This window comes from Zootoca vivipara, chromosome 4, assembly GCF_965207765.1.
Source record: "Zootoca vivipara chromosome 4, rZooViv2.hap1.1, whole genome shotgun sequence".
Classification (NCBI taxonomy): domain Eukaryota; kingdom Metazoa; phylum Chordata; class Lepidosauria; order Squamata; family Lacertidae; genus Zootoca; species Zootoca vivipara.
In genome coordinates, this window is record NC_142587.1 from 43,362,699 (window position 1) to 43,487,457 (window position 124,759).

The 124,759-nt window shown below is 40.6% G+C and overlaps 3 protein-coding genes and 1 long non-coding RNA gene across 22 annotated transcripts; 2 read left to right on the top strand and 2 right to left on the bottom strand.

The window, feature by feature from the left end:
• Positions 1-315: 315 nt before the first annotated feature.
• On the top strand, positions 316-42,925 carry GK (glycerol kinase). 15 transcript variants are annotated; one of them, XM_088668726.1, is made up of 22 exons: positions 592-1,071; positions 8,854-8,927; positions 10,067-10,173; positions 10,796-10,873; positions 12,527-12,606; positions 14,275-14,412; positions 16,047-16,156; positions 17,480-17,546; positions 19,791-19,808; positions 22,117-22,152; positions 23,999-24,066; positions 25,156-25,198; positions 25,538-25,618; positions 26,959-27,037; positions 28,193-28,289; positions 28,540-28,624; positions 29,913-30,033; positions 32,037-32,180; positions 32,792-32,872; positions 38,214-38,300; positions 39,227-39,243; positions 40,212-42,925. In XM_088668726.1, the coding sequence occupies exons 1-22, from the start codon at positions 994-996 to the stop codon at positions 40,233-40,235; spliced, it is 1,713 nt and encodes a 570-aa protein (XP_088524852.1). In that variant the 5' UTR covers positions 592-993; the 3' UTR covers positions 40,236-42,925. The 15 variants fall into 15 exon arrangements, 14 of the variants coding, with proteins under 14 accessions (XP_088524857.1, XP_088524855.1, XP_088524858.1 ...); XM_088668729.1 differs by lacking the exon at positions 19,791-19,808 and having other exon boundaries at positions 571-1,071; XR_015949778.1 differs by lacking the exon at positions 39,227-39,243 and having other exon boundaries at positions 32,814-32,872.
• A 5,098-nt stretch (positions 42,926-48,023) lies between these two features.
• LOC118084806 (uncharacterized) lies at positions 48,024-80,046 on the top strand. 4 transcript variants are annotated; one of them, XM_035114794.3, is made up of 11 exons: positions 48,024-48,325; positions 61,897-62,616; positions 62,922-63,040; positions 66,015-66,179; positions 69,121-69,208; positions 69,988-70,163; positions 70,840-71,047; positions 72,790-72,915; positions 74,508-74,670; positions 77,368-77,604; positions 79,773-80,046. In XM_035114794.3, exons 2-11 carry the CDS (start codon positions 61,941-61,943, stop codon positions 79,828-79,830), a joined length of 2,016 nt encoding a protein of 671 aa, XP_034970685.3. In that variant the 5' UTR covers positions 48,024-48,325; positions 61,897-61,940; the 3' UTR covers positions 79,831-80,046. The 4 variants fall into 4 exon arrangements, with proteins under 4 accessions (XP_034970685.3, XP_034970689.3, XP_034970687.3 ...); XM_035114798.3 differs by having other exon boundaries at positions 62,925-63,040; XM_035114796.3 differs by having other exon boundaries at positions 48,024-48,080.
• On the bottom strand, positions 79,772-81,021 carry LOC148685920 (uncharacterized). The gene is made up of 2 exons (XR_015949779.1): positions 80,832-81,021; positions 79,772-79,896 (listed from the first exon to the last, which is right to left on the bottom strand). It is a non-coding gene; the product is annotated as an uncharacterized LOC148685920 (long non-coding RNA).
• A 5,137-nt stretch (positions 81,022-86,158) lies between these two features.
• On the bottom strand, positions 86,159-110,256 carry TAB3 (TGF-beta activated kinase 1 (MAP3K7) binding protein 3). 2 transcript variants are annotated; one of them, XM_035114793.3, is made up of 7 exons: positions 109,922-110,256; positions 102,518-102,708; positions 98,543-98,777; positions 92,890-93,050; positions 91,340-91,433; positions 89,493-89,576; positions 86,159-87,588 (listed from the first exon to the last, which is right to left on the bottom strand). In XM_035114793.3, exons 2-7 carry the CDS (start codon positions 102,617-102,619, stop codon positions 87,440-87,442), a joined length of 825 nt encoding a protein of 274 aa, XP_034970684.1. In that variant the 5' UTR covers positions 102,620-102,708; positions 109,922-110,256; the 3' UTR covers positions 86,159-87,439. The 2 variants fall into 2 exon arrangements, with proteins under 2 accessions (XP_034970684.1, XP_034970683.1); XM_035114792.3 differs by having other exon boundaries at positions 97,325-98,777.
• Positions 110,257-124,759: the final 14,503 nt, after the last annotated feature.

Consider the following 124,759-nt stretch of genomic DNA (forward strand, 5'->3'; position numbering starts at 1 on the left):
GTCAACAACAAATTGCCACTGTTTTTTGTGTTGAATATATGCTATATGGTGATTTATGGACCTAACAGGTATCTAAAGCCATTTGCACATAACAAATAGGAGCCTACACAACACAAAACACTGTTGCTGTATGTAGGCTTTATTTTATTTTGTTTTTTATCTTATATTTTGGAAATGTACATCCAGTGGTTGTTTTCCTTTAAAAATTTTTGGGGCCCCCAAGAGAGTGGGGCCCTAAGCTATAGCTTGTTTAGCTTATACGTAAATCCGGCACTGAAATGAAGTGCCAGGTCGATGGTGCCTACTTCCCAGGCCAGTTCGTGCGAGGGATTGCGCATGTGAGCACTGACTCAGCGCACCTCTGATGAAACCTAGCGCGCAGGGGAGGGGGGTTCCTCTTTCCCGGGCGGGACTCCGGTTCCGTCAGCCAGCTCGCACTTCAGAGGCAGGCTACTACCATAGCGGGGAGGAGAGCGCCGGGAGGAGGCCGCTCACGGCGTTCTAAGCGCTTTCCCCGCTTACGCAATACAAGAGACTCTTGCACCACCGACGCCGTCACAATCCACCGCCGCCTCTGCCCGGTGAGGAGGAGGGGGCGGCGGCGGCGGCAACAACAGCAAGCAGCAGGCGGCGAGCCAGTGCAGCCCGAGGCCGAAGAGCCTCCGGTTCTCGTCAGAGGCCTGGTGCACGTGACCTGCTAGCTCAGCGGCCCCCATTCCCCATGTATTAGGCCGCTTCCTGTGGGGGAAAAGCCCGCCCTGCCCTTCTCCTCCTCCCGGCACGCTGATTGGCGGCAGAGCGGCAGCGCGTCGGGCCAGCGCCCCCTTCCCCGCCTCCAACCTGTGATCCGGGAAGCCACGCGCCGCTCTCAAGAGCGGAGGGCGCCGGCTCGGGAGTGTCAGTCTTCTGTCACTCTCGCTCCCGCCCGCCCTGGCGGGTGACAGGGTCGCCTAGGAGACGGGCCGGGGTCGCGCGTGCGGACGGAGCCTGCCCATGGCACAGGCCGGGGGTGGGGCGATGGGCCCGCTGGTTGGGGCCATCGATCAAGGGACCAGCTCCACGCGCTTCCTGGTAAGCGCAAGCCGGCGAGCGGCTGCCTCCGGGGACAGAGGGGGATGATGGAGTGACCGGGGGAGGCGGCGGCGTGGTTGCCCTTGGTGGGAGCGTGGAGGACGGAGGCTGCTGAGAGGGGCTGGGCAGGTGCCAAGCGAGGTCTCCCCTTGCCCAGGCTCGCGGAGGGAGAATAGGGGAAAGTGCCCTTGACCAGCTAAGAGCGCTTTAAAAGAGGATGCCCCCCACACTGGGGAAGCTTCAGGGTCAAAGGGTTGCGTTTCTAGACCGGTACAAGCCCCATGGCTTAAAAAGCAAACAAACCCATTATTTTGTTAAATGAAACACATCTAAGAGCAAGTGGTTAATGCCTCTTCTACCTCTCTGTCTTTACATATAGGGCTGATGGTGTTGGCTTTGGTTTTTGTTTTTGTGTGTGCCCAGGGGTAATTGGAGAAGGGAATACGTATTGGCTTCTCCTGGAATAGAGAGCAGTCTGAAATAGAGCCCTTTTCTCACTTTATTCCCTTAACTGTTCTGCCTTTTTTTCTTGTCATGCTGGGCAGTATGAGAGACAGGGAGTTTCCACTCAGTCCTCTGATCTAGGGTGTGATGGATGGAAGCAGGCGTGAGAGCTTTCATTTACGCTGCTGGCATTTCTTATCCTACAAGCCATTGTGCATCATCCATTTGCCGTCTATGCTAGATCACCTGTAGCATGTAAACTCATAGGCTGATGGATGGAAAAGTTTATATAGGGAAGAAAAAAGATGAGTAGAATCTGGTAACAACTTATAACATTGTTATTCCCGTTTCTTGCATTGTTGTTGTTGTTGTTGTTTAGTCATTTAGTCGTGTCCGACTTCGTGACCCCATGGAACAGAGCATTATTAGTGTTGTATTAAAAAGTTTAGCTTGGATTCTGGGCAATTCCAGTGTGAATGAAGCCTCGGAAAACAGGTGCCACTGCTTCATCCTGAGATCAATATGCACTACAGGTAGTTGCATTTGTCAGAACTATGTTACCCTACCGTGAACCTCAAAGCTGAGGACAGTGAAATAAAAAATGGCTGACAGGCCAGAAATGTCATCTTATACTTCACTCATGCACAGTTTGTATCCTGCTTAATCCAGTTTTGCAACTGTTGTTGTTGTTTAGTCGTTTAGTCGTGTCCGACTCTTCGTGACCCCACGGACCATAGCACGCCAGGCACTCCTGTCTTGCACTGCCTCCCGCAGTTTGGTCAAACTCATGTTCGTAGCTTCGAGAACACTGTCCAACCATCTTGTCCTCTGTCGTCCCCTTCTCCTAGTGCCCTCAATCTTTCCCAACATCAGGGTCTTTTCCAAGGATTCTTCTCTTCTCATGAGGTGGCCAAAGTATTGGAGCCTCAGCTTCACGATCTGTCCTTCCAGGGAGCACTCAGGGCTGATTTCCTTAAGAATGGATAGGTTTGATCTTCTAGCAGTCCATGGGACTCTCAAGAGTCTCCTCCAGCACCATAATTCAAAAGCATCAATTCTTCGGCGATCAGCCTTCTTTATGGTCCAGCTCTCACTTCCATACATCACTACTGGGAAAACCATAGCTTTAACTATACGAACCTTTGTCGGCAAGGTGATGTCTCTGCTTTTTAAGATGCTGTTTAGGTTTGTCATTGCTTTTCTCCCAAGAAGCAGGCGTCTTTTAATTTCGTGACTGCTGTCACCATCTGCAGTGATCAAGGAGCCCAAGAAAGTAAAATCTCTCACTGCCTCCATTTCTTCCCCTTCTATTTGCCAGGAGGTGATGGGACCAGTGGCCATGATCTTGGTTTTTTTGATGTTGAGCTTCAGACCATATTTTGCGCTCTCCTCTTTCACCCTCATTAAAAGGTTCTTTAATTCCTCTTCGCTTTCTGCCATCAAGGTTGTGTCATCTGCATATCTGAGGTTGTTGATATTTCTTCCGGCAATCTTAATTCCGGCTTGGGATTCATCTAGTCCAGCCTTTCGCATGATGAATTCTGCATATAAGTTAAATAAGCAGGGAGACAATATACAACCTTGTCGTACTCCTTTCCCAATTTTGAACCAATCAGTTGTTCCATATCCAGTTCTAACTGTAGCTTCTTGTCCCACATAGAGATTTCTCAGGAGACAGATGAGGTGATCAGGCACTCCCATTTCTTTAAGAACTTGCCATAGTTTGCTGTGGTCGACACAGTCAAAGGCTTTTGCATAGTCAATGAAGCAGAAGCAGACGTTTTTCTGGAACTCTCTAGCTTTCTCCATAATCCAGCGCATGTTTGCTATTTGGTCTCTGGTTCCTCTGCACTTCTGGGAGTTCTCGGTCCACATACTGCCTAAGCCTGCCTTGTAGAATTTTAAGCATAACCTTGCTAGCGTGTGAAATGAGCGCAATTGTGCGGTAGTTGGAGCATTCTTTGGCACTGCCCTTCTTTGGAATTGGGATGTAGACTGATCTTCTCCAATCCTCTGGCCATTGCTGAGTTTTCCAAATTTGCTGGCATATTGGGTGTAGCACCTTAACACCTTCCCAAGTTTGTAACTGTAGTGCTGTGCAAACTTGGGAATGTCCCTCTGAATTTGGAAACACAAGCATTTCTAAATATTGTTTTATATATAAGGTAAATCTACATAAGGTATATAAGGTAAGTCTGTTTTTCACTCAGACTGTACTTGTATAGAGCAGGTGATTTTGTATAATAATATTTTCACCAGATTTAAGCATTAAATCATTGTTTTTAGTAATAATAATCTTGGTCTGAGCATCCTCTCTTGTTCTTTAAGCATTCTCTTCACCCAACTTTCTCCTTTTCTTTTCTTTTCTTTTTAAACTGGGCAAACATTCATAGAGGATCTGGCTGAAGTCCAGGAATCTGTTTTAACAAAGATTATGAAAACATACAAAGTTAAAATAGTTTTCAGGGACAGTTGAAGTCAAGAGTTTATTGCTGAAGTAGAATCACATCATAGATAAGGGGAATGTGTATCATACCATTAAAACAATTGCAGTGCATAAATGTACCCCAAAAAAGTACTAATTCTGCACCAGAGTTTTAAATTGCTTTGGTAGGATTTTCACGCATTCTGCTTACAATTCGGCATGAAGTACAATAATGCATTTGTCATTGTTTTATGTTCTTATGAACATCATTTTTGCTTGCCTGTATCAGAGTAACAGGCTGCCAGATTTGGTACTAACTTTGTGTGCGTATACAGCACATGTTAAAAGCCCATTCTGGGACACCATTGAACCTGCAAGTTTTTATGAATTGCATATAAAATTCAATGAATGTGTTTCCATAGACACTACGAAAACATACTGTATGCTGTATTCTGAGGAGTAAATGCAACTCTGCAATATCATATCAGGATTATACAAGTATGTGTTTGTCCTGAAACATTGAGCCAGCCATGGATTTGATACTTGTTTTATGTTTTGTTTGTTTATTAATAAATTTACAACCTGCCTTTCAGGATTTATTGTCCTTCTAAGGCAGTGTATAGAATACCACAGCACTTTCAAATTAAAATCCATATTATACCCCATTTACAGTGAGCAGTGATACTTCATCAGAAAACAGCTACTAATAGAACACAGACTGAAATTAAATGACTTTAAGAATTCTATTGAAAATAAACAATGATAGGGCTATAGTTATTTCCACAAGTGCGGAAAGAAAAATGCTTAATACCCAATCTGACATCTCTTATTGATGGACCAGAGAGCAGTACCTCAGAAGCTTGAGCAAGCTCATACAGCTGCAGGTGGTCCTCCAGATAACCTAGTCCCAACCCATTTTGGGTTTTAAGGCCAAAACCAGTAGTTTAAATAGGGCTCAGAAGGTGATAGGCAGCTGAATGTTTGTCGCCTTCTTGGCCATTAGATCCACTATTGATCTTGTCTGCTCAATCTGCCGAAGTCTATATTTGCATGCAGGAAAAGTCCCTAACTCACCAAGGGTTTGAGACCCATTGCCTACCATCGCCTGGTTTAGCCGGCCAGTCGAAGTCATTCCCGGGGTGTGACTGCTGTCACATGCTGACAGTTTTTAGCAGCTACAGGTGAGAGCTGAGTGCAGGAGGGGGACAGAAGGTGGACAAATTACCCCAGAAGGTGCATGGCTAAATCTATCCAGGCCCGGCTCTAGGTGCAGTCCCGGTGGCGCGGGGCCGGCAGGGGGAGCGCTGCGCGGCAAAGCTGTGTGGAAGCCGTGCTGCGCGCTGCGAGGGCGGGGGCGCCGGAGCAATCGCCGCGCCTCAGCGCCAGGGCGCCTGACCTGCTCGAGACTGCCCTGAATCTATTTATCCTTCTTCTGAACAAAATTAAGTATAGAAAAATATGTTTTAAAACTTCATCCATTGGTTTTATATTGGAATTGAGTCTTTATGTTTTTTATGCATACAACTCCTGTGTAGATATTGTTATAAAACATCTTCCTGAAAAAGAAGTAGTGGTCTGGGTACAGTAACAGGTGCAGCACACGCTTCTCTTATATCAGGCATGTCCAACAGGTAGATCGTGATTATATCGGGCATGTCCAACAGGTAGATCGGGTTAGATCACTGCCAGTTTTTAACTCTGAGTAGATCGCAGTCTCTTCGGAGTTGGCCACCCCTGTCTTATATGAATACTCTAGAATGAGAGTAAAATAAGTTCAGTGAACCCCAAGGCAATGATTAACAACTGTTTGAGTACTTTGGAAGCATCTCCCTCTTAGAAGCATTCCTAAACATGCCTCTGTTGATCCTCACCTTTGAACTACATAGTTACATTAACTGAAAAGCAAATCAAAATTTAGAATAAAAGATTTGGTAGAGACTATGTAAATGAAACAGAAAATCTTTTGCAAATAGTTCATAAATATTAATTATCCACACTTCTTTGAGACTATTTGCTAGATGAGACAAAAGTACAGGATGTTGCTTTTAATGGGCCAACATGAGTTGAATTTCAGGAAGAACTCCTTTAGTCTTTTGATAGCAGGAGCTGCCTGAGGCCCTCCTGTGCTATTCTCTGCATTTCAGAAGGAAGCATCATTGAGGTCCGTCCACTGAGTAGAAAAGGTGGCTAACCTGTGACTCTTCAGATGTTCTTGGTCCAGCCAATGGCCATGGATATTTGGGGCTGGAATCCAGCAACACATAGAGGATTATAGATTAGCCACCATTGCTGTATAGCAGAAGTTTTCAAGCTTTTTGAGTCCACGACTCCCTTAACCAACAACATTCTTTCTGTGGTACCCCTGTGGGGCTCAGGAGCCCAGTTATGTCCCCCCTTTTTCAAACACCCTCCCTTCTGGAGGCCTTGTCTCCTCTCCCCTCTCCTTGGGAGTCCTCCAGGCAGCAGTTGCTACCATCCCTGGTCTCTGTAAAGGTAAAGGGACCCCTGACCGTTGGGTCCAGTCGCGGACGACTCTGGGGTGCGGCGCCCCCAAAAAGAGAGGTGCCTCCCAGAGGCAGCATTCACCTGCGGAGATTATAGCCAGGGTTGCTGCAATAAACAGTTGTGAAAGGCTTCTGGAGGCAGAGATGCAAGAGGGCATCAGAGGAAGGAGGGAAGGAAGAGTGACAGTGTTGTCCATGGCACCCCTGACCATCATTCAAGGCACACCAGAGTGCCATGGCACATTGGTTGAAAACCACTGGTGTATAGAATAGCTGCCCTAGCCCTGCAGTGATTCAGAGTTCACCAAAGATAATGGCCTGTTTTAAATGATCCACTTCCAGCACCATTCTTGTTAAACTATTCAGAAGCTATATGTGTTTCACAAGCCATGGTGTCCCAATTTGATATGTAACAACCAAACCAGCAATGGTTCACCAATTTCATTTATGAAAGGAGGACTGGTGTTGATCAGATGAATTAAGCATAGTTTCTAGCTGCAAATGTTTCCGATTGTGTTCTTTTTCCTTTAGGTGTCTCACCCTCCTCAATAAAGTTTAGAGGATTCTAAGTAGCTGCAGGAGTACAGTGGTACTTCGGGTTACAAACACCTTGTGTTACAAACACTTAGGGTTACAGCCTCCGCTAACCCCTGAAATAGTACCTTCGGTTAAGACTTTGTCCCAGGATGAGAACAGAAATCGTGCAGTGGTGGCGCAGCGGCAGCGGGAGGTCCTATTAGCTAAAGTGGTGTTTCAGGTTCAGAACGGTTTCAGATTAAGAACGGACCTCTGGAACGAATTAAGTTCGTAACCAGAGGTACCACTGTATGTTTATCACAGAGAGCAATAGAAGTATTGGTGAACAATATTCCATGCTGTACTGTTTTCATCAGCAAACAAATTTTGTCATACTGCTTGTAAATATGTGGGGGAAACAGTGTTATTTTCACTTGAAATTATTCAGTAGTTTCTGAGACAATAAACAAACATTTTAAGTGGCAGCATTACATTTCTACTGTACCTCTACTCTTACTATAATGGCCAGTGCTTTTTATATAGCTCTCATCACTTTTCTCTAATTATGTGTAATCAAATTATGATTACCATTTAATTTGTATTGAAAAAATTCTTATTTTTTCAAATACCTGTAATTAGAATCAAAGATATGTATGCGCTCACAGATGTATGTGCATGTCCTAGATACCTCTATTAGATTGGGATTTTTATTGTGATTGATGTTACTCTTTATCAACTTCTTTGCTCAACTATCTGGGGTGGTATCTGGAGTGAGTTGAAAAGGATTACCGGTAAGCACTTTTACCTTCTTACCGTAAAGCAAGTAAGGTTAGCCTGAATGGTTAGGGCTACAGTAAACTGGGTTTCAGTTAACAATTCAGCAAAGGTTGCTGTTGGAGGCATAGATCTCAAAGAGAAGCTGTTTTCAGGATAAAATTAACATCACAGATGTTTATGTAAAAGCAGAAGATAAGGAACATAATTTCAAAATTGGCATGAGCATGCAAACTTCTTGATGTTTTGAAGTGATTTGATATCTTTTGGATTTTCATAAAAGGTAAACTGCATAGAAAGGAGAATTATTTGGACACGAGAGAGTTTGTGATTTATTTAGGTAGCAGTTTATTTAGATGAATAAATATACTTTGGGAAAGAATAATCAATTATGTCTAACAGTTGATTTCAATATTTTTACCTTCAATGTCACTTAACAGTATAAATACAGTATAGACATTATTTGGACTGATCTCTAAAATCTTAAAACAAATGGAAATTATTATATTGTGATAAAGTTCAGCACCACTATACAGTAGTCAATAGCTAATTAGATTATATTCCTGTATATGTATTAGTTAGTGTTTTGGTTTTTTTTAAAAAAATCAATTTGACTCTTCACCCTGCTTTTTAAAGGTGACTCAGACTTTTAGGGCAGTATCCTTAATCTACCTATCTTTTTGTCAGTAATCCTTTCAAAGGGAGGCTCCAGAAACTGCTGCTCCCTTTGTCTCCATGGATGATTAACCTTTCCTATCATTGCGAAATTGAGCCATATGGTTGCAAAAGCCATAATATACTCATGGTCCAGAAGTCTCTGCTTCCAACTGATATTTTTTTAAAATAATAATAAAACCTTCAGGTTCCTGTAACATGTGGTTTAGTGGCCTCTTCTAGAGTTAAGCAAGTATTTCTTGCATCATTTTGCTCTTTGACAATTTTCTGTTATGTATAATACAGTATAGTCTTTGTTAGGGGAGTTAACTTCTGAATGTTACCGTCATCCCTGAATCATGTTTCCAAGTAACTGTTCAAGAGGCAGGTGCCAAGCTTCTTTGTGTGCCTCGCCCTCTAATTATGTTTTTACAAACTGGTTTGGTGTTCTTTTATGCATTACAGGTCTTTAATGCAAAAACAGCTGAGCTGTTGAGTTACCACCAAGTAGAAATCCAACAGAAATTCCCCAAAGAAGGGTAGAGTATTTTTTTTTCTTTGCATACTTGACTGCTTGTCATTCAGGCTGCAATCCTAACCATATCTACTTGGAAGTAGGTCCCATTGAATTCAATAGAGCTTATTCCCAGGTAATTGGGGTTAAGACAGCAGCCAAAGTGTGATATTGCTGAACTTTAAACTCTACATGAGCAGAAAGTCCCTTCCACTCTTCGCTTTGCTTTGCCCCTGTGAATTTATGCCCGTTGCTCCCTCTGACTGCAGCCATCCACTCCATGCCTTTCAGAACACACTGGAGACCACAGAGGGCTACAGTGAGGAGTAGGGGGATGGGAAAGACCTGTTTCTTGGGTGGTGTTTCATTCACATGTCTATGGATCCGAGCCTACATGTTCCTACTTAAGCCAGTGAAATGGTTTGTAGGCATATGAGGCAAAGTTTGGAAGACTGAAGTCATTGCAATAATCTAGTATACTTTTCTGTTTGTCTTTGTTACTGTATTTGGGTTTTTTAATCAATAGTTAGCCTCAGTAGTGGATGTTGGGCTGGGGTTGTGTTGCTGCAGAAGAGGATGGGGTAGGTGGCACTGGCTCATTTGTACCACACTACCGTCTCACTCCCCCCTCCCAACACCTCCCAGTAGGTAGCAGCACCATGACCAACCAGAGGCCAGGTGAACAGAAGTGGCACTGGGTTAGCCTTGCACAACATTTTTTTGAGTTGGAAAAGTAGCAGCCAATATCGCTTGCCTTTGGGCTCTTCAGCTCTCTCTTCTTTTCTGCTTCTTAACAATTTTATGGTAAGAGGAGTTAATGTTAAAAATCCACTAGATCCTGTTTCATGACAAACTGGTTGATACTAATTGAAAATGATGTCAGTAAATTGTCATTCATTTCTAATGCTTTGGTAGCAGAGTTTCCCAAGCTTGGGTCTCTAGCTTCTTTTGGACTACAGTTCCCATAATCTCTGACCACTGGTCCTGCTAGCTACAGATGGTGGGAGTTGTAGTCCAACAACAGCTGGAGACTCAAGTTTGGGAAACCCTGCATTGGAGGAAACAGGTGAGATTTCATGATATTTGTGTACATAATGCCAGATGCAAAATACAGATTTCTGATACTAAACTCGGTTTTCTCTATGCTTATCCTATCTGTTCAAGGTGGGTAGAACAAGATCCAAAGGAAATACTACGCTCTGTCTATGAATGTGTTGAAAAAACATGTGAGAAACTGAAACAACTGAATGTGGACATTGCCAGTATAAAAGGTATTAACCGCATTTTCATAAAAAATAATCATTTTTTGAAGCAGTGGTCAGGAAGGGCACATTTCTGAACTTTTCTTTAGGAGTAAAACTGATATGTTAAACTATTAAAGCCAATGCAAGTGTAGCTTATTGGTGTGTTGCTATTTTGTCAGAGTTTCCTTTCATAAGATGGGATAAGCTGGAAATGAGGCAATAAATAGGTTGTGGTTTGTGCAATGCTGTTCTGGAAACCCAAGGGAAGTGTGTGGTCTCTTGCACAGGGATTTCAGCCATCGTTTCCAAAAGGCAGCCTGCCCTCTTTATTTCTCCCACACCCCAGATTAAGAGATTGCCCAGTGTAGCATTTTATTTAGTGCAAAGGGCTGCTGCTGAAAGCAAGTTCTGGTAAATTCTCTTGCCCCTCTGCCAAATGTGTGCACAGGAGCACTTTGTGAATACATAGGTTTCTTTAATCCTACCCAGTATCTTTATTCTGTGAGTAAATTGTATTAAGAATGGGGGGGCGGGGGGGGGAAATTAACAGGGAAAGTGTTTAAACAATAGAAATTATTGAAATATTTCTAAAAGATGAAGTATGCCATGTCAAATCCAGCAAATGTTAAAATTTTGTTCTGTTTTTAAGCTATTGGGGTTTGCAATCAGAGAGAGACAACTGTGGTTTGGGACAAACGAACTGGAGAGCCTCTCTATGATGCTCTAGGTAAGTATTTTTTTTTAATAGGGATGTAGTTTTCCACTCGACTATGTGTTAATCATTTTATTTATTTATAATGGAGTATAGTGACCTTCCTGAAGCTAATTTATCTTGGAATCCAAGCCCTAAGAGTGAGTTGTATCCAACACGGCGCAAGCAGTAATTTACCTACACAACAGGACTTCCCCTTCCTCTTCTCTCTCTGTACACCTGTAAAATTTGCTCCAGAGGGTTCCCAAATCCTCTGTAGCAGGTTTTTAGAGTCCACAGTGGGGCTTCAGGGGAGAGGTTGGAGGTTCTGTTGTGCAACTGGAAGTATGTTGTTCTAGCAGAACAACAGCATTGAACGCGACTGTAAGGGGGAAGGCTTACAGAGAACAGCCTCCCCTCATCAGGAGCAGCTCGTCTCCGAGCAGCCACGAGAGCGAAGGGTCTGATGGGCAGAGCCAGGAGACGGAAAGGGAGTGCTAGCCCTCGAGCAACATCCAAGAGCCCTTGCTCCATAGGTAGGAAGAGAGGGAGGGAGAAAGAGGGGACAGGAGTTAGTCAGTCCGCAGACCATTCCCCCCGACACCGGAATTGAGGAGGCGGAGAAAAGGGAAACGCTTCACAGTTCCGAGGCTTTTATGTTGGTCTAGAACCCGGCGATCGCCAGTGCAGGAATCTGATTCGGAGTGAGCGTTACACTGTAAATAATGTGCACTAATAAAACCATCTTAAAGACAAGCATGTGGAGGGTCGTTACTCAAGAGTAGCCACATCAACCCTGACAGCGACCCTATGTCATTTTCACACACACAGGTTGTGTGTGTGTGTGTGGCATGTATTAAGGTGAGTTTGTACAGTGGCAATTTAAGCTTGCTGCTGTAGTTTAGAGTTTCTTTTTTTAAAAAAATGACAACTGGCCTGCTATTTGCTTTCAGCTTTGGGTCTGAATGGCATTAGCCTTTTGCTAACTGTTATTATTTATTCATCTGGTTGATCTAAATATTTCTAACAAATAGCCTGTTAAACTGTATTTGGTTCTTGTAGAATGTTGTAGTGCATATCACATTAATTTTGTTGTATTAGCTCTATAATAAGAGGAAAACATGTTTTTAATATCTTACTCGGTTTAAGCTGATGCCGGCTTGTTAATAGCCCCTTCACAGTACCATGTTGCCTGCAACAAGCAAGAATTATTCCCAGGAAGGGATGCTTTTATTATTTATTGTTCACGTGGTCTGTGTGTGCCAGAACATTGAACACATTGAATTTTGCTCACGTATTTGCAAGCCTGGGTTAATTCTATTTATATTATAATTGCACTTTCATGAATCCTTTCACGAAAGGCAGATTTTTAAAAACTCTAAAAGCTATGACAAGGGGGTCAAAACTCTGTTTATGTAGCAGTACTCACTCATCCACACTACTTGATGAAATGGAGAGGATAACACAGTCCATAATGAAGCAAAAAACAAGAACAACAACAACAACAGCCCCAAAAATCAATTTAAAAACATATTTCTGCTTCCATGGGAGAAATGCCAGAACACACAAGCGCTGCTCGGTGTGTAGAAGTTATTTGGAGAATAACTTCTCCGTGATGGAAGCCTGAATTACTGAAATTTTCAGTAACACAACCCTAATCAATCACTTATGTTTGTCTTTGTGTTATAGTGTGGCTTGACCTAAGAACCCAGAGTACTGTTGAGCGACTGCTTCAAAAAATTCCAGGGCATAATAAATCCTTTTTTAAGGTAAAATCTCTTGTTTTAACAATATAGGGAAGTGAGGTGCTGATGTGAGATTTTAACACATTGTACTTGTTTTGTAGTGAATACAGTTTAGGTTATCATAGCACAGGGATAGCCTAACTACTGTTGAAATTGCTCCGGTAACCTCTTGGTTAGATTACTGCAATGAGTTATATCTGGCTCTGAAGATGGTTCAGAAACTTCAGCAGGTGCAGAATTCGGCAGCCGGGTTGCTCACCTGGGCAAGATACTGTGAGCATATTACACCAATCCTGGCCTGACTGTACTGGCTGCCAATTAGTTTCTCGGCCCCATTCAAATTGCTGGTTTTGACCTACAAAGCCTTAAACAGCTCAGGACCACAATACCCCCAGGACTGTCTCTCTCCATATGAACCTACTCCAACCCTGCGATCATCATCTGAGGCCCTTCTTCATATACCTCTGCAATAGGTCCAGAAGGTGGTAACACAAGAATGGGCCTTTTCTGCAGTGGCTCCCTGTTTGTGGAATGCTCTTCCCAAGGAGGTTCGGCTGACACCTTCATTACACACCTTTAGTTGCCAGATGAAAACATTCTTCTTCAACCAGGAATTTGACTGATTAACATCCTATACTCTTTTAAATGTGTTTGTGCAAGGCAGGTTTATTGGCTTGCACATGGTGCAGGGGTGGGTATGTCTTGTTTTTTATGTTGTGAACTGCCCTGAGACTTACAGATGAAGGGCAGTATACAAATTTAATATAGTAAATAAGAGTGAGAATAATTTTCCTTGAGAATACTGAGAAAGGAGAGCAGAAAGCATGTTTTTAAAAACTGAAGGAAGTACCCTGTTTCTCATATTTTAAGACATACCCATAAAATAAGCCATAGCAGGATTTTTAAGCATTCAAGGAATATAAGCCATACCCCGAAAATAAGACATAGTGATAGGCGTAGCAGCAATGCCGGCCACGGCAGGAGGAGGAGGAAAAAAATAAGACATCCCTTGAAAATAAGCCATAGTGTGTTTTTTTGAGGAAAAAATAAATATAAGACATGTCTTATAATATGAGAAACACGGTATATGTGTTATCACTTGTAAGAAGGGTTAAATTATTCCTCCGAAGTGTGAAGGTAGGAACAAGTAGGATAGCAAGCATTCTTTATTTACTAAGAATATGAAACTACGGTACCTAAATTTTCATAGAAATAGATTATGATGCAAGAGGTTATTTAACGACTTCACTGTCAATTCATCTATTCCAAGCTACACAGAAATTGCCCCTCAATGTTAGCATATTTCCTAGACATTGCCAAAATAAAATTATTTAGGAACATATGAATAAACCAGTCTCTTAACCTATTTGCTTTGAAAGCTTCCACTGTATAATGCAGTAGTACTTTCTTTATGATTGCCTCCATCATTATTTGCTTTCCAAGCACAGACAGATAACTTGTATAAAACATGACCTTTAGAATATGTTTCTGTCTTGTTTTGCTACGTGGCAGGTCTTCAAACTACCTGTTCTCTTGATCTTTGACCATGTTGGATTTTGGTACACGTAGGCTTTACAATACTAGAGAGTGACTGATGACCCTTTTTATTGTGCTTGTGCTACAGATGAACCTTTTGTCATTTTTATTGCTGGTGTTTCTCCTTTATGTTCTGAAAATCTTTCATTTTTGCAGAATAAGACAGGCCTCCCACTTAGCACATATTTCAGTGCTGTGAAACTTTGCTGGCTTTTGGACAATGTGAAGGAGGTGAGGCAAGCAGTTCAGGAGAGGCGAGCACTGTTTGGTACCATTGACACATGGCTAATATGGGTATGTCTCAATAGGCTATATAGAAATCAACTTCTTTTGCTTTATACTTTCTCAATTTTAATAAAACAACATTCAGCATTTTCTAAACAGGAAATCAGTTTTTACTGCCACCTCATCAGAATCATACATGTGCCTATATAATCTGCCTCCAACATTATTTGCAGCAGAACGTAATACACCTGAATAAAATGGGCACACATCAGTTATGGTCAGCAGGTTTTAAGTACTCACCTTCCCCAAGCTTGTCTCATAAAGTATTATGGTGCTAATGTTTTATTTTGTGAACTGCCCTGAGATCTTTTGGTGAAGGGTGGTATATAAATGTAATAAATATAAATAGTGTATAAATTTAGTGTAAAAATATAAATATAATTACTATAATCCAAGGGATCGTGGTTGCTACCCTTCCATGCATTCAGTGAATACAGTGGGATTGTGCACGCCTAGCAGATGCTTGTCTGACATAAGGATGAAAGGATACTAAAGTATTTACAGCAGGCATCCCCAAACTGCGGCCTTCCAGATGTTTTGGCCTACAACTCTCATGATCCCTAGCTAACAGGACCAGTGGTTGGGGAAGATGGGAATTGTAGTTCAAAACATCTGGAGGGCCGAAGTTTGGGGGTGCCTGATTTACAGTTCCTGCGCTTAAAAGGGAACTTTGGCCAATTAGGCTTCTTGATCATGTGAATCATACTCTTTTACATTAATGCTGAATTTGTAGCCATGCCAGGGAATGAGGGAGGAATGGACAGTGGGTGTGATCTTGTTTCTCTCTCATGCATCCATTGAACACGTGGAGAGTGAACATGTGCATAAACCTCTAAGACCTTGCATAAGAGTAAAACTCTAATAAGAGTTTTCCTTAAAATAATATTAAAGGGCTTTCAAAACATTTTCTCTGGCTAGAGTGTTTGTAAGTAAAGTTGGGTGGAAAGCCTAAGTTGGCGAACTATGCCCCCCCCCCCAAGATGGAGAGTAGCTTTAACCAGGGTATAGTCAGTGATTTTTATATTTCCAATATTAGTAGATGTAACTGGTGGGATCAATCATTGTGTAATAAAATGAAATTTAGCCTGGACTGTGATGTATAGCAGTTAGAATTAAATGCAAAACTGAAATCGCTGGGGTTTTGTTCACTCCAAATGTCATATAGGCCCTCTTTCTGTGATGTTCTCAGTAAAGTGTATGAGTCCTTGATCTTGCCTTTGCAGAAAGATTTCCCTTTGAGGAAAGGCTTGCTGTATTATTCTTGCATATGTATACTACATTAAGATAACTCTTCCTATTAATGCCAAATACTGGGGTCCCCAAACAATCATGACATCCTCAGAAGCAGCCTTGGTGCCCACCAGTACTCCCTGCCACTCCCTATTTTATTTTAATTTAATGAGGGGGTTTTGTGGGGAGGGTAAGCATCACCAGTTTTTCTTCTATAGTGACTATAACTGTTTCTTATATTTCTGAATGTGCCTTGTGAGCAGGAAAAGATTGGGGATCCTTGACCAATCTTTAAATATAGTAAGAGTGAACAGTGGATCTGCCAGATTTCCAACTTCCATTTCTAGGGAAGCAGTGATGAGCTTCTAGTTTTACTGATCTGTCTTTGCTTATTATTATTTTTTTATTTTAAGAGTTTGACAGGTGGAAAAAATGGAGGTGTTCATTGCACTGATGTAACCAATGCCAGTAGAACAATGCTGTTCAACATTCATTCGTTAGAATGGGATACTGAACTCTGCAAGTAAGTAACTTGTTTGTCCGTCTGCTTCAGTGCCTTGATTTGCTTTGGCCATACTGACGTACAGGTTTCTAAGCAGGTTTACTTGGAAATAAATTCTATTAACTGAGTGGCACTTGGTCCTAGGTCACATGTTTTTCCAGGGTCACATGTGAAAAACTTCTAAATGGTCTGTGTTCTGAAACTAAAGAACAAATTCTTGCTTAATAGCAACGAGTTTATCTGATTCCGGCTTTGTAATGGGTATCCACATGGAGCTGTATCTGTTTGAAAGATTAGTACACAATAGATTCTGCAGCCATTATTGCTTATGGTAAAGGTTCAAATCCAGCTTGTCAAATGGTGGGTGGTCACAAGATGCACCACAATTCTGTGCAGAAATCATGCTATAGCTGTAAAATAATGGGCATGAAATCTTGTCTGAATTAACCATTAGACTCTAAACTGGTAGGCTTCAAAATGTTATTGGATTACATCGACCATCATCCCTGGCCATTGACCATGCTGGTTGGAGCTGGTGGAAGTTGGAGTCTAACAACATTTTCAGGGCCACAGGTTGCTCTCCAATGAGTAAAATTCATGTTCACTTCTTCCTTAAATTATACAAGACTCACTTTTAAAAATTAATCTTGCACTGTGTTTAACACACTATAAATTTAATTTGAGAGTGTGGAATTTCAATTGGTTAGGTACAACCAAACATGCATTCATGGATTTTCTGTGATAACCTGATTGGAGCAGTTCATTCCATAACTGAGAGAACATTTGGATTTAATTGTGAAATATTTGATGGCATTTTTCTACATCACAGCTAGCAAATAATTCTGTTTTAACCTTTGAGAAGCGAAAGTAGTATTGTTGTTTATTAGCAGGATACATAAGATTGTCACTGCTGCCTGCTTGTAAACTCTTCTTGAGGCACCTGTAGTGATGGGGAAGCTGATCATTGGAACTGGGAGAGATGCACACATAAGCTCAGGTCAAATCAAGCTCTAGAATAAGTAAAAAAGAGAAATATGCACGAAGTATTTATATCTACACATCATGAGGGCTTGCAAATCTTTGCAACAATTTTTAAACAAATGATAGCTTTATTAGCTTAAGCGGGACCTCTGTTGGCCACACAAAGTTTTAGTTTGGGAATACAGTAGTGGTAAACCAGATTCCAGTTTTAACCAATCAGAAGAAGCATTTAAGTGGACATTTCTTGTTTTGAGGCAAAAATGGGCCCCATATATTCTCCATCAACCCCCAGTTCAACTTTTTAATTAACAAGCATGAATAATTTTGTATTAACTTTTGGAAAATGTTGGGTTTCCTCCCCAGATTTTTTGGAATTCCTATGGAAATACTTCCCAAAGTGCGGAGTTCCTCAGAGATCTATGGATTGATGGTATATATACAACTTTTCCTTAAATTCTTTTAGTTAAAAAATGTGTGAATTGTGCCTGCTTAATCTTTATCGAATAAGCTGGATAACTCAGTTCTGTGAAAAAGTTATTTTTGTAAAACAGGAGAAGGAATAGCTTTTAAATTGGACTGTTAACTACCCTTCTTGAGAAAAGTTACACTTAGAAGATATAAATGAAGTTGCAGTACAATTTTGTTTATATCTCCCAATATTGCATATCTTATGAAATTACTGTTTTTTACGGAAAACTATATATAGAATTTTTGAACTGGCATAGAAATATGTATCAGTGCTCTTCCTTAACTAAGGCTGCAATCCTAACCTACGTTAACTAGAAGTAAGCCCCATTGAATTCAGTAGGACTTCTGAAAATACATGGTTAGGGTTGGGCTGTAAGTTGGGGCAGAGTCCTGCAGAATTTGTGCACGTGGGCGGCTATTTTGAAAGTTATGAATGATGTGTGTCTCAGATTTTTGAGGGCTGAATGTACATTTAAATCAGCTGAAGGACAGCAGGTTGTAGAAGGCTGTTGTATACACTTCCCTTAGGATCTAAGGTCAACTTCTCTAATGTTACAGTTGCACCGAAGGAGTTGATATTCTACAAATTTAAATATTAGTGTAGAAAGCTGCTGTCTGAAATATCTTTACTATGTTCCTGGTTAGTGACCCATTGTGAGCATTGGAAAAGTCTTGGGGAGATGCAAGAACCTTTTCCCTGCAAAGACACACCCCTTCTCACTCTAGGAAGCCACTGGCAATCAGTGCACAGGCTGAACTCCTGCTATGTATGCTGATGCTGGGCCTTGCAGAGGGTGGGATGGAGACTGATGGGGCTGTGGGAAATAGCTCGGTTGGCGATTCAGCATGTCTGGTCCACTATAGAACAGTCTGGATATGTTTTCCATCTGAAGATCAGCTACCATAATGCTGGTTTGAAAGTTCTGTACAATTATGAACTGGAAATGGTCTAAACTTTATTAAGAAGTGATTGTTAAAATGGGTATAAAATGGGAAGACACAATATTCTGTATTCCCAGACTTGGCTTGTAGAACAGTTTGGCAGGAGCCCTCTTTTTAAACAAGTACTGCAGCTCGATTGAGTCACTAGCTAGAAGAAACTTTGACCCTCTTCTTAGTTCCCAGATTAGATAAAATCTTATCAGCGAATACTATATGATAATATGCAATTATACAATTTAAATTAATTCATGAATGCTCTTCACAAGAAAAGTACTGTATTCCAGCTTCGTGGACTGGGTGTTTTTCAATAGTGTGGCCCAAATCTCCTTTTGTGACCTCTGCAGCTCTTTAAAAAAAAGCCATTTGCTTTAGACTCCAGTTTCTGAACTACCTTTAAATGGAAAGTGTTTGTGAAAGCAATAGAAATACTCACAAAAATTACTTGATACAGCTGATCTATTGCTTAAAATGAAACAAAATGTACTTCCATTTCCCTCAAGTAATAGCCTCTCTGCTCTGTATGAGAAAGAACGTTACTGGTAAATACAGTACTGGTATCGGTAGCGGCCTTTTAAAGTTAATTTAAAGCATTTGGATTGTTTACAATAATAAAAAAAATTGAGCTATAATGTTACCGTCTTGAATACAACATAAGCCATTGTGAATTCCTGTACAGTAGTTCATTGTGGGATGTTTAGGGGAAGGTTGCAGACTTTTAAAAACAAAGGGCTTGACAAATAGTGCTCCCCACCCCCCAATAGTCTCCAACTGAGCTGAAAGTGTTTCTGTACAAAAATACTTTAACCCAAATTAGGGTGGCTAAACTTTCAATATTATGAGTCTCATACCTTTTTAATAATTGAAGAAGAGAAGAAATTGTTGCCGGTACAGCTTATCACAGTGCTACAAGAACAGGAAAATCTGCCTGCTCCCTTCACTTACTTGTCAACTATTAACAATGCAGGATCTCAAATTTTGAAAGGTTTGGCCTCTGATATCAGTAATCTGATATTACTGTTAAGTAAGTACAGTAACTAATGCTATATACTTTGAGTCATTTGAGAATAGAAGAGTGAAGTCCGTTACTTTGAGTTATAAACCTTTTGAGTGTTTGCTTCAAAGTGTGTAGGTCTGATATTCATTTTACCCCAAACAGCAATTTATAGGAGGAGAATTGACTACTAGACTACCAAGCTTTGAAATTGTGAACTTGTTTGTCTCTCTTCCCCTCCTTCCTTCCCACTACTTTTCTCGCTGACTATAGAAAATCTCCCTTACCTTGGTGAGTAGGATTTGTTAGGATGTCCCCTGCTCACATCTCCATCCATTCTGCTTAGATGCAGTGCATTTCTTTAGGGGGAATCCTGTAGCTTTTTGAAAGTGATTGTGTTAGGTGGCATCCTCAAATCAGACCGACTGAATTTGAAGCTTTTATTTATGGTTCTGTTGAGGTGTTTCCACTCCCCCACCTGCTAAAAAAAAGTTAAAATGGGAAACTACTATTTCTCACTCCTAACTTTCCTTGTGAGAGATTAGATAAATTGAGGGCAAAAACACTGAAGAGGAGGAATACTAGTTTATGGTATATATCTCATCTCACCTTCAAAATGCTATTTAGTAAGGTATCCTCAAATGGAAATGCACTGACTGTACTCTCTGCATGGCTTCACTGAAGTGCTACTGCTCAGTGTACGTACTACGCACACACACACACACACAAAAATACATGCACCCTTCAAAGAAAAGCTGTTTTTGACGTGGGTGGCTTGTAGGGTACTACGTAGGTGTTGGCATGCCTGGCTGTTTGCAAGTACACAAATATATATTTCTTCTTTCCTTTTCAAGAAAACATCACAAACTGTTTGATGGTATCTTACAAAATGAGATCTCCTGTGTGTTCTTCCGCTAATACTCTGCCACAGTCACACCTGTATGTTAAGCACTGAGCTCCCATTTTGAAGCATGTTGTTTACCATCCTATTGTAGCCCCACGTGTTATCAAAAATCAAGTTGTACTGTGCGCTGTGCTTTAATATGTGTGTAAATGGTAGAGCAAACATTAGCTCTTAAATGAACTGAGGTATAGAAAAGAGACTGCCACACTTGCATTCCTTGACTGAGCAGAAAATGGAGGGCTGGGCAGGGATGTGGGAATCAAGAACAGGCCTCCCATTCAACCTCCTCTCTCTCTTGTATTTGCCCAGCTACATGTACCTTGCAGTCCTGATAAGTTGGTTGTTACTGAATTAAGTTACACTGTATTGGGGCGGCCCATCCCATTTCGCCACCTGAGGCGAAAAGAGGAGTTGCCTCTTCCCCTCCCTGGCTAAGCTGGCCACCTCTCCTCACTTCTCTGGTGGCAGGAGGGTCAGGAGGCACCTGTGGAACACCAGCACCACCATAGGTGCCTCCCACCCCACCCCATCGCCAGAGAAATGAGGAGAGGCAGTAGCAAGACCTCACCGGAACTGTTGCCACAGCTTCTCCTTGCTTCTTTGGCAGTGGCAGCAGTGGGTGGAGTACTGGTAACTAGTAGGGAGGCACTAAAGTGGGATTTGCCACCTCTGGATCTGAGGCATTCACCTCAGTGTGCCTAATGGTAACACTATGGCTGTGCACTATATGCCCCTTAGATTATTTCTTCTCTCCCCCTCTCCCCAAGTCAGTTCCAGTTTAGATGTGCTCGCTATGTATGTGGCCTGTTTCACAGTGATATCAGTGGGCGTATAGAAGTAAAGTCGTGTTGTGGCTGTCATATAACGCATTTTCCTGCTAAAGCATGAACTGGTTATCGCATCCTGGTTTCAGCCAAAGTTCAATAATATAATGAACAATGTTAGAATTTTTGTGCTTTTAAATCTAAATATGCATATAGATGGGCTGATATTCCATTTGTAATAAAAGCCACAATTCTGCCATTAATTGTAGTTTTCTGTCATCTGGAAACATTGTACCGTTTGCATAAAGCTGTAAGATACCCAGTGGATCCGTTGCTAACTTGTACCCTGTTATACTTTTTTCTGTTCCTGTTATGGAAGGCCAATATCTTGTAATTCTTATAACATTTGTAGCTTTTAAAGACCTTTATCTTTGGTACCTGTTGTTTCCCCCCTCTCAGAACCTATGGAGTTTGAAGAAACTGAATGCAAATTAAAATTGTCCTTTTGCCTTGTGTGGGAAATTATATATAATTGAGTAGTAAATTATTATTCCAGCTATATAATAAAGGCGGGTTTCTGTGGCGCTCTAGTACAAGAGGGACTTTGCTGGACAGATTAAACAGCAAAGGATGTTCTTTTTCTATTCCCCCCCCCCATTAATTGACAGAGAAGTTATGTGGCCTTTCTGTTTTTCATGGCATGTAGGTGATTAATTTTACTTTTGAAAGACTGTGTGTGAGAATATATGCATATAGCTCAACAGTATACTTCCAGATCTTAATTTTTAACAGCATTGATAGACTTGCTTGACTACGGCTTGGATGTTTTCTAGCTGTACATTGCTTCAATTCTTTAAATAATGGAAAATCTACTAGATAAAAACTAGTGATGTTGAATAACCTTTTAAAAAATGTATTTGTTTTGCTATAGAGTTCTGGAGCTTTGACCGGCGTACCAATTTCTGGGGTGAGTTCCCTAATCATGTTGTAATTTATTGGTACAATTTCTGAATACAGTGGAATGTTTGTTTTATTTTATTTTTTAAATGGAGGGGTGCAGTCAGTAGAAACTACATGTCTAATGTATCAGTCGTATATGCTAGTAAAAATAAGTTTAAGCTGCAATCCTAATAACACTTACCTTGGAGCCCATTGAGCTCAGTGGGACTTGTTTCTCAGTAGACTCATATAGGATTATGCAGTAAGCAGACTTAATTGAAAACATAACTAGCATCTAATGTGCCCAGCCTCAAGCCTGGAGCAGCTGTTGTGCTAGAGGACTACTGAGTAACTACAACCAGTTACTGTGAAATTAAATAGATGCTTCCAGCCAGACCTACGGTAAGTGCCAATAGCTTTCATTTGGGGCGTTTTAAATGGTATTCCAATATCATGGGACACAAAGGGTAGCAGAATGCAATGTAGAAACTGAACCTTTCGCCTCTCTCCAGCCTCTGTGAGGAAGGAAGGAAGGAAGGAAGGAAGGAAGGAAGGAAGGGGAGCAAGTACTTGCCTCACATCCTGCCTGAAATCTGCATAGGAGCTATGTTGCCCGGTGTAGATTGCCCAACGTGATTTAAATTACCAAGAAGAAAGACTGATTTAAGTTTCCTATACTATAATTCACGAGTTTCCAGAGCAACAAATTTTAATTGGTTGCAACAACAGTTAAAACAAGCAAAAACAAGCCTTTAGACTACCTAAGAGCTCATAGAGGTCTGGTCATAAAGTCCACGTATTTCTTGCACTACACAGTTATGTCTGCTAAGACACAAGGGATACAATTGTGAAATAAATGGATTTCCTTGGCCCTCTACTAATTCAAAGGCATCTGACAAAATCACAGATGGAATTGTAGCTTTTAGCTTTTATGTAAAAGGCCAATTGCCCAGAATTTTCCACAAGTAAGTGTAGTGATTACTTGGCAAAACAGTATTTTTCCATGACAACAAAGTTAACTACCTTTGAGGATCATAAATATTTATTATTTACACAATAAATGTATTGTATCAAATGCTTGTCCTCAAGTCTTTTTTTTTCCTTTTAGGAGAGAGGCAGGATTTTTATAGTGATGGATATAGTTAAAAAATAAGTGCAGAATATTTTTGAATAACATTCAAGTTTCATTTTTAAACTATGTTGCTGTTGAAAGCAGCATTTACAGCACACTCCTATACATGTTAACTTAGAAGTAAGCCACACTGAGTTTGATAGGACTTGCTCCCAGGTAAGCGTGTGTAGCATTGCGGCCTTAATGTAAACAGAATTTTAAAGGCAAACATCTGATTTCATTCTTTTGGAAATGGGCATTCTGTCTATTTCCTCCACTGCAATTTTGTTTGTTTGTATCGGTGCTTCCAAACTATTCTAGATGTGCAGAAAAACTAGGGTTATCCACCATTCTGGATCTGCAAGAGGCCAATATTTTTTTTTTCCACTTGAGAGAAAGCTAGTTTCCCCTAAGGTTTATTGAAACTGGTTATGTGAGCTTTGAGCATGCTCATTTGAAAATGAAGGAGGTCCTGTGGTAAGATAACCTTCAGGAAAATAATATCCAACTATCCAGAACAAAACTTTGTCATTTATTTATTTATTAAATTCATATATGGCTCGTCATCCAAGGATTACCATATAGGGTGGTTTACAGTATAAAAGTTCTCCAATCTGTAGTGCCATTGGTGTGTTTCTGTAAAAAGTAATAGCGAGACAACTGGTCTTGAGCTGAGCCAAATTGTAAACAAAATAGATGTGCTTTAAAAATTAAATATGCAGGTATACTTTGACTGAACTTTATGAATTATATGTACTTCCAGTGCTTAGGTGACCAGTCTGCTGCTTTAGTGGGACAAATGTGCTTCAAGGATGGTCAAGCAAAAAATACGTAAGTTTAACCTGAGATCTGATGCCTACATCATTGCACCCATAGATCTGATACAAAGTGGGGGATGTTAGAGGATCAGCCATCTTTAAGAATGCACACAATGGGTATGTGATGAAACTGTGAGTCAGGAAGATCCTGCTTTGAATCTCACATCTTGCAAGAACTCCTCCATTGTGGCTTTCCAAATGTTGGACCCCAGCTCCCTTCAGCCCACAGACAATGGTCAGGATTGATGGGAGTTATAGTCTAACAACATCTGGAGTGCTGCATGTTCCCAAATCGTGATAATAATGAATCAGCTTGATCGGTTTTTTATTAACTTGCTACATAATTTAGATGCATTTGAAATACCTTGCACACTTGTGTAGGAGTACATGGCCTGTTCTCCTTCCCCTTCAGTCTATTTCTGTCAGCAGTACTTGAGATCATGCCAGGCCCAGCAGATGAAGAAGAACTGGGTTTCTAATAAAATAAGTGTCCTGGGCTAAACATAGTCAGGAACAGGAGGTTCTGCAGTGCCTTGGTTGGAAAAGCACTCCATATCCCCACCCATCCCCAAACCCCTACCTTATTTCCTGTAGCTTTTTGAATGGACTTTAAAATTGGAAGCACACATGAGTCAGTCTACCCAACAGGCTGGCCACATTTCTCCCTGGCTAGTCACACACAGCAAACTAAATATGCAGACTAAAGCTTGCCCCATAATGTCCATACAGAGGATTATGGAGTATGTTCCAGTGTGAAATTAGGGAAGCTTCGCCTCCCAATTTGACATATTACATAGGTACACCACATACACCAATCCTTAATGAAGTAAGGACAGTGGTAGTGGCTGGAAGTGGAGACAGAAGGAAGACTCCGTTGCTTCCCCAATCCAGTGTCAGCTGGTTTGCAATAATTCAGCCAGTCTTTGCTAGACTAGTTACCTGATTATAGCCATTTCTATGCAGAGGAGTTGTCCTACTATACCAACATTCCAGATATGTTACTACTGTTTTGATATTCCTAGTCATTTTATGGCATGGCATACGTCTGATTTCTTATGCTTCATTTTGTAGCAAATAATAACTTTTGGTGTCTGCACTTCAGGTATGGAACAGGCTGCTTCTTACTCTGCAATACAGGTCAAAAGGTTAGTGCTGGGAATTAAACAACTTAAAACCCTGGCAAATGGCTACTTTCCCCAAATAAATAGCTCTTGTTGTGTAAAACTCCCTTTAAAAAATCTTTTTGTTGTGTCTTACAAATAAAATAAAGGGTTTTTTCTGTGCCTATGTTCTGTATAATTTACATTATCACTTGAGCTTAAAATATTCACAAGCGTACCTTGTTTAACATGAAGGTCCCAAAGAGGAAATGTCTTGTGCTAGACTGCTATGGGCAGTTGGGCAGTGTTCAAGATAACAGCCAAGGGTAAACTAACATGATAGAAATAATATAGTAATTACATATTTTTTATTTTTGTTTCCAGCCTGCAATTTCTGAACATGGCCTTCTGACTACAGTGGCGTACAAAATGGGCAGAGACAAACCTGTGTATTATGCATTAGAAGTAAGTATAATTATTTTTCATATACTATGGGCTTTTGAAGGTGCCAAGTTGTTTCTTTGGTTTGTAATACCAAGAGGTGACTACCATATATGTACTATGGATGATTGCAAACCTACTACAAAGTGCTTGGATAATTAATGCAAGTTAGGTGTTTGTTTGTTTTGTTTTTGGCAATATTATAATAATTATTATTATTATTCTGAAAAAGTGTGCATGCACAGGAAAGCTCATACCAATGACAAACTTAGTTGGTCTCTAAGGTGCTATTGGTAGGTATTATTATTATTATTATTATTATTATTATTATTATTATTATTATTATTATTTGTACCCTGCCCATCTGACTGGATTGTCCCAGCTACACTAGGCAGCTTCTAACATATATAAAGATATAATAAAACATTACACATTAAGTGAGAGCTGGACCATAAAGAAGGCTGATCGCCGAAGAATTGATGCTTTTGAATTATGGTGCTGGAGGAGACTCTTGAGAGTCCCATGGACTGCAAGAAGATCAAACCTATCCATTCTGAAGGAAATCAACCCTGAGTGCTCACTGGAAGGACAGATTGTGAAGCTGAGACTCCAATACTTTGGCCACCTCATGAGAAGAGAAGAATCCTTGGAAAAGACCCTGGTGTTGGGAAAGATTGAGGGCACTAGGAGAAGGGGACGACAGAGGACGAGATGGTTGGACAGTGTTCTCGAAGCTACGAACATGAGTTTGACCAAACTGCGGGAGGCAGTGCAAGACAGGAGTGCCTGGCATGCTCTGGTCCATGGGGTCACGAAGAGTCTGACACGACTAAACGACTAAACAACAACAACACACATTAAAAAGCTTCACTATATGGGGCTGCCTTCAGATGTCTTCTAAAGGTTATATAGCTACTCATAGGGGTAGGGGGTGTGTCTCTGATGTCACAGGGCAATGTTCTGTAACTCCACAAAAAGTTCACTTGGTAGAGGCTGGTTCATACATGCATATCTGTTATTTTATTTAAATTGAGTTGCTTTGTGCTTGATGACTGGTAGCTGACTATGTGAATTAACTGCACTGAAAAGTTTTGTGCTAAAGGTGAGGTGATACTAAATCATTACAGGCTATGAAGCAGATCTGTGACTACTCTTGTCGCCTGTCCTAATAATGTATGTTTCTGGGACTACATCCTCGGTATCTTATTTTAAGTCTGGGACTCCCCTTAATTATGAGCCCAGCACCTTTAAGAATTCCAAAACTGTGAAAAAGGCATGCCATGGTTTTGTGTGTTGCCTTTCATGATTTGCTCTAAGAGTGAGAGTGAAATAACAAAACACATTAACTTGCCCTTTTCATTTAGGGCTCTGTTGCCATAGCTGGTGCGGTTGTACGTTGGCTGAGAGACAACCTTGGCATTGCAAAGTCTTCAAATGAAGTTGGTGAGTATCAATAACTTGGAGTAGCTTAATTTGTTGAAGAGTTGCTTGATCTTCCCCTTGCCTAGGATATATCAGTTTTAAGGACACTAACTGTGGCATGCACTTGGTTTTAGAAAACTGGTAATATTCTGTGACATTTATAAAACCAAATGTCTGGAAGAGATGTATGAGTTTAAATGGATATATGTAGATTTCTAGTCTTGCATCCTTTTATTGCTTTTGGAAATAGAAATCACTACGTTAGAATATCTTACTTGGATACTGCTAGTAGGAACAGGTTTTTTTATTAAAAAAAAATAGCAAGAGTTTTCAGTGCTATCATTCACTAAGGCTGTTATCCTGGGAGTATGTCCCATTGAACTCAGTGGGACTTGCCTTTGAGTAGACATATATAGGATTGTTGTGCAAGACTTCTCTTTTATTTGAAGACAAGGGTTTTACTTTTGGGCATGCTGCTAGATGCCCAGGAATGCTCTTGTTCTTTGATAAAGGTAAAGGTAAAGGTAAAGGCACCCCTGACCATCAGGTCCAGTCGTGTCCGACTCTGGGGTTGCGGCGCTCATCTTGCTTTATAGGCCGACAGAGCCAGCGTTTGTCCGCAGACAGCTTCCGGGTCATGTGGCCAGTATGACTAAGCCGCTTCTGGCGAACCAGAGCAGCGCACGGAAACGGTGTTTACCTTCCCGCCGGAGCGGTCCCTATTTATCTACTTGCACTTTGATGTGCTTTCGAAGTGCTAGGTGGGCAGGAGCTGGGACCGAGCAACAGGAGCTCACCCCGTTGCAGGAATTCAAACCGCCGACCTTCTGATCAGCAAGCCCTAGACTCTGTGGTTTAACCCACAGCGCCACCTGGGTCCCTTCTTGTTGATACACAATTGTAAATAATTAAATAATTGTAAATAATTAAAACTGGGACTCCTATTTTCCTTAGTCCAATATTTATTTACTGGAGTAATCTGGGTGACAACGTTTCATAAATTTGGGATTTATTTTTTATTTTACTTGTTTTTTTTAAAAAAAATTCTAGACAATCTGACCTTTAATTGTAACTTTTGAGTAATAAGCAACTGACAAGTGTAATAAATAGCAATAAATGTTATTTGCTCCTGCTGCTGAAACAAACAAACAAACTCTATTTTGGCATTGGTTTTAGAGAAGCTTGCTGCTGAAGTGGGCACTTCTTATGGCTGCTACTTTGTTCCAGCATTCTCAGGATTATATGCACCATACTGGGAACCCAGTGCAAGAGGGTAGGTATATCAGACCAAATGTTTTAACTTAAAGAATTTCAGGAACTGCCAATATTTAATTTTATTCATTATTAAGTAATTAGGCCAGATACACAGTGGGATGTTGTGCATCTTGCCAATATACACTTTCTGCCAGCTGAGAGGGCAATGTGCACACGTTATAAGGGGTACTGTGGCAGCCACTTGAGACTTTAAAAGAAGGTTTGTTTAATCTTGATGGTATATTTTGCTTTCCTTTTTCCTTCTACAGAATCATCTGTGGCCTTACTCAGTTTACAAATAAAAACCACATTGCCTTTGCTGCACTAGAGGCTGTCTGCTTCCAAACACGAGAGGTATGGATGAAGGGTGCAATTAATGCTGCTTTGATGGTAGTGGCAAACTTCTTTTAAAATAATAATAATAATAATAATAATAATAATAATAAGTTGTGGTTTGTATGATTCAGATGATTAAGTGTGAGGCAGTTGATTTTGGGTGCCATGAAAGAGCAGTGGAAGTTTAATTATTAATTTATTGCTGTGTTTTTAATTCCAGGGAGAGGCAGTTATAGAATTGTCTGCCTCGAGTACCAAAATAACTTGGCTAACCTTGGACACTATGCACCTTGACTGTGGGCAGGGCATAGTATTTGCTGTTCTGCCTCAGGCAGCATAATGTCTTAAGCAGGAGATTCTAGTATCATGAGACTAATTTTTATACCTTGAGAAGAATTATTGTCACAGACTGGAGCATGGATTTAAAATCTTTGTTTTTCAACTCTAAAACATGTGGAACATCTTTCTCTTCCCTAAAACTACACACACACAAACAAACACACAAACATGGGTGTCTCTGACTTCAAGATATATTTCCATGGGCCACCATATCTGAATGCCTTTGAGTTGTAGGACATTTCATCTTCTGGGATTTTTGCTCAAAATGTTTTTCCCACTTTCAATTCTCTCTCCCCACCCCCAGCATATGCCTCAGGGCATGGTTTTTCTACAAAATAAATTATAATGTCTAGTTTGGCCTTGTAACTTTTATTTCTTTAAACAGCTATGTTCAAATAGGGCAATAGGGCATCCTTGTGTATACTTCTTAAATTTAAAAGGAACTTCAGTCAGATTCCTGCTATGGTACTAGCAGGTTCATAATGATAACAGAGTTGTATCCCACTATTGCCCAAGCAGAAAGAAGCTTGTGCAGCCAGGCTGTTTCCTATATTTATTCTGCCTGCAATACCCCCCCCCAAAAAAAACAACCCTTCTGCAGATAGTCACATAAATCCTTTGAATAGTGGGGGCTGTGTGGTACCAGGGCTGGGGGGCTGTGTGGTACCAGGTTGCAGCTGGAGGGAGAGTTACTTTACCTGAAGGGATCTGGGACAATCCCTTCACCTGATTTCAAGCAATTCCTTCAACCCACTGCAGGCTTCTGTGATACAGCCCCCGCTATTGGGTGGCCCTGACCCTCTGGAGAAGGTTTTTAGGATACAGGGTGCAGGGGCAGGTAGAGTAAAAGAGAGAGATTCATTGCACAAGCTGCCTTCTGCTTGCACAGCCGTTAGATACAATCCAAAGAGTTTTTCTTCCTGTTGAAGAGATTTGTGTGAAATGTGTGACATGGTTCTGTTTTAAGATATTGGATGCAATGAATAAGGATTCTGGGATACCGTTGAAACAGTTACAAGTCGATGGAGGAATGACCAACAATAAGATCCTTATGCAGCTTCAAGCTGATATTCTCTGTATTCCAGTAGGTAAGCAATAATTCTCCTGGTGCTTTTAGTATTATTACTTACAAGGCCAAATAAGTATGACGGTTTGAATAGACAAGATAACTTGCCTTCCTCTCCCTTGAAAAGGTTTCAATTAAAGATTTATATTGGAAGTATTTCTTGGAGCAGCTGATACAGCAGGATGCTCAGAACTACTTGTGTCATAAAAAAGTCATAAAAAGTTTGGCGTCCTGAATACAAAACTGAAGCCTACATCTGCATACGTGTTTCTGCCAGTTAATTTTATCTTCCTGTGTTATTCTGGATCTGTGGAGAATGACTACTTTCATCTCCTCTCCGTGCGGTTAGAACGAGCCTTTCACATATGTGTCCTTCAACCATGACTGAACAATGTTCTTTCTCAGAAAGAATGTTCTTTAAAATATGTGTCCCATCATCCTGTCAAATTTCCTTCGGGAGAAGGAGGCAGGTTGCTCTCCCTGTTTTTCATGGTAGCAGCATGGCCTCCTGCTATAGAGGTTGCTATGGAAGGCAATTTCCTCTCCTCGCCCACTTCCCCCCCCCACACACACACACAGAATTGTGATAAAGGAAGCAAGTTCTCTGTTAAATGAATTGTGCAAAGGGGCTTTTTAATGGAATGCCCCCCCCCCCAGCCCGGCAAACAATAGATGTACAGAGATTCACAATAGTGTGCTGGCTTATGTGGGTTCTATTTTATGTATGTCTTCCAAGTCCTCTTTTTATCATGACAGTTTCAGTAAATATCGCTGTGCAACTCTGGTTTTGATGTCATCTGTAAAAGTTCAAAATTCAGCAGCATATGAACTACCTTTATATACTGGTACCTGTAGTTCTAATGAGTTGGGTGTAAACATTAAATTGGATGAGTGTAATACAAGGCAACAGACACTAGGGAGCATTCAACTAAGGGCTTGTCCACACTTTTCTGCTCGTCCTTTGCCTAGAAAGCACTGGTCCAAGAGGTTTCTCGCTTGTCCCATCCTATAGGCATGGGTCTGAATAGTTTTGTGTTTGCCCTACAGCTTTCCCTGGGGAAACATGGTGTTTACCACTGAATCAGAACAAAAGGCAATCCACAGAAAACCCAATTGCCATTTGGTGCGATTCAGCTGTAAACCATGCATTTTCCATGGGGGAAGCAGCAGGGCAAAAGGAAGTGTGGGTGAGGTTTAGTTTTACTCAGAGAAAATCCCATTAAAATTTATGAACAGTTCTAAGAGAGGTCAGTTACTTTCAACAAGTATACTCATGAGTAAAACTTGGTTGAATACTACTCTAAATTTGGGCATGTGTTGTGGGGGGAGGAATTCTTTGACCCGTGCACTATTTCAAACTTAAGATATTATTTAAACGACAAAAGCTTGCCCTTTCTCCTTACTCATCTTTTATTAAAATCTCTGGAAGCAAAATAACCCTGGGGTTAATTAATTGCAATAATATCCAGGATATTAAGATCTTTACAGCTGTTACCAATTTCCTCTACTTTGTTTCTTAAGAACCAGTGCTGCTCTCTCTTTTTTTAATTATATATATATATATATATATATATATATATATATATATATATCAGATTCTCATTTATTCTTCTGCATTAGGCCAGTTAGAAGAACTAGAAATAAGGAGGGGCATTTGTAGATCTAAAGATGAAAATTGAGAAAACAAAATAAGCATGCGGCTTGGTGATCTAAATTCACTTAAAAAGTGATTACAGTGGTGCCTCGCTAGATGAATTCGTTTTGTGAAAAATTCGTCTAGCGAATCACAGTTTCCCATAGGAATGCATTGAAATTCAATTAATGTGTTCCTATGGGCAAAAAAAAAGTAAAAAAAAATTCAATGCGTTCCTATGGGATTCGCTAGACGAATTTTTCGCAAAACGAATTGACTCACAGAACGAATTAAATTCGTCTTGCGAGGCACCACTGTACTTCATTATCCTATAAATACCTTGCTATGTAAAGCAGTCCATAAACACTCTACCTTCATTTTTGGCTTATTAGTAAAACCATCCATGCCTGAAACCACTGCACTGGGAGCAGCCATGGCAGCAGGAGCTGCAGAAGGAGTGGGAGTCTGGAGTCTGAATCCTGCTGACTTTACGGCAGTGACCAGTGAACGTTTTGAGCCACAGATCAATCCTGAGGGTAAGGAAGAAACTAATATATGTTATCCATTATCGGGCATTCATAAGCCCATGCTGGGCCTGGGCCAATTCACATTACTTAGAGGAACTAGTGCAGTTTGTTCCATTGGTATAATTAGACTAGAGTGAGTGCAGATGTGTTCTGGGCTAAAAGTACTTGCCTCTAGTTGATGCTTTTCACACTTTTGTTTGACTGTTGTTGTCACTTGATAAAGAGTTCAGGAGACTCTTATTTAGATGTGACTAACAAGACCAGTCCAGATCTCATATGACAAGGATTGGCAAGGTTTACCTCGCCTGGGCCAGTTTACTGCAGCGGAGATCCCTTTGTGGGCCAGATCGCGCGCGCGCCCGTGATTTCTGGCGTCTGCGCATGCGCAGATGCAATTTCTAGCGCTGCAGAAGCTAATCCCCAAGCCGCACCAGTTTAGCACAGTGTGCAGGGAATCACCGAGCGGGTGGCTTGGTTCAGGGGTGGCTCGTGGGCCGGTTAAATGACCCCCGTGGGCCTTAGGTTGCCAGCCCCTGTCATATGACTAGATAACATTGCATCAGGACATATGTGAAAAGAGAGGTTATAAATTGGGATGAAAAATTTCCTTGCGGTTTCAGAAAGCGAGTCTCGCTATTCCAGGTGGAAGAAAGCTGTTCAGAAGTCAATGGGCTGGGAAACAACAGAACCACAAGTAGACAGTAAGCCATTACAATTATTCCTGCTTGTGAAAGTTATGCTGAGTTTTTGTTAGAAGAATGTCGCTCACCTTTTGTGATTAATGCTTTTGTAAACAGAGGCTCCTCTTACCTATGTTTTTTGAAGATAAAGTTTTAAACTGGCTGCAGCAAAGAACATACACAGCTTTTTAAACAGTTCTAACTTCCATAACAGGTGGTTATGGAACAACTCGATTATAAATGCTTTTAGGCAAGTATATAGAGACTAGAGAAAACTGTATGGCACCTGGCAACATCTAAATAATAGCTATCTGCTTCCTCTTGCCTGAGTTAACATTTTTTTGATAATTTTATATGGCATCAGGAACTCAGTCTAAAGCAGACTTACATATACATTTTGCAAATAGGAAATATGTTTATATATGAACAAATGCTAAAAAGAGAGAGTGGTATTAATCCTTTTTTAAAAACTTTTTAAAAAAAGTTATTTGAAACCAGTGAAATAGAGGTTCTGTGGGACATTATTCTCACATGTAGAGAATAGTAAATAAATTGTGTAGGACCAATCTATGGATACTATGCTATCAAGTAGGATTAATTTTAAATAAGAGAAGCTGTCCTATCTACTGTGTCAGCAAAAGGCAGAAAGGGGCTTGCAATCCCACATTGACTGAAATAATTTGGCTTATTACAACCAGAATAGAAAAGTGTATGTTGAACAAAATTTACTGATTCTGAGACCTATAGATTGCTATTGAAGTCTCATGAATAATATATCCCAACTCTCATGTTGAACATATTAAACGTTGGCTGCATTTCATTGACCCAATTCACACATTACATTAAACCATAGTACAAGGTGAATGGGCAGTGGTAAGTCAAGAACAATCCTTGAAGAGAAACTAACAATGAGTCTAGATTCTGACAATATAACAAGCCAGACTCTGGAGTCCAGATTCAGTTGGAGGGGTAGGCAGAGGGAGGGAGTGCTACAGGAAATTTTGAGCAGCATGTGTTGGTTTACATTAAACCAAAGCTTTGTATCCAATTAAGTTCAACTCAAGAGTAGACCTAGCAAAATTATTGAGCCTAAATTAGCCATGCCTATTAACTTCAATGGGTCTTCTCTGAATAGGACTAGTATTGGGTACAACCAATTGTTTTAAACTATGGTTTGAAGTGATGTGATAATCAGGTCATTATATACAAAATAGCACTAAAGAGCTGGCCTGTAATGAGATCCAAAGTATGCAAATTTGAGATGCAAGTCCTATTTCTATCAGTTAGATCCTCCCCTTGTAGGTATGCTTAGAATTATAGCCTTAAACTGTAATGATTTGATTTGAGCTTTTTTTCTCCAAAATACAATGAACAAAATACAATGATGAAGCACAGACTTCTGTGCTTTATCATTAGATTGTTATAGATGCATTATAATAAGAAATCTGAAGAAAATAATAAACTATTGGCTCCTTCAGCCAACGGGAAGAAGTTGCATAAACTAGATCAAAGGTTCTCAAACTTCACGATTTCTGGGTGGAAGGAGTCCTTGGACTTACTGAAAACCTATGGCTTTTTATTTCTTTAAAGCCTTAACAGCTGGAGAGGGGAGTTTTAGTTAAGTAAATAAAGTTTCTAGTGGTTGTTTCTTCATTAGAATGGGCATGTAAAGAAGAAACTCAAATTTAAAGGTCCATGTTCTTACTAAACAGTAAAAGTTGAGGGCAACACAGTAATAGGAGAGAGGGTATAGTATTCCCATGAATAGAGAAAAGATTTGAGAAATACTGGACAATGTTCACTCAGATGTGTCCTGTACATCCAGCCTGTGGCTCCATCTTGCAACAGAAACAGCTGCTGCATTCAAGTGTACTCTACTGAACGTGGTGGCATTCGAGATAATATGGGGGGCAGTAGCTCTGTGAGCATGACCTTTTCCCACACACCCTTTCCTCCAATGTTGGAAATAATCACTTGGTGCTATTCTAACTGGGCAGGAGCCTAAATTTATTCCTTCACTGTGCACACAGGTGAGGTCTCTATTCTAGTAGTCCCCTCCCCGAAGCAATGGAACAAGAAATGGTACCTATCACCAGTGATGGTTAGATCTGCAGCAGAGGCCCTGTTCTGGCAAGGGTGTTCTCTGTGATTGCACTCATCTGTATACAGGGAGCAAATTCCATGGTGCTAAAAGCTACCGTTTTGTTTCTACCCCCACTCCTGGCTGTTCTACATCAAGCACAACAAACCATAACCCTTGGCTTTTCATTACAAAGGAACACAATCTCATGGTCTGTTTCACTCCAAAGAGTGGTAGCCCAGTTTGTTTCTTGACTCCCCAGTACAAAGCAGGGACTTTGGTGTTTTTACTGTATTTGAACATTAACTATGGTGTTTATGTGTGAACCAAGCCAATGGTATCCAATGCTAATGACACTTACACTGTTCTTAAGTTTCAGTCTTCACTGGCTCTTTCTGTGTTCTGATTTCATATGTGTATATATTAATTCTCTTAAGTTATCTTGCATAGATATTGCATTTATAGCCCACCTTAGTGACAGTGCACTTTAAAGGCAGTTTAGCAATGGCTAGCAGACATGGCAACCTCTGTGCTTATTTAGAGATTAGAAAAATGACTCTGTCTTATGTTTTCATCCCATCAATATAGCAGCACACACTGAACGTAGACCCAGACCAATAGAACAAGAATTTGAGGCAGAGGAAGATTTTGAGGCAGAGGAAGAACAAAGTCTGTGTTTCCTGTTTTGGGCATCAGGGTTCTCCTCATGAATGTGCGCAATAAAACAAGGAAGAAGCCAGCTTTATAGGGTGTTGTGTTTTATTCACAATTAAATCAAATGAAATGCCCAGAAGCAAAGCATGAAACTATTTCTAAAGTTAGTATCTCAGTGAAATCATAGTTAATTAGTATAGTTTGCACATGTGTACTCAGAAGTAATATCACCTTTAAAGATCTAGATAGAAATCTAAAAATTAATCTGTTTTAATAGCTTAAGTTTAGGGGGGGTGCTATCTAATTATATATATTTTTCCTCGTCAAAATGAATTATGAAGCCTTGATTTTTTATCAAAGAACATATTTACTTTTCTCTTTTTGTCCTTCATGGAGCTTTTGTTCAGGTTCTAGCAAGCGACTCAAGTCTTCTCTAAGGCTGCCATTTTATGAGATCCCATTTTTTTTCCAAACTCATGCTATCTTATTTTGCAAAGTAATTCTAAAGGCATCATCATTGCAGTGTTTGATTGGGAAGGTCTGGTTTCAAATCCCTGCTCAGCCATAAAGCTCACTTGGTGACCTTGGGCCCAGTCACTGTATCCCAGCCCAGCAGTCCAGCCCACCTCATAAGGTTGTCGTGAGGGGGTAGGGAGACTTGCCACTGTTTTGGTAGATCATAGGAAACATAAACCTTTCCTAGATAAAAATCAAAGCAAAGGCCACCTAGTTTCTCTTGTTGTCTGTGTCCCAAGCAGACTAAAACTTTTAAGTAATATGATGTGGCAAGGTGGTGAAGGCTGCACTATGAAGTTCAATAAAGGCACCCCCCAATACATACATATGTGTGTGTGTGTGTGTGTGTGTGTGTCCCTCTCTTTAGATACTGTGTCTCACACACACCTCATCTCAGATGCAAGTTAGAGAAGTCTTTTATACAACTCTCCCTGCAGTCATCATATTAGGTGAGTCCTCACAACAACAACAAACCAGTCTCTCCCTCGTCTTGTGGTGTGCCCCACCTCAAGATACTAATTTCCTTGTCCCATAGCTCCAGGAGGAATCCTCCCCATAACTACCGGGTATCTGTTGCCATATCCTCTCTTTTTCCTGTGAGAGCTGAAGTTTGTGAGAGTCAAGAAACAATGCCTTGTTGGTTACTACTATTTTGTTTATACTGTAGTCTCATTAACTCTCACATGTGGCATTCCTAAGCATTCACTGTGGTTGCAGTGGAGCTGCTATGGCCTAGCATGCAACCACAAAGGTTACAGTGAAGTAAGAGGTAGAGTGGGTAGCAAGGTGGATAGAGGATAGAGTGGGTAAAAGAGGTACCAGGCTCTGGGTGTTGTGGGGCCTGGAGCAACTGCATCAAATGCACCATGGATCAACTAAACCTTAGGTGCTTTCTTTGTGTACCAAAGAAAGAGGTTGCAGAGCACTTTGGGCGAGCTCTTCATTGTTTTGAAGGCTATTACTTGAGTCTTCTGGTAACATACCAAGAAGACTATAATGGAATACATGCTGGGTATTCCATGCTATGTACAAGAATGTTTGAATGGGTCAGGGATGCCATTTTGAGTGCGTTGTGACACATTACTAAGTAGGGTATCTTTTATATAGAGAGGAAAAGCTTGTTGCCTAATCAGCAAAATTGGTGTGAGGTGGGTTAGAATGTAAATGCTTGAGAACCATTGAACTAGATGCAAGTTTTTGTTCCTGAAGGCAGCTTTCATCATAGAAACAAAGAACTGTAGCATTAGAATGGGCCATGAGTGTCATCTAGTCCAGTCCCCTGCCATGCAGAAATTTTTTGCCCAACATGGGGCTCGAACCCACGACCCTGAGATTAAGAGTCTCATGCTCTACTGACTGAACTATCCCAGAATGTATGTTGCTCAACTAGTCAAGTTGCTACTTGACCTTACTGTTGCCTAGTATCCATGTATAAAACATTCTAGATTAGATAACACTATATTGTCAGCCAGTGGTTTTAGCACATCTGTAAGGGATCATTGGGTGAAATACCGGTAAATACTGCTATTTTGTGCTTTTGATTGCAGTCTGGGTAGTGGTAGATACATATTCCGCTTACTGAGGTTGTAATATGCATGATGATGGAGCAAGCAGATTCTTTGAAGGAGGTACCCCAAGGGACACTGCACATTCATTAGGCTTTGTTCATGCAATCTTACTCTTTTGAAGAGAGACTTGCATGTGCAGGCCTGTGCCTGTAGTTCTTAAATTGCACATTAGCATGTGTGTTTTTGAATATATATGTGGGTGGAGACACACATGCTCCTCCATCACCCATGCATTCTCTCTAGAAGAATCTTTTAAATACTTAACATCAGCTTTGTTTTGGAGTTCTGTATTGTCTGCTTTATTAATATTTGATTGGCTTTGCCTAAATCACATTGAATATTGACATTGGATGCAAAGTTGGAATATAAGCAGAAAGGCTTGGCTCAGCTCTAATTATTACTGTGTAATAAAACTATCTGTAGCATGCAAATGTCGCTGCTTTCTTCTAATTTTATTTATTTATGTGATTCCTAAATCTTGCAATTTACATGTATCTCTCTTTTGATTTGCTTGACTGGAACCTCTCCTACTGGATGACATCAGGTGAAACTAGTATCTTCTGTAGTCTGCCTTTGGGCTTTTTTATAATGAATAGCCTGTTAATGTTAATCGGAGCAAAGTACATCTCAGGTTAGTTTATTATTATTTGAACTAGCTTATTTTTACAAGGTTATCACTGCTAGTTTGTTTTCCTTTTGTTTTCAGTATTCTTGTTCTATGTTGAATAAACAGTGGCACAAATAGCTACAGCTTCCCAAGACATTGATTTAAGATTCTCTGGAACCAACATTTTCTGTAGGACTTCTGCTGTCAGCCACACTGCCATGATTATTTCTTTAGCATGATTATAGGTTCTGATTTTCTACTTATTACAACAAAATTATGCATTCCAGTTATCCTTTGAAAGCTCAAAAGCTACATAATTTATTTTAAGAAATCAGCGTTTTCAGACATTATGAGCAAATCTTTAGAACTTTCCGGACCAGCAAATAAATGCTTAGGGTGAGCCAAACAGGCTATTGTTCCCATGCAACTCTACAAAGCTGACCTGCTGATATTTCAAGCACACTGTTAAGGTCAAACCATCATTAACATCAAAAAGATTTTGTCTCCTAAAAGAGTGTGCATTTTTGTTTGTTGGTTGGTTTTTAAATTTCCCTCAAACAAATTATATTGATGATCTCATATATAAATATATATATATATATATATATATATATATATATTCTTTAAAATATAACAAATACAAATAAGATAACGGGGGGGAAAGAGGAAAGAAGAAAGAAAAAAAATTCAATCATTAAATCTCCAAACAAAAGATAATTATATAATTCTCCAAAATTATATTCAAAATAATACATAACATATAAAAAGCATAAATCATAAAAAAGAAAAAGAAAGGAAAAACTTTACATGTTTTAAAAAAGAAGTTTAAAAAATGCTTCCGATTGTTTATATATATAACTTAGTGATAAGATTCGGGTCTCACATTTGAGAAGATTTGAAAAGATCATGGTGGTTCAATATTTTGATATAAACTTTCATTTCATTTGCAGCTTGTGGAGAATATTTGGTGAGCTAATTAGTCTGGATCACTACTGAAAAAGTGTACATATGCAGCAAAAACACCCCAAGTACTACTCCTTTTTGGAGTGATGTAGCATGCAGGAATAGCCTTCCAGATGTTGATGGATTACAATTCACATAATTCCTGATGCCTGACCTTTATGGCTGGGGCTGATGGAAGTTAAAGTTCAACAAAATCTGGAGGACACTACAGTGGCTGTACCATGCTGTAGAGAATAAGTTAAGTTAATTGTGCTTGTTTACATGACTTAGTATGTTACAAATAGCAGAGGGAATTTCATGTATTGTGTACTTGCAGCAGATCTGACAGATGAGCGTCATCTGCATGGGACTAGTACAGTATGTTTCAGTGCACAATCTAAATTCTATGGGTGGTGTTTTATTTTTTCAAGGCAGTGAGCCCATTGCAATTTATATTATGAAGCCGTAATTCACTTTAGAGTAGACCAGTGGTTTGTAGGTTTGTAGTAGATATGTGCAGTGTTCTTCCCATGATATAGAGAAAATCATTTGCAGAATATTAATACCTTTATCAGTTCACCTTTAGCTGACTTGTGGGGCATGAATGGGCTTCCTGTCCAGAATTTACCTACTACTGTATAGCTTAATTCAATCATTTCAATGAGACTTGTGCAGGAGAAGTTGCCACTGGAATTTGCCTCTGAATATCAGACCCATCTTTTGTATTCTTTACTACAATCAAATCTTGAGGCTATGTTCCAAAAGATTTGACAGAGACTGGACTAAGCCCTAATTGTTCTCCATACTGTGATTGCCTCTCTCTTCAGAGGTAATACCCATATGAAGACTTTCCTTTTCTTTCTCCACATACACCCCGAAAAAGAGAAAGAAAGAACTGCCTTTAGCTAAACCTCTCCTCAAAAAGTAATCATAAACATTGCATTTTTTTCAACAAGAAGTATTCAACACCTGACAATATGTTTTCTATTTAAGGTAATTGCAAATGAGGCTCCTTAATGGATTTCCAGGAGATTGCAGCATACGAAGAGAATCTGGTGCTCTCTTCCAATGTCATGGGATTGTTCTGACTTGGTTAATTGTCAAAATAACATGGATTTATAGGAGAGGACTTGAACGTGGAATGAGGAACACACACAACATTGCTGCCACATGTTCCCTACTTAAATGTACACTTGGATGCAAACCTTTCGTTAACTTCCTCAACCATCATCACCTGTTTTATACATTTCGGCATGGGAAATTGCCACAAAGAAAAGGGTGATATTATTGTCAACTGTATGGTTTAAAAACTTGGTACAGTATGCACATCTGTAAAGTCACGATGGCTTTTTTCATTTCCTAGAAAATTACCCATAATGGTGTCTGCCAGTGCTATCTCTCTAGTGACCAATGGAGCAACGCCTGTCTGTATCGTCATCAGTCAATATTGAAGCAGTTAATGGTGCTTTTTCCTTATACTAAAACCTGAATAACTGATTTATTCTCTTCTGCTCATGTGCATTGTCCATCAGTAATGAGGACCCTAAATCCTGAAAGTGCCACAAGTTAATTAACAAGATTATTTTTCCAAACGTGTATTTAAGATTTAAATATATGTGCTTTCACCTCTACATTAGCAAGCCAGAGACCTAAGCAGCAAAGAAGCTCCACATGCGAAGTACTACGCTAAGGTGTAAAGATACAGATTAAATAGTCTTGGAAGGACTTGTCATGTTTTCTTTGGGCAGCAGGTGCAGTCCAAACGAACCTTTCCATTGTCTGGATGTGTTGGAGCTGGTGGTGTAGGGATGGGAAAGTTCAGGACCAAAAGTTGCCTCTTAGCATATCCACATTCTGGACAGTGGCAATTTTGCGTCTTGGGTGCAAGTGTAAGTTTTTAGGCATCAAAGCAAAAGCACTACTTGCTAGCCAAAAACGTCAAAGCTAAGCTGACACATTTTCAAGTGATCCATTCTACAATCTTTGGAGGGAATTGTTGCTTTTCTTAATAAAATATATCAGTAAAAACACCTGTCAGCTCACAGCCTGGTTCCCTTTTCTGCCTTTACCATCATTACCACCACCATCCTATTTTTCTCTGTATCCCATTTGCTGAAATTGGAATGCTGTAAAGGAACAGAATAATGGAGTGGGAACTATATTAGAAAAGGCAAGCAAGGAGAAAAACCCTCTTCAAATCTTGAATGTAACAGGGTTTCATCAAAGGCCACTCTGGTCCTCCCAGATATGTCCCCCACATTATCTTTTTCTTCTGCTGCCAATGCTGCCTGTAGCTGGAAGGAGTTTTGATTTCCACATCTCTGAAATGAATTGGACATAAGAACGTGTTGGATCCAGTCTGCCTTGTCCTTTGAGATGCCTCAGATTGCTGGAATGTACCCAAAAATGGCTGCAAAAAGTAGCTCCTATGTGGATAAATGACATAGCTTACTCCCTGCTATAAATTCTCACACAAAAGATTATTTTTGGTAAATAAAGAGGGCTTGGTGTAAATTTAACATGAAATTGCCTGATTTGAAAGTTTGATATGTATTTCTAAGTATGTGCACTTGGGAGCTAAAGGGAATGTGCATGCTCAAATGGTTTCTGTGTCTGTCTCATGTGACTTTGTCTTCACTCTTACAGAATATGTGTGTTTGAAAAAACATTTGGGAAATAACATTAAGCATTGGAAATTCAAAGGATGTTAGGTCTTTATAGGACACTTAATATCAATGCCTTTTCATCAAGTGCAATGAAAATTAAAAACAATGGTCTCTGAAGCTGCAGCGCATTCTGCACTTGGTGTAAATTCTAGAATTCTCTTGACAACGTTGTCCCTTAAATGTAAATTGGGTTTTAAATGTTTCAGCATGTTGATAAATGTAATTACAAAAGCAGTTTGGAATATTGGTTTGTGTCAGAACTTCTGTACATGTGAACTTGGTAGTAGGATTTGTAAAACTCCACATCTTAGCCTTACAACTTGCACAGGCACCGTGTAGGTTGGACCATATTTAGCAAGCCTGCAGGGGAAAGCCTTGTTCTCTTACAATGTACGGTATTCTGCTTATTTCCATGAGCTTAGCTTTCAGAGGAAAGTCAAAGGGGAGAGCTTGCAGGGGGCAGGTGTGTGGCAGGCTGAATAAACTGTGTTTTTCCTAGGAAGTCAATGGAATGGACACAGACCTAGGGTGTTAAGTGTGTGATAACATTGGGTTTTAAAGATATGAGTTAAGTGCCAAATACTAACCCCTTTTTCCAAACAAATGCTGAAACAGTAAACGGTAAAAGAACCTGGAAGTCACTTGTTTCTTGAGCTGCCTTCATATGTGTTTGGCTGATGCTTTGGTAAACAATGTGTGATAGGCAGTTTCAGCTACAGTTTCTGGGGTGGGGTGGGGTATATAGGACATTAAATTATTTTTGTGAGATTATAATTACAATTGCAATTTTGTAAAATGTACTTACTTTTTTCCTACAAAACAGAATTAAATTAACTGTTCACTTTTTGTGAAAAGATTATTGTGATTTTACCCCCTATATATTGTGACACCTTCAAATTTAAATGGGCACATGGAAACTATGTAACAGCAACACTGGCTGGTTTTGCACTGCTGAGAATACATGTGACTTAAAATGACCTAAATCTTGTTTGCAATTATGTTTGCAATGGAAGCCGTGAATAAATTTAAAATGAAATCTTATTCAAGTGTGTAAATGCTTGTTTGTTTGGAAAGCAAATTCTACTTCACAAAATCTCATCCTGGGATTCTGTTTTTCTTGCCTTAAAGCATGGGTAGGCAAATATAAGGCCGGGGGGTCGGATCCGGCCCAGTCGCCTTCTAAATCCAGCCCACGGACGGTCTGGGAATCAGTGTGTTTTTACATGAGTAGAATGTGTCCTTTTATTTATCATGCATCTCTGGGTTATTCGTGGGACATAGGAATTCGTTCATTTTTCCCCCTTCAAAATATAGCCCCCCCCCAAAAGGTCTGAGGGACAGTGGACCGGCTCCCTGCTGAAAAAGTTTGCTGACCCCTGCCTTAAAGTAACATGGTGTGTTAACTTGTAAGTCAATTTTGTTTGTTTTCTTACCTAGCATTTCAAGAACTAAGATGGCAGCATGCCACCTCCTGTACATCAGAGTGTAGTAGCCATTCACTCCACACACACACCCAGTATATGTCTTGCATATCTAGTTCAATAAGTTATAAATCAAAGAATTATACCAACACTGTTAACATATTTTTAAAATAAGAAATATATTTGCTTGAATTGTTGCATTTATATCTTAAGAGAGCCAGTGTGGCGTAGTGGTTAAGAGTGGTAGACTCGTAATCTGGGGAACCGGGTTCACATCCCCGCTCCTCCACATGCAGCTGCTGGGTGACCTTGAGCTAGTTACACTTCTTTGTAGTCTCTCAGCCCCACTCACCTCACAGAGTGTTTGTTGTGGGGGAGGAAGGGAAAGGAGAATGTTAGCTGCTTTGAGACTCCTTCGGGTAGTGATAAAGCGGGATATCAAATCCAAACTCTTCTTCTTGTTCTTCTTCAGTTATTGGAACACTTCCAGCAGTCAGTTACTGACTGGTGGTATTTAAAGTACAATCTTAATGCCTATTTACTTGGATGCAAGTTTTATTGTATCCAGTGGTAATTACTCCATATTAAGTGTGTTTTGTTGGTCAAGTATATAAACTATAAGTCTGGTTAAACCCCATGGAGCTTACCTCTGAGTAAATGTGCAGGATTGTGCTGTTAAACTGTAAACCAGTATAGTATTGGCAAGTGTGCAAGCTCTTCCCTATATTTTATTTAAGTTTTGCTTCCAAACCACAACTTTCCATTTGCACTTAAAATTCTCCACAGGTATAGTATCGTCACCTCAAAGTGAGGATTACATAGACTTCAAAGAAATTGGCAAAAAAAAGTTAAAACTGAAAGGTTCATGAAATGGTAGGAGATGGGTTCATGGGCAAAGGCTAGCCTAGCTGCTATATGCCGCTTGTCTTTTCAAAAGTGTCTGAGAGTTCCTGTTTTAAAATCCTGTAGTATAGCAGGGTAAGAAGCAACCTGAAGACCAGTGTATTTAAATAATAAGAACATCACAAGCTTTTAGGGAGATAGGAAACAGATTCTCAGTCTTGACTGCTACCTTGTTTTTTTGGCTTTTGTGCCACAAGCCTGTGGTGAGCAGGTACATTTACTGGTATTCTCTTTGTTTAGAATTATGACTCTTTGTTGAGGTGGTGGCAGTTTTCTTCCTACTTGGCCTGTACCAAACAGGGTTTAATAAAACTGCATTTATGACTTAGTTTTCTGGAGTGGGGGGTGGGCACAGAAAATGTGTCTCCAAACCTTTCAAGCTATTAAGGAAATACTTTTGTTGTCAAAACTCCTATTTGATCAGCTGTGGAATTAGTCTTCTGAGGCCCACATAGCACATGTTGTTATTTGAACAGTGTTTTGCACAAAATCATTTGCACAGATGTTTATTTCTAGTAGCTGCAACTGTGCTTTGCTTCCTTGATAGCATTTTCCAGTACGGCTTGAATTAGCCCTGAGTAAATGTCATAAGCAACTTTTCTCTTTTCATGTAAATGAGCATGTGCCTAAAATATTCCACAATATAATGAGCCTTGGTTGCTCTGCAAGTTCTTTTTTTAATTTTATGTTTTGAAAGACCCAACACATGATATTTTCTGCATGAAAGAATTGAGTTTTATAAAGCAGCATTGTGTAAGCTGGAAATTACCAGATGTTTATAATTAAGATGAAAAAAACATTTATATTTTCCATGTAAAACCTAATTAAAAGCCTTGCCAACAGAAGCTCTCTCACTGTACTTCAGAAGCAGTGTATGAAATGTGATTCCCCTCACTGCCCTCCCAACACCCAGGTTTGTCTTTTAGCTAAAAAGGGGCAGGTGTCTCATAAAATAATTAAAAATTGGTACATCACCATTTGGCTCAAAAAGAATAAAATACAATTGCCAACTGTTTAAGCACATTAAGAATAAAATGCCCAGATTCCATTTCTTTTAGTGGGCATTTCCAGTTTCTTACAAATATACTCTTAAAAATGCTCAAAAATCAGCATAATGGGAGCAGGTGCCTTTAGCTGAGTTATATAGCTCTTCGGTGTTTCATCTGGAAGATTCTACTTTTAAAAAAAAGAAGACGACCTCTTCTGTTGGAGTAATAGTGTTTGGTACTTTTAAAAACAAGTTTTTATCTTTTCAACTCTGCTGCATTAGAGAACCCTAGCTCTCAAGCCTCCGTCTATTCATAACAGTAACTGGTTATTCCACCCCCCCTTTCCTGCTCCCTGTCCCCCCCCCTGCCCTCTACCCCTAAGCTATTTCACAAAAACGATTGCCCATGTTAAATTGAGGTCTGCATCAGTTCAAAAGCAGCTAGAGGAAATATGAAAATGAAGTAGGGAAAAAGAAAATGGAGCATGGTTGGATGGAAGCTATTGTAACAATGCCTTATTCTATGCTGCTTTCTACTTGCTAAAACTTCTGCACATGAATTCTTTGGGAATGTTACTGCTACATGCCACCCCACGCAGTGCACAATTTCAGGAATCCAGGTGCTTACCCAGGGTTCATGTTTCCTATGGAAATGAGGCACAGTAGTGTCTTTATGATACATGGTTTATTTACACGTATATACAATCAGAGCCTATGATTGAGGGGTTCAAAGCATTACACTCCAAGAGGTTCTTGCTTCTCCCAAGGTGGCAGCCCAGGATTCAAACTGTCAGCAAACATTGTGCCCTGACCTCACGCCCCAATATTGTCGCTGCAGACTGAAACCTCTTTTCCCTGGCTCACATCAGGTGAAAATGTAATCCTAAACCTATTACTACTGGCCTTTGTCACTGCTAACTAACACAGAGCTCAGGGAGGGGTGAATCTCGCAGTGAAATCAAGTCAATTAAGAATACTTAACTTTGGCTGAAGTCCTTTCACAACTTGGGACACAGATATGACTGGATTCTATATCTCAACAGACAAAACATTATTATTCTCAGCAGACTCTTCTTAAGAATCATTTTAAACACTGCAGAACTACATGCAAAAAATGTATGAATCCCAAAACCAGAAGAAAGTTCTAATTGCATGTATTTATCAAATTACCAAGTAATTGTACTAAAACAGCTCAAGTTAAATTGCTGCATGAGTTTTAATTAAAATTCATTTCTCTGCATAAAAATATAAAGGATTAAGTGGGACCTTATAATTAAATCTCTATGGAGTAATTGTAATAGAAAATGCCAATGTTTAACTTGCATTAATTTTTTAATAGAGTTTGGCCTCACCTTCTTGGCAAAGTTAGTTGGAGAAGGAACATTATTCAGGAGTGGCATAAAGAAAAATAATGCTCCAACTGAAGCTTCTTTCTGAAGTAATAGCTATTATTCATTCACTTCACACTGAGCAACTGATTAACAAAATATATTACCCCAGTTTTCAGAGAAATGAAGGTAATGTGCTCTCAGCAGTAGACAGCAGCTGTACTGTAGTAATAATAATAAACTTGAACATGGTGATATCATTGACTGCAAGTTATTTACAGATGTGATGAAATGAATTATTGTAGAGAACTGAAACTTGACAAATCCTCTGCATTTATGAATTAAACAAATGTGGGTATGACATGTGAATTTCAAGGGAGAGGAAGGAAAGAAGATGAGGTACAACTGGTGGTCCATACCAAACTAGTGTTCAGACATTCAAACAAATGGATCTATATAATCAATCTACATGTTAGAAAATTTATTAGCTTTCTTGCATTTATGGAAAGTCACTACATGCTGCCAGCTGAGTCGTAAGATGTTTATGCCCTTAGAAGCCAGTTAAATTGTCTGTCAAATTCCAAAGGACTTGGAACACAATTTAATACATTAACACCTGTAAATCTCAAGGTGTCCAAAACCATATTTATGTCACTGATGAGCTCTGAGCAAAAGATCTGTGATTTTAAAACAGGACCAAATCATGTGACAGAGCATAAATGACAGTGCTAGTGAGCCTTTTCTTAGGAAGACATTATGGAGTCCAACAAGCTTCAAAAGTGTATTGACTGCTTTTCAGTTCAGGCATCCTGGGCAGGTTCAATTTTCATTTACAGATTATGTGCATCCTTACTGATGCAAAATAATAAATGAGTCAGCACTGTATATGCTCACCACTAAAAATACATTCAAAGTTATCCATCTGACCTCATTTCAGGTGGTGGTTTGTAGTAGGGGGAAACTGTCCAGCCAAATCTGCTTCTGTAAGGCTACTGAGGAAAATGAAACTCGGTCAACTCGGGTAATGAAGAAAAACAAATGAAATATATTGGCCAATCACGAAATGATGCAATGACAAGAATTCAAACAATAAGACTGGATAAAAACACCTAATACACAAATAACCTCAGTTACTGCAGGACTAAACCATCCTTGGATCCTATGTGTGGAAGGAAGGCATTTGAGTAAAGGGTTTCTGAAATCCATTTTTACACATAGGGTGTGACGGTTCTCCTTAGCGCTGGTTTTTATTATTATTATTATTATTTTTGCTTGGTAACCTTATGAGGGCGCTTAACACTATGCAAAGACTCTTCCTCCGAATAACCTCCGCAGAAGCATCTCTCCGGTGATGCGTTTGCTCGTGTGAGAGCAACCTAACAAAACGAAACAAAAACACCGCCATTGGGGCAGTAGCTGTTTTTGTGAAGAGCAGCGAGGAGCTTTTGTGAAAAGCCGGCGAATCGGGCATTATTATTAGCTTGGCCCCCGGCCATCCCGAGGGAGCGCGTGCGAGCAGGGAGGCGGCGGCGGCGGCGGCTGCGTCGCCACAGCAGGTGAACAAGCCGCCTCGGTCTTTCCTTCCAGCCGAGGGGAACTGGGGGCTAAGCCATGATGCTTTCAGAAAGCCGCCAGCCTGAGCGGGGAGGAAAGCAAGCGCCGACCTGCTTTTGCCCTTCGGTATAGCAGGAGCTCGGCACCGGCCCTGGTCTTTCCTCCTCCCCGGGCTTCAGGCCGCGCGCGCCGCAAAAGGCTCAGCAAAGGCGCACCAAAATGGGGAGAGTTGGAGGAAGATCAGAGGGTGAGTAGAGAGAGGGTCGTCGTCGGGATCCTCCCAGAGTAAAAAAGGAGGAAAGGGAAAAGGCGGCGGAGAAATAGGGAAACCGACAAAACTTGTTTACTGGGGCGTTTTCGCCTCGGCGGGGCTTTGCTCCCGTGTAAATGGAGACGAGATTGCAGCCTCGGGCTTCCGCGCTCTGCCTCGTTAGCTAATTCGCGTGTTGCTCTCAGACGCGGCAGGACTGGACGAGGTAGGAAAACCAGCCCAGGGAGAGGAAATAGCCCTTTCCCTCACACGAAAGTTGCAGCTTCCCGCGAGGAGGGGGCGAAGCAGGTCGGCGGCTCCCCTGCGATCCTTGCTGCCGAAGCATTGATGGCGCAGGGAGTTATGGGGTGGGAGGGGAGCGGAGGGTTTTAATGCGGCAGCAATATGGTCGTCATTATACGGTGATTTCCTCTGTGGGCGGCTAACGGCTTGATATCTGGTTGCATGGAGGGTATTATTATTATTATTATTATTATTATTATTATTATTATTATTATTATTATTATTATTATTATTATTATTCCTCTTCCACGTTGTATTTGATGCAGTAATTATAATGAAAGCCTCTTCGGGTCCCCTAAACAAATTATCCACAAGGTGGCTCCTTGTATTTTGGATCTCACTTTAAAAAAAAAAGTTGTGCGAAACATCCTAACAAGTTAAAAACCGTGTAGCCAGCAGGATTGTCAACGCAGTATTGAAATCCACCTGCCATCGTAACAACTTTGTGCTGCAAAGAAATGGTAGCTCTTAAATAAAGTGGGGTTTGGGGTGTATGTTTTTAGGGATGTTGAAACTTTGGTTTGGCTGCTGGGTTTCCCTCTTGTTGGGGTGGCACTTAGGGTGCTTAGAAGGACGTTTCTCTGCTATTGCTGAATGGTTCTGAGCCCAAATGGAGTAATTGGAGTGCTTGATGTTAAAGGAGAATATAAATATAGCAGGCATTGTGGAAACCTGGTAGAATGAAGGGTGAGATGGGATATGTGGTCATTGCTAGATAAAAATGCTATATAGCAGTGTCGACTTAATAATAATAATAATAATAATAATAATAATAATAATAATAATTTATTATTTTTACCCCGCTCATCTGGCAGGGTTTCCCCAGCCACTCTGGGAAGCTTCCAACAGAGAGATAAAATAAAATAATCAATTAAACATTAAAAGCATCCTGAAAAAAACTTAGCTTTTTTTGGCTTGAAAGTTGCATTCACTGTAGGCCAGCCCTCTGAGTGCCACATGCCACTGGTGGGCATGGCCAAAGCAAAAGTGGGTGTAGTTAAAGCAGGCATTGCCACCCCATCCACACACACACCTATCTCACAAACAGCACATGCACTCGCCACAGATACCGCACACAGAGAGCAGATCTGAGGGGGGATTCAAAAGGCTTTCTTCCCTGCCCAGTGCCCACTACCCCTTCTTGCAGGGGGTGTATACTGAGTTAGAGAGGTGAGGGACTTTTATCCAGTGGGGGGGGGGCTGCAAGGAGTGCCAGTAAACAGGGTCAAGGATGAGCAACCATCACAATGTGTCTGATCTGGGTTTGCTATGTCTGCTTTACAAGGATAGGGGAGGGAGCGGTGTCACTCTAGTTCAAGGATATGGTGTCAAGCAAATCGGGAAGAATCTCAGTTTTACTCTACCTTTATCCTGTTTTTCATGTAATTATCACCTAAAACATCTCACATCATTTAAAAAAACAGACAGGCGCAGTGCCATCAGGCTTACAAAGAAGCACAAGAGAAGTGAAAAGCAAAGGTAGAAAACATATATCAATTCTTTGAGGCCAAAACAAAGAGATGAGTAGGCACTTATATCCATTGGTGCCAGGATGATATTTCCTTGAAGGCATCATTGCTTGAGTTGGTAGCTCTTTTTTTCCTTTTTTTGACCAGCTGATGGAGCCAGCACGTCCTTTCCCCCATGCTTCTGCACAAACATGTAACTAAAATGATCAAGGGGCTGGATGGAGCAAAGAGCAGCTACTCTTTGCAGAATGGTTACAAAGTTTGGGCTTTTTAGATTAGAAAATATTAAAGCAATGTATAAAATCAGGCACCATGTGGAAATCCATTCGCATAATTATAGAATCTGATATTATCCAATGATTCCAGATGCTGGGAGATTCTGGACAAGACCCCCAAGGAAGTACATCATCACATAGCACGTAATTAAGCTATGCATGTAGTGATGCCACCAACTAGGATGACTTTAACAGGGGATAAGACAAATTTGTGAAATATATACTGCATCCGGTATCAAAAGCAGTATGCTCCTAAATACTGTACCAGTTACTGAGGAACACCAGCAGGCGAGTGCTATTGTACGTTTGCGCTGCTGTTGGGCTTCTCATAGGTGTCAGGTTGGTCATTTTAGGAAGACAACACTAGGCTGAATGGGTGTCTAGTCTGATCCCACTGGATTCTTCTTCTGTCTGAACAAAATAGAGTGAAACATAAAAAAGTATGTATTGACATCTGTTCACAGTTTGGGAATGACATTGCTGACTGACATTGGGTGTGTGGGTGTTTGTGTATAAAGTTAAGCAATAGTCATTTCCCTCTTATTTTGATTCTCCAAAGTAGATTTTGGAAGGAAATTTCAGAAAGCCATTTTTATTCTCTTAAATACATAAAGAATTCTATAAATAACCCACACCTTCCTAATTGTGCTGTGGTTAAACCACTGAGCCTAGGGCTTGCTGATTAGAAGGTCGGCGGTTCGAATCCCTGCGACGGGGTGAACTCCCGTTGCTTGGTCCCAGCTCCTGCCAACCTAGCAGTTCGAAAGCATGTCAAAATGCAAGTAGATAAATAGGAACCGCTACAGTGGGAAGGTAAACGGCGTTTCCATGTGCTGCTCTGGTTTGCCAGAAGCGGCTTTGTCATGCTGGCCACATGACCTGGAAGCTATACGCCGGCTCCCTCGGCCAATAATGCAAGATGAGCGCGCAACCCCAGAGTCGGTCACGACTGGACCTAATGGTCAGGGGTCCCTTTACCTTTACCTTTTTATCCAGTGCCATGATAGTCAATGTGAGTTTTGTTTGTTAATTAATTAATATACTGCCCTCCATTTGAGTTTTTACAGGATGGTTTACAATATAAAAACACAAAAATACATGTTGACTTCCCATGGATGAATTCACTCAGTCATTGACTCCTGTAAAGCTGTGCCTTGATTCTGATTTCATCACACCCTGGATTTCAAAATACATTGAATGTCATATTTGTCCATGATTTATGATGTCTTAACAAGTTTCTATGGCTTCTGACTAGATTTAAGCTTCTTTATCCGTTTCTGTCAAATTGCAATGTGAATTTAAAATTCAATATGGGAATTATGAAAAGTGATTAAGGAAAGCAGTCCAAAGCCAGTACCAAATAATGTGACAAACTACTGGTGAGAGACAATTCTGATGAGCTTATTACTATTCTTAGCCCTGATTACTCCACAGTAATAATCCACTAGCACCAATTGAACTCTCCCAGTAAAACCTTCTGTATGGGTGTTGACGCCAAAGCATATTACAGTAAATGGGATTTTCAGTATTCCTTTCTATGCATAGGTGCCAACTCCTAGGGGCCAAGGTCCCTTCAGCCCCCCCCCCCATTGAAATATTTGAGGAGGCCAGGGCCCCACAAATTTGATAGGCATTGCCATTCAAATGGTGTGCATGCACTGTGTCATGTGGTCAATGATGCAAGGTGGGGCTCACCTGCCCCCCCCCGTCCCCCAGTATTTTATTTCTATGGGATGATGTTTGCTTGTTACTAAGAAGTCTGAGAAAGACCTCCTACACAGTTTTAGGAATTCACCATTTTTATTTATTTTAAACTTTCGGTGGCCATTATTTGGAATAATTAAACATTACTGCTACCACACAAATTTAGAAGCCTTTTCAGCTGCAATAATATAAATTTTAAGCTGCATTTTAAACTGTATTCTAACTTATATTTTAATCAACTGTTTGTTTTGTTTTGTTTTCCTTCTTTCCTTTTTTGTTTTGTTTTTAATGTTTTTACTGTATTTATATTCAGTGTTAGCCGTCCTGAGCCTGGTCTTGGCCAGGGAGGGCAGAGTATAAATAAATTTATTATTATTATTATTATTATTATTATTATTATTAAATAAACAGCCTGAAATCCAGGTCACTAAATACTCAATATGACATTTTAAACTTTGGACAGTGTTGCACACTCAAGCCACACCCCCAACCTCCCTAGTTATGTAGGCTCCTCTTTTAGAGGTCTGCAGAGGTCTGTTTTGTTATAAAGCTACTCATGGCCAGAACTCTGCCTTATCAGGATTCTAGTCACGGGGAGGTTTCTAAGTTTCTTCAACCAAAAATGCTTGGAAATCCTTGCATGCAAGCTTCAACTTCCACCTGCAGTCTCAGGCATTTTTTCAGATTCTAATATCTGCTTCAATATCTGAAGCAATATGTGGATATACTTGAAAAACTAGAAGAGATTTTGATTTTAAGAAAGGTTTCAGAGGTAATAAATGTTTCAGAGGCTTTAAATGCTGGAAGGCTTTAAATCAATAATGGGAGAGACAGCAAAATAATTCTATAGCTGTCAAGTTGATGGTCAAATGGTCTATGCAAAGGGACCACAAACTGCACATTGGAGAACCAAAAATGCTTTTTTAAAATGTTTATATTGGGGAAAATGAAAGCAAAAGGAAGAAAATAAACATTCAGATAACCTCCTGTATAACTACCGTATTCCAAAGGAATGAGAATTCTGTGCACTGTTTAAAGGAAAAGCGCTTCAAATAGCTTAGCAATAATCATCTAATTTCTCCCTCTTACATACAGAGTGGATATATCTGTACACTATATAGTGGTTTCTGGAAAGTGAACATCTTCCAGCTCAATCCATTTTCATATCCTGTTAAATAAGTTCTATTTTTAAACTTTCATTAAGCAAATCTATAATCCACTCGCATTCATATCTCCACAGAATAAAGCATAAAAAGAAATATGAATATATGTAGGCAGCTGCCTTAGGTACTGTAACTAGGGATAATGCCTTTGTTTGCCTCAGAATTCTGAAATATATGCCAAAGTAAAACCCAGGCCCCTAAATCCAGATTTATCTTTCTTCTTGGTGAATTCTTCTCCAGTATGTGTGCTGCTTTGTTGGAGAAGGTTTCAGTGTGTAAATATTAATTGATGACTTGAATAATTTACTGAACATATGGCAAGCCTATGGGCATACTGATAATTACCTGATGCATTGCATTGTTCAATATGTGCTGCATATGAAATTGAGCTGTCAGATATTGTTTAATTAACCTTCACTTCCTTTTTTCACTTCAAAACATATTTATCCCTTAGGCCTTTGGTTCTGTTACAGTTTTGTCACCTCCTGACTTCATTTTATGTGTTTTTTTCCTTATTCTTTTCTTGTGTCATACATCACTGGAGATAGATGTTACAGCCAGCTTCTGCAGGTGCAACCTTTCAGATTTCACAGAAGTCTTTGTCAGTAAGAATGGAAAGAAGGCTAATTCTCAACTATACTTTAGAAGTATATTGCATATCTGCTGCTTTTAGATGATGTGAAGAATAAATATACCTAAATTCATTCTCCTGGTCATAACAAGATCCCAAATCTCCAGAAATTTGAATTTTGCATGGAGAAAAAAGAACACATTTTATATCATTGTTCTTTTTCTTTACAAACCTCTCATTAAGGGTTTTCACTATGTTAATTTATATCTGAGGAAGCTTGGTGGGCATAATTAGATCCATGGGCCAAATTTTCCCCACTGCTGTTGTAAACCATGGGTGGGTATTGTGGCCACTTTTGTACACAAAGTGCAAGCATGCAAACTTCCCTCTCCTGATATGTACAGAAGGCTTTTTTCCCAGTGGGTGCTTATTAGTTCCTGTGATAGTTTATACTTATCAGTGCCAGCTGGTCTTTATTGGGCCGAGTGATTTCTATTGGAGAATAATCCTAGCATGTAGAAATTTTACTCAACAGTGGATGGTAATATCCATAGCTGCCAAGTATCCCGTATCCGCCGGGAAAACCCCTTTTTTCTTACCGTTTCCCGGCGGTCTCCCGTTTGGCGGAAAATCCCGGCATTGTCCCTTTAATTTGCTTCTTCCCGGCGGCCATTTTTCTGGTGCCACTTTGCCCTTCTATGGGCACCAGAAAATGGCGTCGCCGGCGTCGGAAGTCGCTTCCGCGCATGACCGGAAGTTGCGTGACGCGACTTCCGGTTGCGGTTTGCCCTTCTATGGGCATCAGAAAATGGCGGTGCCGACGTCGGAAGTCGCTTTTACGTGTTTCCGGTCATGCGCGGAAGCGACTTCCGGCGCTGGCGCCGCCATTTTCTGGTGCCCATAGAAGGGCGAAGCACCACCGGAAGTTGCGTCACGCAACTTCCGGTTATGCGCGCGCTGCCGATCCCGGATCTTTACGATCCGGACTTGGCAGCTATGGTAATCTCTTTCCTTAGATATTAGTCAGAAATCATATGCACTACAGTATTTCACAAAATGAACAAAGACTGCAGCCTTCTACTCTCTTATCTAGGGTTAGTAAGCCTTATTGAACTCAATGGAGGTTACTTCTGAGTAGGCATGTATAGGATTGCCCAGTAAAATTATCTGTACAGTACCTGTTTGTAGAAGGCGGGAGGGGGGAGAGTTACATTTTTGCATTTTGTTTCCCTCTGACATCACTGTTTACAATAAGCATCTGGTAAATTCTGGGATGGTGATAATATTAATGATCATCCAACATTTATATCACATGGATATCTATGCTTACTGTATCAGAGTCAGTAGATCTTGCTCCCCCTTTTTCTCCATACTCCTATGCTTTTAAGAGCTACAGGAGAAGCAGATACTCAACATGTACCTTACCCAAGAATGGAAATTTTGGAGTCTGCTGCACTCAAAGTCTATGAAAATACTTCATTCTATAAATCAAAATGGAAAACTCACTACATTTTCAACAGCCAAACTAAATTGTAACCACACATTAGTTAAAAAAATAATAAGGCTGCTACTGCAGGTTGTATTATTATTATTATTAACAGATTTCACAGATTGTAAACACTGAAAAGATTCTTGCCTTGTTGGCTCCCAAAACATGTTTCTGCAGCCTAGAAAGAAACAGTTACTAGTGCACAGGCTCAGAACAGCAAAAGCATAATTCTTGTGACTGGCTCTGGGGGGCTGCTGTAGGCCCACCCTGACACCTTTGTTAATCTGACATGTCTTGATATGCTAATTGTGTGTCCTGATTGGCTAGTGCTGCCATCCAAGAGGAAGATAGAAATCTGGCCAAATTGAGGATCCAGCAGCCCTGGTAAAATGTGCCCCAACCTGGAGACAAGAGGTGGAGGGAGAGCTGCTTGCATAGCAATGCTTTGTGACTGGCTGTGCAGAAAGACAATTTCTCCTTGGAGTTGTTTCTGTCTTTGCAGTGGGCTAGCCAATCACCTCTCTGCACAGCCACTCATAAAGTATAGGTTTATGGTCTTTAAAGGGAATTTTAGGGGACAGATTTTGGTGGGACAGTGCACTAGTAGTCCTGTTTGAGAAACCACTCCTTAGACATTCAGTTTAAAGCATGTTTATGAGTATAACAAAGAATCAGAAACCACAATTAACTTACATTCTTTAATTCCCGCAGTGGGCTCTGCAACCTTCTGTAGTCAATTTTGTTCTTTATTTTCCCATAACAGCCAGTAGCATTGTTAAACTGTTTGTGATAAATAGCTCCAGATGCTTTTAAATTAAAAGGACATTTTAGTTAAGCTTCTTCGGGGAGCAGTAAAAAAAAAAGAACTGCATTTTACTTATTTGTCCTGTCACTACTACTTCCAGATGGCCCCGTCAACATCTGCTGCAATTGAGACATTTCACTGCAATAAAGATTAAATAGCTGTGTTGAATGGCCATTCTCTGAGGTTCGAGACTCTCTGTGTTTCTATGCAAAATACAGAAAATGTGACATCAGAGTATAGTGAAAGAGTTTTGTGTATCCTAATTTATCCATGACATATTTCTTCATGATTAATTTGCCGCGTGTACAACTGATGTTGTGTGCACTAGCTGTGGCAATCATACGTTATGTTTCAAAAACTGAGGAACGAAAATAAGTATGTCCCCCGTCCTCTCCCCCAAGGGAAGGGAGAGAGCGATGAAGGGGAAAGGCCCCCAGCAACACAGTGCGCTGCCGCCCCCCCCCCCCAGTATGCAGCCAAGAACAGCTAGGAATGGAGCTACTTATATTTGGGGGGGGGTTCCCTCCCCTCTCCAATTTTAAAGGTGTGGCTTATATTCAGGTGCGGCTTATATTTGGGCCAATAAGGTATATATAAAACCACCCACACCAACACACTCCAGAGCCTTACAAGTGACAAAGCGTGTTCTCCTTCATGGAGAGCCACGTGTTGCGGTGGGGGCTAGCAAAACACCCTCCTCTTGCTGTTGGGCGGGATCGTATGGATGGCCACAACTGTAATTGGAGAATTTGGGTTGTTGGGGAGATTTCTATGTTGCAATTTTTGATTGACAGCCTACTGGCTTTATATTCAAGGCTCGCAGAGTGGGCTTTCTCTTTCACTACGAGCTTCGGATCACCCGCCCACCCTCCCTTTATTTAGGCTGTTGCGTTTGACCTTGCTATGCCTGTCATGGGGTCGTCTGCTTTTGGGGCAGGGGCCTGGTAGGAATTTTACCATTTGGCTGATTGGCTGGTGCCACTTGGTTTTCGCCTACTGCGTAGCAATTCATCACAACTTGTAATGTTGTGGTGAGGCACTGGTTAATAAAAATTGGTTGGTGGAGGGATCAGGATTGGCTGTGCCAGTCCCTTCAATGCTGCTGGTTGGTGGAGGGGCCATGGTTGGCTGTGCCGGCCCCTCCAATGGTTGCTGTAGGGGAAATGGTTCGCCGTGCCTGACCCTACAATGCTGCTGCTGCTGCTGCGGGAAATTCCATTAAAGGAATTCAGGGGCTCACCATGCTTTCATCCGTACCCCCCACAAGGGGATAGGGCCATGGAAGAGCTCCTGGGAATAGTTGAGGAGAGTTTCAGCCCCCCCCCCCGTCTCCATTCTCTCCTCAATTTGTTTTCCTCGCCCTGACTTCCGCAGACAGGCGGATGTCATATAGTCGTAACCAATGCCTAAGCAACCACTCACATTCTGTATTTTAAAAAAAGTTGCGGCCAAAATTATGCCAAAAACCTTAAACCTAAATTTCTGTGTGAAGTGTGATTTATTGGGGGGGGGTGTTTTAGGGACCTCCACACGCAAGTCAGTGGGGTTAATCCTCTACCTGTCATACTCAGATTATACTTCAACTTTTCCTTCGTAACCACTTCAAATCATAGTCCCAAATATAAACTTTGGTGCCCTCTAAAATGTAACTATTTTAGTCTATTCCTCTTCCACTGGTGGGTGCAAACTTCAAAACTGGTCTTTAATGGCACCTTCCAGTTTCTTTATTATGATCTTCCTTTGGAGAGTAATTTCGACTACATTTTCTGTTGAAGAGGCCAGAAAACCTCAGGATTTTTCTTTATTTGTTTTAAGTTAGAATTGGCTGTCTTGAGTCCATTTTCTTTGGTATACCACATTCATTTTGAATGCCTGCTTGATTTAAATATTACATTTGTTGTTGATTCTTTTAATGCTGTTGTTACCCCGGCTTGAGATATGAATATAAATAGCTAACTATATAGATAGATGTCCCTATTTGAGTCAAGATGCTTGAGAAGTTGGGTGGGGCAAGGATAATGCATCGGTAGCCTTATGTTGCTAAGAAATGCACTGTAAACAGGAAAAAAACTGTTGAGTTACCACTTCTTCAAAGCTGGAAATTATCCATTTCCCCACTGCCTTACAACAGATTTACTAAGAATACAAGGCTTATAGATCAGCATCTTTGTCCTGGTTGACATTATTCCAGATGCCTGCCCCAAGTGCTTAATGCCTGCCCCAAGTGTTTTCTGCTTTCCCACTACAAGTATTTAGTCTCTCTTTAAAGGGAAAATTATCTATCACCATGGATCCAGTATAATTTCCCTGCTGAGGAAAGTAATAAATTTGATTACCACAAGCTTTGTGACACTTTCCTGTTTATGGTTTTTCTTGAGCCTCAAGGGAGTCCATGACTTTCGCATGCAAATGGTGTCTGCACAAGGTTTGGCTGAGGTTACTGCTTTGCTGGAGCTAGGCAGGTTTGGGTCAGAACTGCAGATAAAGGTGAATTCTATGTTGCGGATCTTTAGGAAGGGGATTGAAAATAAAACTGCCTAGCCCTATATTTTATAATGCTCTTACATTTGGAATACTGTGTACATGCTTGGTCACCTCGTCAAAAGAGAGAAAGAGAGAGAGGGAGAGAGAGAGAGGGAGAGAGAGATGTAGAAATGGAAAGGTTTCAGAAATGGGCAACCGAAATGATCAAGTGATTGGAGCAACTACCCTTTGAGAAAATGTTACAAAATTTGGGGCTTTTTCCTTTAGGAAAAAGGCAAGCAGTGTGTGATAGTCATGGCCACTAACAGTGTCGGCTTTGAAAGAGGATCATGGGAATTCATGTGCAATGGTTGCTACCTATGATGACTGTGTTCTACCTGTGTTTGATCAATGGTTACCAGCTATCTCCTCCTCCCACTGCTGGAGGCAGTATGCCTCTGAATATCAGTTGCTGGAAATCAAAAGTGGGGAGACTGGAGTTGCAGTCAGGTCCTGCTTGTAGGCTTCCTATATGTTGGATGCACTGGGAATACTGAGCTATGTGGTCCTTCGGCCCCGTCCAGAAGGGCTCTTCTTATGTTCTTGTGAAAGGCAGGATATAAATGCAAGAACAACAAACAAACCCTACAAGCATAACCTGATCCACAGAGAGCAATGGCCTTAAAAAAGATGTGCAATGTGTTCTTTTTCATAAACAGCTTGTCATCAGTACCGTATGTCCATTCCTCCACGGAAGAGTCAAAAGTAAAGATCAGGAGCACGGGGTGGGGGTAGGGACACATCCAAGATTATTGCTGCGACCATACAGCCCTGACTCAATTCCAAAACTATCTGATCTGTGTGAGGCTCCACTGTTGTGACAGTCAATACAAATGTAATAATCACAACTTCCCCACCAAGTCATACAGGGAATTGTGGCGAGATGCTGATAATTCTTTTTAAAGGCCCTCACAGAACTACAAGTCCCATGGTTCACAGGAAAGGGGGGGGAATGACTAGTATACTTATGTCTCAAAATTGTTGTGGGGAGAGGGGACTGATACTTGCACACCTGGGCTATATCTCTTCTTGTACCTGTAATCTCAAACCCACCATAATTAATGGCAAGTCAACTAGCTTGCAAGCATTGTTGTATATGATAACATAGGTTGTTGTTGCTTGTGAGAGGAGAGCCCATGCTGCTGTACACCATTAAATCTCTGAGCTGTTGTTTTTGCTACTAGAAACCCAGATGCTAGAACACTGATAATACTCTGGTATAACTTTCCTCATCCTCTGGATAAGAACCCCTCTCCCCTAACATTCCATTGGGAAACATTGTGCTCTCAACTTTTAAATTGGCAATAACTGCTACAAGCATTTTAATGCATTGAGCACAGTGTAAAATTGGAAATGGGCTTTTAAACACAATTCTGCAGATCCACAGTACGAAAAATATATGACACGTAGAACAAATCTTTTTCATTCTTTTGCATCTTCAATTAATTCACTATATAGAAATATTATTCTACACAAAATAAAGCTAGAAGCTAGTTCTTAGGTCGGGCTTTTATTTCATAGGGTAGGGTTCAGTTACAGAACAGACCCTTTGAAATTAATGTACCTAACTTAGTCATGTTCATTAATTTCAATGGGACTGTACTGAACCCATAATAAGTATTCTGATTGAATAATTGAGGAGGTAAAGGCAAGATGAACAACATTTATTCCCATTCATAAGTGAATGTCCCACATTGGGAAAGGCAGTAGGGTGATAACAACCAACCTAAACAGCCATTAAAAGTTCCCTATGAAAGATTGGGAAAGATTGAGGGCACAAGGAGAAGGGAACAACAGAGGACAAGATAGTTGGACAGTGTTCTCGAAGCTACGAACATGAGTTTGACCTAACTGAGGAAGGCAGTGGAAGACAGGAGTGCCTGGTGTGCTATGGTCCATGGGGTCACGAAGAGTCGGACATGACTAAACAACAACAACAACAACAACATGAAAGTCACAGATTTTCTGGCATAGCCCTTGTTCTAGTTATAACCTCCAATTAAAAAAATGAATATTTAGTTATTATTTTGTTTCACACAGTTAACCTCTGTGTTGAAAACACAGCATGAAATAAGTGTTCTAATGCTGAGATAATACTCTATGGGATATTAAATATTAAACTTCAATATTTCACCACAGAAAAGTATGCACTCCAACTTGATGTGTCTTTGCTGTCCATAATACTAAGCTTCATTAACTCTTTTAATTTACAGTAACATTCCCAAATGCACTTTAAAACGAGCATGAACAGTTACTGCATGCTCATAAAAAATGCTCTTAATGTATATTAAGAAATAATTGCATAGACATAAATCATTAACAGTTAAGTCTTACTAAATAGGTTTTAATATTACCACTCTGTTAATTTACACTGTCTTATTAAGTTGAGATAGCTACATTTAATGATGGCTAATGTGTTTTCAGATACTACCTAATTATAACCTTAAAAATAACACTTGCCACCAAGCCACTTTGCTACGCAGTTCTCTGGTTGCGACATTTACTTGCATTTTGAAGGAAGCAGCAGCAGCAGCAGCCATCATGTCCTTATTAGTATCTGCGTTCAATCCCTGAGGCATCATGTCCCAGCCTTTGTCGCCAGAGAGCAAAAGTAGCAATTTCTAGCTGGTTCGGTAGCTTCTGCCATACTTTCAGGGCAGATGCTGTCCCCTGGCTACAATGATGATAAATGGTTTAATATTCACATGAAACATAACCAAGCATAGAAATGGAAAAACCCAATGAAAGTGACGGGTGGGGTGCTGTAGGGTTCTTTCCTGGGCCCATCGTTGTTCAACAGCTTTATAAATGACTTGGACAAAGGAATTGAGATGCTCATCCAGTTTGCAGATGACTCCAACCTGGGAGGAGTAGCGAATGCCATAGAAGACAGAATTGGGATTCAACATTAATTTTATTTATTTAATAAAATACATAAAACATCAGCATGAGAAGGACATAAATACCCAGTGGGAGATTAACAGATTAAAGGCACCCTCCTAAGACTAAAGAGGAAGAAAACTATTTTGAGAAGGAGTTTTGCAATCTCTACAGCAGCATGTTAATGGAATTAGTCAGAAAGAGTGAAATATATTTCCCTTACATTTTCCCACATATTGTTTAGTAATACACAAGCATAAAAATGCAGTAGCAAGAAGCAGAGAAATTTCCCCATTTTTGCAAGATGCACAAGATGTCTGAAAAATGTTTTGCATCTTTTAATGTCTGTGGGTTTGTTTTGTTTGTTTTTACTCTTCTCTTGTTAGGGTTCGCAAAGAGCCATCAGAGTTGATGGGATCTGACGGTTACAATGGAGGCAACATCAAACTCAACCACAGAAAACTCAAATCTTGTGAAGGGAGCTCATCTAGAGACAGATGATTGGTTGGCTTCTCCAGGAACTATCAGCAATGCTGAAGATGATGCTACTGCGAGGGAGAACATTCACACGGACACTGAAAAAGAACCAGTAATGAAAGATCCACTTGTGCTGATAACAGATTGGGATCCACAGGCTTTACCTAGCCAGGAGGAAGACTCCTTGAGACGCTCACGGTATAGGTTAGGAGGCTCTGCTGATAGCATATTATCTTTAACTTCTTCCCATTCTCTCCTACCTCTTGAATGGAAAATTTTGAGATCTAGTCAGTCAGAGAGCACACTGGCACATTTTTCTGATGCCACTCTAGAAAACACAGGAGGAGGACATAAAAATTCATCAGACAATAACCAAAATGTTGTTGATGATATAATTGGAGATGAAGTTGCTTTCAAAGTATGTACTCCTATGCTCAACCATAATTTAGGTGCTGCTTACACTGCAGAAAGGACAGCCTTTCCCGTAATACACAATGGATCACCCAGCCCTAAAGATGCAAACTACTCAAAGAAAACTTCAGATAGTTCACAGTGCAGACATATACTTCATCCAAGAACAGAAAAGTTTCCAGATGTTGGAATGCAAGTTAATCAAGCACATAACTCAGGTAACTAGGACAATCATGGCTGGGTGGTGGTTGTGACCCGGCGCGGTGGCTCCTTCACACACACCCCATCCACCTGGTTGCCATGGTGCATTCTGGGGACCCATCAGACCCAGATTTTAATTCTGAACCAATCTGCATTGGCCGGGGGGGGGGGCAGGGAGCAGACCTTGCTGCCATAATCTGCACTCAGGTCTGCTCCCAGAACATTTAAGCAGGCCAGCTCATAACTAGGACAATTAACTAGGTTCTCTGAATGAATGAATGAACAATTCAGTAGTGTAATGTTCTTCATGTGTCCTTTTCAGCAGCTGATAAAAAAGATTCAAGTTTGACTGACCAGCTTTGTACAGCTGCTGCATCAGCAAAGAACTTACATAATATCACCGTGTCAAATGGTTGGGAAGGCAATTCTTACCATTACAAGGTACAAAAAATTATATTTTTCTTTAGTGTCCTATAAATTCAAGTGCTAAATATGTTTCTGAACTTTATGCATATTAACTCCTAAGAACGTAAGAGTTCTGCCAAAGATCCATCATAGCATCCTGTTTTCATAATGGTGAACAAGATGCCCATGGGATTCTGCAAAGAGGTCCCAAGAGCACTCTCCCCATGGGGGATTCCCAGCAACTGGTATTCAGAGTCACTTCGCCTCTCCAACTGTGGAGGAAGAAACCTAGCCATCATGGCAAGTAGTCTTTGACAGCCTTATCACCCATTCATCTGTTCCCTTTTAAAGCAACTCGCGTTGCTGGCCATCATTACCTCTTGTGGGGGTGAATTATACAGTTTAACTATGTTATATTCCAACATTCAGCTTCATGGGATAAACTTGGAACATGAAAGTTTGGCTATGGTGGTTCAGCTTCTTTACTAATCATTAGTATCCAAACCATCTATATGTGGAATGGGCTCGTCCTTGTAACCTTGGTAGTGCAAGATAGTCATAATAAAAAAAAAACTGACAGTGGCAATCGGGAAAGAAGGCATAAAGTTCCTGGCGTATGAAATGAAATGAAAAAAACGAAAATATCTCCCTCCAAAAAAATCTCTAGAGAGGTGACATTAAAAAATAAAATAAATTCCTTCCAGCAGCACCTTAGAGACCAACTAAGTTTGTCATAGGTACGGTATGAGCTTTTGTGTGCATGCACACTTCTTCAGATAAAAAGATAGAATGTACTTGTCTTCCTTTTCTTAAGATGTGTGCTTGGGAGGATCAATTGTGAACTAGTACTTTATTTGAAAATGATAGGTTCGCCTCTAGTTTGGCTGGCCCAAATACATCTCATATACCAGTTCAATAAGCAATGTGTGAGGAGTGTATGTTTGGTTAATGACAATGGACGCTATATTTAGCCTGTAATTAGCAGCCCCAGCTATTGCACGATATGGTCGATTTATACTCACCTTCTAGGTATCTGCAAATAGTTTAAGTCTTTAAAAGGAAATTCATGGAAACCCATAAAATATGGCATAAAATGAGGAAAATATTTGTAAATGTTACTATATATGTTACTATATATGTGATAGTTTTGATTACATGCAGACAGGAAGGCTCACAAAAGATTGTTTTGAAGTCTGAATGGTATATGTATCTCTGCACTAAAATGTAAAACTTCCCAAAAGCAGCACTGGTGATGGTAGCAGGAGAAGGAAGCAATTCCAGGTGTTTGAACATCTTTCTTCAAGCTCCAGTTCTGCCTCCTTTTTTCCATTGTTTTCTTTGCATTGGACATGCTAAACCAGGCTGCTGCTGCAGCCGCTGCACAAGCTGTGCCTCTTGACAATAGCCTTGCCTTCTGGCCTGATTATGGTTAGATTCCCAACACAAAAGCTCTTTTCTGATGTAAATGGAGGGCAGTGACATTACACAAGGATTGCTGGGGATGCTGGATGTGGAATCGTGAAAGCTGGTCAACGAAAACTGGCAGAGGTAAAATGGTAAAGTGCTGTTAAATTAAGGATTTCTTTTTATAAAATATGAATAGAGCCGTCACTAAACAAAAACTAATGCTTCATGGTAGCAACATATTTAAAATAACCCTTTCTCTGTGATAAAGCATTTCAATCAATGTCTGAAGCACAAAATATATGCTTATGCTTATGTGAAGAATCCAAAAATTTCCAAATCATGATTATCTGCCACTACTGTTGTTTTCTTTTTAAAGAAACGAAAGTATTTTTTACTGGTTTCACTGATGCAAGATTTAGGAGCTCTTTGTAAAATGCAGACTTCGTGGATTTTTGTCTGAATGTATATAACTGAATGTATATAACTGTTTGGTGTTTTTAAGATCTTGCAAATGCAGCGCCCTTGCATTTGTCTGCTATTTTTCTCATTTTGAGCACACTTACATTGTAGTACTCTGAATTATTCCCAATGATACTTTTATGTTGCATTTGTGTATTATCTTCACTAAGTTTTTTTACTGAGCCCCACAACCACTGCAGTTTCTATATCTTCAAAAGCTTAGTAGATATGGAGATCAGCAAATTGAGGGCTATAAAGCAAGCTTTATATTGATCAGGGCAGTCTTGAGCAGGTCGCGCGCCCTGGCGCTGAGGGGCAGAGATCACTCCGGCGCCCTCGCAGGTGCAGTATGGCTTCTGCGCGGCTTTGCCGCACAGCGCCCTGCCTACCAGCCCGGTGCCCTGGCACCCCGCACCACCGGGACTCTACCTAGAGCCGGCCCTGATATTGATATAAGTGAGAAGTGTATCCTTTGTTATGGTTTTAACAATCCACTTGCTGTGTTGAAATCATTTACAGTAACATGTCTAATCACAAACTTTCTCAGCAGTGAAGGTACCATCTAAGTTTAAATGTGTATTCTTCAGTTTTATGCGGTTTATACGATAAGAAGCTTTAACCATCCATATATTTCAGATATTCAATATTCATATTTCAGATGGTAAAAAAAACATGTTTTTCTTTAAGGATTGTTGGAAATAACAAAGTTGAAGTTCTTAGTCTTTAAGCTGCCACAAGACAGGGCTAAACCTCTGAAGTTTGAATCTAGTATATGAACACCTGACTTGCTCTTTTGAAGCATTTATGTTGCATAGATCTGGCTTAGAGTTGTCATAATTTCATAATCTTTGTGGGGGTTTTGTATTGTGTTGACTATAAGCTGCTTAATGGACCTGGACCACAGAGGAGCGGAAAAGTACCCTTTCAATTCAGTAGTAGTAAAAATAATAATGAACAAATGCAATCTTTGTATATGTATAAATGCACAGCTTTGTTTGTTTTTTTAAACAAAAGAACTTTATTCTCAATACATGGAAAACAGCACACTTCACAATATGCAGGACCATGTAACAGCTCTCATTACACAGCACAAATTAAACACTTGAAATTTCTTCTTGACTTTCTTTCTTTCTTTTTTGGTTAGTCAACAATGAAAGGAAGATCTTCTGCAATGTCAGAGTTTATGCTGAAATCTCCAGATGAGAACAAACAGGAATTTCATCAAGCCATGAAGAATGTGCAGGCTAAACATAAAGTACTGCTGAAAGGACAGAGTCCACATGCAGATGATGGCAAACTTTACGGAAAGGTGAACGATTTACATCTTAAAATATATTAAGTTTCTTTCATTATAAGAACATAAGGCCAATGGCCCATCTAGTACATCATCCTATTCTCAAAGTAGCTGTCCGGATGCCTGGGGAAGCCCCAAACATGAGTGGAGCACAACCACCCTCTCCTATCCTGTGACTTCCAGCAACTGGTATTAAAAAGCATTACTGCCTCCTACAGTGGAGGCAAAGCATAGCCATCATGGCTTGTAGCCATTGATAGCCTTATCTGTCTAATCCAGGGGTCAGCAAACTTTTTCAGCAGGGGCTGGTCCACTGTCCCTCATACCTTGTGGGTGGCCAGACTATATTTGGGGGGAGGGGGATGAACGAATTCCTATGTCCCACAAATAAGCCAGAGATGCATTTTAAATAAAAGCACACATTCTAGTCAGGTAAAAACACCAGGAAGGCCCCACAAATAACCCAGAGATGCATTTTAAATAAAAGGACACATTCTACTCATGTAAAAACACACAGATTCCCAGACCGTCCGCGGGCCAGAATTAGAAGGTGATTGGGCTGGATCCGGTCCCCGGGCCTTGGTTTGCCTACCAATGGTCTAATCACCTTTTAAAAGTATCCAGCTTCATGACCTATTGTTTATGCACTGAGTGAAGAGATAGTTTCTTTTACCTGTCCTGAATCTTCATTGAATCCAGCTTCATTGAATGTCCATGAGTTCTAGTGTGTAAGTGCAGGAGAAAAATCTCTCTCTGTCCACTTTTTCCATGCCATGTGTAATTTCGTAAACATCTATCATGGCACCTCTTTCTCCCCTTTCAGAACCTTTTCCAACTCGGCAATATCCTTTTTGAGTACCAGAACTGTACGGAATATTCCAAATGTGGTCACACCACAGATCAGTAGACCAGCATTCTGATACCAGCAGTTTTATTTTCCATTCCTTTTCTACACACACCAGGTTAACATCTTCATCAACTGAAGCACTTTCACTTTGCTGTTATCCTTAGTTCTGGCATACTGTAAAATTAGAAAGCGAATAGAGAATACTCTGTTCTTAAATAGCATATGATAGCTGCAAGAGTGAAGCTACAATTAACTCATCAGCAAAACTATCCAAAAGAAGTGGGGGCACGGGAAATAAAAACTGCGTAATTCCCCATTCCTTTGCTTCCTCCCTGCATATTATACAGTGGTACCTCTAGTTACGAACTTATTTCATTCCGGAGGTCCATTCTTAACCTGAAACTGTTAACTAGAGGCGTGCTTTCACTAATGGGGCCTCTTGCTGCCGCTGCGCAGCTGGCACACGATTTCCGTTCTTATCCTGGGGCAAAGTTCTCAACTCGAGGTAACTCTTCCTGGAAACGATGCCTTATGAGGAACGGCTTAGGGAGCTGGGTATATTTAGCCTGGAGAAGAGAAGGTTAAGGGGTGATATGATAGCCATGTTCAAATATATGAAAGGATGTCATATAGAGGAGGGAGAAAGATTGTTTTCTGCTGCTCCAGAGAAGCGGACACGGAGCAATGGATTCAAACTACAAGAAAGAAGATTCCACCTAAACATTAGGAAGAACTTCCTGACAGTAAGAGCTGTTCGGCAGTGGAATTTGCTACCAAGGAGTGTGGTGGAGTCTCCTTCTTTGGAGGTCTTTAAGCAGAGGCTTGACAGGCATATGTCAAGAATACTTTGATGGTGTTTCCTGCTTGGCAGGGGGTTGGACTGGATGGCCCTTGTGGTCTCTTCCAACTCTGTGATTCTATGATTCTAGGTTAGTGGAGTTTGTAACCTGAAGCGTTTGTAACCTGAGGCGTTTGTAACTCGAGGTACCACTGTATACTTAAAGAACAATGGATTGAATAGATTAATGAAGCGGTTGTGTACTTGCGTGATTTGACTTTTGAGGGGGGAGTGGCAAGTCAGGTGAACTGAAATGCTTCCGAAATAGATAATCTTGGTTGTACACTAAACAGATGGCAATGGCAGGAACTCAAGAGATAAAAATAGACCAGTGAGCGAGCTGCTGCAGACTCTTAGGCAGGGCCTGTAAGCACAAGTTTATAGGGGCTTATCACACAGAAACTATAAGAACAGAAGGGTAAAAAGAAAACATATAGAGGTATTTTTTGTATTAGCATTTTTATGACACCGCATAGCCAGCAATGAAAAAAACAAAAGAAATCAGAGCAACAAAAGTCAAAGACAAAAATTCTAAGCTTTACGTTTTCTCAGCTAAACAAACTGAAGGATGGGTGTGGAGAAACCACAGGTTTTATACAATAATGAATCTAACAGATAGCATACCACACCAAAAATAAACAAAAGCTATCCAAATAAAGTATGGGAATGCCAGTATGCAAAGTAAATTTGTGGGGGAAAATAAAAGCTTAATAATAGACCAGGTTTTTTCTTCCTGAATTATAAAGAAGGTTCAGTTAAAAGTGAACATAGAGAACTTATTTCATGTTCATTGATAGGATGAGGAATACTATAAGCAAGAACGTAAAAAATGCATTGTACAGTATTCAAATATCTTGTTAATTCCTTTGTTCTTAGAGGTTGTCCCAATTTTGCTGTTGCTGCAATCCAATCATTTATTGTTAGTGCCTCCACTTGTTTGCATCATTCATATGTATTACATATATATATATATATATATATATATATATATATATATATATATATATACATACACACACATACATACACACAGTGTATATATATATCACACACAGAGAGAGATGAATATAAGTATGTGTGACTTTATGTAGATATGTTGTAAGACATCAATTAAAAAAACTCAGAAGTATGGGGAAAGCACATATTAATTATTGTTCAGAATTACAAATAGAATGCAATATTTTTATCTTCTCCGTGTAATAAAAAATGTGGGTTTTGAAACTGGAATGTTTCAAATGAACAAACTAATACAAATATTATTATTTTTTAAGGAAATAGAATTTATTAATGAAGAGCTGTCAACTTGTAGCCTGCCAAAATTTGAATGCATCTCTCCCGGAATTCTACAGCAACAGATTGGTATGAAGTCATGCAAGCTTGTTAATTTCATCATTCAACATGCAGTTCCTTTAATTTCCATTTGAATGTGTGCTAATTTGCTTTTCTATGCATCAGTCCACATGATGATCCACATTTATTTATTTCTGTCAAAGTTCAAATAGCATTTTAGAAAAACATTGAAACCATGTTCTACTCCCTCTAAGAACTATAGGATGAGTGTTCAGGTTATTGCCACCACTACAATCCCACAACTGATTGGTTAACACTGGCTACCCCTGCAAGCAGTCAATGCTACAGCAATAAAGTTAAGCATCAACTTAATGCATTATTCCCCACTTCCCCGCTAAAATCTCTATATGCACTCAAGTAAACAAACTTTCCACCCCAAACCAATTCAAGCTGTACAATTTCCTCCCAAAGTGAATTCATAGAATTGCAGAGTTGGAGGGGACACCGAGGGTCATCTAGTTCAGCGCCCTGCAATGCATGAATCTTTTGCGCAAAGTGCATATCCTATGCCTCTACAGATACTAGGCACCATTCAATCGAGGCTGTATTTTTACGCACACTTTTAATTCATTCTGAGAAGCAAGCATAGTCCTGGGATCCAAGCTAAGTATTTTGAAGTCCCTTTTATTTCAGTAGGAGAGTTGCAATCCTATGCATGTCTACTGAGAAATAAGCTCAGTGAGACTTATTCCCCAGGTAAGTGTATCTTGCATTAAAGTCTTAAGCACAATAGGCATTAAATGTGACTAGACGATGCATACTGAATATTTTTGCATATTGATACACAGTAAACCTTAAAAGTCAGATCAACGATCTTCAAGAAGCCAATGAGACTGCGGTCTTAGAGCTAGGAAAGGCAGATGAGGAGATTTCACAACTGAAGAATGAAATGGCTCAATTAAAATCTGAGTATATGCAGAAGTTAACAGACTCTAAAGAAGAAAATCTTAATCTGAAGAAAAAGGTAAGGGGTCTGGGACAATCCTTTATTATAATTTATATACTTTAATTTTAAACCTGTGGGGTGGAAGACAGGTAATAAATATTTCATCATGTATCAAACAGTAACCAAAGCTATAATTAGTCAATGGGTGATATTCATTTGTTTTATGCCTACAACTGTGAGCTTAAACATGTATGTATTTGTCTCCTAAATGTTTTATGTATTTGTACAGCATAATTCACACATTCACTGCTAAACCATGCTGTAAAGGATGATAAACTCACTGCATGCAGAAAAGTAGCACAGAAGAGAAAGAGTTCTGGCCTTTTTACTTGCATGTTTGGTTTGTTTGTTTATTAAATTCGTTGTTCACTTATTTTGCCACGGCAACTCTAAGCGACGTGCAATATTTTATGTGACTTACAATTTATTTTTACATGGGAAATTCAAACATAAGAACCTGTCCTGCAGTCTGCAGTGGCACAGGACCAGGTAGGGTGCACTGTGCAATTTCTCTGCACATGAATATAATCCATTGGGAAAAACTTTAACCAACCTGGAATTACAGCAGTTCAGAAGTGATCAGTTATGCTTTAAACAATTGATTTATTATATGTTGATGTCTACTCTTTATTGCTTTCCTCCTTCATGATCAAGAATCAAAACACAGTTTAAACTAATTCTCCCCCCTCTGAAGATCAATAGGATGCACAGCAGACATGATCCAGTAGACACTTATGAGCAGACCTTGCATGAAGAGATTTGTGAGCTAAGAGCTGAGTCCAGGAGACTGAGGGAAATCAGCCACCAGCTGAACGAGGAAAACCACAGGCTGAAAGAAGAGCTATGGGATGTAAAGAGGAAATATGAATGGCTCATGCATACAGTTGCTGGCAAACAGGATGGTAAAGGAACCACCATTATGGTATATTGCTTGGGTTCTTACGATGATCAGTAAACAGCCCAGTATGTTGCTCCAGCCACATCTCATTAACAACATTAACACCATAAAAAAATTCATTTTATTTTGCTTTGACTCAGACCAACACGGCTACCTACCTGTAACATTAACACCAGTTACTTTTGAGCAATGACTTTATAGCAGAGCTTCATGGCAGTGGCATAGCATGGGCAGACACAGGAGCAGTTGTCCCAGGTGCATAATTGTTAGGGGCGCAAAAATTTCAACACCTGAAGCTGCCTCAATACAGCTGCACAGTTCCGTCACTGGGCTCTTTTGAAAATGGCTCCTCTGTGCAAACTAGGAAGTGACCTCTCCAGACAATGGAACGACTCTTCTTGTCTCTGCAGCTGTGATCTTCTGGGCGATGCAGATGCCGTTAGGCAGTTGAATGCGCATGCATACTTTGTCTGTTTCCCTCACTCCCACCCTCTCTCTGTGTGGCCCTGGGCGCTGGCAACTCATGCTACGCCACTGCTCATGGAGCCCATTCTTCTGCATGGGTTCATCATGTGTCCACTGCGATGTACTAATACAGGAGGAAGACTGAGTATAACAGGCCCCTATCCATCACTGTTGTGCACTGACTGCTGCATAAAAAATAGTTGCTACTCGCCATGCAATCAGATAGACCTGGGGCTGAGGTTTCTTAAAAGGATAAAGTGCATTCAACAGGTTTTCAATAATAATAAAAATCACTGAAGATATAGTGAGAATCAACTTGATTTCAACCACCACGTTCAATATGAATCCTATCATGGAGAGAAAAGTCGGACATTTCTTTCATAAGCTGGATAAGGCAATAACTTGTAGTGGTTAGTGTAGCAAGTAAGGCTTTTATTGATGCATGTACAGAGATACACATCATCTCATCATTCTGGGCTGCCTCTGTGTTTGTGCCCAGAATGACTGTGTTTTCATTTTAAAAGATCTTGTCTCTAGTCATCAGGTATATCTTTATACCCTCAACAATTATCCCAAGTATTTTATAAATTATCCAAGGCAAAGTTACAACATTAATACCAATACTACCACAGTGAAATTCACCAAAACAAATCTTCATTGGAATTTGAAATGCCGGAAGAGGTATTTGTTGATTAACTGTAAAGGTGATTAACCCTCAACAGGTAATTAATACGGTCAGAGCTGATGGTTAGCAAAAAGAGATCCAGCTCTGCAGAAAAAGGGCTTCAGCTTTCTACTGCAGTCACAGCAATGCTGAATCATGGCAAATAGCTATAAAATAGCTTTCTTAAAACTAAAAGTGCCTGAAGATCAGTGCAACTAGCAGCATTGTATATTCATTTTACATTAAGTTCTTCCAATGTGTATCTAATATTACTCATTTGATTACAGTTTATTTTAAATGTGGCATCTGTGATAAGACAATTCTGTCCCAGCTATACTAAAGCCAAAATGAATTTCTCACGTCTTAATTTAAAATAATAATAATAAGCAGGAAGTTGCTCTTTCAGAAGACATTCAACCAACAAACGGAAAAGACATTTCACTTTTAAAAATACAACATTTTAATAATTAAAGCATCAGTGCTTGATAAAAATAGTTTTGTTTTAATAGACTGCATCAACAGTGATTTCAAAAGACTGAATGAAATATTATTGCTTTATAATATCTAAAACATCTAAGCAGAATTTGATTATAAGCAAGGCTTTTATTTTTATCTAGAAAAGATTCAAGAACATTCTAGGAAAAATGCTTCTTCGCCATCATCTATCAATAGTGAATCTACAGAATTTCTGATTTCTGGATACTGTGACACAGGGCTAGCAAAAGAAAACAGAGACTTAAAAGGTATGGTAATTAAAATATGCAATTGCACATTTTCTCATTTTGCTTGTTAGCACAGAAAAGAATCAAAAAAGTATACTGCATGTTCCCATGAATCTTAATATGCGGAAAAAAATCGCTTAATTGGTTTTCTGTTTTCAGCTTTCTTTTTATGCAGTCAGTGATAAGTAAGATCTAATCGGCTGATTAGAGTTGTGAAATACATTCCTTGGCTTTGGATTTTATTCATTATTCTCCATGGCCTTTCCCCACAAAACATGCCAGATTTCAGTGCACCCAAAATATAGGAAAAATTCTGAGCTTGGGTGTTATTGCTTTTAGTAATGCATCTGCATGCTTTATTGGATTGGGATAAACTAAGTGTACCTCAAAAGTGTAGCCTCCCTGCATTTGTCCCATATGGGGGAAAGGATCATTGGTCAACATACTGTTTTCAGTATTGGAAAAACAGCCACAAAATGTGATGGCTATGTAAGGATTTTGTTGTTGTTTAGTCATTTAGTCGTGTCATTATCATAAAGGCATACAGACAGACAACTGAAGAAAAGTCTAACCTTGGAGCTGGATATCCTATTATTATTATTATTATTATTATTATTATTATTATTATTATTATTATTATTTGAATTTATATACTGCCATATACCTGCAGGAATATAAACCACAAAGTACATAATCAAAATAAAACAACCCAGTAACACACACATACCCATATTTGTAAAAGGGCATAGGATGCCAATCAAATCAACCAAAGGCCTAGTTAAAGAGGAATGTTCTTGCCTGGTGCCTAAAGTTGTATAATAAAGGAACCAGGCAAACTTCCCTGGGGAGAGCATTCCACCTGCAGAAAAGGTCCGTTCTCGTGTTGCCACCCTCTGAATCTGTCGTGGAGGAGGCACACGAAGAAGGGCCTCAGAAGATTACCATATCTCAGGGTTATCTTATCTGACCATTCTTATCTAATCTTATCTATTCTTATCTGTCCATTAGATTTATCTACAGACATTATTTTCATCATTGGAGTTGTCACAATATATCTGTAATGGTATATTTTATTAATTGAACGAATGTGCTTTTGGCAAGGGAGTTTACCAGGGCCTTCAAGAATCCCCAGTACATCCAATGGCATCTCCAGGGCTGTGAAGCAGACTAGCCAGTGACTGAGGCCACATCAGTGTCTCTTCCCTTGTCCCCTTTCAAATTAGCAATATGGGTTCAAGAAGTGCGGCAAGTAAAGAGAAGTTTGATCAAACTGAGTGCACTGGAGCAGGCTGTGCAAATTACAGTGTTCTAGCATTTTTCGTAAAATAAAACCAAACCAACCAACCATGGATTGATGCACTTTAATGGTTTCCAGGAGGCATAGCACCACTTTGTCCAAAGCTGTCAGATAAATATCTACATTTTTACAACTTAAGTATCTAAGTGAGGTGAGATTAGGCTTTTTGCACACAAAATTATAGAATATTCCCTGAGCATCTGTTGGTAGGGACTGGTTCCACATTACCCATTTGAGTTGGGCATTCTTGAACAAAATATTGCAGCTAGATTTGATCCAAATTTTTGAGCAGCTTTTTAATTTTTTTAAAATCAAGATGATGCATCTGAAGAGGTCACAAAGGCGAGCAGCAACAACTTTCTTTGTATTACTCAACACAATCAAACAACAAGTCATGAGAACTATGATCAAAACATCTCACGTTCATCTTCGAGTGGTATCTCTCAAGTGGACACTTGCAATAAATATTATCCAAACAGGTATGAATTGAATGGACATGAATATGATTGTGTTGTAAATGTACCAGTAGTTTTCTGCTGTAAAGAAAAACGTTGAGACCCCACACTGTGTAGTACTGCCAACTTAATGAATTCAAAGAGGTCAAGTAACACTTCAGCAACAGTCTAGCTAAAGCAGGAAAGCACTGAAACAGGTCTGCTGGGCTTGAGCTCATCACAAGATGAAGGACTGACTTTCCCCTTTGTTCTGATTGTGTATAGATGTCAGCCAGCACATTAGATGAGATCAATCATACTCTCTTGTGCGCACCAAGATGCGACAGCTAGGATTGTTTCAATTTGTGGATACTGTATAACGCTAGGCTTGCTTCAGAAAGGTAGGGCTATGAGAACTACATGGAACTGAATGAGTGGCAGGTGTTGGATTGACAACTATGGGTACACTGATTGCCCCAGCAAAACCATTGAATAGGAGGGGAAGCAGTAGCATAGGGGGTCCCTTATTGCTAAGCTAAAACCAAGATAGGCACTAGAACATACAGTAGTACCTTGGTTTATGAACACAATTGGTTCCGGAAGTCTGTTCATAAACTGAAGCGTTCATAAACTGAAGTGAACTTTCCCATTGAAAGTAATGGAAAGTGGATTAATCCGTTCCAGACGGGTCCGTGGAGTATTCAACCTGAAGCGTACTTAACCCGAAGCATGGGTGTAATTGGTTCCGGAAGTCTGTTCATAAACTGAAGCGTTCATAAACTGAAGCGAACTTTCCCATTGAAAGTAATGGAAAGTGAATTAATCCGTTCCAGATGGGTCCATGGCGTTCATAAACCGAACATTCGTAAACCGAGGTGTTCATAAACCGAGGTCCCACTGTACCTACATTTCAAGCCAAGCCCTCCTGCATGCTGCTTTTAACATTATGAATGACAGGAAAAGATCACCACCAAATATTCTCTAGCACAGGGGAGGGAGGCCCCTAACCCTTCAGGACTCTCCCTAGGTTACACACCTCACCAGCCCTACTCCACACCCGCTAAGTAATTCTACTGGAGTGGAATGTGTCCTTGAGTTGTGCTAATGCCCCTTGCTTGCCTGCTTGTTGCAATAGAGAGGGGCCTGTGCTTGCAGAAGCCTTTGGCTTTGTGTGTCTGGAATGTGTCATATTTTATAAAGCATTGTTTCCATTGCTGCACCCACTTTTGGCTTTGTCCCTAACACCATGTGAGTGCAGGCCTTGAAAAGTTGGCCACGAGGGAATATGGAAAAGACAAAGCTGTGTACAGTGAAAATCTATTTCATTTCTATCCCATATTTCATTACACCTGGTGGTCCTATGGCAAAACCATAGAATAAAAGCATTTAAAAACAATGACCAATATTCTATGTCTGACCAGAACCCTTCCATAGCCCACATACAGCGGGTAGCATTTTGGATCTCTGCCTCCTCCTTTGCCTTTCTTTTCTGTACTGCAATGTTGTTAAAAAGATCTTCCATAATGCTATTAAAGAGAGGCATGGACAAACCTAAATCCAAATTTTCCACAAATACTGCATGATTCCCAATCCTTTACAAGGATAATAATTGCTTTCCTAGAAACAAATTAAGCAGCTTGTCCTCAGTCTCTTTGATGTACTAGTTACAGGTAGGTAGCCGTGTTGGTCTGAGTCGAAGCAAAATAAAAAAATTCCTTCAGTAGCACCTTAAAGACCAACTAAGTTTATATTTTGGTATGAGCTTTCGTGAAGAAGTGTGCATGCACACGAAAGCTCATACCAAAATATAAACTTAGTTGGTCTTTAAGGTGCTACTGAAGGAATTTCTTTGATGTACTGCTACTGTTTAAAACACAGAGCAAGTTTTGCCAAGAAAGGATGAGTTGATTTTGTTAAAATGTGTACAGCAGCTACCACTGGTTGAAGTTGAAAGAACCTGCTGCATAAAAGATTTTTCTTGCAACTTGCCTATAACATCAGAGCAGTGGCTTACATCAGAATAGCTGTGTCTTGTTTCTTCTGCAGACCAAATAGCAGCCAGTTGTCCCCTAATTTTGTGCATGAAGATTCCCATATGTTGTTAGAATCAAGAATTTGAACAGATGTTATTGTTACCCCCCCAAAAAAAATATCACAGCTCTTTTACTTAAGTTGCAATGAAAATGCAGTGTTCGAGTGCATATACATTCAAGGGGAACAACTGCTTTTCTCAGGTACCAAAGTAGACCCATTTTCTTGCATGTCATTTCACCGATATAAATACCATCCAGTGAAGCTGTGAAGGAAGAGGAGAGAAAAATAGGGGCACCCATATTGTACCCACCCACCCCACCCCCCATGGGCATTTCTCCTATTTAAATATTTACAGAACTGTGATTATCCCTAGAATGGGAAGAAGATGGGAACAATATAGGTGTCAATCCTTGCCCTTCCTACAAATTAGCATTGGCTTGGGGGTGGGGGGGCTGACTGAAGGAAATGGAACTGTGAGGGTAAACACTCAGCAACATGGCCCAATCCAATTTTGTTTCTGCAAAAAGTTGTTGGGAGATTCAGTCCCAGGTTTCCCCTGTCATGTCTAGTTTGTTCATAAGATATGTAGGATTCTTTGGTTATCACAGTCTGAATAATAAAGTTGTGCTGGAGTATAAAAAACCCCAAACAACCCTTATTTCCTCTTTCAAAGGAAAGTTATTGATTTTCTACCATTTTTTATCCCAGGATTCGTCTAGATAAGGCAGCACTATCAAGACGACCATTTGCACCCAGGAGTGTTACAGACTTGAAAGTTGGAAACCTAGTGAAATTTTCATGCCCAGCAGGAAAAATCAGCAAGGGAACTGTTAAGTATTTGGGACCACTTTTGGGGAGAGAAGAGGACTACCTTGGAATAGAGCTGGAAGGCGATCAAATAGGGAGGCATGATGGAACTTTTCAAGGAACACGCTACTTTCTTTGGTAATGTTTACTCTTATACCTGGCAATAGTATATTTAAGATCTTCCCTTCCCACCCCAAACCCAGTTTTCCCCAGGGGCAGAAATAAAGCAATTTCACAGTCTTCTTGTTCATTTTACCTTTACCGTGCATAATATGCAACCACTAATGGATCACAAATGTGTGTTGGCAAGTTTGTGGTTTTGAAGTATTGCGCAAAATACAACATTGCAAAAGCTATACTACTCAATTGAATATATTACTGGTGAGGACAGGGTTCATGGCATGCTCATTAGAATTAGGATAGTAACTAACAATAGCAATAAGTTCACTTTTTATTGATGAGAGCTTCAGGATTTAGCTACTGTCTGTTGCAAAATGTGATAAACATTGATAGCAGTATAAATGCAAGTACCTTGCATCCTCCCATCTGTAAAAACTGGTGTGCAAGAGATGGAAAAAGGAAAGTATGTGGGAAATCCTGTATCACGTGCACCTCATCAAGACTAGAATTTCACATTTTTTTGCACTTTATCAAACAGTAACCATGCCTTGTACTCTTAATTCGGAGTGATGGCAAATTAATGCGCTGTTATCAAACATTAAAAAAGCATTATTCTCACAGAGCTTTGTAAATGCAGCATTTGCAACTTAAACATGAGTAAATGCTTTACTCCATCAACTACAAGGTATTAAATGTTTCACTCCCATAATTGTGGGAGTTTTGGAATTCCTTCCCTACAGGCGTCTGGCACCTTCATTATGCATTATTACATATTTCTATAACCTACTCTTCTTGTGATTGTAATTTGTTTTAAACTGTTTGTATCTCATCCTGCGATTGTCTGGTGAAGTGGGTAATAAATCTAAAAATAACGTTTTACTGGTGCTATTAAGCATTGCAATGGATGTAGGAGAAAAATCCTGAAAATGGGATGTTTTCCTGGCACTCTATATATGCCTGTTCCTGCCCACTTTCTGCCTCCAATAAATTATTTTATATCTATGTATCAAAAATATCTGAGAACTTCCTTTATATAATGGACATTATGAAAATTCTGAAGAACAAATTGCTTCATGCATCACTAGAGAGAAAAGCTTGAACTCAGAAATTCTATAGTTCAAAGTAGCTCTATAAACACAAGATGTGTGCATGAGCCCAAGAGTCACATTATATTTGTGCTTAAATATATATATATATAACCTGAGTTGTTCTTCACACTTCAGTCTGTGCTTTGGGTTCAGAGGCACTTTGTATAAAACAAAAAATTACTTTGCTAGGCCAACTAAAACTCTTTTAAATTGTACTTTTAAATTGCTGGGAACCTCAGAGTGGTAGTGAGAGTTGTGTGACTTGAATAGTGCATGTATCGCCTATTAACTACAACCTATAACAGGAATAGCCAAAATAATGCTTTCCAGATGTTGCTAAGCTACAACTCTCAGCATCCCTGGTGAGCTGTAGTCCAACACCTAGAGGGCACCATATTGGCCATCTCTAGCAATTTGTATCTCCATCCCAAGTCTGAACCATGCTGTGCTCTTCAGAATTTTAATACTAGCTTTACTGCCTGAGCAATGGCTGTAACTTCAGTGCTGCAGGGAGCGTTTATCTATCCCCTCAAATAACCCTGATATCTACTTTCAGCGATGCCTTATCATTTCTTGATCCTTTCCTCAATTTATTTTTTCCTGTCTCTACCAGTGCTTCAGCATACATCTCCACTATTGTATCTCCCAGAGTATAGGTGATAAAGTGGTGAAATAGAAACTATCCTCAACAGCAAAAATATTCCACCCTATTGGGGGCGGGGAGAGAGAGAGAGAGAGAGAGAGAGAGAGAGAGAGAGAGAGAGAGAGAGAGAGAGAGAGAGAGAGAGAGAGAGAGAGAGAGAGAGAGAGAGACTAGTCACAATTAAAAGATAGTGGAAAACCCCTTTACCAGGACCACCACTAACAAAAAATTGTGCATTTTCCCCTGTCATGGAGAAATGTATTTGTTGTCTTTAAATTGTGGCCTTTTAGAATCCAAGCAGAAAACACTGTCCAGCAGCAGATTTCTGTTTCCATGACCATCCAAGTAACTTGCACCGAGTTTGTAACTCTTGCTGGTTTGTTAACTTTATTTCATTAAAAAGTCATGTCAAAGAACCATATCCACATTACTGACTTTCAAAATTTGTTTTCCAGTGCACCCAACAAAGGAGTTTTTGTTAACTTCAGCAAAATCATTATTGCCTGGGAATAACGATTCCACTGCATCCTGAACAATGAATGCATGGACTTTAAAGCCTTCCGATATATTGTGCTTCTGCTGCAAAGAAGAAACAAAGTGTTTAGAACTCTGTTCATCGGTGTATTTTCTTCCATTTTTATCAAGTTGTATTTGAGCATTTTCTAGTATTGTATTTTTTTGTAAAAATAAAACTAGTTGTACTATTACTGAAAATGCAAACAGCAAACATCTAGACTCAAGTCATAATAGGTATGAATTCCCCCAGTGAACTGATTTAAAACAGTTTATTTTTGTTCCCATGTAGGGCATTCAAACTTATGATTGCTTACATATTTTTACAGAGAATGGAAACACATGAACAAAGTGGTACACAAATACAGCTGGAGTGTTTTCCATGATTTTCCATTAGGAAAAATATGCAATCATAACTGCAGATATAGATGCTCCTGCTCCCGCCACCCCCACTTAAAAAAAATGTACGTGAAGGCATGGCTAGGATAGCCTCTGTGTACAAGCAGCAGCCCAGGATAGCAAATGAGCCCAGGATAGCAAAAAATCTGGATTCTTCCACCATTCAAAAATAGCTACGACAGATTAATACAGCTATCCCTCTGAAAATTAGAGAAATGCTTATCACAAACTTGCTGAATTGAATCTACCATGGTTGGGAGCACATTTGTAAACAACTTCTCCCTCTTTGGGTTCACAGTACTGGTGCATGAAAATCAATTTTAGCTAGTTTTCAAGCACTTTTAAATCAACTGTACCATTTCACCAGTCATAACAGAGTGCCTGGGAAGAGTTGGAACCCTTTCCTGATAGCAGTAGTAATAGAGAAGTCCATCTAAGTATGAAGGAGCTGGTATATCTGACTAGGCATGAGAATTTATTATTCACTGGTAGTAAAAAATGGACCTAGCTTACATTGTTTGGAATTTGATATTTATCAGCCATTGGTTCAGAAGACATGATTACATATATTTTATGTACCAAGCTCCTAATTAATCACTTGCCTTGAACTTGTACTTGGACCTGCTGGATCTACCGGTATGATGAAATACAGTAGTGAAGTGACATCATAAAATGGCAACAATAGCAGCCCCAAGTATTCTAAACAGAAGGATTTTGCCCAGCCCTAGCTAAGAGTCCTTTGGCTCTTGTGCTTCAGCTCAAATCATAGGCAAGGCACTGGGCTTAAATTACCTAAGGGAGACAACAACAAAAAACAAGGCACCTGAAATAGCCCCAAGTGATTAACTTCAGCCCTCCCTTGCACTACTCATGTTAACATTACCTAAGTTCCCCTCTGCCCTGTCCAAAACTACCTGCAAATAAGTTCTCACGGCAAACACTGAATCTAAAATGATTTTATGGTAATGCATTGGCTTTAGTTCCTGTGTAAGGAGGAACCATAGTTATGGTAAGGATACAGCATGAGGGAGCAGATTTTTGCTAAAGAGGGCAAGATCCTTTCGCTTACTCTGGATCTCAGGCCATGCTGAAATGTTAGCATCCATTCAGCAACCTATAGAAGCAGCTGATGGTGTGTTTAGTTGCACCTTGTGACTGAAATGTGGAAGCCTGAAGATTACAAAGCAAGAGTTTTTAATGGTTAAGGTGTCATTTCTTACAGTAAGGGGGGGGAGTATTTGATCCCCTGCTAAATTTTCCTGTTTGCCCTCTGACGAAGAAATGACCAGTCCATAATTTTGATGGTAGGTTTCTTGTAGCTGTGAGAGACAGAATAACAACAGGAAAACCCCCAGAAACCCAGAAAAGTCAGAGATTGATACGCATTATAATGAGTGAAATAAGTACCGTATTTGATCCCTTTGCAAAAGATGACTTAGTACTTGGTGGCAAACCCTTGTTGGCAATTACAGAGGTCAGACGTTTCTTGTAGGTGGTCACCAGGTTTGCACACATCTCGGGAGGTATTTTGTCCCACTCCTCTTTGCAGATCCTCTCCAAGTCAGTCAGATTTTGAGGCTGATTTCAGCTCCCTCCACAGATTTTCAATGGGATTAAGGTCTGGAGACTGACTAGGCCACTCCACAGGACCTTAATGTGGTTTTTCTTGAGCCACTCCTTTGTTGCCTTGGCTGTGTGTTTTGGGTCATTGTCATGCTGGAATACCCATCCTTGACCCATTTGCAATGCCCTGGCTGTAGAAAGGAGGTGCTCACCCAAGATTTGACGATACATGGTCCCATCCATCGTCCCTTCAATGCGGTGAAGGTGTCCTGTCCCCTTAGCAGAAAAACACCCCCAACACATAATATGTTCCCCTCCATGTTTGATGGTGGGGGTGGTGTTCTTGGGGTCATAGGCAGCATTCCTCCTCCTCCAAACACGGTGAGTTGAGTTGATGCCAAAGAGCTCGAATTTGGTCTCATCTGACCACAACACTTTCACCCAGTTCTCTTCTGGGTCATTCAGATGTGCATTGGCAAACTGCAGATGGGCCTGTACATGTGCTGTCTTGAGCAAGGGGACCTTGCAGGCTCTGCAAGATCTCAGTCCTTCACGGCGTAGTGTGTTACCAACTGTGTTCATGCTGACTATGGTCCCAGCTGCCCTGAGATCATTGACAAGCCCCCCCTCCCGGCTGCTTCATCACCGTTCTCCTGATCATTGCAACTCCACGAGATGAGATCTTGCATGGAGCCCCAGACCAAGGGAGGTTGACAGTTATTTAGTGTTTCTTCCATTTGCGAATTATTGCACCAACTGTTGTCACCTTCTTACCAAGCTGCTTGGCAATAGTCCTGTAGCCCAGCCCAGCCTTGTGCAGGTCTACAGTCTTGTCCCTGACATCCTTGGACAGCTCTTTGGTCTTGGTCATGGTGGCTACTTTGGAATCTGCTGGATTGATTGCTTCCATCGGCAGGTGGATATTTTGTATAGGAACTGTAACGAGCTGGGATTACAGGTAAAACCTCTCCCTTATAGCAGGTGCTTCTAATCTCAGCTGGTTACATACAGTGATGATACCAGGTAGCCTGACATCTGGCTAGTTGATAGGGGATCAAATACTTCTTTCACTCATTATAATGCACATCAATCTCTGACTTTTGTCTTCTGGGTTTCTGGGGTTTTTCCTGTTATTCTGTCTCTCACAGCTACAATAAACCTACCATCAAAATTATGGACTGGTCATTTCTTCGTCAGAGGGCAAACAGGGAAATTTAGCAGGGGATCAAATACTTTCCCCCCTCACTGTATCTAGTAACCAAGTTTATTCTTTCTTCAACAAGCTAGGAATTTGATATAGAAGCCTTTATGTAACTCGCATGCATGATCAAATGTGAAATATCTGCATTGGATATTAAAATGCAAGAGTTTCCTCTAGCAATGAGGATAAACAATGAGACACCATTTGTGCAAGATGATACCCAGGTACCTAATTTTGATTTTTATGGAGTTCTACAGATTCACTGGAAACCGAAAAGACCAAAACCACATTTTTTCTTCTTCACGGTGGAGATCCAAGTTTAATGTAGTCACCAAACAAGATAGGTACTTATTTTCTGTTTAGAATGTGTAATGCAGCAGTTGCTTAGGGAGAAAGAATCCGCATTAAGCTGAGAGAGTAGATGACACAGCAAGAAGTATTCTAAAAGGTTTCTTACTATATATGGAAACAAATGCAGGGTGTTACATTTTCTTAGTTTATTGATTTTTTAATTTTATTTTAGGAAACTGCAGCTCCCAGTATATGTCATTCCGAGGTCCCATGCATGCACAGCCTCTTAATGCCTTTACACATTTCATCTTGCAGCAATTGTTTCCATTCACAGCATACATACATAATGTTGTAAGGAACACCCTATTTACAGGATTTCAAAAGATTGTGGTTTTTGTTTTATAGTGAAAAATATTAACAGGACTTCAACAGAGAAAAAAGTATAGATCAGATACATTGGCTTTGTCACAGATAACACAATTCAAAAAGTTTGTTCGAAGGTCTTGAGAATTAGAATATTGCTTGACTCTTGGCCATTGCTTGCTTCAAAAACAAGAAGACCTCTCAATAATAACAACAGAAACAAGATGTCAATAGCTCAAATACATGCCAAGTTTGAACAATTATTTGGAAAAACAGATCACACAGAGGCAGCGTTGGCTATAATATGCATTTATTTCTGTGCACATTTTCAGCTCTCTGTAGACTCATAGCATCTGAGCAGGTGACAGAGGAATTGAGAGCCCGGTTGGCTACTTCAATAACTACACTGTAAAATTTTGTATTTCAAATTACATATTTCAGGCTTCTTGTGTTAAAAGTTTGTCAAGCCAAGATCACAATACCATTAGCCATCAGCATGTTTAAACTTTTCATCATCTCTTTAAAACTTTTTTAAAAAATGTCTTCAAAAAGACTAAATCCAAGAAATTTTAGAGATTTATAATCAAATCACTTGTGGGGAAGTGAAGGAACAGTACATAAATGGAGTATAACGCAACTGAAAGAAACATTGACTTAGTAGTATGACTGAGACCAGCTCTTTAAAAAATATACTTGTTTCACACATCTGCCATAATGGGGGAAAACACACATACCACAGACACACAAACACACTTCTCAATTTGATCTATTTCACAAAACATTTTCTCGTCGCTTTCTTAGCCCCTCCTTTCCTACACAAGCTAGCTTGATAGCAATATCATATATCCAAGTACAGGATTTAATTTTTGTATGCTATATTCCAATGTTTTCCACAAGCTATTCTATTGACTAAAACTTGGAGGAGCTTTTATATTTTATATGGAAAGGGAAATCTTTTTACCAGCAGTTAAATATAAAGCAGGCATTTATAAACAGACAATTATTTGAGAAACTGGACAGTCTTGAATAACTAGCATCCAATAAGGGTACCCCCTGTACTGACCCAAGTTCTATGGGCAACGAAAAGACCAGCTATTACTAAGAAGGAGTGCATTTTAAATATTCATGATGACCTCTAACGCCCATCACACACAGATGTGCACATTCAAAATTGTATACACTGCACTGCATTTAGTATCATGGGGTCTTTCACACATTAACCAAAGGTTTTATGCAATCAACATTTATTCTGGCATAATCTAAACCCACTTTGGTTGGTGTCACCTATTCACAAGCGAATTCCAAGTGGAAATTGATACCTAATGCTCATATATAACTTCCAGATGAAAATTAGTTTTATTACCATCATGAGTTTTACAGTGTGGATATTTACAACAGTTTTGCAGCAGCTTTTTTTGCAGCATGTATACTAGTTTTGCTTTTGTTTGATTTTTTTTTTGCAGAATCAACAAGTGTAACTTATTAGTTTAACGTTTTTTCCTAAGAATCAACATGACCACTAGCTACCATCTCCCCCACAACAAACTATGTTCTCACCTTCTACTCCACAAGTAAAACTATGAGTAAAAGGAAATAGGTCTCCATAACAACACCGTCACAGATCCACCATGCAGTACTGCAATGTATATATGTATCTTCCCTGTTATCTCCCATGAGTCAGAAAATACTGTTCACACAATATGGAAATAATACGTGCAGTAGAACAATCCCTACCAAAAAATGAAACAGGGAAGGCCTATAAGCACAGAGCTGTATGCTTAGGGCAAAGTCTGACTGACTTCAGAAAGCATGCATTTATAGTGGATTGCACCCAGAAGTAACAGGTTAGCACTCCCCAACCAAAAACCATTAAAGTCGCACAGGTGTGAAAAATTGGTACATACCTTTCAAACATGCTCTCTACTCATAACTCAAATGACTTCAGTTTCCTCACCAATGGCAGCACCTAATAGTGCCAAACGGGAGCTTATGTTCAAAGAAGGCAAGAGGATCAATATGAAATCATGGCAAATGTTACAAACACATGATGCAATTTAACTGAAAAACCCAATGCTTCTTTATCTCTTTGTTTTTATGTTTTCTAAAAACAAAACAATTCCATAACTGAATTCTTAACCAGAGCAGCAGAATTCTTAAAAAAAATTATCTAGATGTTCAGCAGTCATATTTGTAAGTGTCAAAATCATGACTTCAGAAAAGAAATCTCAACACTGATTCATTTCACTGTGTTCCTTTGCTGCTTGATATAAATCAGTAAGATTTTACACACCAGAAAAATTCAACTTTGAATGAACAACCTCTACATCCTATCACTACATGGGCAAGATGTGAAACGTGCTTGCACAAGGTGCAAGTATTTGGAGTACTGTAATATAATTGGAGAGTGTAAGAAATTACACACATTGTTGCAGTGCTTTATCAGTGAGGAAAAAACAGTCTGACTGTTCTTGAACAGTTTTATTATAGAATGACTCAACTTCAAAACCAAGAGACCTTCACAAAAGAGTGCTTTATTTCAGCAACCTAGCACTCAAACAAATCAAACATCCTTTTTTATAATAATCAGATGCATAAAAGTACCAGTACAATTCCACTTTGTGTTGTTATGTTTATGCCTATTAACTGCCCAATTTTTTAAATTAAAAAATGCATTTAAAGATCTGCTGCTCTTACTAATTAATACAGACTGGCTTATTGGCAGTATGCAAATAAACCTTTATTGAAGAGCTAATATTGATTACTGTTTTTCAGCTAAATCAGAATGGGGGCACAAAGTACCTTCTGTGCTGTAAACATAATGAATTCTTCACATAATTGGAAGCTGAAAAGGCCTAAGGAAAAGGGTGCAAACACTTCTCATAACAATGGCTGAGCTCAAGTCTTCCAAAAAGAATTTGGAATAGTTCTGCATTTGGCATACGTCCACTCTACTGTCATCAAGCACAGTTTTAAGGGAACGTCGTTTATAAAAGCATAATTTACTTTTAGCTTTAAAACACAATGGCCTAATAAAAGCATGCAGCACTATTTTCTTCCTCTGTAATATGATATAATTACTTAATTACCAGTGTTAACATGACTTGGTGAGCGCTGTACAAGCAAAAGGGATTGTAAAATCACCTCTGATTGTACTCTATAAATAAGGCTCATACAGTACGTCTCCCTCCTTACCATGATCCACAATTTCAAAACAGCATTTGTGTAGAATTAAATTACCCTGAAAAAAGCAGCATTTACAAATATCCTTATTTTTTACTTTTTTTGCTCAACCCCCCCCCCCCAAAAAAAGAAAAACACCTTCCTTCTTTTTCAGTAGTTTACAATCTGGAAACATAGGGAGTCTTTGTTTTCCAAACGGCTGTGGCCAGATTATCAGATCTGGCTCTTCACAGTTTGTCTGGATACCTGTAACACTTCACACCACAAAGTAATAGTTCTATGCTTATAAAAATATATATATATAAGGGCTACTACCCAGCAAATGTAATTATAGGGGCTAGAACAGCAGCAATCATCTGATTCCTTATACATTCTTCACCAAGGGAATCCATTTTGGGTATCCTTTCAGTCTTGCTCAACGCAGTGGGATAAGAGTATTTTCCCCAAACTAATATTTAGTGCAGCATGAATGGAAGGGGGATCTCTCCCTTATAATTTGAAATAATTGGCTGGCAAACGCCTGGCAGATGACTGAAAGGTGTCTCATATATTCGTCTCCTATGGCTGTGTCCTCAAGAGCTTGTTTTTAATCCAAAGCAGACCTTTATGGATTCAGGCATACCGCGGCATTTCACATTGCTCACAGCGATTCATTGCTGGGTGGTTTAAAAAAGTACAGCTCTTACAATTCCACGGAGCTCCTTCAAAGTCTTCGTCTCTTGGCTGTGATCGTGCAGCTTGCTTGGAACTTCTCTGATGATCTACAGAGAAAATTTTTCTTTTAAAGTCTTCAGTTTTAAAACACACCAAAGCCCATGCATGATAATATAATAAGACTACTGAAGTTTTAACATCTTGGAACCACATTGTTACCCACATCTGATTTTACCTTTGTTCCCAGGGGAGGCCAAAACACACAAAATATTTCAGTTATAAAGTGTTTCTTAGACATAGTCTACATCCCAGCATGATAAGGCTATGTCAGAGCATAGTATGGGAGCCCAGTGTGGAAGATATCACTGCTAAGGTCCACTGCTAAGTAAAAGCTAGCATTTACTTCTTACTCTTCTTTGCAAGGAGGAGTTGGACCAGGGCAGCTTCTGAATGTACACCAAACATTACTCTGGTCCTCTAGATGTTCAGCATGATACAGAGCATTACCACTATCATAATGTCATTATATCATTAATTATTCTATAGCATCTACAAATCCCTATGCTGCGTCACTTTCATACCTACTTCATACCTTATTGTTTCAGTCATGTGTGGGATGCATCTATTTACACCCAGGTGAATTCAACCAGAATGAATTTGTCACAAATTAACTTTGTGGCGCAAAACCACAAAGTTAAGCCAAAGATAATTTGCTGTCTCAAGTGTCCCATGCTATTCAAATTTTGCCACTAGATACCAAGAGAGGCTTTAATGTTGCCTCTCATTCATGCTCTCAATTCCTCACAAACAGCTTACTATAGCCACCTACCCTCACATTAGCAAGCATTTTTTATGGCGATAACAAAATGAATGTAAGGAGAAGTATGTAGTACGTCTTCCACAAAAGGTTAAATGATGCAACATCAGTGTTTAATGCTACACTGTCAAAGCACTATCAAATTACTGTAGCTAATACTTGGCAGAAAGCCACAAACATTCTTTTGTGCATTATTTTATCACTTGGCACCAAGTACTTTAGGTTATATAATGTACACCCTCTATTCTTCTGAAAATATTCTTCACATTTCACAGATTTATTTTTAAGCTGTGTTAGTTTTCCCAAATGACTGTAGGTTGTCCAATAGAGCCACGGTGACACAATGCTAAGGGTTTAGGTGAACAGAAATTTCTGTAAGATGTGTCCAACTATAATGAACATGAAAAGCAGGGGAGAGGAAAGAAAAGAGACAGGAAGATTAACTGATTCATTATTGGATCACACGTTCATCAGAACTGGCCACCTGGGCTTTCACACTGCCAGTTCTCGCTGTGGTGTTTTCAGTCCCTGAATTTGTCCCTGCTACAAGAGGGGTTGCCCAGTGGAGATACAGGAGGCAGATCACACCCAAAAGTAAGGAAGGGCAGGGTAGGGAAGAGACAGTAACACTTCTGCAGTTGCAGAGTTGTATTTTTCTCTCTTAAGCAGACTAAATTGCAGCAGAGGTAACAGGGACAGATGGGGAGTGGGAAACTGCTGAGCAAAAGAAGACACCAGTTAGGGGAAGGTGCTGCACTTAAATAACATAAAGGGGAAATAAAAAATTAATTTGTACAAGCTGGGAAAATCATGGTACATAAAGCTGAAAGTGCAAAATCATCTTAATCAAGAGCTATCTTAAAAAAAAACAAAAAGGTGAACCTAAAATGTAAAGCTGTCTGCTACTTTTCACAACACCCTACTTCATGCCTAAACATAATCTAAATGTGTCATGACATGGTCATTTATACTGTTCTAACTATCTCTGTATTCACAATACATCAGGCTAAGTGGTTTTTCCATACACCACTTGTACAGCATATAATAATGAAAGCCAAAATATGTTTCTCAATACAACGGCCTCAACAAATCTATTATTAGATACAACACACTGAAATACCAATACGCAGCATAAACATTCTTCAGCAGCGATCTATTAGAAACTAGATATTGAACATTTTATTAGCGACTCACCTTTTTTACATGGCTTTGGTGGCACAACAGGACCAGGCTCTATATGATCATAAAAGTTAGTCATGGCTTTTGGGTCAAAGTTCCCTATTAATATAAAACAGAAAAACAGAAAGATTATAATCCCCACAGAACAAATAGTAACAAAAGTGACTAGGCTTAGTTCACATGCATGTTTTCAACAAGAGAGATGTTGACAGCCTACATTGTCTCCTTCAGGTCTTTGTCTAGACTTTCCTGTCATGAAAGTCTGTGGAATTTCCTCCTCACATTGGTGCATCTGGCACCTTCATTGTATAGCTTTCACTGTGTGCTGAAAATGTACCTCTTTACCCTGGCCTTTGGCACCTGATATTAATATTTTTAGGACCCGCCCTATTCTTCAGATTCTGAGTTATTTTAACTGATTTTAATATTGTATTCTTACACTGCTGTAACCCGCCTTGGGACGTTATGGTGAACTAGCAGGGGAGAAGTTTACTTTTTAAATCAATCAGTAAGTAAATAATGCCTTGCTCTTTGAGGAGACTGTGCTTTCAGGGTGAAAAGGCTGTGTCTGTTTTGTCATTAAGAATGCAATTCCCTGGAACACTGTCAGAATCAGCTTTTGCAAGTGCCCTTTTCAATTTATACTCCTTAGTAAAAGGATCAATTTTTTTTAAAAAACCACAAGATATAGTAAAACGGAAATACCCAGCGTCCAACAGCATAAATAACTGGCAAAGAGAAAACAACTGCAGATTTGTATCACTTTACACTAGATATAGGACAGTCAATACATGTCAGTAATATGCATGAAACCAATCACATTCATTTTGTGTATTGTTTTGCTTTCCTTTGGGTCTCATTGGGGAGGACAAGGGGGGCGGGTCATCTGGGCAGCACAGGACCTCCATATACACTGCCCAGGCTTGTGCCCTGGAGAGATCACTTTGGTGATGCAAATGCTGCAAAAAACACCATGGTCTAAGGTACGAGCACTAGGGGTTGCCTTTGTCGGCAGGAGAGATCACCATGTCTCACCGGTCAACTACTACTCACCCTTAAGCTGGGCAGCCCCTGGTCAATAAAGTGCTGACCTGCCACTGTCTGACTGCTTCAGTGGGTACTGGAGCTCAGAGTATCATTTGACAAGCAGACTGAACTACAGCACCAGGCAAGAAAGAAAGAAACAACCCTTCTTGTGCTTAGCAAGCCAGAACATCAGGACCATGTGTCCTGGTCTTCTTCACCGACCTGCTGCAGGTCAACGACTTGCAGAAGATGGACATCATTGACCCTGAGCTGAAAACACTTAACAGTGACGTTGCCATTTTGCAGGAGACCAGACACGCTTTGAATGGCAACCTCCAAGAAAAGACTTACACCCTTTTTTCTGGCAAGGAGGGCATCCAGTAGAACCTTATATTAATGACACAGGCTTTGCAGTGAGCCACTGCCCTCTGTTTGCAATAGAACCACTAACCAGGGGCTCAGAATGCTTGTTTTCCTGCTGCCTCTCAATCACCACTGGTCCGGTTAACACCTTAAGCATTTACACTTCCACTATGTGAGCTCTGACATACAGGCCAAGAACCTGTTTTATGAGGAATTAGACCAGGCTGTCAGGAGAGTTCCAGCCTGCAAACTCCTAATCCTGCTGGGAAAATGCAATGCCAGAGTCACACATGGGACAACTGCATCAATCTCTACAGCCATAGCAGGCGCTGTAACTCTCCAACAGTTTGACTTTACCCCCGAAGGCACACTTCTCTACTGTTTCCTGAGACAGGCAGATGCCAACAACAATAACATTCAAATATACAGCTCAAAACAAACACATATTTTTGTAATTATTTTAAAATATATACCTCTAGACTGAAGGAGGTCTATTTCTTTCTGTGTACAGTCAACGTTTATCTGGAGCTGCCTGTTCTTGCTTCTCAATCTGGTCATCTCCTCAGGCTAGAAAGCAGAACCAAAAATAGAAACAGAAGTCAGCATAACCATTTTTGTTAAGCCATGCACATACATAAGTACAGTGAAATATTAATTTAGCTGTTCTTCCTCTCCTTATTTTTATGCAGATGTAATGGTGTAGTGAAAAAGGTTTGTGGGGTCCCTTGACCAGAACATTTCAAAAGTGAGAACCAGTATGTTTCCAATGGTATAGTACTAAATTAGTATGGACTTTTTTCAGGCAAAACATTATTTACCAATTTATCAGCTTGGGAACTGAAATCAGGATACAGTGGTACCTCAGGTTACAAACACTTCAGGTTACAGACTCAGCTAACCCAGAAATAGTATCTCAGGTTAAGAACTTTGCTTCAGGATTGTACTCTGGCGGCGCGGCGGCAGCAGGAGGCCCCATTAGCTAAAGTGGTGCTTCAGGTTAAGAACAGTTTCAGGTTAAGAACGGACCTCCGGAACAAATTAAATTCTTAACCAGAGGTACCACTGTATAAATTGCCGATTTAAATTATTTTAATTTAAAATCAGTACATTCTGTATTGATCAGTAAAAGGAGTTTCAGCACCATCACAGTAGTATGACTCCAAATGCATCTTGCAAATAAACCAAGACAGTTAAACAAGTTTCAAACCAATGTAGCATAGAAGCACTTTGAAAGTGATTATGTGTGGTTTTGTTTCATGATAAATAAAACTTGGTAAATTTCTTGAATGATACAAGCAAATAATTAATTCACCCTGTACCTGTGAATCTCCACAAAATATAGATTTTAGGACAAGTGTGGGGTTAGTCCTCCAAATGTTTCTAAACTATAATTCCCATCATCCCTGGTCATTGGCCATGCTTGCTGGAGCTGTTGGGAGCTGTAATTCAGCAACATCTTAAAGGTCAAAGGTTCCCCACACCTGTTTTAGGATATCATAGTCAGATTAAGTTTCCTTGTCAGAAGGGAAAGAACCACTAATTTAGAAATTCACATAAAACATTTGGATGTTGAATGACATTATCTCAAGAAAAGTTTATTACAGACTGCAGCGTATTTAAAATTTAAAATCAGTCACATGCCCTATTCCTTTCACCTCTCCCTTCCTTCAAGTATGACAGTGCTTGTACCGCCGGGGTCACAAAGTAGTTTTTCCTATCATAGCTTTTTCCAGCCTAGGTTCTTATTCCCAGCTGATGAGACCACTATGTTGCTAACATGCAAGCTGTTAGGAGAAAATCTAAAGCTAATACCAAAGAAAACACTACCATGCTTTTCTGGTCTGGGAAAAAGCATGGACCAACTACCAGAATATGCTCATACCCAGCTGCTGAAGTGGACTGGTTACTGAACCTTATCTGGCAGAATATGAATGATATATAATCTATATATATATGGCATGACAATGACAAACCCTGTCATTAGGAGGGAATGACTTTAATATTCTAAAAGCTTCTTACTTACTGTTGGGATTGAGGTTGTGCAGCTTACTCTTCTCAGACGCCTTTGCATAAGATCGTGTTCCATGCCATTCACTTCAGCTTTCAGCTTTTCAAGCTCCTCATTTTCAAATTTCAGTTCTTTTGCTAGCCTCTCCATCCTTGCACGTTGGTGTAACAACAAGGCTAGTGTGGTATAGGGAACAAAGTCAGTGCAAATACACAATACTGAGAAACCCAACTTGCAACTGGAATAGTATATACAAGTGAGCTTTTAAGAGCAGAAAGTGACTATAAACATGCAGCCAAACATCAGTGTAGAGATGTTTCATGCTAATGGAACTATACTTGCAGGCGTAAAGTTCTTCCATCATAAAAATAATTATTTTAGACAGTAACTTGGATATTACCATTTCTGGCCACTGCTTCTTTTTTTTGTTCTTTGTCCGCTCAAAAATAAAAGGCACCTGTGCAGGATGAAATGGCAATCTAATTGTAACAGTGTACTGACAAGACTAAATCTTAAAAATCAAAAGGTATAAGACACTGGGCTACAAGATGATCTCCACTGCTTGCGATCAAGTTCACTTGATACAATGGAACGTATTACTATAGCAAGTGCAGTCTTTTCTTAAAAGCTGCTTTTATTCTTTGGAAAAGCAGTTTTAACCTAAAAGATCACAAAATCAGTGCTCTAATCAACTGCAGGAGCCTGTGGCTAGATTAGGACAGACAAATTAGTTAACAGAGTCTTCATAGTAAGAGGCTGGCCCTCCTTAACTGACTTTTTAAAAAATTAATTGTAGAGTAGAAGTTTAACTACTGGAGCAAATTCTACATTTTGTAGTAATTCCCAACTCTCCATTTTTGTCCTTAGTGGGGGGAAATCAAGAAAGATTGCAAAGTAAAGGCATTTTCTTTAGTGAGTGGGTGGGATGAGAGAAAAGCACTCTACAAGCAGAGGGTCTAGAAATTTCTGAAGACCCTTCTTTCTTGCTCTTTCCATCGGACTTCCAGAAATGCAATCTGCTGTGTTGAAGAAACTGAAGACTCTTTTTGTGGTGTGCTAGAAATGCAGGGTTGCTCTTCCTAACTGTTCAAAGTACTCACATCGTCTGTCTTTAGGGAGAATTTGAGGTCTTGGGGTGCCTGCCAATTGGACAGCACCCAACTCCCTGGCAGCTCAGATGTGGCAGACAGCAGGAAAGCAGTTTCTTCCACTGCATTGTAGTGGTGGTGGGAGAAACTGAAGCACAAACAGGGCCACAACATGGGAGCCCTTCAGCACAGCTACCATATTCTTGACCATCCTATGTTCCTCTTAAAATATTCTACACCTTGTGTTACTTAAAATATGAGTACGCAATATTTTCCACCATCCGGATATAGATCTACAAAGCCTCCCTCCACATTATAAGGACATTTAGAAGAGGTCCTGTAAACTGAGTTGACTGCATAGTTGCATTATTTCTCTGCTAAATGTCACAATTAGACATCTGTAGCAAGGCCAATGGTTCATTCACAAAATGAATGAGGACAGTATGAACTGTGATATTACATTCCAGTGTTCGGTTTTGCAGCACAATTATTTAGCACATTGTTACTCAGTACTTTGCCTTGATACACCCTGGTCATTCTGCATACTTCTCTCTCAGGTCTCCTTCAACCATCCTTAGCCAGCATTCTACTCTTTTATCTAAACGCATATGCTCCTCTTCAAGTTTACATTGTAAGGAATGCTATACTCAGAAGTAAAATGAACTATACCCCATATATTCAAATGTATGGGGTACTGTACAACACTTGCACGGGTTGGAGGGCAGAGCTGCCATACTTTGGAAGTCTTCATTTCCCCCCATGACTAGCAGGAGAAGCATAAACTGTGCAAACTAGTATAAACTTTAGAACAGCTCATACAAAAGCAAGAGAAATACAGCAAGGGGGCTTAACTGGAATAATTTATACAAGTTACAGAAAATGGGAATATCTTGGCACAGCATGTGGATTTCTTTTTAGTACAGAGTAAAACAATCCTGCACTTAGCCCAGAGCAAAAAAACAAACAAAAAAACCATAGTATGGGAACAAAATAATACATCAGCATTCCAATTTATCCATGAAATAGTATGCAAGTTCAAGAGTTTAAAATATAATTAACTGCTTGAGTTACAAACTCTGTATGTTTGTATAAACATCTCTGAGTGCTCTGGTAGAAGAGCAAGATCCAAGATATAGTTGTACCTATGAAAGGCTTAGATTTCAATAGATAAATTAAGTTAATTGAAGTTAGGTTCTACTGAAATCAACAGGACATATTAGTTATGATTTAAGTCCTGTAGATTTCCGTGACCTCAACAAAAGTAACTTAGCTTGGCTCTAACCAGTGTCATGTTAGCCAGTGCCATGGTTTCAAACTATTCCACAGATGAAAACAATACATCAAAGTTAGCTCTTCTTCCTTGTTATAAATTATATACAAATTTTGATTCATACTGAGCTCCGCCAACAGGTCCATCTATGCTAGCGTTGTCAACCTGCTAAGCAGGAATGCTTTAGGATATCAGACAGAAATCTGTTGGTATTATGCTATCTTAGGTCTCTAAACTGGAGATCTGAAAGTAGGATAAAACTGAACAACTATATAAACTCTGCCATATTTGGTTTTATAAAAAAACAGGTTTGGATCACCAGACAAAATAATGCTCCCAAAACTAAGCGTACACCTGGCCCAATATTGAACATAGGTCCAGTATCTGAAAGACTGCCTCTTCCCATGTTATTTACCCAGACCCTGAGGTCATCTTCAGAGCCCCTTCTCTGGCTGCCATCTCCAGGAGAGATATGGCATACTAGCTATGGAATGCTCTCCCCAAAAAGGTTCACCTAGCATCTTCTTTACTATCTTTTCAATGCTAGATAAATAGCTTTTTATCTTTACAGTCCTTTTAAATCTGTTGGTGCAAAGTTTGCATTGGTTTTTACCGTTTTGTTTTCTGCTCTATCATGCCGAATCAGATGTTATCATCATTTTTATTATTTCTGATTTTTAACTTGTTTTTTTAAGTTAGTGAATTGCCCTATTTTGTTTTTAGGGCAGCTTATAGATGTTGAAAATAAATAATAAAATGACACTTTTAACTGGAGTTGTCATGGAATTGAATTGGGGACATTCCACATGCAAGTCAGGTTTTCTACTACTGAGCTATGGCTGCTCCCTAATTACAGAGCTACAGTCATCCAAACTAAATTTATCAATGGCCCAGATCCATTTGTCTCCTTTCTCTTTGCTAGGTAACAAACATTATTGTCAACATTCTTATGCAGCCTTGGAAAAGTAGCTCATCATACAATTGGAAGCTTAAATAGGTTTCAAAAGCACTCCACAATAATGCACCTTTATGCACGTTCTCCTCTCCACATCAACTACTAAAGCATTTAGTTCCTTAGCAGATGTACTTGAAACATTGAATTTTTTTTAAAAAGCTTCAATAACACACTTCAAAAAATTTTTAACTACAGATAAACCCATTTTCAATCCAAAAACTTCAATCAGTTTTGACATTACACAGGAGTTTGCGGTGACAAAGCTACAACAGCATGCGATGTTATTGCACATCATGAGCACTACTTGCTCTGTAAATTCTAACCTTGCACAATAAGTCTAGTACACCAAGAGATGCAGGACTGTGTTAGCTCTATATTGGCAGAAGTTACTCTAGGGTGGTATTCAGTCAATTGAATTAAGCGTATCCATTCCTACCCCCAGATCATTTCTGTGCTATTCATGAGTAGGCAAACTAAGGCCCAGGGGCCGGATCCAGCTCAATCGCCTTGTCAATCCGGCCCGCGGGCGGTCCAGGAATTGGCGTGTTTTTACATGAGTAGAATGTGTCCTTTTATTTAAGGTTATTTGTGGGGCTTGCCATGTGTTTTAACATGAGTAGAATGTGTGCTTTTATTTAAAATGCATCTTTGGGTTATTTGTAGGGCATAGGAATTCATTCTTTTTTTCCCTTCAAAATATAGTCCAGCCCACCACATGGTCTGAGGGACAGTGGACCGGACCCCTGCTGAAAAAGTTTGCTGACCCTTTTATTGGGTTATGCATCATATGGCATTAGGAACTGTTTCTTCTGAACCACATTGTATCAATGCAATATACTGCAACATTGTCCCACATTACAGTGGCAAAGTAGCCCTTAAGCTAAAGTTACCTCCTTTGCTGCTGCAGAGACAATAAACTTCCAAAGTATATGCTCATTCTATCTTCTCTCTTATGAAACAAGATAATATATATTTGCCATTAATGAATCTCGATAAAATAACCATGGCATTCCGCAATGGCTTAAGAATTAAAAAAAAAAACTGTTAGTAGTTTAGGAACCAAAGCACGGAGGATGTACCACAGTGCAAATTTTTTTTTCCCGATAATTACTGCAACATGCAATTCAATAAGTTTACCTTGAGTATAAGCATAGTCATCAGACCCAGAACTGGAGCTCCTCTGATACTTATGGCTTCCTCTTTCACATCCAGATCCTGGTACAACTGAAATAGGCTGAATTGGTTCTGGTGCTGTAGAATGCTCTTCTTGGTCCACTAAATTTAAAAGGTTCTCAGCTGGTGCTCTGCCTACGGTGATTTTAAAAACTGCTGGATTTGGCTGAGATACCATGACCCGAGGTGACTGAGTAAGCACACCCGTAGGTCCAGCTGGCTGTGTATATGTTATATATAAAGGATTAACACTATAAGGAGGTTTGGGCTGACCTGACATACTTCTGGAAGGAGAACTTGAAGGAGGAGTAGCAGGTGTGTACAGTGGGTGCTGATTCCGTTGGGAAGGTGGGTTACTTATAGGTGAAGGGCTCCTATTCATTGTAGTCCCAGGCCTTTGTGGTGGCTCAACGGTAATTTCTATCTTGTTCATGGAGCTTTTGGATAAGCTAGGTCCACCATAGGGAAGATAAGATACCGAGTGTCCACTTGGTTTTTGATATGTTTGGGGCGTTTGTTGATATGAATGGGGTAGCACAGTTGAAGGACTAGGAGGCATAAACACATGGGAACTTTGATGGCCCAACGGGGTAGGCTGGACTTGATGCTGAGGAGAGCCAAAAGGAGAAGGACACTGAGAAGCAGGTGGCGACTGAAAAGGTGACTGAGGAATCTGGGGCTGTTTTGGAGAATACTGAGATGGTTGATAGTTTTGTTGGTGCGGATAAACAGGCAGTGGATGTGGACTATAATGGGGCACTGGGCCTTGTGGCGATGAATGCCACTGTGCACTTTGAGTAGGAGTCTGTCGTCCTGAAGAACTTTGAGATGTCTGCCTAATATAGAGAGATCCAGGATTCCCGTAAGGATTGCTTGGAATTGGAGGAAGAATTTGTAAAGCTCTGGGTACAGTCTGTCCAGATGGGAGGTTCTGCGACACTGTAACAGTTATAGGATTTGTGCTATACCGAGGTATGTGCATATACGCAGGAGGAGGCGGGCCTTGCATAGCAGATGTATTCATTCCAGGTTGTATGGAAGAAGGTTGCTGAGGTGGTTGCAAAGGAGGAGTAGCTGCGTTTCTATTCTGGTCATTTATAAAAAATGGATTGTAGTTGGGAGAAGCTGCCACAACAGCTGGAGCAGAGTGTGGTTCTTGAACTAAGCATATCAGTTGTTTACCTGCTGGGCGTTGTGGATCAATATGTCCATCACTTGAACTATGTACCAGTGTACGGCCACCATTAAGTTGAGCTCCATCCCCTCCGTGGTAGCTGGTGTGAGGATGGATGCCGAGGTTAATATGCAGATGGCGATTCCTGTTCAAACGAGTGTCATCTGGGTGGTACTCCATGTATAGGTATTTGTTACTCTCCTGTGCAAGAGCTCGACAACAAGCATCAAGGTTGTTGTTGTTCTAGTAATAAGAAATAGAAAATGTTAAGGGTTTAAAATTAAGTAAGTGAGTCTGACAAGCTATACTCTAGTTCCACATGCATACATGTCAACTACCTATAAAGCCTAGTCTGAACATCGTATTTCAGTTAAGACTCTCTGCTGAATTAAGGAGCATTAGCTGAATGATCTTCTTTTTGTACTCAATTAAAGCTGCAGCATTTGTATATAAACAAAGGTTTTAAAGAAGGTACACTTTACATCCAGGTCCTGGGATCAAATGGAGCCCTCGAGCCTCTCCATCTGACCCTCAGGATTCTCCTCAGGCCACTCTTCCTACCAGTCACTCCCTCCTCAAGTAATTTGCCTTGTTGGGCTGTGTACTTCAACTGTGATAATGTCTCATTTGCCTGGATAGAGAGTTGAGTGTGTGGTTAAAAAAGCATGGCTGGAATGTAGCCAACTGCACAAAAATAATAGTTATTATTATCTGTCACACCACTGAATTTTTGCCCCTGGCCCACAAAGGAAAGCAGGGCTTGAACTGGAAAAAAAAAAACCAAAAACGTAGGCAGTAACCACCATCTCCTCCTGGTGTGAGATGGAAGACTGCTTCTCCTAATTCTGGGCTAAATATTCTCTCAGGCACTTTCAGGGGACTATCCACCCCCTGCAAAAGTGTGGGGGAGGGGAAAGCAAATTTCTCCAAAATTTTAAGAGGGATGACTTACCTTAGTTAACTTTACAAGTTGGGTAAAGCCCTTCCCTTTTCCAGCACTTTTTAAAAAGCCTCATGCTCGCTTATAGCAGCAGCAACAACATCCAGCACTTCTTAAGAAACACAAGCGGTAGGCTACTATGGAACCCTGCTGATGGTGGAAGGGGCTATGAGGCTTCTTTACACATGAAGGGGAAGAATGTCTTATTCACCTCAAAGGCAAGCCAACCTCCACCCCAACATTTTGGGAAAGCTTACCTCTTCCCCTCCCCAAATTTTAAAATCCATTTTCTTTTCTCCCCCACCACCATAATTTCAGCCCAGCTCCAGTTTCTCCTAAGATTACAACTGCCAATCATAGCCAGGAAACAAAATCGTCACACGTTTCTTCAGCACACATTGCTTTCATTTTAAAGAAATATAAACATGTCAATAAAAGGGCTGCATTAAAGGTAAAATTATAAAGATTTTCAGTGAAAATATTGCCTATCCAAACCCCCTTCCGACTGTTTACAACATCTATTCTCTCTCTCTTTTCATAACTGATGGGAAAGGTTAAATGTTGTCCTTATTTGTAGCTTGAAAGTGAGGAAACAGGAACAGGTGGGAGACATGCAACGTTCAAACATCTCTTAACATCTTAAAAGCAATAACTACACTGGTCAAAAAACATTTAGAGGGATATATTAAATGATTCCTAATAATGTAAGCTTTTAAATCTACTCTTTGTTGATATCTAATGAAATCTCTTACAATTATTGACATTCTCTTCAAATTGTGATCAACAGGATTGAACACATTAAAGTTTGCTAAGTGCAGAATACTGAGATCTACACTCTGCTGTGCTTGGGTTTCAATGCAGCCAATACAGCCTCCAAGCCGCCTGTTGTGCATGTGTCTTCACTTTAAAAGAGTGTTTTTTCTTCAATATTGTTTTATTCCTATGCTTTCGTTCCCTTTTCCATGTGTAAACTTCTTATAACTTTATCATGAACCATTATAATTTTTTATTTTGCTTTTTCCAGAAAATGTTAATTTGCAATACTGTCAGAGGTAAGTGGAATACCATGTTTTCCAGTGTATAACACTGTATAAGACGCCCCCTATCACTTACTAAGTCAAACAAATATTTGGAAATTCTAAAGCTTTACCTGTAGCATGAAATACCTGAATTTTAGGATGGGGAGTTCCATAGGGTCATTGCCCACCACATTCCCACTCTTCAAGATGGGGGGAAATGGTTGGTGACACGTTTGTAGGCTTCATCCATAAGATCTGGAGGCTCCTGACCATCCACTACCCCAGGATCCACAAGAGCAATAGCTCCCAAAGTATTGTTTTCGATAAGCTCAATGGTAGGAGCACTAAGGTCTTAAGGATCAGGCCTACACAGCTTCTGCCATTACCAGACTTGTTTCCTGAACACTTCATTGAGGGAGAGGGAAAGGAGAGCATCTGTGGAAAGGTCTGGTAAAGAACTTCCCCAGGTATGCCAACATTCCAAGCTTAAATCAGAATACTCTGAGTCAAACAAAATTTTCCTCCTTACTGAAGGGTTGAAAAACCAAAATGAGTATTTGGAAATGTGTTTGCCAAGTAGATAAGCAGCCTCAATCTTCTACTGAGGCTCAATCCAGTGCGTTCATTGTTTCTTCAGGCCTTTCCTGGCTCTTGCAACTGCCTACCTACAGAACCTTTTCTTACTGTCTTGGCATCAAAAGCACACACCTTTCTTATTCTGGCAATGTTCCCATACGAAATCACTTAAATGTGTTCAGGGCAGTATTACTCAAAACACACACACAAACAAAACAGGTATCTTACTGTGAGAGAATTCCACCTTAGGAGATTACACTACAGGGAGGAAATACCTTATTTGCTTTAAACATTTCCCCTTTCCTCTACAAGTCATTGAAAGTCTCCCATACAGATTGTTAAGCGATATTTGCACAACACTATTTTATTTTATGTAGGAATACTTGGTTTAAAATCTTATTACAGCTAAACAGCACAAGAACTACCAACGGGCCAGTGTCATATTGGAATGAGGATGATTTTAAAAGGACCCAGGCATGCTCATCTTCCATTCCTCCAGATTGCAGATTACATGCCTATACTTATTTGCCACACATTTTATTTATTTCTGCTTCCCCCCAAGGGCATTTTGTGTTCTACTTAAAATAATATATTGATAATAAAATACAATATTTCAGGCGAAACACAAAATGCTCTGTGGATTACTAGAGGAAAATAAAAATGCATAGATGGGTAAATAGATGATATACTGTAGATAGATAGCATTTAAGATCTTAACTATTGTTTTAATCTCGCTGATCTCAACAGGACACAGCCTGTACCTGTGCTAGTTAGATGCAATGGGATTTTTAATTAAAGTGGTACGAGTAGAATCTATTTTATTAATGAAAGATACGTTAACAGTGGGTTTCAACCAGTGTGCTGCGGCACCCTGGGGGCTTCAAATGGTGGTCAGATGTGCCATGGCCAGCCCCAGCTTCCTTCCTTCCTCCCCTCCTCTGGTGCCCTCTCACATCTCTGCCTCCAAAGGCACAGCAGTTTGTTGCAGCAGCCCTGGCTACAAGTTCTCCAGGTGAATGCTGTCACAGGGGCAGGTCAGGGGGTGCTGGTTGCCAGGAGCTAAGATGGCTTGGAGCAAGCAAGCAAGCAAGTGAGGATTCCTGAGGAGAGATGTCTCAAAGGGGTGAGGGGCTGACAGCTCAGCAGGCAAGGGGACAACATAAATAAGCTCCTGAGACTCGGAGCGCATTTCCCCACAGGGGAGCCACAGAAAGAATGTAGTTGGTCAAGGGAGCCACGGACTCAAAAAAGTTGAAAATCTTTGTGTTAACATACAATAAAGTATGCTATGGGAAGCCTGAAGACCTAGCTTGGAATTAAGTTTTCACCCTCAACCCCACAAAAAAGCCATTATCTTTTAGAAACAAAGAGGATGAAATTGTGTGTGGATCTTACTAGCATATTACAATGAACTTTTTCCAAAAAGAAACCACAGTTTTCTCTCTTACCTGGAGCATGCACTGTGACACCACACTCTCTGGGATCTCAGGGAAATGTTGCCGGAGGTCATGGAGTACCTGCATGTCGAGTTGCTGGCTGCTCTGTGCCATGTCAGACTGATGTTAGTCTCAAGACTCTAAGAAAATAGCAGTCAACAGGCTTCCCAGTGGCTATGCTCTTCTGATGCTTTTGGCATCTTCTATAAATACAAATACAATAAAATGAAGTACGTAATAGTTTAACATGATTTAGACAATCACACAAAAACATATACATATCTCATGGACATATGAATATCAAAGCCTCAGTTTATTATTTCATAAGGCCATGACTTTCATCACTCAATGCCACAGTGAAGAAAAATTACAACCTATGCTCTATAGGACTGTACTTGAAAACAAGTTTCTTCTCCTAGACTTGGGACAGGGATCTTCAAATAAATGAGACAAGAGCAAGCTTGTCCCTCCCAACAGTAACTTTCTTAATTACAGTTCTTCTAGCAAGAGAGCTTGGGACCAGTACATAGCTACCATCCTCACCTTTAGATCTCTCTTCAGTTCAAAATAGAAGAGGAACTACATAGCAAATCACACTCTGAACATACACTTCAAAACTAACATGAACAATTACTTGGATTTTCCCAAATTAATGGCAAGCAGAGGTGGGTAACACATGAATCTGAAAACATTGCTAAATTTACCTTAAGTAAATATTTGAAGTATTTATGCTTATGACATACTGTATTCATTCTATAATATATTTAATGTTACATATATCAAACTTCTTAATTCTGTCCTATCCTTTCATTTTAAAGTTAAGTACAAGTATGTAACCCAGATAGATGAAAAACTTAGCACAGTAAATGAAGCTTTGCAGAAGCAATCCAACCTTGAAGAAAGGGCTTTGTTCTCCATTTTGTACCTGTATAAAGACAGTTCTCTCTCAGTGCCAATTCCAAGAACCCCACACAGCGAACCCCCAAAGAAGCAACGTGTCTGCAGCACTTCCTTCTCTCATGCTTCACCCTTTTCCTATTTTCACTTGTTACAAGGGTCCCTAGCCAGGATCCTTTGTGTGAGTATTACCCCATCCTTGGTACAGTAATTGGTGTGGATGAGGGCTAGTCTGCTTAGGTAGGATAACTCCTTGCATCCAATTTCTAGTCCCCATTTCTCCATGAGGGAGAAGATGCACCAGCTGTGGAAAACTTGGTCGAGAAGTAATTTCTTTATTGGTCTGCTTGTGTGTCCATATATTCACTGGCAAAGTAAGATGTCTTTGCATCCCATTGCACAGAGAGATCCCAGGATGTGTCTCAGGCCTGATCATCTTGGAACACACAGCAATGCTGTTTAATATGTTAGCACTCCAGTCTGACCCCCAAACTGAACCCCGTAACATAAAGACAGCTGCATTGTATAGCATAATGCATAGTTCAATCCTTCCACGTCAGTTAGGGAAGAAGGCAAACTGCAACATTTACATCTGACAGTCTAGAGAGATAATCTTTATAAATGTAAAAAATCTCACTGGAATGAAATTTGGCTGGCCATACCCACATGCTGTCAGCATTGCCACTAACATTTGAATACAGATCAATACACTGAGAGGAATCAAGCATGAAGCGGCTTCAGTAGATGTTATTCTCATTGGGTACATATTCCTAAACATGAGTGGTAGGAGAATACAGTTTAAGGATTTGACCTAATTTAAATCCCCGTTTCAGCATTTGTTGAAGTGGTGAAGTGTTACACTTATGCAGTTCAAGGATCCAGACAGAAGATCCCAAATTTGACAGTGGAACAAGTTAGAACTGTTTTCTCCACCCCTGAACAACAAACAAGAATATGCTCCATTTCCATCTCCATTCACACACTTTGTCTCCCAAACATGCACTTGAAAGATACTTTTTTGCGAAATCAGGAAGAAATAGTTGGCACAAATGGCACAGTCTAATTTTTCAGGCATGGTTACATTTAGTATTTTGTTACTGGAGAATCTTCACGAATATGTCTGCTTCCGAACACCAGAATTGTACAAGAAATACATAAGCTAAATACAGTTGTACCTTGGTTTTCAAAAAGTTTAGTTCTTGAACATTTTGGCTCCTGAACGCCACAAACCCGGAAGTGACTGTTCCGGTTTGCGAACTACAGTGGTACCTCGGGTTAAGAACTTAATTCGTTCCGGAGGTCTGCTCTTAACCTTAAACTGTTCTTAACCTGAGGTACCACTTTAGCTAATGGGGGCTCCCGCTGCCGCCGCGCGATTTCTATTCTCTTCCTGAAGCAAAGTTCTTAACCCGAAGTACTATTTCTGGGTTAGCGGAGTCTGTAACCTGAAGCGTCTGTAACCTGAGGTACCACTGTATTTTTGGAAGCCGAACATCCGATGGTGCTTCTGATTGGCTGCATGAGCTTCCTACAGCCAATCAGAAGCCACACTTTGGTTTCCAAATGTTTTGGAAGTCAAACGGACTTCTGGAACAGATTCCGTTTGACTTCCAAGGTATGACGGTGTCTCCGAAAGATTTTACACATCATTTGGGAAGACAGGCAAACTAATATCAGTGTACTGGAAGAAGCAAACATCACCAGTGTTGAAGTAATGATTCTTCAACATCAACTTTGTTGGACTGGTCATGTTGTGTGGATGCCTGATGATCGTCTTCCAAAGCAACTACTCTATTCCGAACTTAAAAATGGAAAGCATAATGCTGGTGGTCAACAAAAGAGGTTTAAAGACTGTCTCAAGGAAAATCTTTAAAAATGTAGTATAAACACTGACAACTGGGAAACACTGGCCTGCGAGCGCTCCAGTTGGAGAACAGCCTTTACCAAAGGTGTCATGGGCTTTGAAGACACTTGATCTCAGGACGCTAGGGAGAAACGTGCTAAGAGGAAGGCACGCTTGGCAAATCCACACCGTGATCAACTCCCGCCTGGAAACCAATGTCCCCACTGTGGAAGGACATGTGGATCCAGAATTGGCCTCCACAGTCACTTACAGACTCACTGTTAAGACCGTGTTTTTGGAAGGCAATCTTACTCGCCTACGAGTGATCGCCAAAGAAGAAAGAAGAAGTAACTACAAATATGAAACAGAGGCACACAAATACACAAAGATAGATTTTAAAATAAGAGGATAATGATCCTACAATGTAAGTGGTAAAGTATAACTATGTGAGTTGGTCCTCAGAAGCCATGATCACAGCAATCCAAAAAAATTACTAAAAGCAAGCAACGGTGTAGATACAACTTGTGGCACTCGTTCAAATGATAGTTCACTACTGTGACTCCAGATACTATTCTGCAATGTGAAAATAAAAGAGTACAGTGGGACCTCTGGTTACGAACTTAATTTGTTCTGGAGATCCGTTCTTAACCTGAAACCATTCTTAACCTGAGGTACCACTTTAGCTAATGGGGCTTCCCGCTGCTGCTGGTGCATGATTTCTGTTCTCATCCTGGGGCACAGTTCTTAACCCGAGGTACTATTTCCGGGTTAGCGGAGTCTGTAACCCGAGGTGTTTGTAACTTGAGGTGTTTGTAACCTGAGGTACCACTGTATTGCTTTAGCTTTTCCAGGTCGAGTGCTGCCTCACTTCTAGTAAGAGGTGCACCATACAGAGTTTGACAGCCAGCATGCAAAGACAGCCCCATGAAGAGGCTGCTGCACAGCCAGCTTAAAATTCCAGTTCCATGTTCAGTCCTACTGCTCTACAACAAGCCAGTTTCTGGTCAAATAGGATCTGAAGTCAAGATGTACAGTACAGTCATACCTCAGGTTGCGTCCACTTCAGGTTGCATCTTTTCAGCTTGCGAACGAGGCAAATCCGGAAGTGTTAATTTCCAGGTTTCACCACGCACACACATGCAGAAGCGTTCTGCGTGCTTAGTGCATGCGCAGAACTGTTCTATTGTGCTTCGCACGTGCGTAAAGCACCGCTCTGGTTGCGGACTTTCCGGGGTGTGAACGGCACCCTGGAATGGATCGTGTCCACAACCAGAGGTACCATTGTACATCTAAATAGCTAACTCATGGTTACGCACTGTCTACAAGCTAACATGAGAAACCATAATGTTAAGTAAGTCTGCAAGGTAACAAGCAGATATCACTGTCTCTCTTTTTTTAGTGGGTAGAATCCCAACTGGACCCTTGCCCTGTTGCTCCAGTGGAGGCATTCCCTAACAGAAGAGTAATTTTTAATCATTATTTATCTCCCTTAAGTCCCCAACCCCTCTGCAAATCTATTCACAATTATTATGTCTGCACTGACATCAAGCATTGTATGAGACTCGACAATGTTCAAAACAAGTTCACATCACTTGGCCAACATGACTTCCCTTGCTAATCTCCTTTCACCAGTGAGCAGAACATGAAATGTGATCCCTCCTTACCACTTATGTCCCCTCGCTCATCAGTTGGTTGCCTCTAATTTGTTTATTTATATACCCCCCCCTCATAAAACATCAGGTGTACAGCAACATAAAAACATTAAAAGCAGTAAAGTGGTACCTTGGGTTAAGAACTTAATTCGTTCTGGAGGTCCATTCTCAACCTGAAACTGTTCTTAACCTGAAGCACCACTTTAGCTAATGGGGCCTCCCGCTGCCACCGCACAATTTCTGTTCTCATCCTGAAGCAAAGTTCTTAACCTGAGGTACTATTTCTGGATTAGCGGAGTCTGTAACCTGAAGCTTCTGTAACTCGAGGTACCACTGTACAGCTACTTCTTAAAGAGTAACATGTCTCTAACAAGTTGTATGTGTTACTTTCTCACCTCTGAACTAAAAACGAGAAAGCAACTACAGTATGCACAGAACAAAGCACAAAAAAATTAAGGTAGCTCAAGATGTATTATGGTATTCCTATGGAACAGAATATGTGAAGATTACAGAAGGTAATACTTTTCACTGACTGACAGGGAATTCGAAGATAACCTAGAAAAACCCCAATTTACAATGCTTGTGAGCAGCTGGCTAGAAAGTTTGTTATATAGCTCTGCTTGGCAGAAATTCTTCACTGAAAGTGAAAAAGGTCTCACAAGACACAGGGCTAAAGATAAAATGGTTCATGTGGAGAAATCTTAGTTGAAAGATTATTCAGTTTTTAAAGGGATTCATTTTATTCTTTATTGTCGCCTTTTGAATGTCCCAAGAGGATCTTGCTTCCACTTCAATTCACACATCAAAAGTGGCACAGATGGCATCATACATCTATCAAAACACAGAAGTTAAACTGCAATTTTTACTACACTTCCAATATGATTATCAATGCTTATCTCCATCTCAAAGTATGCTTCCTAAATGTATCAAATTCCAGATTTGGTATTACATTATACATATATTTATAAAGTTATATCCATGCTTTCTCTTGCCTCTTCACTAGTAGAAACAATATACATAAGCACTTGGGATGGAATAATACAAAATTAGAATATATTTTTATTGTTCACTTCTGCGCTTGCCTCCAGACCTTTGTCCCCATGGACTACTTGAACATTTATTAAAATCTATCAAACAACCTAATGGTTTTTCTGCCTGCTGTAACAATTGTCAAGTACTATGCTAGGTAATGTATTATTTTTATTTTTACAGATATTCTATGGATGACTTAAATGAAGCCTGTGGACCACTGGTGGTTCACAGACTACAGCTTGGAAACCCCTATACTAGATCTAATCGTAGGGGTTGAAGGTCACTGTAATCCAGGTAGTGCTTCTGTTGCAAGGAAATCACTTTTATCTACCACTGAGCACAATGCCACTAGGGAAATGCAGTTTTTATCCTAGCTAACACAGCAAATGTAGCAATTGCAACAGGGCAACAAAAAACATGGCTGTGCAAGTTCCACAGTCACCTACAACATACCGGTAGCACACATTACAGGCAACAAGTATTAAAACTCACACCGCCTTCCACCTGCCTCATATTTTTTAAACGTTTTATCATCATGATTTTACTTTTACAGGTGGAGCATTATTCCACTGCATCACCACAATGGAAGATCTTTTTATCACAACCAGATGCATATAAGCATTTTCTTTGGGTTACTTAGGCATGAAAACATTATAAACACTGATTCTCTCTACTCCGTCTCCTTTGTGCCACAAATAACTACCAGAGGTACATATGTGCAGGAAGGCTAGTTGCTTTGTTGCCTTATTTGTATGGTTGGTTTACCCAGAAGAAAAACAAAATAAAAAAGCAAAACAGGCAACACAGTTTCCCATCTACAACAATGCCCTGACATTTCATAGCTTTTTCAGTTTGTAGTGAAGACCAGCTCTCCTGAAGCAAGGCTACCCTGGCTTCTTAATTATATATGAATGCAGCATACACAAGTAGCTCTTGGCCCAGACTAGCGCAAGTATGGCATAAAAATAAACAACATAAAAAAACCGAACACCTGAATGGTCTTACTCAGTCTTTTGAACATATACACTCTAAAATATGCCTACACCAAACAAGATATAAAAACATTTAGCAAGAATAAGTTTCAGTAAACTGCCAAGGCCTTGCTACCACTCAAGACTGTCTATATTCAAAGCTGCCAAAACCAAAGCAGCAGCATCATACTGCAGTCACCCTGCTGAGGAGACATGCCAAAAAAGAAAAGAAAAAGAAAAAGCAACAAAAGCAGCTATTACATATGCAATTACTTGCAACAATAACAAAGTAATAATTGTAGCACGGCTCATATCCCTGCTATACAAATACATGCAAGGTGTGGCATATCCAAGCAACCTGAAAGCAGCCTCCAAAACAGACAAAAAGTTTTCCTGATCATGTAGGTGTAGGAGAAAAGACTCACACCCATCACACCCTATTAAAGTTTCACCCTGTTTGTGATTTAATCATTCAAAACCAAGCAGTACAGGTCCAAAAGTGTGCCTGCTGTGCGCACACAAGGGGATGGACACCTGACCCCTTAACATTGGTCCTCGATTAACAGGCCTCAAAAACAGGTTCCCCATCACACAGAATACACCTCATTTCTTCAGTCCCCAGTTCATCTATAAACTGATTACCAACTTCATGAACAACACTACTACTATATTTGTAAGATGAAAACAGATAAAGAACAGGGGGATAAAGTTTATGCTCTGCCTTTCATTTACTACATATTTTTAAGCAGGTGCCAGGACACACTTGCTATCCCCCCCCCCTCCCAACCCATACTAGGTTTTAATCCACCCCAGTAGCCCATCCACTGTTGCAGCCTTTTGTTTGTGGAGTGGGGGGTCGCCACCCCAAGCATTGCCCAAGTCACCACTTTGACCCCTTCCTGCCTACTTACTGGACACAGTCAGCCTGCCCCCCTCACCCGCCTTGCCATGTTTTGCCAACAACCCCTCCACCACCCCCTCTCACACCCACACACCCCGGCCCTTCCCCCACCCCTCTCACCGCTCGCGGGGGGCCCGGTTCCAGCAGCACCATCTCGCGCTCCCCTCCCATCCGGCCCCTGAGCGTTGGGGGCAGCAGAGGAGGCCAAGCCCCCGTCGCTTCCGGGGTGTGTTTGTGTGTGTGTGGAGTAGGACAACTCCCCCCCTTTCCGTCTGCGTGAGACGAGGGGGGCGTCTCCGGGTGGTACCGGCAGAGTGCAGACCGAGCGGGGGGGGGAGAGAGAGTGTGTGTGGGAAGGGGCGGGTCAACGCACTAGACAGGGCCGTGAAGCGTTTCCGGGACCTCGCCCGCCCCGCCCGCCCACTGCCAGGCAGAGGAATTCGACTGGGGATTCTCGAGCAAAGGCCCAACTGGCTGAAGGGAAGGGAGGGGCGGGACCAAGCCCGGCCAGCTGCACCTCCTCCTCCTCTTGATAGAGATGTTTGGGGGGGGGCAGTCGCCGCCGCTGCTTCCGAACAGACTTCACTTCCGGTGCCGGATTGAACTTCCAGAAATCCTCCATGTGCGGGGCAGGAGTGGTGAGAATTTGGGGAACGGCTTGGTTAAAACAGACAACGTCGCCCGCTCCTTTTACGTTGCCGGGTTTTGAGTTAATTCTGGTCTACTCTACCTACCCAGGAGGTACAAAAGGAGCCTGGGTTTGAAAAGAAACACGGGTATTATTATGACATAATTCTGGTCAGATTCAAGGCTTTCCTCGCTGGCATGTCGCCTGCGAATCTTGAAAAAGCCTCGTGTCAGGTAGAGATTCAACAGATAGCGATGCAGCAATGGGAAGTGTTCCCCCCTCCCCCGCTTGTCTTTTTAAAACGCTCTTTGCCGCAGCGCTTTGAAACAACGGTTTTCCTCAGAGTAGAAAAGAAGCTTCGTAAAGTTGAAAAGGGGACATGAAGTCTCTACACGCCTAAATCCTCACGACAGACAGAAATTCACCAGGCGTAGCCTTCCCTATCTGTAAAGGTACAGAAGAAACCTTTTCCCTCCAATAATGTGTTAAATCCGGCGGGGGCGACCCGTTTTTTAATGGTAGAAGGCATTTTAAAGCACATTCACCCGAAAGCTGTTTTTAAATTTTATCCTACTTATCCTACGCCCCACCCCCTTACCTAGAAGTGAGCCTCACTGAATTATAGAAACGGTTAAGGTGGCATTGTTGTTTGTTTATTCATGGCATTTATACCCCGCCCTTTAGCTAAAATGGTTCTCGGAGCAGCTTTCCAAAACCAGCCCATTGCTCCCTATGCATTTCAACTACAGTTGGCCGGGGGAGGGCGGGGAGATATATGCAGCCAGTAACCGGAAATGCAGCTTGAAACCCATCACGACTGGGGGCCTTTTTAGCCGCCAGTCTCTTGAACTCCGAACATGAATCGCTGAAAAAGTATCGCGAGAGTATGGCTGAGACACTCGATCAGCTGAGAAACGACAAGAGGTCGTTTAAAAGACGGGCCATGACCGCGCAACTCAGGACAGTGTGAGAAGGAGGGTTCTGCCCGAATCCTGGGGCTGTAGGGCTGGTTCTGCGAAAGCGGGACTCGATCTAGAAGGGAGCTCGTAGTTTCTAGGAATCTTGGCTTCAGAAGCTTATAGCCGGGTCGTGCGGTCCCTCGCTGTCGGGACTACAAATCCCGTCAGGCTTTGCGATAAGCGGGTCGAATATGCGTAGCCTGCTGGGAGGGGGGGAGAGGCTGCGGGTTCGGCTATTGAGAGGGAGGTTTACTGCGTTTATGCTAATCAGCAGCAGCAGTAACAACAATTCGTTGCCTTAGTACGGTATTTCCTGGCGCTCACGTCCGTGGCGTGTATTGTTCATGATGTGTTTCCATTCATTCGTGTGGTTCTGCAGGAAGGAGAGAGCAGATGTGTCTTCGGCTGCTTTTTCTCTTCAGTGTTCCTGCAGAGCCTTTGCAAAGGCATTTAATATTTTTGCGCTGCAGCTCCCACCATCCTTTGAACACTGGCCTTGCTGACGGGAGTTGGAAACCAACATCATTTGAGGGCACCTTTATTGCTCCTGAAAAAAAGGACAGCTCTCCTTGTGATATTTCTATTTTCTCTCTCTCCTATACTAAGGCGATGGGTTGGTGCCCTTATAATATTTTAAGATGAACAGCCTCCTAGTATATTGCCTTGCCTGGATAATGGACTAGATGAGAACTAACAAACTGAAGCTCAATTCAGATAAGACCGAGGTACTGTTAGTGGGTGGTTCCCTAAACCAGATGGATGTTCTTGATGGGGTTACTCTGCCTCTGAAAGAGCGGGTACATATCTTGGGGGTGCTCCTGAATCCTTTGCTGTCACTTGAGGCTCAGGTGGCCTCACTGGTGCAGAGTACCTTTCATCAGCTTTGGCTGGTGGCCCAGCTGTGTCCTTATTTGGACAGCCTAACTACTGTTGTCTATGCTTTGGTAACCTCTTGGTTAGAATGCCACAACATGTTCTATCTAGCTAGTGCAGAATTCAGTGGCCAGGTTGCTCACTGGGGCAATACGGTTTGAACGTATTATACCAATCCTGGTCTGACTACACTGGCTACCAATGAGTTTCCAGGCTCAATTCAAAGTGCTGGTTTTGACCTCTCTAGCCTTAAACAGCTCAGGACTGCAATGCCTCAAGGACCGCTTCTCCATATGAACCTACCCAGACCCTGAGATCATCCTCTGAGACCCTTCTTCGTGTGCCTCCTCCACAAGAGGTCCAGAAAGTGGCAACATGAGAACAGGCCTTTTCTGCAGTGGCTCCCTATTTGTGGAATGCTGTCCCCAGGGAGGTTTGGATGGTGTCTTCATTATACACTTTTAGGTGCCAGGCGAAAATGTTCCTTTTTAACCTGACCTTTGGCTGATTGACATGCAATACCCTTTTAAATGTGCTGTGGAAGGGGGGATTATTGGGTTGTCTTTTTTCTTATTTTAGTATGCATTTTGTTTTGTTTTTATATTGTAATTTTTTGTTGTGAACCACCCTGAGACTATAGGGTAGTCTACAAATTTAATAATAATAATAATATTGTGAGTGTTTACAACAATAGGTGACATTGAAGGCAGCCATACCTACATTACTGAATGTTCTTGTAACCCTTCTCTCGCTGCCCCCCAACCTTCTTTCTTAATAACTGCGGCATAGAAATGATCACCATTATTGTTCTGTTGTTGTTGTTTAGTCATTTAGTCGTGTCCGACTCTTCGTGACCCCATGGACCATGGCACGCCAGGCACTCCTGTCTTCCACTGCCTCCCGCAGTTTGGTCAAACTCATGTTCGTAGCTTCAGTGCAAACATCTAGGAAGCTTATGAAGGAGACGCCAACTAAGGTCCAGCTTGCACACGTGGTTCAGGTACCATAATTAAGCTACAGGCTTTCTAGGTAACTGAAAGTAGTTTCTGATGAAGCATGTGTTTTGCATTATATAACTTTATTCAGTGCTATTATTCTAGGAAAAGAGATGCCGGACTCACCATGAATGCTTCCCTTGTTCTCTTATAATGGCAATGGCGCCCACCTGAGAGGTGCAGGAACTGAGTTCCGGTGAGTTCCAGCTGGTAAAAAAAGCCCTGACTTTATTCAAAACAACAATCAACTCTACTGCAAGTCTCCTTTTACTATCTCTTTTCAGATTAACTCTCCTTCCCCTTTTCTCCCTCTCTTCCAACTATCCTTTGTCCAAAGATGACATTTCACTCTTCCTTCCTATCTTACATCCTTCATCTCTCAGGGATGTTTCAGAATGAAATAACACCTCATTGATCATGCAACATTTCAAATGGAAAATTCTACATGAGATCTGCAGAGGCACTGGATTATGCTTTAGCTTACACCATCTTTTTAAACTGTGCTGCAGAAGTTTCTGGCATGATTTGAACAGGAGAAGAATGTTGGTACAAGGAACACCAGGGGGGAAGTGAGGGTGACTACTGAAGTGAGAAGCAAATATTTGTAATTAACATGGAGCCCATACCCTGGTATCAGTAATTAAAGCAGGAAGACACTTTGTGGCCATAACAGCTGGGTTTGTGCTATATCAGCCCATTATTTTAATGAAGCCCATTTGAAGAAGTGGCTGGGGCAGGGATGTCTGGTTAGCGTCTGACTGGTTTGCTCAGGAAAATGCCTTGTAAATGAATTCTGTAATCCTGTAATCACACTGGCCATATCCTTCAGCACATCCTTTGTTTTTCCATCAAAGGTCATTCACACATTGGAACAAGGAATGGACACTAAGGATTTATCTGCATTAATCCAAAAATCTCATGCAAATTGCAAAGGGAAAAACAATATTCCCTGGGTTGCCCATGAGAGAAATAGTTAATTCCTGCCTGTCATGGTCCCAATCCTGCTCCCCTCAATGACAGCTATTTGCATTTTTATAAAATGCAAAATAAGCAATATAACAATGCATTTAACATCATGTCTAGTTTGGCCCAGTTGGAAGTTCAACTGGACATAAAACAAGAGAAGGGATATGAGCAAGATTAAAATATTGTCTTGTGTCTGCAAAGTCTGTGAAGAGAAATAGCAAGGAAGTCGCACAGGACATAGACTACTGAGCTTCACCATCTTGCATTTGTCACATGTTGCTGTCTTCCGTCCACTTCAGGTAATTCAGTGGCAGAAAATTACCTGCCTTGGTAAAAAGGAAGAGATAACAGCTAGTATCAGTTGTTCTGCTGCAGGCAGTGATTTCAGCTATATAGATTTCTTGCCCCCAATGGATGAAAATGTAGGCATGAGTTCGGATTCCTGCAAGGGAAACAAAATCAAACAAGGTAACATTGATAAGACAAAGTCAAAGCAAAGCTGTGAAGCTTCAGACTGAAGAGTCATACAAGCAAGATCAATTTTTGGTATAGTGGCAAGCTGTAGCTCCACCTCCAATAAGCAAAGACCCTTCATGTTAAAGAGGCCTGGCCTGCTTCAGTAGCTCCTTAGATGTTGCATGGAAGACTATGGTTCAGCTGGGTGTTTCTGGGCTCAGCTGGAGTTCATGACCACCTTGTGTCAGTAAGGTGCTGCCAGCACTGGTTCCTGATTTGCTGGATATTCCTGGGCACGATAGATGTCAGGAGTTGGTTCTGCTGGCAAATATCTCTTCCACTCATACTATCTTCAAATCCTTGGCCTTATCCCAGATGATGGAGAGTCAGATTCCAGGGTCATGGCATTATCCAACAAGAAGCTTAAAATGATTAATTATGCAAGAGCAAAGTACCACTATCTCCACGTGGAAAGTGAGCAACACAAATAGCAATAAATATGGTGATAATTGTGCATCCTTCACATTTAAGGATTTAAGCTGTAATGTTTAGTTTGCAGGTGAACATTTTCACATTGTTAATTATTTCACCTGCAGTAATTCAGAGATGGTGGACAGTATAATGAAATAGTACTGAAGCATTCTATCAAAGTAACTGAGTCCAAGTAGCTGACACAAGGTGTATTTTGCTCAGCCACAGTGTGATGCTTTGCTAAGTCAGGAAAATCTGGAACTTTATAGCACATATATGAGGACATAAATAAGGTTGGACGTAAGTGTCTTATTCTGAAGTGCTGACAGCACTCCAAGGAGACCACTTTTGTTTTCCATATTCTGAAACAGACTCTAATTACATTCCATAACAAATTAAAGAGAAAAGTAAATTGCCTCCACATAAAACACAGGAAACTGAGAAGTCTGCTCTTGCCCTATCTTCTTACTCATCACACTCTTGGACTGCAAGCTCCAAATGCATTCATGGAGCTAGTAATGAGACATTCCCCATTGTTTCTATTAGATTTTATGAGGTGGAAACCCAGATAGTAGTTACAAAATTGGTTCTATAACCATTAGCCACATCCTCTCCAGTTCCCCATCTTTCCCTCCCCATTTCACACTTCAGCTCATATAATACAATCAGGTAACAGGACTGTGCAACTCAACTTGTTATTCCAGTAATTACTTTCTGTTCATCAAAGAGACACAATTAACAAATGAACTCACACAATATCCTCTACCTAACTAGGTAACATAGACACCTGTATCTCTTTTGCCATTGTTCTTTTATCCATAGCACCAGACAGAGATACAGGTGCTTGAATCCAGCTTGCTGGCTCCCACAGACATCTGGCTGGCCACTCTGAGAACAGGATGCTGGGTTGGATGGGCCATTGGCTTGATCCAGCAGACCCTACTGATGTTCTTGGAGTCTCAGCAGATAATTCCACAGCAGCAAGTCCCCGAGTTTAAAAAGATCACATACTGTGAATGTAACATGGGAGTAGGAGAAGAGCATTGCATAGCATTAGAGATATCACAGGTACACAGGTGTTAGACATTTGGATACTCCTAGATACCCCTCAGTATCTATGACTTGAATTGCATCCAATGTTATGGGACTGCAAGGATACACACACAAAGGAAGTTCCCCCAATTTATCCCTTCTGAAACCCCTAAAAAGGTTTACGTCTCAATAAAGGCATATTGTGGAGGGCTGTGGTAGGACAGGGAAATTGGGCAGATGCAGACTGCATGAGTGAAGCACTTACAGAGACAGATTTAAGGGAGCGCAACCAGTTTGCCTGCAGTGGGTGCCATGCCAAGAGGACACGACAGGGGGCACCACAACAATGATGAACAGCAGAAGGCAAGAGGTGGGGGGGACACTAAATTTGGTGTCGCACAGGGCGCCACTGAAATTTTAAAGCCCAAAGTCTGCCACTGGCTCCTACTCTTGGAATCTGTTTCCACCTGATTCCCCTCCCTCCCACTGTAGCTCCTTGCCCTGCATCTTAGGCCTTTCCTGAAGATTCCCTGACCCTCAGAGGGAAGGGGGAATTCCCCTATGTGGGCATCATTGAACCTTACTGGATTTAACTATCATGGGTATATATTCACTGGAGGAGCAATCACCTTTTCCCAGGGACAGATGCCAATGAAAAAATGAAAAAAGCTAGGAGAAGAACCGCTTTGAAGGAAGTTACACAAATTAGTAAATACTACACACATTTATTGCACTATAAACTGGCAGTCTAGAAAGGCCCTGTGATAGGACATTCACATCTATTTGATCACTAGTTTTGTCTGGAAAGATGGCCACAGATCTGAAGCCTCACAAAGCAAAAATATGTTATATCCAAAGGGTATACACTGTACAGTGGTACCTCGGTTTAAGTACACAATTGGTTCCAGAAGTCTACTTAACCTGAAGCGAACTTTCCCATTGAAAGTAATGGAAAGTGGATTAATCGGTTCCAGACAGGTCCGTGGAGTACTTAAACTGAAAGTACTCAAACCGAAGCTTACTTAAACCAAGGTATGACTGTATAATTTCAGTCAGACAAAGGTCAGTAATCTACAAAGCACTTTGGCTCAAATTGCAGTCTTAGCTGCAGTCCTGCTCTATTCATTAAACAATGTTTGCATTGAATTCTACAGGATAAGCGTACCTTAATGCTACAGTCCTGTACCCACATATCTCAGAGTAACCCCATTGAACTAAAAGTTATTCTATCTGCTTCTGGATGTGTTGTTGACAACAATACGTATCAACTATTGATTTTCTTTGTATTCCACTTTTAAGAGTCTGTTAAAATGAAGCTCCTGTATATCTTATTTGTGAATGTTATTGATATTGATCAACTATGTGGTTCATTACAAAAATTTCTTTTTTAAAAATTTAAGTAGCCAAGCAGTTATGTCTTGTGTTTTTTGGAAACACCTTATGTGCCTTTCTAATACCAGCATCTTTTCATATTAAGGTGCTCAGAAAATTCCTGGCTTCCCACTAGATAAATTGCTTGCTTGTTTCGAAGGAGTTGCAGAAGTAAATTATTTGAGTCCTGGAACCAATTTCGAGCATCAGGGGTTCAGATCAGTTAAGTATTTTTAAGAGTGCAATTCTATAACCACTTGCTTGGGAAAAAGCTCAGTTGAATTCAGTTAAGCTTAATTCTGGGTACACCTGTATAGGATTGTGCTGTTGTGTGGCAATATGCCCTCCTTCCCCTGAATGAAGACTCATGACACAGGGATTAAGATTTAATTGGGTGGTTAAGGTCACAACTTTATTAATTATGCATGTAGAGCGGAATTGGCTTAGGCGTTGGAACCTAACAGACTATATCCGACTCCAACCCGTGTGTTGAAGTCTGTGAGAAGTTAACCACCAGAAAGGAGCCCTGCGATGTAGATCTACTAGAGCTCCTCCTGTGGCCACCGAAGGGGCGTGCCTTACGGCCCAGGCAACTCCAGGCTCAGGACCAAGCCTCGCCCCCAGAATCCTTTAACGGAATTACTTCTCCAAATTTGGGCAGCTGATGACGTAACCTGCCCCTCCTCCATCTAATTGTTATGCAAATTTCCAACGCCTAACCGCCTAACCTAAGTTGTGACGACATGCTACGAGGTAGGCGAAAAACCCATCATGGCTAGCCCAGTATGGGAAAATCCTACCCAGCCCCCTGGCCAACCAGGGCGACCAACTGACGTCCACAGCAGCGTCCCCTTATCTCTTTTTAAGGGGTGGGCGGGCGGGTGAATTGTTCGCTCCGGCGAACAGGGGAAGAAAGAGGGAGGTTTTCCCGCCTGCGGAGCCCTTTAAAAGACGTGGCCCCACCCCGACCGACCTCATTGGCTGGTCGGGGGGTGACGCAGGCGGGAACCTACCATCACGTAGGGGCTGAGCTCGCAGCACCTACGTGATGGTTCAGTTGGGCAGCCCACAACCCCACCTCCGGCGCAGGCGCGGAGGTGGCTTTGGCGAGTCAAGCCTTCTGTAGAATGTATTTCTCAAACTACTGAGTCACCACTGCCTTCTGAAATTATGAAGCCAAAATTGAACTAAAGTTGGCACTTTGATACTTCCCTTCTACAAAATTATATTATCTTAATTCCAGGGTCTATATTGCACCAGTCTTTAAGAGGGATGCTGGGAAACTAAATCAGAAACGTACATTAAAAGCATATTTTTAAAAGGGAAATGTAATTGTGAATGGCATTCTGCACATAGATTATAGAATTAAAAATCACATACCTGCTCTTTTGACTGTAGCGTACAACCTGTGCTGTGACACAAGTGCCTGAACAGATTTGAAAGCCTTTTAAACCTGACAGCCTGGCCATGATATACTTTTGTCTTTGCTGACACTAATGCAACATGTCATAAAATGTAGCAGCCCTCAGGTATTTTCTCCTTTTTTTTAAAGAGCCAAACGCCTTCTGCAACAGCATTTGTGACTCTACATAAATTCTAGTACAGCAGGCACCTACATTGTAACTGCACTGTATTCAGTGATAGACTAATGACACCTTGGGAACTTAACCACCCTGGTAGTGATCCTGGTAGTGGGTGATCTGGTTATTAGGGACATAGATAGCTAGGTGTGTGGCGGGCATTGTTGATGAATTAAAAACTGGTCCCAATGGCATCTGCTTGAGAGTTATTAGAAGAATTCAGATGGGAAATGGCTGATCGTCTTAACATTATCATTACATGCCACCCCAATCTCTTGAGTGCTGAGAGATTCCAAGGGTTCCAAGCACTGACCCAGGCTCTGGTTTCCTTGGAATGAGGGTCAGCAGAGACTGTGGCATCCAGGAATGCTGAGATCCAGCTCTGTCTCGGGTGCCATGGAAGAGTTTGCTGTTGGAAGGTTGCAGTGCCTTGGTGTTGCTGTAGAGACTGATGTGGGAGAGATGTTTTGCTGCAGCAGGGGCAGATGAAGGCACCCGGTTGTGCTGCTGCAGATGTACCATGGCGTTTCTTCTCTATGTGCTCCTCCCAGAGGTCGTTTCTCCTCTGGTCCATAGCAATGTATCCATAACAGTGACCAGAGGTGTTCAGGATATAGGGTTTGTTTACACATACAATATTCCTGCGTATAAGACTACTTTTTAACCCAGGCAAATCTTCTCAAAAGTCGGGGGTCGTCTTATATGCCGGGTCGTATTTCCTATACGGCAAGTATATCCCAAACTCTGTATTTTAACTGGAAAAGTTGGGGGTCGCCTTATACGCCCAGTCTTATAAGCCGGAATATACGGTATATACAACCTGAGCATAAGCTGGAGAGTCTCACAGCATTAACACTCCAACAGATTTTGCTTCTCTCTTAGTCACAGCACTAGATTCCAACACAGATCAAACAAGGGTCTGTGGCTCAACTTTCTGCTCAGCTCACGCACAACTACACACTTACTGTTCTTCTGACTACCAGCCAGGTGAGAGGGAAGGCCCACCCATTTGGCCTATGGCACAGAACAACTTCTTTGGTAATGCTAATCATGGTGCATGTGTGGCCAGCTAGTTCAGCAACAGAATCCTGTATCAGATTTTAACCCTTGCTGGGTACAGGATCCCAAGAATTGGAAGGACATTATGCAGGGCATAATGCAGGCTGACTCCCCAAAACCTGCAGTAATATGTAACTTGTTACTAAGATCAGCTTCTGTACTAGAAGAACTAGAATGTAATGCCTTTAAAAAATAAAATAAAAAATGGAACCCTGGGGAAGGTATCCACACTGGAAGTTACGGGCCAGTTAGCTTAATATCTGTTCTGGTGAAAGTTGTGGAAATAATGGCTTAAAATTGTATTACCAAGCATATAGTAGTACAGTGGTACCTCGGTTTATGAACACAATTGGTTCCGGAAGTCTGTTCATAAACTGAAGTGAACTTTCCCATTGAAAGTAATGGAAAGTGGATTAATCTGTTCCAGACGGTCCGCGGAGTACTTAAACTGAAGCATTCATAAACTGAAGCGAACTTTCCCATTGACAGTAATGGAAAGTGAATCCGTTCCAGATGGGTCCGCGGCGTTCGTAAACCGAAAATTTGTAAACCGAGGTGTTCATAAACCGAGGATCCACTGTAGTTGTAGTAGTAGAAGTAGAAGTAGAAGTAGAAGAAGAAGAAGAAGAAGAAGAAGTCTTCCTATAGCAGATTTTTGAACAAATGAATAATAAATAAATGAAGAAAAGTCCATTTTTACTTCAATATCTACACCTAATTAAAGGCTCCATTTTGGATAGGTTGATTGGAATTGAAGGTAGAAAAATGAATGAATGTTACCTACACATCTGAGACCAATACAGTAAAGTGTGGGAAAAGTCCATGAATGCACAGAACCACACTATGGATGAAACAAGTGTCTACTACCTAGATCTATGTCACAGAACAGAGGTTTTATAGGACATGTGAGTACTTTTTCTTTGTTTCCCTAGCTCAGCATGCAGCAAAGGATTAAGAGCTCAGTGCTGTATGTAATTTGGTAGTTGTTGCAAAGGTGCTTTCAGCCTTCCTCCAGAGAGAAAACTATATATAGGATTTCTATTAAAGGCCAACGCAGCCTTATTAGAATTAGTGATGTTGGTGAAGTTCCTAGTTTGGCACATGAACCTTATCAACTTCTAATGCTCAGCTCTGACTTAAGGCAAGCATTGAGGGATACTAAAGTTCATATTCTGGTCATAGAACAAAGAGGGCTGAGCTTAGTTTATGAGCTCTGTACATCTACAGAATTTAGGGAGGTTGGTTGCCTCTCTCTGGGGTGAGGTAGTGGAATTTGCTGCTGGAATGTTTAAGCCAAGGATCGCTAACCTTTTTGGGGTCCTGGGCACATTTGCAATTTGGAGGGAGTGCCCAAGGTATCACCATCACTTCTTTCTCCCCAGGTCATTTCTCCTCTCTTTCAGACAAACAGAAGGAGAGAAAGAACACAAAACGCATTATTGCTTTTCCAAGGGGTCTGGGCAAAAGTCAAATTCAGCAGAATTAAAATGGATCATCTTCAGATTGCAACACTGGGTCCCCCAAATATCACCATCACATTAAATATGACAGTGATAGACTGCCCACACATTTGGTGCTTGACAACTCCAAAAACACTGTTGCAAAGCACAGGTCCTCATGATTTTTACATTGAATAACAACAAGGAAATCAGCCCCAAGTGCCCACTGGAAGGACCAGGCCCGGCTCTAGGTGTAGTCCCGGTGGTGCGGGGCTGGCAGGGGGGGCGCTGCAGGGCAAAGCCGCACGGAAGCCATTCTGTGCGCTGCAAGGGCGGCGGAGCGGTCTCCGCACCTCAGCGCCAGGGCGCCCGACCTGCTTATGACGGCCCTGGGAAGGACAGACGCTGAGGCTACAATACTTTGGCCACCTCATGAGAAGAGAAGACTCCCTGGAAAAGACCCTGATAAGTTGGGAAAGATGGAGGGCACAAGGAGAAGGGGACGACAGAGGACGAGATGGCTGGACAGTGTTCTTGAAGCTACAAACATGAGTTTGACCAAACTGCGGGAGGCAGTGGAAGACAGGAGTGCCTGACGTGCTATGGTCCATGGGGTCACGAAGAGTCCGACACGACTAAACGACTAAACAACAACAACAGAACAACAAATAAGGTAACATAACTGTCAAAAACAGAGCTACCCTATGATTTGATGGTGGCTTTGAATCAATCTCTTGTAAAAATGAAGACCCATGTTTTCATGCCATGGCAATGCTGCAAAGACCAGATCTGTGACCAGGGGGAGTCCTCAAAGGCACCATTGTGCTCCTTGGCACCATTTTGATGACCCAACTTTAAGCTGTGTACCTCTACTTATGCCCAGCCTGTGACTTTGTAAATAAACTCAAATACCATAAAATGCTATAAACCCCTACTGACCTCCTTCCAAAGGAAATCTTATTTGATTGATGGTCAACCAAAAGATGGCAAGATCCTGGTTTGAGACAGATAAGTCCTAGCACAAAGATACTTATAATTTTAAATAAATATATAAACCTTAATATGATGCAATTACTATCCATCTAGAATAAGTAAAGTACAGTAGTGAAAAAACTGACACATGAAAATAATGAGAATTCAAGGATGCTATAAAATGTTTGGAGTAAGAAGAAAATAACTTCCAGACAGCATGCACTCATGATACCACCGGGCTGATGGGAGATGGAAAGAAGTCCATAAGCTATAATCTTATGATGTAGTTGTACATACTTTGTTGATTTTTGCAAGCAGAATGACAGGTTTTTAAGAAAAGCACATTGCTATTTTGTCCCTACTTGTGGTGAAAGAGCTTGTGCATTCCATTATCTACGCCACCAAGTTCATAAAATGTAACCTATCAGCTACAAATAGCAGAATACACCATATCCTCCACTATTCCCCATTTCTACCAGATAAGCAATCTACAGAGCAAGACAGAGGAGCAAATGTAGGCTCATTATTCTTCAGGAGAGTAGTTCTCAATTTTGTGCTGTATGTGTTTAGCATCTCCGTACTCTTGTGCTTATCACACAGTTGCTAGCACTGATTACATTACGCGGTTTACAGAAGGATGCATGCAACATTACAAAAAGATGGTAATAACATTTTTTAATTTATCTGTAAGGACAACTTTAACGCAATAATAATTCTGTAGTTCATTTATCTAAATGGAGACCATATCACATGAGTGATGAAAAGTCAAAATACTGAGAGTGGATAGATCTTAACTCACATGATGGATGGGCAATTCCACACAGTATGACAGCCCCTTGTCTCAGGTCTCTGCTCAGTAACAGAGAAAAATGTTTCTGGAGTGAACGTTGATCACAGTAGAAAGAGAGAATTTCTTCTAGCTTATTATGCTCTCTTCTCTCTGGCAAAAGCCATTCATAACACCAGAGACACACAAGACCTCCTGGAGATATAAAACATGTTATTTAAGGGGTTACACTAAAATATTACACAATTAATCAATCTCTATTTAAAGATGAGAAGCATAACACCTAAAAAGTCCACTATATAAGTGGAAGCTTATATAAAGCTTCTAAGATGCAAAACCTTTCAGTTTTAAATTTTATAGTCCTCATATTTGTCGAAAGAAATACTGAAAATATCATTGTGCTATATTCGTTCAAAAAATTAGGAAACCATTTTCTTTTAATCTGAAAAATGGAGTGATTTCAAAGCAGCCACCAAAATTACAGAGGTACGACATACACTTTGTCAACCAAAATGTCTGAGATGTAACAGTCTGGTTCCACCCATACACAGTCAAGGAAAAAACAATAATTTTTAATAACAATTTTATTATTTATACCCTACCCATCTGGTTGGGAGTCAATGACATCTATGTTTCAGGAATAGCTAGTGTCTACTAATTCAAACAGGGATGCGGGTGGCGCTGTGGGTTAAAAAACCACAGAGCCTAGGGCTTGCCAATCAGCGGTTTGAATCCCCAAGATGGGGTGAGTTCCCATTGCTCGGTCCCTGCTCCTGCCAACCTAGCACTTCAAAAGCATGTCAAAGTGCAAGTAAATAAATAGATACCGCTCCGGCGGGAAGGTAAATGGCGTTTCCGCGCGCTGCTCCGGTTCACCAGAGGTGGCTTAGTCATGCTGGCCACATGACCCAGAAAGTGAACGCCGGCTCTCTCGGCCAGGAAGGAGAGATGAGCGCCGCAACCCCAGAGTTGTCCGTGACTGGATCTAATGGTCAGGGGTACCTTTACTTTTACCTTTACTAATTCAAACAGCAAGAGAAAAATATTGCGGGGGGGGGGGGTGGTCCCACTGGAGCTAGTCAAGAATAGATTCTGCATATGAATATGTGTGAACAAGTGCTTGAGAATTTATCTGGAATCAGATAAAATGCTTGAGAGAATCAGCTTACAGTTTCTCCTATTACCTTGGGGCAAGAATTGCAAGCCTATGCAAAACAGAAAAAAGTATTCAAGTGGCTTATAGCAAAGCTGTAATTGCCCTTCTTTGGTTTACCTGAGTAGGAGTCTAAAGGCATTGAGCCACGGCATTTGGAATTCACATTGGCCCAAGTAATCCTGATTTAAAACCCAGACATCATATTGAAAATCAG

What these genes read in the sequence shown, in the direction of transcription:
- GK (XM_088668726.1), top strand. Translation starts at nt 994, where the DNA reads ATGGCACAGGCCGGGGGTGGGGCGATGGGCCCGCTGGTTGGGGCCATC. An exon ending in AAAGTCTTCAAATGAAGTTG is followed by an intron (nt 27,038 to 28,192) that starts GTGAGTATCAAT and finishes CATTGGTTTTAG; the next exon opens with AGAAGCTTGCTGCTGAAGTG. An exon ending in AACAGAACCACAAGTAGACA is followed by an intron (nt 32,873 to 38,213) that starts GTAAGCCATTAC and finishes GGATGACATCAG; the next exon opens with GTGAAACTAGTATCTTCTGT.
- LOC118084806 (XM_035114794.3), top strand. Translation starts at nt 61,941, where the DNA reads ATGGAGGCAACATCAAACTCAACCACAGAAAACTCAAATCTTGTGAAG. An exon ending in AGTTGCTGGCAAACAGGATG is followed by an intron (nt 71,048 to 72,789) that starts GTAAAGGAACCA and finishes ATTTTTATCTAG; the next exon opens with AAAAGATTCAAGAACATTCT. An exon ending in AATAAATATTATCCAAACAG is followed by an intron (nt 74,671 to 77,367) that starts GTATGAATTGAA and finishes TTTTTATCCCAG; the next exon opens with GATTCGTCTAGATAAGGCAG.
- TAB3 (XM_035114792.3), bottom strand. Translation starts at nt 102,619, where the DNA reads ATGGCACAGAGCAGCCAGCAACTCGACATGCAGGTACTCCATGACCTC. An exon ending in TGTCACAGTGCATGCTCCAG is followed by an intron (nt 98,778 to 102,517) that starts GTAAGAGAGAAA and finishes TCTTATTACTAG; the next exon opens with AACAACAACAACCTTGATGC. An exon ending in TGACTATGCTTATACTCAAG is followed by an intron (nt 93,051 to 97,324) that starts GTAAACTTATTG and finishes ATACCACACTAG; the next exon opens with CCTTGTTGTTACACCAACGT.